The sequence below is a fragment of the Cucumis melo genome, chromosome 5, assembly GCF_025177605.1.
Source record: "Cucumis melo cultivar AY chromosome 5, USDA_Cmelo_AY_1.0, whole genome shotgun sequence".
Taxonomy (NCBI): domain Eukaryota; kingdom Viridiplantae; phylum Streptophyta; class Magnoliopsida; order Cucurbitales; family Cucurbitaceae; genus Cucumis; species Cucumis melo.
In genome coordinates this window covers 2,767,573-2,879,963 of record NC_066861.1, presented here as the reverse complement: position 1 = coordinate 2,879,963, position 112,391 = coordinate 2,767,573, and the positions used below count along the sequence as shown (strand labels likewise).

At 33.4% G+C, this 112,391-nt stretch overlaps 12 protein-coding genes and 2 non-coding genes across 23 annotated transcripts; 10 read left to right on the top strand and 4 right to left on the bottom strand.

The window, feature by feature from the left end:
* Positions 1-2,520: 2,520 nt before the first annotated feature.
* LOC103491320 (outer envelope pore protein 37, chloroplastic) lies at positions 2,521-4,639 on the bottom strand. Its single transcript, XM_008451208.3, has 6 exons — positions 4,108-4,639; positions 3,750-3,839; positions 3,385-3,555; positions 3,144-3,238; positions 2,896-3,016; positions 2,521-2,788 (listed from the first exon to the last, which is right to left on the bottom strand). The coding sequence occupies exons 1-6, from the start codon at positions 4,501-4,503 to the stop codon at positions 2,657-2,659; spliced, it is 1,005 nt and encodes a 334-aa protein (XP_008449430.2). The 5' UTR covers positions 4,504-4,639; the 3' UTR covers positions 2,521-2,656.
* A 1,044-nt stretch (positions 4,640-5,683) lies between these two features.
* On the bottom strand, positions 5,684-6,845 carry LOC103491321 (mavicyanin-like). The gene is made up of 2 exons (XM_008451209.3): positions 6,453-6,845; positions 5,684-6,370 (listed from the first exon to the last, which is right to left on the bottom strand). The coding sequence occupies exons 1-2, from the start codon at positions 6,628-6,630 to the stop codon at positions 5,991-5,993; spliced, it is 558 nt and encodes a 185-aa protein (XP_008449431.2). The 5' UTR covers positions 6,631-6,845; the 3' UTR covers positions 5,684-5,990.
* Positions 6,846-7,422: 577 nt separating this feature from the next.
* Positions 7,423-14,928, top strand: LOC103491322 (ribosome-recycling factor, chloroplastic). 2 transcript variants are annotated; one of them, XM_008451210.2, is made up of 11 exons: positions 7,423-7,762; positions 7,852-8,002; positions 8,237-8,306; positions 8,410-8,505; positions 8,623-8,720; positions 9,236-9,347; positions 13,299-13,340; positions 13,481-13,537; positions 13,684-13,734; positions 14,097-14,153; positions 14,613-14,928. In XM_008451210.2, the coding sequence occupies exons 1-11, from the start codon at positions 7,678-7,680 to the stop codon at positions 14,628-14,630; spliced, it is 837 nt and encodes a 278-aa protein (XP_008449432.1). In that variant the 5' UTR covers positions 7,423-7,677; the 3' UTR covers positions 14,631-14,928. The 2 variants fall into 2 exon arrangements, with proteins under 2 accessions (XP_008449432.1, XP_008449433.1); XM_008451211.2 differs by having other exon boundaries at positions 7,559-7,762; positions 8,240-8,306.
* Positions 14,929-20,661: 5,733 nt separating this feature from the next.
* On the top strand, positions 20,662-27,729 carry LOC103491661 (ent-copalyl diphosphate synthase 1). Its single transcript, XM_008451710.3, has 14 exons — positions 20,662-20,779; positions 21,240-21,326; positions 21,462-21,550; positions 22,354-22,880; positions 23,333-23,556; positions 23,719-23,839; positions 23,938-24,050; positions 24,147-24,376; positions 24,501-24,616; positions 24,712-24,810; positions 24,911-25,159; positions 26,237-26,366; positions 26,712-26,906; positions 27,038-27,729. Exons 1-14 carry the CDS (start codon positions 20,662-20,664, stop codon positions 27,278-27,280), a joined length of 2,541 nt encoding a protein of 846 aa, XP_008449932.3. The 3' UTR covers positions 27,281-27,729.
* Positions 27,730-34,296: 6,567 nt separating this feature from the next.
* LOC103491324 (uncharacterized) lies at positions 34,297-36,892 on the top strand. Of its 2 annotated transcripts, none has more exons than XM_008451212.3 (3): positions 34,297-34,895; positions 36,275-36,416; positions 36,666-36,892. In XM_008451212.3, exons 1-3 carry the CDS (start codon positions 34,615-34,617, stop codon positions 36,747-36,749), a joined length of 507 nt encoding a protein of 168 aa, XP_008449434.1. In that variant the 5' UTR covers positions 34,297-34,614; the 3' UTR covers positions 36,750-36,892. The 2 variants fall into 2 exon arrangements, with proteins under 2 accessions (XP_008449434.1, XP_016900713.1); XM_017045224.2 differs by having other exon boundaries at positions 34,447-34,895; positions 36,494-36,892.
* A 1,896-nt stretch (positions 36,893-38,788) lies between these two features.
* On the top strand, positions 38,789-38,862 carry TRNAV-AAC (transfer RNA valine (anticodon AAC)). Its single transcript has one exon. It is a non-coding gene; the product is annotated as a tRNA-Val (tRNA).
* Positions 38,863-40,219: 1,357 nt separating this feature from the next.
* LOC103491325 (uncharacterized) lies at positions 40,220-42,952 on the top strand. Its single transcript, XR_001762888.2, has 3 exons — positions 40,220-40,497; positions 40,720-42,539; positions 42,627-42,952. It is a non-coding gene; the product is annotated as an uncharacterized LOC103491325 (transcript).
* Positions 42,953-43,734: 782 nt separating this feature from the next.
* LOC103491326 (F-box/kelch-repeat protein SKIP30) lies at positions 43,735-48,332 on the bottom strand. Of its 3 annotated transcripts, none has more exons than XM_008451217.3 (3): positions 47,949-48,332; positions 45,695-45,777; positions 43,735-45,124 (listed from the first exon to the last, which is right to left on the bottom strand). In XM_008451217.3, exon 3 carries the CDS (start codon positions 45,055-45,057, stop codon positions 44,014-44,016), a length of 1,044 nt encoding a protein of 347 aa, XP_008449439.1. In that variant the 5' UTR covers positions 45,058-45,124; positions 45,695-45,777; positions 47,949-48,332; the 3' UTR covers positions 43,735-44,013. The 3 variants fall into 3 exon arrangements, with proteins under 3 accessions (XP_008449439.1, XP_008449437.1, XP_008449436.1); XM_008451215.3 differs by having other exon boundaries at positions 45,695-45,766; XM_008451214.3 differs by lacking the exon at positions 45,695-45,777 and having other exon boundaries at positions 47,949-48,331.
* A 4,272-nt stretch (positions 48,333-52,604) lies between these two features.
* LOC127149385 (O-fucosyltransferase 10-like) lies at positions 52,605-57,390 on the top strand. Its single transcript, XM_051084599.1, has 6 exons — positions 52,605-52,611; positions 52,870-53,083; positions 53,520-53,622; positions 53,992-54,051; positions 54,173-54,305; positions 57,155-57,390. The coding sequence occupies exons 1-5, from the start codon at positions 52,605-52,607 to the stop codon at positions 54,179-54,181; spliced, it is 393 nt and encodes a 130-aa protein (XP_050940556.1). The 3' UTR covers positions 54,182-54,305; positions 57,155-57,390.
* A 5,083-nt stretch (positions 57,391-62,473) lies between these two features.
* LOC103491328 (non-specific lipid transfer protein GPI-anchored 16-like) lies at positions 62,474-63,590 on the top strand. The gene is made up of 4 exons (XM_008451221.3): positions 62,474-62,810; positions 63,053-63,079; positions 63,187-63,255; positions 63,340-63,590. Exons 1-4 carry the CDS (start codon positions 62,474-62,476, stop codon positions 63,534-63,536), a joined length of 630 nt encoding a protein of 209 aa, XP_008449443.2. The 3' UTR covers positions 63,537-63,590.
* A 1,698-nt stretch (positions 63,591-65,288) lies between these two features.
* Positions 65,289-74,177, bottom strand: LOC103491662 (myosin-binding protein 1-like). Of its 5 annotated transcripts, none has more exons than XM_051085168.1 (5): positions 73,889-74,176; positions 70,030-73,142; positions 69,432-69,672; positions 66,458-69,292; positions 65,289-65,860 (listed from the first exon to the last, which is right to left on the bottom strand). In XM_051085168.1, the coding sequence occupies exon 4, from the start codon at positions 69,267-69,269 to the stop codon at positions 66,480-66,482; it is 2,790 nt and encodes a 929-aa protein (XP_050941125.1). In that variant the 5' UTR covers positions 69,270-69,292; positions 69,432-69,672; positions 70,030-73,142; positions 73,889-74,176; the 3' UTR covers positions 65,289-65,860; positions 66,458-66,479. The 5 variants fall into 5 exon arrangements, with proteins under 5 accessions (XP_050941125.1, XP_050941126.1, XP_050941127.1 ...); XM_051085169.1 differs by having other exon boundaries at positions 70,030-73,058; XM_051085170.1 differs by having other exon boundaries at positions 70,030-73,032.
* A 4,025-nt stretch (positions 74,178-78,202) lies between these two features.
* On the top strand, positions 78,203-80,900 carry LOC103491329 (uncharacterized). Its single transcript, XM_008451222.3, has 6 exons — positions 78,203-78,445; positions 78,536-78,670; positions 78,762-78,878; positions 79,312-79,542; positions 79,652-79,816; positions 80,241-80,900. Exons 1-6 carry the CDS (start codon positions 78,401-78,403, stop codon positions 80,547-80,549), a joined length of 1,002 nt encoding a protein of 333 aa, XP_008449444.2. The 5' UTR covers positions 78,203-78,400; the 3' UTR covers positions 80,550-80,900.
* Positions 80,901-83,249: 2,349 nt separating this feature from the next.
* On the top strand, positions 83,250-101,599 carry LOC103491330 (probable transmembrane GTPase FZO-like, chloroplastic). 2 transcript variants are annotated; one of them, XM_051085167.1, is made up of 12 exons: positions 83,250-83,892; positions 84,274-84,827; positions 85,685-85,753; positions 86,842-87,039; positions 96,911-97,042; positions 98,225-98,311; positions 98,416-98,847; positions 98,953-99,120; positions 99,830-100,060; positions 100,473-100,588; positions 100,963-101,013; positions 101,211-101,350. In XM_051085167.1, the coding sequence occupies exons 1-11, from the start codon at positions 83,388-83,390 to the stop codon at positions 100,988-100,990; spliced, it is 2,520 nt and encodes an 839-aa protein (XP_050941124.1). In that variant the 5' UTR covers positions 83,250-83,387; the 3' UTR covers positions 100,991-101,013; positions 101,211-101,350. The 2 variants fall into 2 exon arrangements, with proteins under 2 accessions (XP_050941124.1, XP_008449445.2); XM_008451223.3 differs by lacking the exon at positions 100,963-101,013 and having other exon boundaries at positions 83,251-83,892; positions 101,211-101,599.
* Positions 101,600-106,221: 4,622 nt separating this feature from the next.
* LOC103491331 (protein FANTASTIC FOUR 2) lies at positions 106,222-107,471 on the top strand. Its single transcript, XM_008451225.3, has one exon. The coding sequence runs from the start codon at positions 106,446-106,448 to the stop codon at positions 107,232-107,234; it is 789 nt and encodes a 262-aa protein (XP_008449447.2). The 5' UTR covers positions 106,222-106,445; the 3' UTR covers positions 107,235-107,471.
* Positions 107,472-112,391: the final 4,920 nt, after the last annotated feature.

Here is a 112,391-nt window from a genome sequence, read left to right as displayed (position 1 = left end):
CCAAATTCATCAATAAAGTTTCTGTCGATTTCTTTAAAGACATCTTCGGTGTTCATCCTTCTTGATGCTACCGCAAGATCAATGAAGAACTAAAAGGTACTTCTTGGAAACCCAAGATTTTTTTAGTTTAATCTTTCTTGAGAATCTTTGTTTAATTTCTAATGAAGCTAAGAATAATTTTCTAATCAAAATTGTTAATCGAGTGATTCTTGAAATGATTTTAAAGATTTTTCCTTTTAATCTTTTATTGTATGATCAAATTTGAATTCAATTAATCAAACATTAGACTTTCCTTACCTAAGAACTTAAAAGCAAACTTAAAGGATGCATAGAAACCACTAAAATGAAAATGCATTCGATAAGTTTAGAATGAATCTTGATGTAAATCTTGTTCATTAAATAAGGTTAGTGGAATGATTGTTATTGCAATATTGTGATTTATTCAATGGTAGAAAGATTAACTAAAAATACCCATTCCCTCTCGAGATTTTATTTTGTGTCCAACTTCTTCAAAAACCGAAAAAGATTTACTTTATTTACTTTTCTACAGAATTCTTGATCGATCTTTACTACCTTTGTGGTAGTTCCTTTGTTTAAACGTTTGAGTTTATAAATATAACTTTCTTGGTTGAAGTTTGAGGGTGTGTATTTATACATTCGTTTTCTTTAAAGCGACATCGCTCCAATGCCTCCAACAACCATATTTCGTTAGCTTGATCAAATTACACTTTTTCTATACAAATTCAGAGATGAATCTTATTGTTAACTACAATTATGGAATACATCCAAACAATTAGAGTAATCAAATTGACACTTTTCTTCATTTTTTTCTTGATAATCATGGCCTCAACAAATTCATAATATAAAATCAAAACCAAACCAACCATTACGAAAATTACATTTATAGCATTCAAGTTTTGATGAATATGCACGTTTGGTCTTTGAATTTTAAAAATATACTCTTTTAGTCCATAAGTATATAAAAATAAACTCATTTGGTCCTTGAATTTTCAAATGTATATTTTTATAGGTTAAGTTTTAAAAAATAGATTTAATAAATATTTATTTCTTTAATTTTTTAAAAAATAATTATATCCTATTTAAAATTAGAAAAAACTAGTTTTAAAGAGGATATTATTTTTGAAAAAAATTTAAAGGTCTATATAATTATTTTTCTATACTTAAAAAATTTTATTTGAGAGACATTTTAATTTTTTTTAAACACTACAAACTAAAAAAAACTACATTTTGAAATCGGTAATTGTACGATTTTTATGTAAAAAGATGAACAATGAAGATGTAACTTAATTGTCAACGTGAGCTTACCTGAGCTGTCATCTATATGTATTTATTACCATTAATTTTAATTGATGTTTTAAAACATATTATTTAGACGTAATAAATTTCAATTAATATTTGAACTTATTTAATATAAATTATTGTCGTTAATTATCAATATTTTAATTAATTTAGCTTTATTTAATTAAAAAACGAGGAGAATTGTAGCGAAAAAAATGAAACTATTTACAAAATGTAGTGAAACACCCAACTATTTACTGTCCGCTAGTAAAATTAGCCATTTTTTAAATATTTCATGTTTACACTTACATCTTTCTTCTTTCCTTGCTGCCATTTCTTTATCTTCTTTTGCGATTTCTTCGTCTTTCTTCTTTTTCTCTTCTAGTATAATCTTTCCATCCTCTTTCTTTATTTTCTTTTTTTTGTCTCCGATTTCTTTCCATCGTCTTTGTTCTTTTTTTTTTTACATTGTTTAAATTCGGGTAACCAAATCTACTATCGTGTAAAAAAAATAGCAAAATCTAAAAGATAGTATATAAAGAACTTGAAAAAATGTAAACGATATTGTAAAAAAAAGTAAACGATTGTGTTAAAAAAACAAACCATCATCTAAACGATTATGTAAAAAAATAATCAAAGTAAAGTACAATTTCTTTTAAAAAAATAGTTTAACCAAATCTAAAGGATAGTGTACGAAACGAAAAACCATTTGCCGATCAAATCTACCTAAAAACAATTATAACCAAATTAAAAGATAGAATTAAAAAAATAATTACCAAATTAAATGACCAAATTTATACGAGAACAATAGTCATTTGGTACTACGCACGCATTGTTAACGAAACATTTTTGGTATTTTACACGATCGAGCTGTAGACTTATTTCGTTTTCGAAATTGTTCTATATAGTGTAAATATTTTGCCGCTTTGTTCTATTCGTAAAAAAACTTCTTTCAAAACTTCGAAAATCAAATAAATCTATTTTATAAATCTTAAAACTAAAAAAAATATTTTTAAAATTCATGGACCAAACAACAGACATGTTATTGAAGACTTTGGGAAACTAAAAACTAATTTTCCCAACAATTTTGTTAGTTACATTATGTAAGAGATGTTGTCAACATTAATATACAATCTATGGATCCATTTGCAGATTTATGAAAATAAAACCTTTTTTTCCCCTTAACTTAGCTTCCCTAAACTATTTTCTTATATTTTCCTGTTTCTGTCTACAAAAGAAACTTCATTAATAGCACCATCATCCCACAGATGTTTACAGCAACATTTAAAATTTTAACATGTATTTAAAAGAAAGCTAAAATTCAGATGTAGATAGGGAGAAATGAAGAAAGTTTGGATCATATATCCCATCTCTTTTTGACCCTGAACATTAGAGCTGCAGACCTAATGTCATCTTGTGGAACTTGTAACATGAATTGTACTTTCATCTTCATTGGAGCTGTTTTTGCTTTCCCTCCTTCATCTCCAACCTGAAATTCATGGTAACTCAGCTCAAAAACTAGTTTGATAACTATTCTGCTGTTAGCTTTTCCATTAGTATTCTTTCTGAAAGGCCTAAACAGCTGGAACAACTTACCCAAAGAGAAGCCCAGCCGAGTTTCTCCTTTGTATCGTAACCAGCTTTAAGTTTCAAATCTTTCCCATATGTGTGCTTGTACACCGCGCTCCAGTCGTTAGAATCAAAATCATACCAATAGCTGATAAAAGTTAATTGCGAAATATATATTTAGGACAAGGGTATGGTATTAAGCTATATCTTAATTGGACTACAATCAACTATTAGAATTAGACATCAAACACCCTTTACCGAGTTTGAAACCTAACCTTAATTTATCAGAAGGACCAAACCGACGCTTGAATGCAAATGACAATGCATTTGATGGCAAAGAAACTTTTGGAATAAATGAAAGTGCCTCATCCTGCAAAAGAGTTCAGACGCTCACCAAACAATGTTGAGAGTAACTAGTAAGTTCCAACAGCAAACAAGCCATGCTTGCATCTTTTTGGCCATAGAAAGTTCAAGATACAAGGCAGCAACAACTTTGACAAATTTTATTATTCTAACCTTGTAGCTGTATCTCAGTTCCAATTCTTCATCCTTGTAGTGAGCAGCGCAGTTGCCATTCAGAAATTGCCCTTTAAGAACACCATTTATTGACATTGCCCGGTTCACTTCCTCCTCTTCTCTTTCTTCCAATGAAATTTCACCCATGGGAAACTTAAAAGTTGCTCTTGGCTAAATAATATCAATATCGGTCGAAGTATAGTCAATTTTAACAGCTCAATAAAAGGTTCCCAGAGACAAAATACTAAAACCATTATAGTAACAATTTCTGTAACGCTGTCGAATATGGAAAGTAATATAATGCAGTTTATATACACATTGGCAGTGCCACTGAGGATAAAGATTCACAATTTACTAAAACTCACCGCTCCAATGGCAGGAACAGGTGAAGAGAGTTCCAAGGCGTAACCAGGATCGGCAATTTTAGCAACCACACCAAGCTCTCCTTGTTGACCCTGAAACAAACATATATAAGTTCATAAAAACCATAGCATAAAGGCACCATCCAGCATCGCAGGAGATAGCAAAAGTCAACCATAACCATCCGTGTTCTAGGCCTCGAGCACACACTCCAACGAAAGAAGATTTGAGAAATGCAGTTTACATTCTAATTAGAGAGAAATTTCTCAGGCATGTGGGCTTATTTGCTTGAAAGAGTAGATTGGGCATCAAGAAAAACACACAAAAACAAAACGAAACCTAGAAAAAGCAGGGGAAAGAAACCTTAATATCATGAGCAGCACGGAAGTGCAACCTAGGGCCAACATCGATAGAAGAACGGAGGAGAGCATTGTGTTCGTCAGGATCATAATGAATGGAGAGGTACTTGGTACGGAATTGCAACTGGGAGTCAGTAATTTGGCCCTTATTGTCGTTTTGGAAGGAGAACTTAATCTTGGCGAGGTTGTCGAGGAGCTTGCATGAGACCTTGTGGAAGAAAATGGAAGATTCACTGTCGAATTCGGAAGTGACTCGAATGGGGGGCCTCTTGGAGAAAGGGAAAAGGGGGCGAATTGGAGGAGGAGGAGGAGGAGGATCGAGAGATGGGGGGGAAGGGGGAAGTGAGAGAAGGTAATTGGAGTTGGGAGGTTGAGGAGCGGAGGATTCAAAGTCCGCCATTGAAGTAGCAAAGGATTAGGATATTTGAAAGTAGAGGAAGCACCGAAGCAGAAGAGAGGAAATGAAGAAATGTGGATTTTGGGATTTGGGCGGAACGTTGATAGGGATGGTGTAACAATTAAAACAAAAACACCCATTTTTAAATATTCTTTTCTTAAATACCATTAATTTTTTCAAATTAAAAAAAAAAAAATAGCAAAATAATTTCAGATTTTTTTATAAAAAAAATCTTACAAAAATGGTGACTAATTAAAAAAAAAAATCTCCAAAAATTGAGAATACCCCATTTGATTCTATTAAAAATTTAAATATTTTAAAATCTTAAATGGCTGAGAGTGAATGATAGGATAAACTTAGAAAAATTTATAAAAGAAAATTGAGGTAAAGTTTACTTATTTAATAGAGTTCCAAATTTTTTTGCTAAGACATATTCATTTTCTAGAATTTGAACTCCTAAACTACTCGATTACAATTGCCTAAACTACCTAGTTACAATTAATATGACATCGTTAATATTATTAAAGATATCCTTGCGAGACATAAGAATTAACGAAAGACTACTCAATTGAACTCAACACCTTAAACACAAACATTACAACTCAATTTTCAATTTTGTATCCCAATACAAATAATTTTGAGCGCCAAACGACCCCTAGAGAGGTGTTCGATGGACCATAATGGGATTGGTTTGTAATGAAATTTAATCCAAAACTCATGTTCATACCGAACATTTTAGGTCCAATTTGTAGTACAAAACATATTATATTTGGAGAGTTTTCAACTCAATTTTTTTTCTCACCGTTTCCATGTTTCACATTCTCATTTACGTTCATCATCGATCACACTCAATAATCCTTATTAAATTCCAATACATCGAACACTTATTAAGGTTTTATTAAAAATCCTCATTGAATCGTCTAACATAGCTATGCTAACTCCACTCTATATTATTAATATTTCTGTACGTTCTTCCACACGACATATTAAAATACTTAAGAATTTAAGAAATTAAGATTTACGTATGATAATTCTTTTTATTTAGGAAAAATTTTCAATTTAGAAAGTAGGTTAAATTTTAGAAAATTAGGAATTTTACAAATTTAAAAATGATTACAAATAAATAAAAAACAGTCAAACTCAACCCAATTCCAAATACGATAATCGATAACAAATCCAATAATGCACTTCAAACATAGTATTTCTATTCTTAGTAATCCTTATTACATTATAACATTATAGTAAACTCCATCGTAATCGGCTCTAGATGAGATTTGAGCTACACAGTCTTTGAAGTGCTTATACAACAGTTGATTCAGTCTAAAAAGCAAATGGGTAACAAGTAACATCAAACAAGCAAATTAGGTGCGAAATACATAGCATGATGATACAAACAAGAAACAACAACATTTAGAACTTGCTCCAACATTCAAAGTACAATAATATAAAGCTAGAACAAACAACACAGCAAGTGGAAGAAGCATTGAAATTCAAACAACCACAAAGTACAACAAAGCAAATTCCAAAGAGAGGCAAAGCATAGAGAAGAAGTAGGAGGAGGGAGTAGAAGCAGCACTTGGGGTGGGAGCAGATGCAGATGGGCCGCCCATTGGGCTTGGGCTTGGGCCTGGGCTTGGTGAGGGAGCAGGTAAATGAGAGGATGAAGCTGAAGTAACTTTGACTTCCACTTTCTGCCCCAATTGACAGTGCCCTGGAAAGCCACAGAGGAAATAGAAGGTTCCAGGTCTTTTCAAAGGGATGGAATCTGCGCCGGAGTTGTACGACGCCGCCGGAGAAGATGAGTTGCAAGCTTTGAACTGTTCTTGAGTCACTTGTAGTACATTGTGGAACGTGTTGTTGTATTTAAACACTGTAGTTTCTCAAATTTCGCAAGGTTAAAGTAAAATGAATGAAGAAAGTAGGAGAAGGGAAAAAGGGGGGGAAGTACTTACGAAGAGAGTCGCCGACATGGAATTTTTGGGAAGAAGCCCATTTGGCATAATCGACGGGGATGAGAGTGGTCCAACCGGAAGAGTCGCCTACTTGGTGGACGGTAGCAGCTACCGACAGTGTAAAAAGCGCCATTGTGGAGATCCAGAAGAACGGGGAAGGCATCTTCACAGAACCCATGGAGGGGAGGGAGAGAGAGAGAGAGAGAGAGAGATATTAGAGAGATGAAGAAGAAATTGTGGATGTGAAGTGAAGTGTGATAGAGTGTGAGAGTAGAAACCAAACAAGTAGGCTTTCTTTGTTTTTCTTTTTAGTTATTGAAGAAAGAAAGGGTCAATCAAAGTTTGGAATCTACTCCCAAATCGAGAATAAAGTTGGTTGTTGAGAATTGTTACGCTCCATAATTATTGCATTCTCTATTTTACTTTTCTTACTCTACTTTTCAATTTCGGAAAGATAATAGTAAAAAATGGTAAATCTTTTAGTTCTTTCAATATTGATATACAATAATAAAAATGTATGTTTAATTTTTATAAATCTTAAATTAAGATACCAAGAATTCTTAATATATCAAAATATCATACTGTTGGAATAGTTTATTACTCATTATTTAATATTGATATACACGAATTCTCACGGTTCATCATAGATGGATATTGTTTTTTTTGCTATAGTTGTAAATATTTTCAATAATTTTTAGATATCTATTTTGAAAATGGTTATGAATAAGTATTTACACAATATAACAAAATACTTAAATAAAAAAAGAGACCGTTAAATTTTACTATATATATATATATTTTTTTTTTTTTGAGAAGGAAGGTAATTTGGATTAAAATTAGATGATTAAAATATATATATATATATATATATATATATATATATATATATATATATATATATATATATATATATATATATATATATATATATATATATATATATATATATGAGAGACTAAAATTGAATAAAAAGAAAGAAAGAAAGAAAGAAAGATGAAAATAGTTGTTTGAAGGCGTAGGAGAGGCCTATCCACTTGAAGAATACTGTATTCATCGTATCCAAACAACCCTTATTGATACCAAAAGTTCAAAATCAAACATTTTTTTAGAATTCTTATCCACAACTGTGAAGGAGACTTGAATTTGGACAAAGCAATGGCCTCCTTTTGAACTTCAAACCATTTCCTTCCCCCTTATCACCTTCGATTCTTTCATTTCCGTATCCATGGCCACCCCCTTCTCCGCCACCACCTCTATCCGCCGTTCCCTCTTCCATAATCCCCCTCCCAAACCCCTCCTCTCACTCCGAGGTACGTCATTCTTCAACCCACAATTTTGTTTCCTCTTTCTACCTTTTCTGTTTGGTTTCTTCATCATCCCCCAATGCCTCGCCTTCCAGATTATAATGGAGGGTTAAATTGCGTCAAATGCGGCTCCAGTTCTGCGCATCTTTGTTCATGGAAGTCAGCTTCCAACTACGTCAGGCTCAACCAACGAGCCCTATTGCTCTCTACCCAACTCTCTGTTTCTGGGAATGTGTTGAAAAACAGGCATGTATTTGACTTTTATTTCGTTTACTTTCTTACGAGCCTTGTGGCGTTGTGTGTACCTTGTGAATTGGTGTAAATTTGAACATCCTCTGTAGTGAAGTGGTTACGTGGGGCAGCACTCTATGAACATACAAGCATTTTGCTTTTGCATTTGTCTTATTGCCATGCGAAGTTAATTTTGGTAGTTTTTTCAGTTGTGTTGATTTTATATTGGCTCTGAATTTTTGTTTTTAGAAGGGGAGTTGTGAGGGCTGCAACAATCGAAGAAATTGAAGCAGAGAAAACATTGATCGAGAAAGATGTAGTAAGTTCATATTTTCATTGATGTGGAGACTTGCTGTGTATTATACTCAAGCAAGCTTACGCTAAGAAATAATCGTGCGAATGACCATCCAATTATTCTCCAGAAAGCAAGGATGGAAAAGACTATTGATACTGTTCGGTCTAATTTCAATTCAATTAGGACCGGGAGATCAAATCCTGCCATGCTTGATAAGATTGAGGTACATGGAAATTTTTAAATTTGGCTGGTTAGTGGATAGTTGCTTCATTACGAGACTAGTAACATGCTAATGGTATGTGTTATGTACAAACCGTCTGTCGCTTTCATGAATTTTCAGGTGGAGTATTACGGCAGTCCAGTTAGCCTGAAGAGCATTGCTCAAATTAGTACACCTGATGCAAGCTCACTCTTGGTCCAGCCATATGATAAATCCAGGTATTCAATGTGCCGGTTGGCTGAGTTGAATGTATTTAGGAACCTTTTTGAATATATTGGTTGGTGCACCCTCAGGCACCATATGACTTCACTTTTTCCAAATTCCTATAGTTTTAAAATTGCTATAAAACAATACATGGTGGATGTTATGATGACCCTTTACCACGAAGCCTTGAAATTGAAGATCTGCAGGATCTTCCTTGATCCTTTATCCATTTCAAAATTGTAGATATTACTGTTACTAGCTTGCTTTTCTTTTAGAGACCTACTCAAGGGCTTCAAAATTTTGTCATCGTAATTTTTTTTTTTATGAATAAGAAGGTTTCACATATGCAGACATTTTTTTGGAGCTTTTCAATCTTCCTTAATCTTGACTTACTGGTTGAGATTGCTGTGGACATAAACAGCCTCTTATTATTAGATATAGAATGATGCCATCCAGCTGAACAGTGTAATGCATTTCTATAACGTCTCTTGGCAATCAGCATTAACTCTTAACGAGTCATCATCTTCAGCTTAAAGTCAATAGAGAAGGCCATAGTCAACTCTGACTTGGGATTGACTCCAAACAATGATGGAGAAGTCATACGGTTGACTCTCCCTCAACTCACATCCGAAAGAAGAAAGGTATTTTCCTTTGTATTTCCAAGAATTTTCCAACTAGATGTACCATTAAGCCTTTTCTATTTTAGCATTGTTTAATGCCAATTATGTAAGAACCAGTAGAGAACTTTTTTTTGTCTCCATTATCTTTTGCACGTTCATCTTAAGATGCTGTTCTATAGTTCCTTGTCTAGTCTGATCATGTTCTAGTGAAAGAAACAGTCTGCAACTATGCCTTGCAGAATATTGCTGTAATACTCTTGTGGTTCTATACCTATTCATGAAATTGAAGAGACTCACTTCCATTATTTAAATTGCCTGCCTTGTTGAGATTAGAGCAGGCGGTCAGTGGTGCATGTTATATTTTTCATTTTACCAAAGAAGCATAGACACTCAAGTTTTTTTAATGTGTCCATGTTGGACACATATTGGGCACTTCTTAGCATAATAGTTGATAACTCGTTAAGCATACTAAATAGCCACATAATAATATGAGTATAGGACAAAAATAATTCATGTGGAAGAATGTATGAGTTTTATTAATTCATGCAATACACTGATACAAGTTCTCTAAATAAATAGAATAAGTAGGCAAAATAAAAACAACCTTCAACTTAACTGACTAACCAATCCTCAACTAATTACATATAATACTTCTCCTCAAGTTGGGGTGGGAATATCCTACGTACCCAACTTGCTTAAAATGGAGAAAATAAGGATGTCTTATTGGTGTTCTCATGAAAGATTGGGTTTGAAGCTATGGAGATAGTGGCTTGATTGTCTCAATATATGAGAGCTGGAAAAATATGATCAAGATGTAAGTCTCCAAGAACCTAATTAATCCAAACTGCAAGGTCATGATATTGTGTCACGCGCTGCCCCGCACGCATCCTAAATTGCCATGCGGTATGCGGCGAGATTTAGAGCAATCTTGGCGCCTCCAAAGCGAAATGCCAGAACGCTCACTTAGGTCCTTAAGCCTTGCTTAATTGCCTGATGACTTCCTAAACTTAAATCTATACTTTAGGGGATAAATAACAACTTGACACAACGGAAAAAGATAAACCATTTCTTTTATTAACTTTTAACTGAGCATTCTACAACAATTCACATGATACAAGAAAATAACACTGAAACTTAAACTAAACGTTTGTTATCCCCTTCTCGCTTAGCAGCTTCTCATCCATTCCTTACTTTGGCCTTAACACCTGATCACCTAGGGAGTGAAAACTTAAAAAGTAAGTCAAAAGACTTAGTGAGAAAATTTTAAGAAAACCCTTTTTGGAATACCTTTCATAAACAACAACATTTCATATCATATCGTGTAAACACATCATATTGCATAAAGACACATTAGTCTCAAACAATCCTTTTACCAATAACATGAATCATTCCTTACGCCAAAACTCATCATCTTGCGTTTAGACTACTGTGATGTCCTTTTCATCAACAGCATCCAGAAATATCCTAATTCACTCCTTGTTGCTTAGGCCGCTAAGCACAATGCAAATCTTTTATGCATTGGCCTACTTCTTTCCACTATATAGTCCTTTTCTACATGACTGCCTTTACTCTTTATGTGCACATAACAGTTAACTTATTAATCGGGAGAAGACTAATAGTTTAGTCACAATTTCGTTAAATATTCATATAAAACATACTTCGAACATAATATAAATTTCCTCTAGAAATCTCTTTTAAACATTCTTATATAAAATATCATTTCAAATCAGTAATAACTTTAAAGAAAACCTTTTAACATAAACAAATTCCTTTAAGAAGAAATCACTCACAATAACTTGTCTTTTCTTCTCGTAGAACGCAAAATAACTTGTCTTTCCTTCTCGTAGAACGCCTAATGTCAACTCCACACTTAACTTCCTTTTCTAATTTCCACCGGCAAAACTTCTTATTAATTTGACTTCATCCTCTATTTATACTAATCGTGAATTGGATTAGTCATCCTTAATCCCTTAATAGCTTGCTAGCTCCTGCTCTTAGTGGTACACGTGTAAGCTTCATGTTTACCTTAAACATGCTTAACTCTTAACCTTCCACGTAAACCTCTGTCAAATCAAGATTAGACTTTTTCCTCACCTTGCTCCATTTAGCGAAGAACTCCAAACACTTGACCATACTTAAACTTAAATGCCAAGTGTCATATCGCGTTGCTTTACTTCATCACAAACTGACTCAAACGCCAGCTTCTTGTCAGAAGCTACTTCTCAAAACGGCTACTCAACACCTAGTGAAAATTTTGATTCTTCTTATCTAGGTACGGGTCTCACAACTGAACCCAGCTGATGAATGTGAGATTGTCCCTTGCTTCTTTGACTTCCAAGATTTCGAGGATTCTCCAAGGAAAACACCGAAGTCTATGACTGGTTTTCTGGTATCTACACATGCACCCCAGTTAGCATCTACAGAGGATTTAGGCTGGAAGTTAGAAGTTGGCTTCAATAAAACCACTTGGCCAGGTGCCTTCTTCAGGTGACGAAGAAGCTGGTGAGCAACTTCATATGTTTAGTAGTAGGTTTTTGATGAACTTGACTTAGGCAGTGGACTGAAAAAGAAATATATGGTTGATAGATTTGAAGGTATAAGAATCGTCCAATCAATCTTTGGTAACAAGATGCTTCATCAAGAGATAAATTTGTGCCACGGTCCTAAGAAAGATGAAGATTGGGGGAATCCATGAGCAGGCTTTGCTTCAAGGAAGTTAGTATCTTCAAGTATTTGCAAACAATACTTCCTTTATGAGAGAAATAATCCTTGTTTGGATCGGGAAATCTTCAGCCCAAGAAAGTATTTCCCATGTCACAAAGCTTTAAGCATGAAATTGGATTTTAACATTTGCTTCATCGAGTCAATTTCAGAAACACAAGACCATGTGGTAGAATGTCATCGACATTTACTAATAATGCAACAAAACGACTTCTAGATTCTTGAGTGAAAAATGAACAATTTGATATAGATTGAGTAAATTTGTGTTTGAATAAGGCAGCTAAGAACTTCATGAACCATTGAGCATGGAATAGTTCGATCTCATAGTTTAAGCATGTTACCCACAAAGTTATTGCTTTCGAATTTCAATCTTGTATAAAAAAATTTGGGCAAACATCAATTTATACCCTTAAACTTTTGGGATTGTATCGATTAAAACCTCAATCTAATAATTTTATTAGTTTAATCCCTGAACTTTCTTTAGTGAATGAATTTAAATCCTATAGATATTAGCGGGTTTTTATTAAATTTGAGTGGTTTTTAACCAGCGTGTCTTCCTCTATTTTTCTTTACTTATTTAGAAATAGTTGTTTGATATTCTTCTTGCTTCTTTGGTGGGATTTTGGAAGAATAATTACTTTTGTTTAGGTGATTTTGAGTTGATTTTAAACAGATTGAAGTGAAAATAACAACAGATCACAAACAAATGTTCTATATATTGATTCGTTTATAAAATTTAGAATTTAAATTGATACAATTATCATTTTGAAGTTTCTACTGATCTTTCTATTAATACACGTTCAAAATTTTCAAGGTAATTCAATATTTGCCACAATATTTTAACAAATGTGTCTTTGCATTGTAAAAATGATGTCACCTTGTCTGTATCTATGATTCCTAGATGACTCAATAAAAATATCATTTCTACGATATATCACAAATTCCAAATGTTTTAGGCTTTAAGCTCAATGTGTCAAAATTCAAAATGTGTGGGACACTAATGGAAAGTTACATATTATTAGCATTTCCTTTGGGGAAATGTAAATTTTTACATTCCAACTTTTAATACCTATTGTTTATTAATTTTGATAATTTGGGGGCAAATTAGGAAGACAATTTTAAAATCTGTAAATTTTTATATAAAATTTTTCAATCCATATGATCCCTCTTTTCTTTTTCTTTCTTTTATTTTTATTTTGTTTTTGCTTCACCTTTGTGTTTGGTGATATATTTGGCTACTTCACCTTGCAGGAGCTGTCAAAAGTTGTTGCAAAGCAGGCAGAGGAAGGGAAGGTATGTATCATATAGTTAGTACAAAGGGGTTGAGGTTGGGAATGGATTGAGATATATGTTCTGATGTAGATTTCTACTTCAAGACTTTTGGGATCTATGCTTAAACAGCCACTGATGGTTCTGCATCTGCCTGTTTACAGGTTGCAGTAAGGAATATAAGAAGAGATGCTTTAAAAGCGTATGAAAAATTGGAAAAGGTCCGAACTCATACATCTTCATATCTTAATCTTATGGTTCTGCTTCTAAGTCCTATTGATCTGCCTTCCCAAGAGCAAGCTCCTTTCTCTATTGTATAGTTTTTGCGCTTACTCTGGTTTCCTTAAATATTTTGTTCCTGTTTCAGGAGAAAAAACTTTCGGAAGATAATGTTAAGGACTTGTCAAGTGATTTGCAGGTTTGTTGTTGCTTTTAAACTCAGTCATTTAGAGCTTTTGGCCCTGCTTCAGTTATTTTCTATTAAAATTCAAGTAAGTTCACACAAGATGATAGAAAGGAATGGAGGATGTAATTCCCTGGTGAAGGCATCAGACCTTGGAAAGGTTGTACTAAATTCAAAAGCACAAGTTGTGAAAACATTTTGTAATCGTTGCATACAATGGGTTTTAAGTTATCCAGCATATTACCATGCTTATGTTCCCCAAGACTGTAAAATTTTTTCTTGTAGTTGTTAAAACGTTGAATTTATATATTAGAAGTTTTATTTCTCACTTCCCCCTTATTGTGAGCATCCCAAGTTAAGATGATTTCTTTGTGCAGAAACTGACGGATGACTATATGAAGAAGATTGATGTCTTATACAAGCAAAAAGAGAAGGTACGGTCCATCTCGATTGAACTGTTTTGAGTTTCAGAACTATTACTCAAACTATTATTAAAGGACTCAAAGACTCTGTTCCACTAATTTGACATGTTTCGGTGATTCTAAAATAGTTAAAGATAAGTTTTGTCATTTTAAAATCACTTAAGAATACGTTTGATAAATTTAAAATCAATTTTAATAGAATAATAAACACTTTTAGTAGTGTAGAATTAAACATCTGAGTCGATTTGAGTAATTAAAAGTATGTTTCATAATAATTTTAAATATGACAAAACTGATCATGACAATTTCAAAATCACTTTCAAACATACGTTTAATCGTAAATCCAAACACACAAATATTGGTTCACCCACTAAATCTATTTGATTAGTCACAATAGTTTTTGACACGTTTCTCGTATGTTAGTACCACTATGACAACCCAACCAACATATGTGTTTGTATTGTGTTTCAGGAATTGTTGAAGGTATGACCAAAAGCAAATGGTAGAGAGCTTTCCCTTTTGATTGCTGTGAAATATGAAATTATCGTTCTTTTTTTCCCCCTTGAATAGAGTTTTGATGTCAATTGTTAGAATCAATCAAACATCTTTTCTTTTTTGGTTGAAATGAGAGTCAGCAGCCTTGTGGGAAAAAGGTATTCAGCTAGCAATAGCATTATGCCTTTGGTTTTGTTTGTTGTAAAATTGGCACATCTCCAAACTTCTCACTTTGTACATTGGAACTGACTTTATCATTTACTCAATCATCACCTTTCTTTTTCATCTTTTATTTTGGTCTACTAATATGTATATTTTTCTGTTACGAAATACTATTGAAAATTTTGTTGAATTTTTAGTTATTGAATTTTGATCATAAACATGTATTAAAGAATGAAAATGAAATGTGGAATTGTTTTTACTCAAGAAAGTTTTTGCTTCTTTTAATTAAAATAGCTAAATTATACTAAATATCTTTAAACTTTGTACTTCGTATAAAAAGTAACCTTCCAAAGTTTTATTAATACTATTAAACATAAAAAATCATTGGGTTGAGTTTTCAAATTTTACATTTTCGTCTTTTGTTTCGAGTTTAATAGCAATTATTTTTAGGATGACAATTGGAGTTAGAGATTCGAATCTCTTTATTCAACTAATTCTAACAAATCTTTTAATTAAAATATTCATATATTTTATAATAACAGTATATTTCAATAAAATTTTGAAATTAAAAGCCTACTATTTATTGACCATTACAAATAGAATTATAGAAGAGCTTGAGTCGCAAAAATGATGGCAAAATTCTCATCTCTGCAAATCTGATAATTTGATAATCATTGTGTTATTTATTCTTTTTCCTTTTTCTCTTTCCTAGATTGCCCTCAAAATTATGACCCAAATTCAGTTTGTTTTCTAAAAGAAACTCAAATGTATTAGTTCTCGTCATCTATGTTACATACAACTTCGTAAAAACTTAAAACATTCAAATCCGACAAGTCGATAAGTGGTAGAATTGATCGACACATTGGCAAATGCCTCATAGAAGAATATTTTGGAAATACGATTTTCTTTCGGAAGATTTCATGAAAAAAAATCGATCTATCACTATACTGTCTAATAGTCTATATATAATAGACTATCTTAATAATTTATCCCTTGATAGATTCTATCCTCAATCACTAATAGACATCAATCGCTGGTAAATTATTTACATGTCTATTCCTAATAGACTATTTACAAAGATTCACAACTTATCAACCACTTTTACGTATATTGTTTAGGATTCTTTTTAATGTATTTTATTGATGGACCACTACTATATTTATTAATATTAATGAAAACCTTTTATTATCAATAGACTATTTTTATATCTATTAACAATAATTTTTGCATAAACTCACAATACAACCTTAATGTCGCCTAACCCCCAACCTAAAGTCACTTGGTCAGGACGCACACCGATCATCTCACCTACCACATGACCTCCAAACTTTGGCCGCCCACTTGCACTTCCTCAATCGATATGCATAGGCCGCATAGCAACATCTCAAGGCTTATAATACCACCTAGTGGCCTCCTAGCATCATCCATTCTGACCACCCAACAGTTAGTTTTATTTCCTTCCCTCACGTAACCTAATTCACATTTCTTAACATTATATTTTACTGTTTTCTCAACAATAGCAACAACAACACATTTATAAAGCATCTAAAAAAGTACCCAATACTTGAAAGAATTCAAGATCAAGAGTTCACAATTCATCTAACCCAAGGATAGCTATAATAATGTTCCCTTATCTTTGTAACGTTGTAAAGTTTGTTTTAACGTTCTTCACCAACTTTTTTTAAATTTAGAAAAGATATATAAACATAGAAAAACAGTATTAAAAAAGTAAAAGAAAATATCGAATCATATATGCAAGACATTCAATTAGATAATGTTCTATATCTCCTTAATGTAACATGGGCAAGAATGGTACCAAGTGGCAGATCACAGTTGGGCCAACAACACACACATAGCCACTGCCAAGTATGAACAATATAATGCTAGGGTCCTCCTTCGTCCTTGGGCATGATCAATAGGGACAAAATGAGATCCACTATCAACTCTTGTGGGTCTATCAGTTTATAATGTACAAACCCATATTTCTAAAACAAATCAAATCCTAATAACATATATGAAAATATATAACTCTCTAATTTAGAGACCAATAGTTGTTCAATCACACGACACACACCTAATTGGGAGCAACAACGGTACTTTGTGATTAATAATGAATTGGACCTTTTCATTCACTGATTGAAATCAAAGGCATTATAAAAACACAACTTATATATATATCAAATATTTGAGTTTATAAATAAAACATAAATGCAATGTAAAAAAATTGGTTAGGGCTCAACATGGCCCAAAAGGATACTGATTAGATTCACTATTCAGTAGATATAAAGGCATGGTTTTAAATCTGATCAAATCCTAAAATATTATTGTATCCAAATCATGGGACAAAAAATTGCTCAATCACACCTAAAGGGGACAACACTTCCTCCATTTGATTGTTAATTTATGTCTTGTTAAACACACACAAAGTTAGGCAGATTTTTCCTCATCAATGTCTCAAAATCTATCTATATTGATTGAAATCAATATGATGTTATGACCTAAGACAAATCATAGTTATTATATCAAAATTCTCACTAATATATATATATATATATATAAATATAAATATTTCACAGAGAGGTCTGATCTAAATTAAAAAGTCTACAGTTTCCTTTTTAAAAATATCCATAATTTTCTAATTCAAGTATGGAAGTATTGTTTTTTTTTTTAGATAATGAAGAGTTGTGTTGATTTGAAGGATATGATTTTTAATTAACATGAAAGGAAAGTAAAGCAAAGATTTTGAATATCAAAAGACAAAAGAGTTGAAGGGTTATCGTTGATTTTCCTATTTTAATTCATTAAGTCATACAAATGTTTTATATGGGATGTTGTGTGTCAATGATATTTAAATCTAAACACTATTTTTTGAATTCTTTTTCTAAAAATAATGTTTTCTTATTCGAACTTAATTGATATAATTACTCTCTTAAAAGACAAGAAGGTTTTATAGGTTAGGAAGCTGTTGAATATTAGACATATTCATGATTAAACTTTCATTATCAAACCTCCTAAGTACTCTTTTCTTCATACAATATTTTGTAGGTCCAATTAAACAACCTACAATCTCTCTAATTATTAAACATTAACTTAATATACGTTCAATGATCATCCAATATATATATATATATATATTTATTGAAAAAATAAAAAATAGTAATTGAAAAACAGGCGAAGTGGTAGGTCGTACGAGTGAGTATGATCGGCTGAAACGTCGAACTGACTGACCAAAACCAATCAAACTGAAGATAATCGATCGAAGATAAGAAAAGGTTCGATCGGTATCAATTTGGACGACATTTTTTAAAAATTTTCTAAGACTTGAACTAACTTAAACAGATCAATGGTCGATTTGTACTCTTTTATAGGCAAGGTTAAACATTTACTAACCTATATCAGTTTGGGTTGAAAATTCGACACCAACATACACCGATTGACCGATGCTCACTTCTAGTAAGTAGGCTGGCCGGGTTGGTGTTAATTGAGCTTGGCTTCTAGCATCTTAGGAATAGAATTTATTTTGTAATTGAATTCTGACAAATCATGTGTATGCTTCTAGTAGTAGTATAGTATCTGCTCTATCTATATGTATATAGAAAAATAAATTTGGGCTTTCCAACTTAAAAAAGAAAGACATTTACTATATATTTTTTGGTTACCTCAAAAAAAAAAAAAAAGTTAAAAAGCAAATTCTATTTTTTTGTTCTTTTTATGTTTATTTACAAATATTTTTTAGATTCTAAATTTCTTCAGTAATTTTTGAAAATTAAGACATATAAACATCATTTCACGTATAATTTTTAAAACTAAATCCGAGTTAGTATACGTTTAATTCTTAAAATTCAAAAACCATGACTACTAAATTATCTAAAATTTTGATTTGAACTTGAATAAACTTTTTAAACATGTTTAATAGATATATAAATTTTCAGTTTAGCATCCAAAAAAATCTAATAAAATATAAAAAAAAATGTTTAAAATTTAGCATTGTATTAGAGAAATAATTACTTTTGTTTCTAATTAAACCTAAAAAATTTGACGTTGTGAGCGATAGTTATATTTTCAAAAAAATGTTCGATACACCATATTAAATACATAATAGAGATATCATGATCTATTCTATATACTCTTCAAAGTTTAGAAATTACATGCGATAAAAATTGAAACATTACGGGTTAAAATTTTAACCCCTAACATAAAATTTTGAAGTTATAACTATGCGTTAGTTTTAGCGATATTATATGGTTCTAACATTTAAAGTCTATAATATAAACACTGATTCAGAGTTTTATGAGTTAAACTTCTAATTCTATGATACGAAAGTAGCTGTGTCACTATCCATCTCTACTAGTTTTATGCTATTACAAACGTAACTTTACATAATTATCTAACATTCATAACAATAGTAAAAAGCAAGAGGAAGTTAAATTCAGCATCAAAATTTTGAGATAATATTATGTTAGAAGTAAATGTTTGAATTGTAAGAATGAAACTGATGAAACCAATTTGAATATGGAAAAACATATGAGCTGATATGGAAAAACCTTTTCCATCAGTGAGGAAAGGAAATTAATTGAATTGTCTGCAGAATGCAATGAATTGATTGCAAAATAAGGAAATTAGAAACTATGAAGAAAAAAAAAACCATTTTTTTTTTTTTTTTTTTTTTGTAATTCTCAAGTTTTGGTTTGTTGGGATTTATTGGTATCCATCAACCATACCTTACCATCACTGAGGAAATGAAATTTATTAAATTGGATGCAGAAGGGCAATGAATTGATACAGAATAAGGGAAAGAAAAACTAAAAAGAAAACCTTCTCTTTTTAAGTTTTGGTTTAGTTTTCATATTCTAATTGATGTGTAAATTTGAGGTAATTTTTAATTTAGTTTTTAAATTCCACTTCATTTTTTTAAATATTTTAAAAAATATATACAACAAGAAAAAAGGAAATTTATGGTTTCATTACAAACAAACAAAAAAAACAAAAAAAAAAAAGAAGAAAAACTAAAAACTAAAAGAGAAGGTTACATGTTTATAGGCATAATTTAAAAAAGAAATAAAACTAAAAGTTAAGATCCCGTTCGACAATTTTTCTACTACACATCCTCAATGTATACAAAACGAATTGGTTTTAAATTTTAAAAAACAAACCCACATTTAGAAAGATTGTCGATTAAGACAGTAGACACCGTTTCCATCTCTAAATTTAGGGTCTTTCTTTGTTATTAACTTTCTACAAAAAGAAGAAAAAAAATCAAATCGAAATTTAAAAACTAAAAAAAATAGTTTTTAATAAATGACATTTTTAAATATAGTAAAATAGATTAAAATATTTATTCCATCACACACTAATAGACTTCAATTACTGTCTAATAGAAGTATATCAATGTATATCAATACCTATCATTAATAGAATTTGAAATTTTGTTATATATCGTAAATATATCGTCAAATTTACCATTTTTAACCCTTGAAAAATATGCAAATCATAGTAAAAAAAATGAGAGAAGAAGAGTGAAATCTAATATTTAAAGATAAAAAAACGAAAAAGAAAAAAGGTTAGGAAAAGAGAATGAAATAATAAAATATTAAAGGAGGAAATGGAAAGAATAAGAAAAATGTTAAAATTAAGGGGGGAAAAGGACAGGAGTGCCCTCAATTCCATGGTTTTGGATGATGCTGTATGCCTAAGAGCGGGAATCTCATGGGAAGTCGTTTCTGTCCTCTTCCCTTTTAAAATGCCTTCCTCTTTCACTAACTTCTTTTCAACTTCAAAACAAACTCCCAAATTCATTTATAAACCTCACCCCAAAAACAACAAAACACAAAAAACACATACCCCATCACCCACCACCACCACCATGTCCTCCTCCTCCTCCTTTTCTCCCCTTCTTCCTTATCCACCACCAAATTCTTCTTCTTCTTCTTCTTCTTCTTCTTCCTCCCGTCTCTCTTTCCACCCTCATCCTCTTCCTCCTGGTATGTTCCTCCTCTACACTACACAACACCCCCCATGCATATTTTTCTTTCTCCTTTTATCCTTATTATTTCTCTTTCAAATTAAATGAGGTTTTTCCCTCACTAACCTTCTGCTCCTGTTCCTATATTAATCGACACGTCTTTCTTTCTTAGTGGTCGGAGGAGGTTTGATCTCGAAGGAATCACTTTTTTTTTTTTTCTTGTTTTTTCTTTTTCCCGTGAAGTTTGAGAAAAAATAAATAAATAAATAAAAGACATATATTATATGATACATATATTTAAATCTCCAAGTAGTACTTATCAGAATTAAAGTTAGCGGCCATGGATGGAAAATTAGCAAATTTAATTATTAATTGTAATAGACTATATATACCTAATCTAATCTAAGACTACACCTAATCTAATCTAATACATTGATTCAAATGTACATATAATAATATATATGCATTTGTATATATAGGAGGTGGATGTTCATCATTGAAGGTTAAAGACGTCAGAAGATCCAATATCATCAAATGCAATGCCGTTTCCAAGCCCCCCACTCAAGGTATATATCTATTATATCTGCACTGTGCACACACACAAAAAGAAAAAAGGAAAAAGTTCTTTAAATTTATGAAAAATTATATATATATATATATATATATATACACACACACACTAATTTGTCACCAACCCGCAGAGTACAGCGATGTGCTACAAAGTGGTGTGCCAGTTATAAAGTGGCATCAGTTTGTGGAGGATGACATACAATCAGAAACTACTCCTCAAGTACCTTTCTAGTTTCCCCTTCTTCTTCTTCTTCTTCTTCTTCTTCTTCTTCTTCTTCTTCTTCTTCTTCTTTTTCTTTTTTTTTTAACTTAATTACATTTACTAATTAGCATAGATTAGAATTGGTTTTGGGTTAGGGGCATGCATGTAAAAAGGGAATTCATATACTGATGTCAGAGTTATCTGGATCTTTTTGTTTTTGGCTTATGTGTGTGTGTGTGTGTGTATAACTGAAAGTACCTGATCCCCACTCAATAACATTGGCTTACTTGTCCCTCATGCACTTCTTATATTTATACTCTCCATACATAATTTCAACTCTCCCTTTGCATGTGATGGGATTGGCTCGACTCATAGACCTTTCACTTTTCTCTTTTCTATGGAAATAACATTATTACTTCCAAAATGTTACCCTTTTTCAACTTTTACGTTTTCAAAATGTTGAATGGTCTTTTGTTGCTTTTTTTTTCCCCTCTTTTTCTCTCTCCTACGTGGAGTTTTGTCTATTCATCATTGTCTCTTCTCTTTCTCTCTCTTCCTCTTTCGGGTTAAGATACGATTAGTCCTAGGTTTTAAAATGTTACGGTCTGATAGTTGAGTTTTGTTTTAACTTAGTCTATTCGTTTTGAAATTTTATACTTTTAGCTTTGGCTTTTTATTATATGGTCATTTTATTATCGCATTTTAAAAAATAGTCGAATATCTTGAAATTATTTACAAAAATATAACAAAAAAAAATTCATTGAACTCTTTGGTTAGTAAATAGTTGTTGTTTGCTGTGTAAATAATAAATAAAATGACAGGTATTGATATGGAAAGAGATAGAGGAAAGAGTGAAGGAGATAAAGTCAATGCTGAGGTCAATGGACGATGGAGACATAAGCATCTCGGCTTACGACACGGCTTGGGTGGCTCTAATACCCAGCAAAGAAGGAGGAGATCAAGGAGAGGATCAAGAAGAGGTTAAGAAGAAGAATGGTCCTCTATTCCCTTGTTCCCTTGAGTGGATTGCAAAGAATCAATTACAAGATGGGTCTTGGGGTGACAGCCAAATATTCTCAGCTCATGATCGCATTCTTAACACATTGGCTTGTGTTGTAGCTTTGAAATATTGGAATCTCCATCCCCAAAAGTCTCTCAAAGGAATAGCTTTCCTTAACCAAAACATTTCCAAGCTCCAACATGAAAATGCTGAACACATGCCTATTGGCTTTGAGATTGCTTTCCCTTCCCTTCTCCAATTTGCTCAAAAACTTAACCTCCAAATTCTTCCCACACATTCCCCTATCTTACAAGAGATTAACCACCGAAGGAACATCAAGTTGACCAGGTAATAACTACTACTACTACTACACAACCTTCACATTCTATGTACACCAACATATATTCCACCCATCTTTTTGCAATCACACTGTCCAAAAACTCATTAACACAGTAGTTGATAACTGCCAAAAGGATGGAATAGAGAAACACAATAATACAACTTCTTAAAAAAGAGTCGGTCTATCTAAGCAGTGGTTGGACAACCAGGTGGATTGCAAAAGCAAACGAAAAATGAGTACAACGTAACCACAAAATAATATAATATTCATATTGTTATATTCAGTGAATAGTGCTTTAAATGCATGTTGAGCTACATCTATTATTAATTTATAGTGTATTTATGTTTTGAAAAATAGAGGGAATAAAAGTTATATAGGTGGGACTTGGGTGCATGGTAAATAATTAGAAAATTGGGATGTATAGTAGGAGAGAGCACTAAGACATGTGTGCCCAAAACAGGATACCAAAAGAAATAATGCATAAAGTGCCAACAACGCTATTGCATAGCTTAGAAGGAATGGAAGGAATGGAGGGTTTGGATTGGGAAAAGCTTCTCAAATTGCAATGTCAAGATGGCTCTTTCTTGAGTTCTCCTGCCTCCACTGCATTTGCACTCATGCAAACCAACGACCCCAATTGCTTTAAATATTTGGATTCCGTTGTCAACCGCTTTAATGGTGGAGGTAAAAAAATATATATATATATACACAAACCCATTATCCCTCCAATACTTTTAATTTCTTTTTCTTCTTTACACATTAATCAAATAATGTTTCGAATACCCAAACATTGGTCCCACCATTTGATTCTTTGTTTGTGTGATTGTTTGTTTATGCTCTATTCAGTGCCGAACGTGTACCCTGTGGACTTGTTCGAGCACATATGGGCTGTGGACAGACTACAAAGACTTGGGATTTCTAGATTCTTCCGTTCGCAAATAGTTGAGTGTGTAAACTATGTTCGAAGGTACTCTACAAAATCAAAACCAAACTCATAATTAACCAATTAAATTAAATGGGTTGATTTGTGTTGAAATGTTAATATTCTCTATTTTTTTCTGAAAGATATTGGAGTGAGAAAGGAATATGTTGGGCAAGAAATTCGCAATTTCATGATATAGACGATACAGCCATGGGATTCAGACTCCTCAGACTGTACGGCCATGATGTTTCCGCGGGTAAAAAGATAATTAGTAATCATTGATTGAATTTTATTAGAATGATTTAAGAAATGAATTAAGGAATGAATGAATGAATGAATTGTGATTTGATAGATGTGTTTAAGCATTTTGAGAAAGATGGAGAGTTTGTGTGCATTGCGGGGCAGTCCACGCAGGCGGTGACCGGAATGTTCAACCTGTATCGGGCTTCCGATCAGGTAATGTTCCCCGGAGAGAAAATTCTTGAGGAAGCTAAACAATTTTCCTCCAAGTTTCTCCGACAGAAACAGGCCAGTAATGATCTTTTGGACAAGTGGATCATCACTAAGGATTTACCTGGCGAGGTTATACTTCAAAACTCACTCGCCACAAACACACTTCGATATTGATTGAAAATCTTAATATAGATATCAAAGGAAAAAAAAAAACACTTTTGGATCCATGGATATATTAAACCTTTGATTGCAGGTTGGTTACGCTCTCGAAGTTCCATGGTTTGCGAGCTTGCCTCGGATTGAGACTCGTCTCTACATAGAACAGTATGGTGGCAAAGATGATGTTTGGATTGGAAAAACTCTCTACAGGTCTCTATCAACTTTATATTGTTAATCTAATTTTAATGACACTTACATACAAAAAAAAAAGTGGAGTAATTAGTTAAATGTGATTACAACTTCAGGATGTTTAAGGTAAACAATGACACATACTTGGAGCTTGCAAAACTGGACTACAACAACTGCCAACTATTGCATCAAATTGAGTGGGTTGATACTCAAAAGTAAGCAAACATTACTATTACTATTATCATTAATCAGTTTCATTATGTTTAACAAATTGATTGATTGATAATTAATTGTGCTTTTTGATTGGGGGCATAGATGGTACATAGAGAACAGGCTGAGAGATTATGGAATGAGAAGAACGAACCTTTTGTTCTCATATTTTGGTGCAGTGTGTACCATTTTTGAGCCAGAAAGGGCTAAGGAGAGGCTTGCATGGACCAAGACGGCTGCATTGGTCGACGCCATCGAGTCCCATTTCAAGGACGCCAATGCTGACCAACGACGAGCCTTTGTCCAACAATTTACCAACTTGCATGCTGCTCAATCCTATGATAATAATGCATGGTACTTCTCCTTTTCTTGAATCATAATCATACATTAAAAAAAACATTATTTTCCAAATGGTTTTTGCAGAGTACTTGCATAAGATACTGTTTTTAGAGATAATAATTAACTATAGAGCAACATTTTCAAAGAATTGCAAATATAGCAATAAACTCGTATTAGTGGTAGACTCCTAACACTTCATAAGCTTCATGAGCTAGATCTAAATTGCGTTATATCTACTAATATTTGGGCATGTTTGCTATATTTACCGTTGTTTTTTATTATAATAATTATTATTATTTCGACTTTGGGATTTATTTTGCTGTCTTTTTCCACAAGTCTTATACTACATATTTCTTGTTTACCATTATGTGGGAAGTTTGTGGCATCCTATGTCTGTACTTGTGTCAATTTCTTTGTGGATGCTTGTGTTTCAATCCATATTCTTGTACAACACTAGTGGGGATTTTGTTTTATGCTTTGTCACACTGTAAAATAACACTCCACAACACTTTGATATATTATCTTAAACAGTTTGTAAAATAAATGCCTAATTCCTTACCTTGAAATTACCAAAAAAGAAAAAATAATAATAATAACATATGGATCCAATTATATAGCTACAATCTGACATCAAAAGAAAACAGGCATATAAATTAGCAATAAAAACGTCTAGCCTTTATCATATCTACCAACTCCTTTAATTATAGTACTAGACATTATTCCATACCATTATATTCCTATATGTTTGTCTTCTATTGCTTTAGTTTTTCTATGTTCTAAACCTTTCAAAAGGTAAAAAAGAAAGAAAATCTCATACTTTCTTGGTTAAGTGGTTGGTTGAGAGACTAGAATCGAGTTTGAAAAGAGAGAAAAAAGCGAAAGGAAGATGAGGGTTATTATATTGATAATGATAATGAATGAAGATAGAAGAAATGTGATCATCTTTTCGTGTTTGTAAGAATGAATGAGAAGAAGAAGAGTGTGTGAGACAATTATTGGTGGAAAAAAGAAGTCAAGAGTTGATGAGTTAGAAAGAAAGAATAAAGATATGGGTGTTTGAAAAGTCGTTGATTTTGGGATTTGTTTTGACAGGAGATCAAGCAATGTGCAACAAAAAGGAGGACAAGGACTAGTTGGCATTTTGCTTAGAACCCTAACCAATATCTCTTTGGATATACTGGTGTCGCACGGTCTCGACATCACCCACCATTTGCATCAAGCTGTGAGAGTTTATTTTGTTTTTGTTTTCATTCACAACTCCATAATAATGCCATTCAAACACATTATGTTTTTGAATAGTAGTCAATTCCTTCATATCTCATCTTTTCTCAATTTGAAAAAAAATGCACATCACATCATACCCTATCAAAAATTACACATACTGAGTAGACATGAAGTAGATACAAACGCTAAAGTGATATAAATTCCCATCGCAATCATCAACAGAGAGAAATTCTGTTCATTGGCATAGGGCCAAAAGAATGCAGCTAACTAACTTCGAGTATTTTAAATTTTGTATTTGCTACTTGAAAATTAAGTATTAACGTTTTCATTGATTAAAATATAGTGGAAAAAATGGTTGTTTAAATGGCAAGAGGATGGAGATGTGCACAAGGAAGAGGCAGAGTTATTGGTGCAAACAATAATTCTCAACTCAGGCTGTTCAACTTTGGAAGATCTGTTGTCTAATCCTCAATATCTGAAGCTTTCCTACCTCACAAACAAAGTGTGCCATCAACTTGGTCACTTTAAAAAGCACAAGGTTAGTGTCTTATACAGAGGCCCAACCCATTGCACCCCACATAATAAAAACATTATATTCCCCATCCCTTTTTCCCCCTTAATTCATTCATTACAACCACAAATTGACCTTCCTTTGTTTTATTCCTTCAGGTAACCAATGGTGGCATCTACAAGGAGAAAACAGACAACAAAATGCCCCAAGAGATAGAAGAAGACATGAGGAAACTTATGCAATTGGTGATCCAAAATCCCTCAGATAGCAATGATATTATTGACTCACAAATCAAGCACACATTTCTAACGGTAGCAAAAAGTCTGTATTATGCAGCCTATTTCGATCCTTGGACTATCAACTACCACATTGCCAAGGTCCTATTTGAAAAAGTGTTCTAATCCTAGCTAGCCTAGCCACACAGCACAGCCACAGCCATGATGTATTGTCAATTTTTGTATATCCTTTCACCACATGGAACACAGAAACTTTGGTCCATGTTTCGTCTGTCAATAAAAAGAAAACATCATCTCTAAATCCCAAATCATTGCCGCTTTGACAGTGATTTAATGTGAGACAACTCGATCAATTGATATTGATTCGAATTGCTTCTAAACAAATGGGGCTAGTAGTCGATAGGATAAGGTAGATTGTAGGTTGCAGTAATATAAGATAGTGGGGATTTGTTTTGCAAACCACATAGAATTGTTTGGAAGGGGAGTTTCTTTAATTTTTCTGTTGTAATAGTTTTTTCCTGTTTACAGTCTACCTTATGAAACAATGGCAGACAAGGTGTCACATACAAACACGTGAAGTGTTTTGGTTAAATGGAATTTCTCAAAACCTATAAATTCATATATACACATACATTCAGATATATTCTCTAAGATTAGGCTTCCGAATGTGGAAAATAGCATTAACATATACTTGGTATTCCCTCCTGTAAACTTCTTTCCTTTCATTATTACTATTATTAAGTACAATGGAATTAGTACCTCCCAATACACAGGTAGGTTGACTAGGTTTGTGGTTGAGCTTCCATGTGCCTTTTTGATTTGAAGTTTCTCCTGCAAAATGGAGTAGAAAGTCAAAGTATGCACCAGTGGAGAAGGTGCTACTAACAACTGTAGAGCTTAAACTAAGACCGGTTTGTTAACTACCATTTCTATCCACTCACTTTTATATTTTGTTTGTCACATTTCAGGAGTATTTTGGAAATATAAGCCCAAAGTCAAAACTAAAAAGATAGTTTTAAATACTTGTTTTGTGTTTAAAAAGAAAATCGTTTTGTGTTTAAAAAGAAAATTTGAATACCATAAGATTAATTAATTGTGTGAAAAAAAACATAATTTTTAAAAACAAAATGATTATTAAATAAAATCTAACGTTGACATAATTTTAGTTGGCTCAAAAGAAAGAATGTCATGACTCTACACTTTGGAACCAAAAACTATACTATTGTCAGTCAAAGATAAAGTTTGTTCATACGATTTAAGTCCTCTTAAATAACCATTAATTTTGAAAGATAAAAGTACATTTAATAATAATTTAGTTTTTTATTTTTAAAAATTAAGTTTGCAACTGTTGGTTCATCCCTAAGTTTGTTTGTTCTGTAACTTTTGTTTTAAATTTGGTTTCAATATCCAAACTTATTTGGGAAGCTAGAAAAAAACTGCTTTTAAGAATTTGGTTTTTTTATTTAAATTGAGCTAAAAAAAATTCTAATGTTTTCAACGTCATAATAAAGAAATATAAGAAAAGAAGCATGATTCTCAAAAATAGAAAAAGGGATCTAAGTTGTCAGACGAATGATCAAGTTCAATATTTTTTCAACACTCTTCTATCAAATCAAATAAAGAAGAAAAATGATAAGTTAGGAATCTGAACTTCTAATATCTTGTCATCCAAATCAATTCACCAAAAGTTTCAGACGTTAATTCATTTAATATAATCTCAATACATCTACAGAGTAACTGTGGGATTTGGTGCACTTTTATTCTCACCTTCCCCATCGAATCTCTTCTCCCCCATAGTGCTGATTACCACATTGATCGAGACATATGAATTGTTATCAACTAAAGACCAATTACCCAAAATATCTAATCCAGACATTGCAAATCTGTAGGTTGATATGATTGATTTCATTTTCAAAAAAAAGATGACGTAATCACAAAGCCCATATAGTTCTAATACCACTTCGTATAAGAATGTTATCTAGACATATAATTTTTGGGTAATCAATGTTGAGTAAAGACAACAAGATCTAGTCTTGGGTTTGTCTAGACATCATAAGATGTTATTGTAGACAGTATAATTCCAGCATAAATTTACACAAAACTCAACATCTTATATTAAAAGAATGAAGGGATTATTATCTAAATTAACAATCAGAATGGCAAATCAGAAATTGTATAAGCAAGTGTTAACCACAAAATGGTTAAGGAAACGACAGAAAGAATGTAAGAACAAAATCAATGGATTCGATAAGCACTGACCAGTAGTGATATGGAAATGGGAGGCATGTGAAGCCCACCGCGAGAGTTCCATCTGAAATGGGTTGGCATTGTTGGCTGTCTCTGTGTGGCAGTTTCAATTGATACGGCTAAGTGTTCGACAATCTGGGGTATTGGGATATGGGAACAAAAAATTTTTTTTATGATTAAAGAAACAGAGAGGGGAGGGGTTGGGGAAGCAGACAAACAAAAAATGGGTTGGGATTGTATTTTCATTCAGACCCATTTCGAGTGGTTCTTGTCTTGTTTTCTTCTTGGTTCTTGGGAATGCGACGTGAGTAAAATCCTCAAGGCATAACAATGGATGACATTGCTTCGATTCTTCGACACAATTGATTGTTTTTCTTTTTCCTTTTTCGGAAACGGCAAGGAATTGACGGTGAATGTGAGTGAGGTGATGGTTGAGTTTGAGCAGTTGATTAAAGAAAGAAAGAAAGAAAGAAAGAAAGGTTTAGGGAACAGAGTTTGAGCCCAATAAGGTCCTTGGGCTCAACCACTTGCGGCTTCTTCTTCAATATGGGCCACTAGAAAGTTAAACGAATTTTGAAGCCCAAATAGAGCCCATTGCGTTGCATGCACCAAATGAGCCAAAAAGATTGCAAATCTAGGAAAAAAATTCCATAGCCTAATTGGCTATTACTTTATACCATAAGTATGATCCTATGGTAAAAATGAAGCATAATAGGAATATGGATATAGAAAAACTATAATATTAAAATAATTAAGAAAATAAAAAATTATAAAAAAATCTTCTAAAATCCACTATCTCAAATGTTAGTGGAATTTCCACGGATATTTGTAACACAAAACTTACTAAATGATGTTATTTATAGACAATTTGGCAAACAAGAAGTAGATTACAAAGACACAAGAGTTAGTATCTTTAAGATCCGAGGCAATGTAGATGTGATGTGGAAGAAGTGACACGTAGCATTTTGACACTAAGCATAATGGGCATCTATTCAATAATATTTATAAGATTCTCCCTTACATGTCCATTACGTATATAAAATAAGCCTCATTAAAATCCTACGAGAAAAAAACCAATGGAAAAAATCCAGTCAAGGAAAGAAATCTGTACTAAAATCCTAGTTATAGAAAAAAAAATTGGATTTCATATCATTTATACACCTACAAAATTATAGTTTACTCTCCCTTATGAAAATATCGTTTAGATCTCTAAGTCGTCACATTTTAATGTTGTGCACCAATTTTTCAAATGTTGTGTAGGTAATGGTTTTGTAAATAAGTTTTACCAAGTTATTTGTCGAACAAATTTATTGTACTATGATCATTTTCTTCAAGATCATGAGTGTAAAAAAAAAAAATTGGTGAAATATGTTTTGTTTTATTTCTTTCAATATAACCTTCTTGATTTGAGTTATACACATCGTGTTGTATTTGTATGGTATTGTTAGAATATTTTTACTAGAAGACAAGTCATGTATACCGCAAATTTGCTGAGTCATTGATCTTAGCCATACACATTATCGACTTGCCTCATACATCGCAAGTCTTTCAACATGATGATTTGAAGTGGTTGTTATGATATGTTTCAGTTACTCCATATGTGAATAGGTTGTCTGTTTGAGATCTAGTTTTGTATGGATCAGATAAATATTTAGAATATGCAAAACTAATTAAATCAAACTTTGATTTATTTAAATAAAACAACCTCAATATCAATTGTTCCTCGGAGATAACATAGTATATGCTTAATTCCGTTTCAATGTCTTTTTATTGAAAATAAACTATATATAGCTGATAAATTTACTGAAACTACAATACATGGTCTTGTAGTATTAGCAAGTAAGATATGATACTTCTGAACTAAGAAGTTCTCAATTTTCATCTAGAGGTCGAAATATATATTTCTTCACATCTAGTGAACGAAATTGCATTCGAATGTTCAATAGATGTGTTTTATTCATAAAAAAAAAATTCAAAAAATTTATGTACAAGTTGACTAATGAACAAATATTTCATCTGCTAAGTGTTCTATTTGAAAGCCGAAAATTTTATTTTTTCAAGACCCTTCATCTATATTTTTTTAAAAAAATATTCTATTGTCTTTAAAAACTCTTCAAGAGTTTTAATTATATTAATTAAAATTAGAAACATATACAATTATAATAGCAAATTATAAATGTGGTTTCTTTGTGAAAACATATGGACATATTGTATTATTTTGACATAATTCTTTCAATAAATATCTACTCAAATGATTGTACCAATTACCCAATCCATATAATGATCTATTTAACTTTATCGAATATAGTTCCCGGAAACTTACTTTATATATTTTTGGTATCTTAAATTCTTTTAGGACTTTGATATAAATATCATTATCAAGAGATCCGATCCATATAAATATGTTGTGTCCACATCCATAAGATGCTTAACTAGATTTTCATACAGAGTCAGACCAATTAAAAATCTTAATGTGATTGCATCCACCACTTGAAAATATGTCTTTCATAGTCAATAATAGGTCTCTGTGAAAAACCACGTGCAACCAAGTCATGCTTTATATCTTGTTACCTTATTAATTTTATTTCTTTTTCTCACAAATTACTCATTTGTATTTCATAAGTTTGACACCTTCTAATGTTTAGACTGCTAATCTCAACAATTGACGTTTTGAAAATGAGTTTAATTATGCTTCAATTCCTTCTTTCCATAAAGACCAATATTTCTTTGTCGACATTTTTCAACAAATTTTGGTTCAAGATCCTCATTTTCAGATATAATACAAAGAGCAACATTATATGCAAAAATGTTACTAATTATATTATTCTGATTCCATCTTTTTTCTGTCATGACATATAGTTTATTGAAATCTTATTATTATCTTTAGATATTTTACATTCTTTACTAGTCATGTCAAGGATTTCTTTACATGTAATTATATACCCAACCATGTCATTTTGATTATTGACTATTTTTCTTTTCAAGGATTTGTATCTTTGAAACCTACTGGTCTACCACGCTGATGGCGTATTCCATATTCATAAATGACAATTTGATGTGTTGAGATATCAATTTTCTATGGCACATTTGCAATTGATATATGTGAATTAGTTACTTTCTTTGCATCTATAAATTCATCTGATAATCGATTTGCTATATATTTTGCAAATGAATTATTTTTTGAACTTCAAGTTCACATTCATTTGTACAATAATCTAAATGAGACGATAATGAATGATTTCGTGTAATTTCTTTTTTCCAACTTCTGAATTTCTCTCCCTAATGTTAGAAATTTTGTCTTATTCAAATGACAATGAGTAAATCTTATAGTAAATACATTACCCGTTAGGGGCTCAAGATACTTAATAATTGATGAAGAATCGAATACAACATATATTTCTAGTCTCCTTTGAGGTCTCATTTTAATGCATTATGGTGGAGCAATAAGAACATATATTACGCATCAATAAAATTCTCAAATGAGAAATATTTGGCTCACAATCATATGCTAATTGTAATGGTGAGTACTTGTGATAAGTTGTCGACCTAATACGTACAAGTGATGTAACGTGCAATGACCTAGTAATTAATTGCAAATGTTCAGGACATAAAATAACTATCAAATGTTTAGGACGTAAATTTACCAGCATTATCAAAGCAAATGTTTTTAATTGGATAATCAGGAAAATGTTCTCTTAACTTAATTATTTGAGCAAATAATCTAGAAAATGTAAGATTTTGTCTACTAATACCATAAAAATACTTAAATGCTCACTTGATGAGTCAGTCCACATATATCATATTGAATTCGTTCTAAAAATATACATGATTCAATTCCTATTTTGATTGGTAATTGTTTAATTATTAATTTGGCTTGAGAGTAATCATTACATTTTAATTCATTAGATAGAAGAATCTTTTTGTTCTTTAATAGGTGTCCATTGAAATTCTCAATAAGTCTTCTCATCATTATTGACCCCAGATCACCTAATCTTTCATACCATAACAAATATATTTGAATTCATGAATTTCAAGTTCATTTTTGTATACGTTTCAATTACTCGTTTATGAATATAATATAATCTAGAAGATAAAGCATATACAACTTTTCTATACATGTTTCATTTGAGATAGTAGAGAATATAAAAATATTCTATCTTAATCTTTCTATTAGTCTCAATATGATAACCATTGTAACAATTATCTTTAAAACTCAATAGATTTCTCTTTGATTGACTAGAAAATAATACCTTTTTAATATAGAAAAAGTTTGTTTCTTTAGACAAAAGAACAACTGATTTTCTAATGTCTTCAATCAGATTTGCAGAACTTGGTGTCGTATTTACTTTTATGTTCAACAATGTCAAAAAAAAAAAAACATTTGTTGTTCAATAAACTCATGTGTTGATCTTCTCTTCCGGAATTTCAAAGAAATTTGTCACATCCAAATTAGTCAAATTACATTGATCAAATATATCATTATCCTGATAGACAAAATTAACTTATATATTTTTCTATTTTTTTTCTTTGATAGAAAAGCTTAATATAAATCAACTAAGTGTTTTAAGATGTATGACAAAAGCATGACAAATGTCTAGTCATACCACATTGGTAGCAGACTTCTTCATCACCTTTTGGATTCTTATTTTGTGGAGCTTTCCCTCTATGTGATCTTATTTTGTGAAGCTTTTCCCTTACCATCATCATTTCGTGTGTGTGTGTGTTTTTTTTTTCTTTTTAAATTTGGATTAATAGAACAACCCCACAAAAATAATAACTATTTCTTCCTTTGTCATTGTCTCTACTTGATCACGATTAACATTTCGAAAAAATGATGTTATTTCAATTGGTAATAATTCTCTTGTTGTTTCGATTGGTCAAGATTTGTGGTTTTTCATCATCAACTCTGTTATTTTGTTCAGACAACAAGAATACATGAGACAAGTTCATAGTATGTTTTAAAATCTCTCTCTCGAGATGAGTTGAGTGGAATTACGATCATCCCCTTGATTTTTTTTGTTCCTTTGTTTCTTATTCCTTTTTTGAAGAAGCCCATAAATAAGTGTACTTGTAAAAGAAATTTATGAGCTGCGGGTGAGTGGGTGTCTCATATTTCGTGGGCCATGAATTTTATCCTATGTTAATTAAGCTAACTGGAAGTCCCCAATGGCAACTTCGGCGTCTCAGCTCCATGTCTCCATAGTCCATAATCACCACACTACTTGAAAGTTGTAATACAAAAACCCAATTCTATGGGAGCCCTTTCTCTACTCCTTGCAACTTCTCTACCATCCTACCATTTTCCTTCTTCAACACAAACCCTTCTTTCTAACTTCGCTGCTTCTTCTCAACTCCTTTCTTTTACTCCCAAATGCACAAAATTCCGCACCAAAACTTTGGTTTTCGGGAAGCAATCACGCATCGATAACGATTCTCAGTTTCTAGATGAAAATGGGGTCGTCGATGATATGGATGGATACTTGAATTACCACTCTTTCGAATATGACTCCGTCTGGGATACAAAGCCTTCTTGGTTAGCTTTCCATTTCAGGGGTTTTTTCTTCCTCCATTTTTACTCTCGCTTTCTGCATTTTTACGTTTTTATCATTGGTTTTCATCAACTATCTAAATTTTCTGTTATCAGATTAGTTTTTTGAGGTTTTCAGAGAATTACAATATTGGGATTTCGGAATTAGTGCTAACAAATCAAGGAATCGTGAATTTCTATCTTGGTTTATTGTTTACATATTTGGTTGGTTATGGTTATACAGCGAAAATTATGTATTCAGCAATGTGCCTAAATAATGTTGGGTCTTTTTCTTTTGTTTTTTAAGTTTAACATGGTGGGGGTCGGCTATATTTGGATTTCTAGTTGCAGAAGTTGAATGATTAATGATGGGTTTTTTTGCTTAACAGTATTATGTTGTTCTAAGTTAGACATATCACCTATTGTTTACTGTTTCTATCCCTTAGCATGTGCTGATTATCACATATTGTTCATCTCTTTACAAGTTTGGTCATGGGACTCATGACTGACATGTTTCGTTTCTGTGTAGAATCATCTTCCTATCTGAAAATTTTAAGGCTGTGATTGCAATTATTTCAATTTCCACAATTTCAACCTTCATTACAGAAGTGCTTTTTCTTCCCTTAATGTTTAGTTTAGCTAGAATAATTTCTAGAGGGTAATGTAATGGTATGAAGAAGTTAGATAAACTTTTAATATTTTATCCTTATCCTATAGTATAGGCCACAATTCACATGACTTCAAATGAATCAAAAAGCAACTGAACTGATTGATTTCTGATTTTTAGAAAGAAAGTAAATGCACCAGTGCTATGAAGGCAACTGGGACTCAATTTCTAAGCAGTTTTGTACAGTTTAGATCTATATACCTCTTTGTCGTGACTATTGCCTTTCTGTGCTCCTCCTCTTTGAATCTGCTAAAATGGAAAAAAGAAAAGGATAAGGAGAACTTTCTAATGTCCATGAAAACCAGCCGTTGCCAGTCCGGATTGGTTTGGTGAGAAATGAGATACTCTCTCTTAAGTGTCGTCGAAGTTTTTAGTTTCAGTGTAGAACTCTTTTTTAGAGGATTGATATAATAAATTTATGTTTACCATAACCCAACAATTTAAGTTGTTGAGTTGATTGGTGATTTACAATGACATCAAATCCAAAGTCCCTATATTCGAAATCTTGTCACATCATTTTCTAACTAATTAATTAATATCGATTTTCTTGGACCTTCTACAAATTTTCAAGCTCGCAAATGAGAGGAAGTGTTGGAGTATTGATATAACTAAATTTATCATAACCCTTTAGCTTAATTTTTTGGGTCGATTTGTGATATACCACTTTTGCCATTACTTCGTGATTTTGATGTTGTTCTTCTTATCATTTTTTCACAAGGTGTCAACCATGGACTATAACACTGACAGGATTACTAGTGATTGCCTCTAGCTGGGTTGCTATAAAGTCGGTAGCAGTGACCGCAGTCATACTCACATTAATATGCTTATGGTGGTACATCTTTCTCTACTCATATCCAAAGGTTTGTGCATCAAATTATACAGCTCCTATATAAATAACCCGTCTTTGATTAATTTTGATTTTGGTATTTGAATGTAGAATCACCTTTAATAGAATGGGACTCTGCATATTTTATGAATGCAAGATCGCTTAGACAAAAACGTCGATATTGGACCATTTCTGATAGTATTTTACTTTTACTGCTAAAAACGAATAAGAGGAAGAAAGAAGTTGGTTTCCTTTTACATGAGAAGGTTCTGTGCATTTGCAGGCTTATTCTGAGATGATTGCTGAACGAAGAAGAAAGGTTAGTGATGGACTAGAAGACACATTTGGTGTCAAAAGGACACAATGATTAGTTTAGAGGAAGAGTACATATGTATTTACCAACTTTTGCTGATATCTATCTAAATTCTATTGCTGATATTATCACCGATACACGGATTATTTTAGTGATATCATTCGTAAATGATAAAGAAACAGGATTAGTTTTCATAATTGTGTTGATTTGTTCTATCCTGTTTCATCTTTTTCCAGGCTATTGATGAGCCTTCGGTGCTGTGTGCTTTATGATCTTTACTAAAGAAGAATTTATAAAAGCAGTTTTGATATGAGGAAACATGTAGCCAAGTGAAAGAAGTATTTCTTTCAAGATTGGAGCTCTAAAACCAATACATATTTTATATTTTGCCTTTATCACATTTTTCAAAACGTTTATTTTTTGGAAAGTGGTGATTTTGATTCATTTTTTTGGAAATCCTTAAAACACTTTTTCTTTTTCTTCGTAAAAAAATCAGGTAGAAACTTCGTTTTGGTCTCTGTACTTTGTTCGTTTTCAGCTTTTGTTCTTCTAATAAAACTTAAATTTAGCCGGCAAGTTTATTGTCTTTTTCAAATGTCACATATAAACATTTTTTCAAAACATTCATATATTGTGTTTTGCATGAAAAATATAATTATTTTGAAAATAAGTTTGAGACAGTAAATTTAATATTTATTTAAATATAAGGACTAAAATTAGCCATTTTATTGGGATTAAAATTGAGTAAATTTTGATTCACAAGATTAAAATAATATTTTAATAAAAAAGGTATAAAAGAATTTTTTTTCTTTTAAAGATAAAAATTAACATAAGTTGTATATGTTTATAAATACTTTTTAAGTTAGATTTAAATTTTAGTTTCTTACTTTGATTTTTATTTTTATTTGGTATACATGAACATTTAAATAGCATGAATTTAGGCTTTGAACTTATAAGTAAGCATGAAAAGCCGAGAGGTCGGTTGGTGTCACGACAACATTTTTTAGAAAAATTCAAAGGCATAAACTGATTGATTGACTAGTCAACGCTTAGTTTTGTACTTCTTCATAGTCGGAGTCGATTTGAATATTAGAGATTGGCCAAAACTAATACTCACCCTTACTTGAACTTTGGAAATTAAAAATTAAAAGTTTCATGATTTAAGTAGACATAAAATTAAGATTTATGTTAAACAATAAATTTTTGCCAATTAAATCACGCCACATCATCATAGCAAAATTGTGATGATTATAATTTGATTAGATTTTGGTAGTCAAGTTTTCTCATATTCAACCTAATTCAAGCCCCTGAAGAAAAAATTGGGCCAAAAAAGTAATGGACCCGAGCCAGTGCAAACAATTGGGTCCGAGTTCGACCCACCAAGGAAATGGATCCAAGCCCTAACCTGTCAATAAAATAGGCCCAAGCAAGCCTACCAAGCAAATGGGCGCAAGTCCAAACCCAACAAGTAAATGGGTTCAAACCTACCTAAAACCCATGAAAATTCTCTATAAATAGAGACATTCCCATTCATTTTGAGTATCTTTGGTTGAAGGAATCATTGAAACTACGAAGAATCGAAGCTCTGAAGAATTGAATATTCAAACTTCAGAAAAGCTCTCAAGATGTGCAAGTTCTAATCAACATCGAGATGATCACCTTCTAAAAGATTGAAGACTTGGAAGATCAAACTTTACTTGAATTCCAGATGATTGAAACTCGAATTGACTTGCAACTCCAACTTTCTAAAGATTGAAGATAAAAAAGTTATAAGTTTAAATTGTATTAGAGAGATTGAAACTCGAATTAACTTGCAACTTCAACTTCTTGAAGATTGAAGATCAAAAGGTTATAAGTTTAAATTGTATTAGAGAGAAAACATCAAATATGTAAATAGTAGAAGTCGTATCCACAACACCATATAAATCAATACAAAGTTCAATTCCACGAATTACATTTCTTATGAAATATCGTATGGACAAATTTAAAACAGAGAGCAAATAGTTTTAAAAAATCATGAATTTGCCATAAACATTTTAGACACAAAATTGAGATTAAGATCAATTTAGTGGATAGATATCATAGAAACATCTGGTGTCGTGGTGTAGTTGGTTATCACGTCAGTCTAACACACTGAAGGTCTCCGGTTCGAGTCCGGGCGACGCCATAATATTTTTTATTATTATTACTACACAATTGAGTAGAGGTACATTTATTTTAGAATGAAAGAAGTAAGAGTAAGGCCATAAGGTCTTCCATATAATATCAAACTGGGCCCATAAAGAATGGGCCTTGGTGAAGGCCCACTGCCGTTTCATCAATCAGACATCCATCACTATTTTTTAATTATTTCCCTACAAATATCATAACGTGCATGCTACTCCTCCCCCCCCCCCCCCCCCCATTATTGTATTGCTTCCATTAATTAATATTCATACATCCACATCATTATTCATTTTCTACTACCTTTTTCTTTTCCATTTCCCTTTTTTAAATCTATATTTATATAAATTTCAGATTCTGTTATCATAAATATATCTCCTCCATTATACACTTTTCACTTTTCTCTAAATTTTGATTTTTTTCTTTTCTCAAAATTAACTTTTTTTTTTCTTTCTTTTTTGTACCGACGATTGAAACCAAAGTTGAAAATAGTTCATTTTTACTTTTTCTACCAAACGAATTGAAACTATTTACAAAATGTAGTAAATTTTATTTTTTTGTTATATTTTGTAACTTGTTTTATTTTTTATTTTTTTTTCTGTTGGTAAGAATTTCTTTTATATATATATAATTGAAATAATATAAATACTCGTAGCTAGCTTAATGATAAAATTGTCATTTTCTCAAATTATATACTCTCTTGTCTACAAAATTGTTCATTGTATATATATATATATACACACATAAGCATATACAATAAAAGAAAAAAAATGGTTTTAGGTATAATTTTTATTTGATCTGTAGATTTCAAAATATTATACTTTTATACCTTTAAGTTTGAAGTTTTGTTTCACTTTTGTTATAATATTGTATAATATTACAATTTTATCTTTGAGTATTGAAATTTTGTTTCAATTTGGTCTTGTTTCAAGATTTAAACTACTACTCATTTTTCGTATATAATATTAGTGTCTATTAATATTGATTTTAAAGAATTATAAATGATTGAAATTAGTACTTATCGTTTTTATTTAAATCAAAATTCAAAATTTCGCTTCATAATTATTTAAAATCAAATAATAAAAAACCTAATAAATAAATAAATATTTATCACAATAGAAATGTTAATGGCTTAATTTACAATTTTTTTTTAAATGTTACTATTTATTATATTAATATTTGTCACCAGTCAAATCGAATTTAAAAATTATTTACAAAATAAAGTAAAATTGGGAGTGAAAAGAAAAATCAATTTCAAAAGAAAGCAACCAAAATGGTATTTTGGTAAATGTAATGAAATAGAAGGGCAAGTGTTATTACATAGAGGTAGAGCATATGAAGGGTGACGGTAAGACTCGATATTTAAATACAACTCTGAAATGATTTCAGTTCCGTCGATTTGGTTCATCAAACCCTCGCTGAGGGATCAACAACCTCCATGGCAACACTCTAATCCCAACTGAACTTCAAATTCTTCAAAAACCCAAAAAAATATTTCACAAAAACAAATTCCAAACACAAATATAGGAAGAAATTAGTGCCACTAGAACTCGTTCAAGAAGAAGAACTTCAGTTCTTCATGCCTTTTCATTTCTTTAGATCTTAAATCCTACTCGAGAACTTTTCGTCCATAATTCCGGTGCGTTTATCTCTCACTCTCTTCTACAAATTTTTCAACAAATTAATGCTTAGCACTGTAGTATCAGTTTTTGAATCGGTGTTTGGTTATGGATCTATTTTTTAATTGTTTTTTTTTTCTGGGCTGTGATTCAATATGTTTTTCCTTGCACTGCTTAGCTTTTAGTTATAGATCTGGTTTAGATAAGGGTAAATTTTCATTGTCTGTTGTTTTTTTTTTCAGCTGTACAGGTGGAATCTTCTTTGGTATAGCTTGTTGAGGTTCGATTTGGATCTAGTGTGGAAGAGATAAGCTAGGGTTGTTTTAAAGGCTGTTACTTTTGAGTATAGTTATCATCTTTTGTGTTGAGGTGTAGAAGTTGGATCTACTCAACCGAGATCTTGTTTTTCAACTTAAAACTGGATACATACTTTGACTTGGATTTGGAAGTTGTTTTGCTATGGAAGCAGTGGTTGTTATTGAGCAGCATAGGAACCAATATTATGATCGAGTCAAGCCTCATGGCCCAGCTCGATTTGGATCACTCCGATCCCGAGACTTTGGAGGGATGAATTGTAGGAGTTTCCAATCGGGAGCTGGAATCCTTCCAACTCCTTTGAAGGCTTGTACCTCTGAAACCGAACATTTCTACCCTTCTCCTAAAACACCCCCACCTTTTTTAACTTCCAACTCTGAAAATAGAAAACAACTTGCTACAGCGAGAAGTGCCCCAATTTCTATCAAACCCAAATTGTCAAACCAGAGTAATGTTTTTCATGAAGAATTCTATGATAGGAGTTTCTCGTTTTCTGAGCTTTGGGCTGGACCCACTTACTCAAATTCACCACCTCCTAGTTCATTACCTATTCCCAAATTTTCAGTTGCTAAGAGAACTACATCACTGGAGTTGGCTCGTTCTGCCCCTGAATTTGAAATGCATCATCCATCTGCTAAGTCTGCACCTCCATCTCCAACTCGAGACCAAGACTTTTCCGCTAGATATTTCTTTCATAGTGCTGACTCTGCGACTAAGACTCTACGTCGCATTCTTAATCTTGATGTTGACAATGAATGAACTTCAGGGAGCTTCAAGCTCCTGTAAATAGGCTTACTCTGTCAGCCGGTTAGCTTCAGTTTGTATATAGAATCAATAAATTGGTTAGTGAAGACAGTTATGAGTATCCTTGGTTTTCAGTGCTGGTGTACATCCTTCTATCGCAGCTATGGGCTCTGATGCTTTCAACTAATGTTCAGATGTTGCACCTTAATCTGTGCTTGGATGCAGAACATGATTTGGTTTTGGCAGACAAAGACAAGATAGGGTGCGATAGAAAAGCAACACAGATTAAATCTAAGATATTGGGAAGGCGGAAGTAGGCTGTTGGTGAACTTTAATATTGTAGTGAATGAAACCTTCATTCTGCAATCTGCGTGAATCTGCTGACTATTATCTATCTAATTTCACATTAACATCGCTAAGATTAGTCATGTGTCTGCTGGCTATTATCTCTGTTCTGGCCCATCGTGTCCTTACCAGATTTTTAGCCTCCATTCCATTCTAGAGTTTAGGTAGTCATGTAATTTGTATCATACTGTAGGGACCCAAACTAATGCTTCGTTTTATTTCTGTAGGTTTCTGTTTCATTCTTTCCATCCATTCCTTACATATCCTCAGTTCTAACTGCTATCCTTCTTACATAGATAGTCTGATGACTTATTGGTTAGGTTCCTTGTCCCTGATGAATTTGTTATTCGACAGTTCAATCTCTCCTCTTCTTTAACATCCTCAATCCCTTTCTTTTTCTCTAACCTCATCTAAATCTTATAGCTTCACTCCTTTGCTTGCACACTATGAAGGAAAATATTCCTTCTCAGCTGCCTTTTCAGTTTTTTTTGAAAGAAAAGGTGGGATAGGATAGTGATAGTTATGACTTTCCTGTGTTCATTACCTCTTGGTTTTATCATCTTTGTACTTGTCGTGTATGGAACTTTCTTACTGGCTTTTACAAGGTTTGTTGCCTTCCACGAGATCATTGACCACATGGAGCAGAGCGGTATATAAGGTAAACCTTTTTATATTGTTAACTTACTCCGTTCTCTTTATAAATTTGTTTGTTCGGTTGTTCATTTTTCTCATTCCCATTGAGCAGAAAACGTAAGGGTGGAGAGTTCAGGTGATGGTTTCAGTTGCATGTTTGGTTTGCTGTGGAGGTAGTTTGTCACCATCGAGTTTTCTTCCTAGAAGCCTTTGTCCAGTTTGTGTTCGTTTATCATTGTATTTGAAAGCTGTATACTCTCAGAGTCCTACTGTTGGTCGTTGGAGCCTTTTCTTTTCATTTAGTTTCTTTCTTTTCATATCAGTTTGGATGGTAATTTGCATTCACTTTCTGTTTTGAAGGGCAGTGTTTATTATTGTAGTTACAAGAAAGTGAAGCAAATATTGTAATGTTTATGTTATTTTCCAGCTTGTTGGCTACTTTGTTATGTTATGTTATGTTATGTTATGTATGAATGGTTTGTGCACTACTGCAGAAGTGAAATCGTACAAGCTTTGCTTATAACAGATGGTTTTCTGCCTTATTGTTTTTAATATCGAAAGATTAATTTAACCTTTATGAAACAGAAATTTATTAGAAAGTAAAAGTTGGTATACTTCATTAAATTTATAAGTACAGTTCCATGAAATTTAGAATTTGCCATGTTAGAGATATAAGAAACGATCTACTATCTTTGCTTGTCGTACTTGCTATTAAGATGGCACACACCTTGATGATGTGATTTGTGAATAATAAAAATTATCCAATCCACGTCATTCGTTTACTGTCAACTATAAATTTATAATACAATACAATAGTTTATTCACACAGTTTATAGAAAACAAGAAGTCGTTTTCTACAAAGTAGTGTTTTTGTTGGATATTTATAATATTTGTGGAAGGAAGACTTTTAATTTTCGAGTAAGGGAGGAGTGAAATATTCTTGAGTATTGAAACATATTTATATACAAGTAAACCATTATTATTATTATAATATAATATGTATATTGTATGAAAGATGAGATGTAATCAACAGACCATTTATCTGACGATTGAAGTGTGTGTATTCACTTCCTAAAACATCATTTCCCAGTCATAGCTTTCGTTGATCAATTGAATCGAGTAAGAATATATAGAGGAGTTAGTACAGTACAGCAGGATTCCCCTCCTCACACAAGCTATTTAGCCTTAAGTTATGAAATAAAACCGGGAGGAAGAAAATATGAATGCCAATAAATCATTCTTTTTGATTCAAGTATTTAGAAATGAAAATTTTGATCCTTCCCCCATCATACTAATTCGTAATATTCATGTACTATTAGACAGTAGACCGTTCCTATGATATCCAAATTCCAGGAGCCATCCATCAACATATACCCCCCTCCAAACTTAACATCAACGACCAAAGATTACAAAAAGAGGCAGCCAGTGGAAAGGGATTTTCCAGACCCAAAATACAATTCAATTACATTGGTACAAACACAAACGAATGTAAAAAGTTCCTAAATTCTCAACTGCGCACATCCCCGAATTGCCCCACGGCATCTTGTCATTGAAGCAGCATGTCGCCATGTTGGTCTCTCGCCTCCTGTTGTTAATATGTCAACATCTGACGTTGGCTTGACGTGCCAATTCAAACGGTCGGGACCAATATCCCCTCCGATCACGTAAATTTCATCTCTCAAACTAATCATTGCAAACCCTATTCGTTGGCGAAATTCGGATGCTGAAATAACGTATTTTTTAGGTTCTCTTCCATGGTACTTGAAAATATGTCCATGACCCATCACATAAAGTGAATCTTGAACAACAGCCATTGGACCTTGGGGCCAACCATACTCTTCAACTCTCCATTCAAGCTGCAGGCTGTCGAAAATTTGCACTTTCGATATTCCCTTGTGCAAGACGTGCAACTCGCCTCCAATCACCACCCCTGTGCAAGCAGAATTGTGAGTACGGTGTAGATCAGGCAGGGAAATCCAAACATCTTTATCAGGATCGTACATTTCTGCCTGAGAAATTGATTTTCTGCAGCTAGTAAAACCACCTGCAACAACAATCTTTCCTTCTAAAACACCACAAGCAAACATGGCACGTGGTATGAGCATTGATGCACGTTGAGACCACCGACGTATTACAGGATCGTATGACCACACCTCATTGGTTGCAAAGTTTCTATCTTGATCACCAGTTAACGGATCAACAGCATCACTGCCACCACCCAGCACATACAACTTCCCAGCAGTGGAGACAGCACCAAAGTGTGCAAGATGCCTAATTTTCGATGGAAGTACAGGAATTGTTATCCAAAGGTCTCTGATGGGGTCGTAAAGCTGCCATAGATTCTCTGGTTCAAATGCGCATACACATAAAAGATCTTCTGATGATCCAATCTCCTGTCGGACTCTAAACAGTTCAGCACTACGAATGGCAGCTTGCCAGGAGTGAGAAACAAGCTCCAACTTTGGATAGAGATGGAAGGGAACACGTGCAAGGCACTGATGAGCAACAGCGTCTGGAAGACCGTCAATCAGATCAGTCAACATAATCGCTTTTCATTCGTTTCTGATGATTATCCACCACAGGTTGTTTCTTATTTAGAAAGCAAGTAACCTGAGATGCCAAGAAGAATATTCAAACATTAGAGAACCAGTCAATACCTTCTCAAAGTTCGATGTGATTGAAATACAGAATGAAATAATCACTATCCAACATTAGGTAACAATTTAGAAGATGAAAAGAAAGCATCTTTTCGCTTACTGATAATTGAAATTTTTAAGCCGCAAAACAACATTCATCACACAACTCGATGATGGATGTACTCTAACAATGTTGTATCCATGGACAAAGTCATTGTGAGAGGCAACTAATTCAGGCAGTCAATATGATATGGTTGTAAATTCCAAAACTAGGGTCTTAACCATCCAAAAATAAGAAAAACTGTTTGAATAAACAAGCAAATGAAAGAAAAGGTGTATAATAATGATACGACTAATCTAACCAATATGCAAATCTCATAATGTGAAATTAACCAATAAATGGCCAACAATTAGAAAAGAGCACTCACATTCCCAGCAGTAATGGGTGTTTTTTTTCATGATAAGACTTTCCAAATAAGGAAAAAAGATACAAGGAAATTCCCAAGTAAATAAATTGTATAAACTTTCTAGTAGTCAAGTTTACCTCTTAACCTATAAAGCTACCCAAAAAAATTGTGCAAATAGTATACTTGTCTTTGAGCTTTAGCTACAAAGCCTGAAAAAAAACTACAATATGTAATATTTCAATTAATGAATGACCCTACATTCATTACTCAAGTCAAAAAGATTAGATATGTAAAAGAAATGCAAACGTAAGTATACCAGGATAATAAGAGATTAGTGAATACTTTTTTATTTTTATTATTAACTTTTTTTCCTTTTTTTTTTTTTTTTGGTTAGAAACAGATTAGCAAAGACGTACAAGCCAAAGTTTTAACAAAGAACAAGGTATCAGAATTAGATAGTAAGCATCCACAACTACGGAAAATTGATAAACAAATTTGGTTAGACATTTTTTTTAAAAGAAAAGAGATGTAACTTCAAACCCTTAACATTTCAATGTAGGTTCAAGAATATCTTTGATGCAAAAAAGTTAGATAAAGAGGATGGACAACTAGGGAATACATTTCATGAATACAGAAGAAACATCTTCAAATTGTGAGAGAACATTCTCTAAATCCCTTACCATTGACAAATGTACTAATTTACAAATGAATGAAAAAGAAATCAACAAAAACTAATAACTTGACTATATAAAAATTAACTAATCATCTAACATCTCATCCTTTCCACACTAGTTTCTTTATATGCTGACATCATTCTAAACTCGACCTGTATCCCCTCTGCCAAACTCTTCCAAGACGGAAGATTTCTGGTTCTAGAAACAAGATCAGACCTCTAATAGTGCAATTATATACATCGTCTACGAGTTCCGAGTTCACAGTTGAACCTAAAAATATTAAAAACTACTAAAAGAATTATAAGTTAAAAATAATATCTTCAATGAACCCTCCAAAAAGAGCATGCTGTATATGAGTAAAAAGACTCCAATGAGACCAAAAGATTGTCATCATATACTAAGAAAACTAATGAATATTGAAACAACTAAAGAAGACGACCTCGTCTTCTCACCTACTTATTTTGAAGAATAAGAGAAAGATCTTCCCTTTCTCAAATATTTCAGCTTTTTCTAGTCTGCTTCAATAATATATGTATGAAGAAAAGAGATACGCCAAAACATATCAATTCCTAGAGAAGACAAAATCTGGACAGAATCACTCAATAGATTATGGAACTAATTACTTAGAAACCCTTTGAAGATTCCAAAAACCAATCCTATTCGAAGAGTGCATAACTGCATGGATAAGCTCGCACTAACCCGTCAATTTTGGATCCAATCGGAATCAGTCATCATTCCCCTGTGGCTGGATGAAAAGAATCGGAAGTACTGACGAAGAAAGGATCGGAAGTTTTGAAGATTCCAAGAAAAGCAACGTAGAAACCCTCTGTGCTGAAATATATTCATACTTAACAAGAAGAAGAAGACTTAACAAAACCTCGAGTCTAGAAAATTAAGCTTGAATTGGCAATTCCTAGAGAAGAGAAAATCTGGCAGAATCACTCAACAGGACACGATTATGGAACTTATTACTTAGGATGTAAGATCCACAGTTTTCCACACAACCATTTGGTGGTTCCAAGAAAAGCAATGCAGAAACCTTTAACTTATCAGGAAGAAGAAGAAGACTTAATAAAACCTCTGGTCTAGAGATTTAAGACAGACTAGAACGAGATACTGATACCAGTCGAGGCCAAGAGATTTTTGATAAAAACTCTCCAACTCAAACTAAACAGAATAGAGTATTAACTCAATAACCCGTTTTGATAATGCGGTAACAAGGTCCATCTATTGTGCATGATCCCGAGTTCTCGCACAAACTGCCTAAATGGCTTCAAACTTCCAGGCCATATCCGCATGAATTAAACTGCTTAGACTCTAATATCAAGGAAATTCTAGCCAACAACCTACCGTATGCAAGAATCAATAAAAACCCATCATCTAATCCAAACACACAATCACAAATTATACCAAAACCTAAAATTTACAAAGGGGAAAACAAATAAAAACTCGACTGAACTCATAATCGTGTCATTTACTCAAACATCCAGAAACTAGGGGGGAAAAGAATAAATACATCGCAAATTTGCTTTCAAAGTCAAACCGGTGTCGAATTCAACAAAAGAAAAAGTGGGTGATAAAGAAGAACCCAAGATTCAAAACAGAAAAATTCCAAGAATTGTTGAACAATAAGGAAAAATTATGAAATGGGTATAAATAAAATCAAGGCAGCATTGGTAAAGAACAAGAAAGAAATGAAAAGAAATAGCAGTTATACCTGGAAGAAGAGGGAATTTGTGGTGTATTGCTCAGATTGAAGAAGAGAAAAAAAGGGTATGGTTGGATTGGTTTGAAGATTCAAAACCGGAGGTGTCAGAAAAGGAGAGTTTGACGAATTAAAAGGAAACCCAAGTCAGAAAAACACAAGGAAGAAGGAAAGAAAAAGAAAGAAGAAGGTTATGGAGGTTGTGTGTGTTGTTGTTCAAGGCAATGTTCCAACTTTTGCGAGCGTTTAAGAGATTGAAAAAATGGGAATCCAGGTTTTAGAATTTTCAATTACATTCAACTTACGCTTACCCTAAACAGAATGGGCGCTTGGGGGAATTCGGATATTCCCTAATTCCTTCAATTTTGATTTCTTCCTATCCAAGTTGACACATACTATGCACCAAATCTTGGCTTATACCTCATAATTAAATATACATATATCTATATCTATATCTATATATATATATATATATATATTTGTTTATACAATTAATTTAACTAATGGGTTTTTAATGATTATTGTCTTGAATTAGGATTCATAAAAATTTCAGTTTTTGGTTGAGTTTAGATTGTTCCTAATCCTTCTAAATCTGCTCTTTCAAATCCTTTTTATGTTTTCTCATGATGATCAACTTATGGTTGTTTTTAATTTTTTCATCATATTAGTTTCTTTTAAAAAATAGAATAAGTCTGTTTTTTTTTTAAAAAAAGAAAAATTAATATGAAATTTTACTAATGAGCTTTGTGCTGTAAAATAATTTGGAATCGAAAAATTTGGAACTAATCACAAATTGGGAGTCGTTTTTTAAAATTAATGAGGCGATTACCAATAATCAAATCTAAGACTAATTAGAGGTTAACATGTGTTAAAAGTTGAAATTGAAAATATAAATGGGCAAATCTAGACGATGACTTGTGTTTTCATGATTGAATTGAATAAAGGGTTACTTGCATAAATGACAAAAAATATCTAAAATAATAGCATATATAGTACAAAAAATAGTAAAAAACTGAAATACACACGTCCAACCGACATTTTGTGCATCTTTTTGTTGAATTTATCAATTTAAAAACTATCACTTATAGCATCTATTACCGATAATTGTTATCAATGAAATATGACATCATTGACAGTTTTCAGTTTGAGAAATGATTATTTCACATATTTATTCTCGATTTTTTCACGTTGAAAACTATCACTAATAGCTACAATTAGTGAATATCACTTAGCTCATTAATAACTACTATTAGTGATAACTTGTCACCATTATGAGTACTTTTTTTTTTTTTGCCAGTTTTCTTAAATTGAAAGTTATCATTGATAATTATTATATGTTGCTACCACTGATAAATGCTATCAATGTTAGCTTTTAATTTGTGAAATATGTTATCGATTTATGTAATTAATAATGACTATCAATGATAGCTTTTATCAATTATAGTCATTGAGGGGTAAAGCTACTTTCAATTTGAGAAATATGGTATCAGTTTCTATAGTTAGCTACTACCGCTGATAACTATATCAGTGATAACTTTCAATTTGAGAAATGTGGTATCAATTCCTATCACTTATACCTTCTATTAGCGATGTTACTATCAGTTGATATTCCTGATAGCTACTACAATTTTTTTTTTTTTTAATTTTGCTATCAATGTAAAATGATATCACTAACATTATCTATCAATGATTGCATTAGAAGAATATCGATCATAGCAACTATAAGCGATATCATTAGAAGAATATTTTTTATAAGTGATATCTCCTTGGTAAAACATATCAATTTTGAATTAATGAGGTTTAATTAGGCTATCAATTGATATTTTTAATAACTACTATCAACGATCTTTTTCAATTGCTATCGCTAATATCTATTAGTGATAACAACAAAAGGAAATCACTTGCAACATCTATAAGTAATATCCCAGTAGGCTACTATATATCATTAATACCAAGGTAATACTACTATAAAATGATGTGTGATTGTTTAATTTGTTTTTAGCATAAATGGGCAAAGAAAAGAGATCAGATTAGCATTGTTATCGGTAATAGCCTTGAATTACTAGTAACTTATCATCCATATGATAGCTTCTATTGCTAATAGTATAAATGAAATTGATATAGTTGCAGCTTTTGTTAAAATAAATTAATGATTTCAGATTATGCTATCAACATTTATATCATTTAAAAATTCAAATTAAAGTTTAAGTTATCGGTGAAAAATTCATGAAAAAACATATCGAACATATTAGGCATAATGTCATCGATAGAAATCATCACTAATAGCATGAGAGGAAGAAAACTTAAGAACAAAATTGACATTTAAAAAAAATTACTATATGACAGATAAAAATTTGTCATTTTTACAAATATTGTTCCCTTGTGCTATAGGTTATATTTATTTTCTAATTTGTGTTATTTGGTGTGATTTTCCTGATATAATATTAACCTATTATATCAAATACTCCTAACAACATTTAGCCTTTTTGAATTAATAGTTTGATCGATGCATGCATAATTATGATTGGTTGCTACAATATTTATTATATATGTTATGAATGATAAGGAGACTTGGTAACATAATTAAAATAACTATTTATAATAAGTGTCATACAAAAACAATTAACGAACTACAGATATGCGCGGTTCACTAATAGCGTGTTAGCTACATTCACGAACAGAGGGAAAACAAAATCTATTAGATAGAATGCTTAAAATACAATACAACGTCATATATTATATTCTCTAAATCCAAAGGTTAAAATCGTAAATAACTACATATACTTGATTTCGAAAACAAAGAGCTTTTAGGGGCAAGGTTCACTAATCAAATAGCGAGACTTCATACTAGGCTATTTTTAGTACCATATAACAAATTTAGGGATAGTTGCAAATGTAACAATTATATTCAAAATAATTAAGTATATAGCAACGTTTTAAAAAAATTGCAAATATAGCAAAATCTGTCAAAATCTATCAATGATAGGAGTCTATCACCGATAGACCATGTAACAAATGTTGGTCTATCACTGATAAATCATAAGAGTCTATCAACGATAAAAGTCTATCAGCGATAGACTTTGCTATATTTGCAATTTTTTTAAAATATTGCTGCATACTTAATAATTATTCTAAAAATAAAATTGCTACCTATTCTAATTACCCACAAATTTAAGACAATCCAATGGAAAAAACATAGTTTAGGTAAAATAGAAAGTAAATTAAATTAAGATAACAAGTTAAATTAAGATAAGATGAGATTAGAAGAATTTTAGAGGTATATTTAGAAAGTAGTACAAACATAAATTAATGTTTGGTTCAATAGTAATTAAGAAGTTTAATGTAACAAAAGTATGCTGAGAGTAATGAGATGATATAAAAGGGGGAGTTGATCATTAAGTTCTGACCGCCATCCGATGGGATTCCTCCGGTGATTGGAACAGTTTCAGAGTCTGTTGTAGAAGGAAAACTGGTCTGATCCCATGTTGTCGTCCACGTCGAAGGAGCTTCACCATCTTCTTCTTCGTCGGGGGAATTTCCCGGTGAACTTACTGGGGATACAGTCGGAGCTGCGACACCTTCATTATTATTTTCTGCATTTTCATTTCACATCCATTATACCCTCTATCAAATAATCTTGGGATATTTGCAAATTTAGCAATTATATTCAAAATAATTAAGTATATAGCAACATTTTAAAAAAATTGCAAATATAGCAAAATCTGTCAAAATCTATCAATGATAGGAGTCTATCACCGATAGACCATGTAGCAAATGTTGGTCTATCACTGATAAACCATAAGAGTCTATCAACGATAGAAGTGTATCACTGATAGATTTTGCTATATTTGCAATTTTTTTAAAATATTGCTACATACTTAATAATTATTCTAAAAATTGCTACCTATTATAATTACCCAATAATCTTCCGTTAGTATTAATTAAAATTAAAACATAGATGATAATGTAAATTTAATTATTTTTATATTCTACCATTTTATTCTCTCTCACTCGTGAACTAGACTCTACCGGTTGGTCATCTTTTAAATAACGTAGGTTTACCTTTCCATTTTTCTTCTCTAACTTTTTTCTATCCTCTTTCTTCCTTTCCTAAACTTTTTTTTTGCTATAATTTCTTTTCAGATTTCTTTCTATCGTCTTTATTCCTTTATTCTTCTTTTTTATTTCTTTCCATCCTCTTTCTTCTTTTCCTTCTTTTTAGTCGTTTAGATTAGGGTATTGTGTATTGTGTATTATGTAAAGAATGTTGAAAAAAAATTGTTTAAATTGAAGTAACCAGATTTGGTGTTAAAAAAATTAAGAATCTTGAAAAAATAAATCAATAAACAAATCTAAACGATTGTGTACCAAATTTTGAAGCCAAAAATCTAAACAATCGTGTAGCTAAATCTAAACGATTGTTCTCCCATAAAACATCAATTTATCATCTAGTTTTGATTTACGATAGAATTAAAAAATATAAACGACAAAATCTGAACGATCGTGTAACGATAGACACTACAAGAAAAGTTACCTTTTATGACATTTCATTACAAGAAAAATGGAGAGGAGAGAAGAAACAACTGTCATAATATGTCAAAATGCGCGTTTTTGGCGGGAAAAGACGTTGTTTTCGGAAATTATTTTCCGTGACAGTTATTTACTGTCATGAAAGGTTCTAGGTTTTATTAAAATAATTTATTAAAATAAAAATCCCCAAATCTATTAAATTAATTGATTAAAAATTAAAAATCCCTAATTTTTCAATCCCTTCCATTTGCCGCCGCGTCTTCCTCAACATATCATCTCCTTCCCAAACTAAGCGCCTTCTTCGACATCCAGCGTCCGATTCTTCCGCCCTGATATTCTTCCTCCACGTCCGATTTTCTTGCGCCTAGTTTATTTTCCTGCCCAATATTCTTCCAACAACCAGTGAGTTCTCAACCCCTTCCAATATTCTTCCAATATTCTTCCGCCTCAATTTACCGTCGCCCACATTCGATTTCTCTTCTGCCCGCGGTCGAACGAACTTCCGCCGATCGTCCGTCTTCCGTTGACCGTGTGTTATCCGCTGACGGTTCAACGTCGGCCAACTATTTCGCCTCCGCCCACACTTCAACGTTCGCCCAATCTTCTGCCAACAACCGGTGAGCTCTCAACCCCTCCCACTCTATCTCACTAATCAAGTCATTTTACATTAGCATATTTGGATATATTTGCTTTGAATTGTAAATTGTCAATGTCCTTTTAATTGTTGTTTGGGCTGAAAATTTGACCATATTTGACCATTGAGATGTCATTTTGTTCACAGTAACCTAAGACTCTAGCAAATGTTTTCTGCTTCTTGGGATAACCAGATATTTTGATGTTTCCTTCAATATAACCTCCTGTTTTTTTTAATGTCCTCTGAAAAAAAAAATACATTTCCACGTCAAAGTGAAGGTTCTAAATTATAATGTCCATGATATTGTGGAATAACAATTTGTTTACTCTTGATTACATGCCATGTAATGCATATAGAAGCTTATTGCAGAATTGGACATCAGTTGTGATTTTGATCCTGCCATTTGTGTATTACCATAGGTTTGAACCAGATATGCTAGCATTCTCAGGTTTCTATTATGGTGGAGGTAAAAAGGAAAGGAGAGAATTTGGAGCTATTCGAAGGCGATGGAAAACATTACATGTAAGGGGTCTTAGTTTTAATTATGTGAATCCATTTGTTTGATTTGATTTATTTACAGAAAAATCCAATACTTCTCATCAACATTTGCAGGTCAATTGTTGTGAAATGAAATTGACCAGCCCAATGGCTTTTGTGTTTGAATATTTATGAGGGGCATAATTAATCCTTATCTGGGGAATGTAGTAAATAGCATAGCGATATTGGGTTGAGTCTTGTATAGAATTCTTGTGTTGGCAAAAATTTGTCTCTGATATCTATACATTCTGATATTAAGATGAGTCTAATTTATAAGTTCTAGTTTAAATTTAGATGACAACTATTAATGCCTTTTATGATCTGTTGTATAAAACTGATTCAAATTTATTTCAGCAAGTAAGCAACCCTGATAAAGAAAGGAGGCATGGAAAATGTCCACCGACTCCAGAAGAGGTTTGTTTGATGCTGAGAGCACTTGGATATGGGCAGGATGTTTATATCCTTCAATTTGGCTTGAATATGTGCCTCTATGACCCTTAAATCTCCATGATTTTTTGCTTTCCATGGCTTTTAGGTCCTCTGATGCCGCCACATCACCAAATTTGCTTTCTTTGGCTACTTTTAGCACTAATTGTCGCCTACCACTGACACCCACTTTGTCATCTTTTGGTCTTAGGCTCTTGAAATCTTCAACTAGATCATCTAAGGTTTGTTGGTGTTGGTTCTTTTTTTTTTTTTTTATAGTTTTTTGGTTTTTTGCTGGTGTTTATCTTGTTGATGTACTGATGCAAAGCTATTTTTAACTTATTTGTTTATTTATTTATGAACTTGTATTTATGGAGTTTTCTTCTGTCAAGCTTTCTTGGTTTTGCTTTCTTTCCGTGGCTTTTTTGTTAAGGAATTTGTTGTGAATAAATTTGCTTAAGGATTTTTGTTTGCTTCCTTTTTGGTTTATGAAGATTTTTGGTAATTTAAAATAAAGATTTTTTGTGTTGGGGATTATTCAGTCTGCTTGTATGTTTCTCTAAGTACGTAGGTTAAGGGTGCTTATTGAGATTAACTAGAGCTGTCAATATATTTAAGCATATGCAGAAAAATAGAAACTTGAATTGTAGTCCTTCAATTAGAACATATAATCTACTTTTTACTGCATTTTTGAGTCGATGTCGTAATACTTATTTTTTCTCAATTGTACTTGTGTATCAATTGAAGGTTTAGGACTTACAAGTGCCATTTACTAAAAGGTTAAAACCCTATGATATTTATCCAGATGCTCAGCTTCATATAGTTCTAAATTAAGAAGATCATTAGTGCTTACCTTTTGTGGTCACACACGGCTTATAAATGCTACAATTATTAGACAATCAGTGAGGTTAGCTTCTTGAGACTCTTTTAATATCTTATATATGTTTTCCTTTTCAATGACTAAAAAATTCTTTGTGGGAGTTGAATAACAAGATATCTTCTCCAAAAGAAGCTTGTGATGCCTTATGTCTTTTCTTATCAAGTTCAAGGTACTTTTGCAAGTTGAGTTCATTTAACATAGATTTTTCTTTTCACTTCAAGAACCAATCCAGAAAGTCATCTTAAGTATGGGAAGTAGATTTTCAGATTGAAAATTGTGGGCTTCAAAATATGTAAGTAGTTTCTACATCCCTACCAAAATACATATTTGACTATTGTTGTTTAAAGTATATTTTGTATCATTTTAGTTTTGATGAAAGTGTTTTCTATGCTTTAAAAGTGTACTTTTGTTAATAATAAGTGTAATGATGATATCTACAACTATTAGTAATAATCGTAACAAGTGTAATGTTCTTATAAAGTTAGGGCATGGTGGAAAGGTTTACAAACATGTAGAGTTCAATATAACCTCACCATCACCACAAGCCAAGAATTTTTGTTACAGGTATGATGTTTGGTCTATCCTTCCAAACTTGTGACTTCATAAATATTCTTGTGTTGATATGAGTTTACTAGTTTGGTTAAAATGACGTATTGTTAACATTTTGGTCTTAGGATCATGTTGATCTTGAAGGTTGGAGTTAGTTTTAAATATTTGTTTATTGTTGTTATAAATTTGAATTCAGTTTATATGTTTGCAATTAAGCCTTGAAGATTGGAGTTAGACATCTTATTCTTGAAATAAGTGGCACTACTAAAGGTTTATCCTTTGACGTGTATATATTTATGAAGTTCGATCATATTATACTTTAGTATTGTACCATTCACATTTATATTTTATGCAAGTAAACTTCTTATATCTTCTATAGCATAAGAAGTTCCATTCATTCTGATTTTAGTATTAGGTTAACCTTTATTCTCTACGCCTTTAATAGCCTATCAATTTATAATATATTTTTGTTTTCTTCTTTAAATATTGGCCTAGATTACTGCTCGTGCAGGTCGAAAAGAATTTATGGAAGTTTTAGTATTCAAGTGTGAAACTACACTTAATAACATTTTAAATGGTCTGCAGAATTTGGATACCATATAAAGTAATGTTGTTGTCTGGATATACGTTCCTACTATCTACCATTTTTCTCAGGATAATCCATTAAATATTAAACCTTTCTATTTGTACTTGTGTTTTGTTATTAAATTAACCATTATTTATTGTTTCTTCCATTCGGAACAGAACTATAAAGATTGTTAAGAGGTCAGAAAGGACATATAAGAATCGACAACGGCTTTATCTTTCTGAGCAGGTGAGAACCGTAGTGATTTGTTGAAATGGCTACATTGTTTATTTCTCTATGTAATTATGTTGAATTGCGACTAAGGATTGTTTATTTATGGTGTATAGCTAGATGTTGCTATATCACGTTGAAGATTGTTCCGTAAATGTTTACTTTTTGTTTTTTCTTTTCATTCTTTATTATTAGACTGATGGTACTCCGTGTGAAAACATTACTTGAATTGCTACCTGTGACTGATGCTTGAGTTGTTACAGTAAAGGAGTTTGTTATCATGAATTAGGTGGAATACCGAGTTGAAATACAGTAAAGGAGTATGTCTTGCATTAAAGCGAAATTAATCATCATTCTTTTTGGCTCTGCATTATTAGGATGTTTGAGAATAGTTGCTATGATAGAAGATGTTCTATATACAACGTTATTTTATCACTCTCATTGAAGTACTAAATATATATATGGTTTTAAGAGAAACATAGAATGCTCAAACATCCTGTACTTCTAGATTTTTTGACCATGAGAAACATTCTTTAAGTTTGAATTTAAAGTGTGTGTGAGAGGGATGGATGGAGGAAGGGGTACATAGTTTTGTGGGTAGTTTTTTTGTTGATTGTGGTCAGTTGGGTATATGTCATTCTTGTCATCCTGGTTGTTATTGGTTTATGATTAATTAGGACTAATGACTGTTGTTTTGTGGATATTTGTGTTATTTCATTTATCTTTATATTAAGTTCTGTTTGTTACTGATTTTTTAATAAAAAATGTTTAACTGTAGCATTATCTGTTGTGGGTGTTTACCCTATTTTCTGTCTTTATAATAAGTCTTATTCTGAGCTACAATCATAATTTTCTTTTCTTGTTAGGTTTTGCAAGAATCCATTGAAGCAGTGAAACCATATTTGCTGCAATTGATTGATTTATAGGCCTTTTTGTAGGTTTGGTAGCCAAATTTTGGTTCAAATGTACTTATTTAAATAGCTTGTCCGTACCAAAACATATATGTTAATTGCTTCATTGTACAAACATTGTACGAACAATTGTACGAACAATTGTACATATATTAAAGTATATATATTAAATCGTTAATCATTTTTGTCCATATGGATGTGTTGTATAGTATTTTTTGATTGTATTGGTCTGTGTAATGGCAGGGCGGCAAGAAAAACAGGGATTCAATAAAAATTACTGCAAGAAAAACAGGGAATTATAACATTTGAATCTAAAAAACAGTGGCATCGAAAATGTTTTCTTGACAGTTAATTAAAGTCATGGTAGAAGAAACGATGATAGTTAATAAGTGTCATAAATGATAAATAATGACATTTATTATGTGTCATAAAATATAAACAATGACAGTTATTATCTGTCATCAAAACTTAGTAATGACAGTTATTATCTGTCATCAAATCTAAATAATGACAATTATAATCTGTCTTCAAATCAAAATAATGACAGTTATAATATGTCATAAAATAAGTATTTCGTGACATTTATTCTTTGTCATGAAAAGCACATTTCGTGACAGTTTGTAGAACTGTCATAAAATACTTTTAATGACTGCCGCATCAATGACTGCAAAAAACTGTCACGAAAGCTTTTTATGACAGCATTTAACTGTCATCGTAGGCCCTTTTTCTACTAGTGAGAATTGAAATCTAAACGATCGTATACCAAATGTATTACGCCTATTGTTGGTAGTGTGGTTGACAAGACATTTTTTGTATTTTCCATTGTAGGCCTGTGGGTGTAAATATTTGGCGGCTTTGTTATATTTTTTAAAAGACCCCTAATATTAACATAGAAAAAAATTATATATATATATATATATATATATTTATTTATTTATTTATTTCAGGGATTGTCCATATAGTCGAATTGAGCTTGGACTATTTTAGGTTTTCTTAGACCAAACCTAAAAATCAAACATTGTCATTATTGACATAATTAGGTCGTATTTTTAGAAAATATTATTATTAGGAAATATTATATTATTCTTGTATATTCTTTTCTTTATCGTGTTTAAATATGGTTGTATATAGGGCTGTAATCTTTGATTATAATCAATAGATATCAATGAAATGCCGATATTCTATACAATCTAACAATCATAACCTAACCCTAATAGTATATTTAACATATATAAAATTCTCGGTAATGACAAAATTATGGTTGTTACCATTATGTTAAAAAGTAATTCTATTATTAACCTAAACTTCATGTCTTAAGTTCTGGATTAGATTAATTATTCTAGTAAAGAAATTGTTATTTTTGGACAACCAAAAAAACTACACATGTATATATACAATTTCTTGTAATGAAACTATTATTAACCAAAAAAGCTTGTAATGTAAATTGATAAAATTGTAATAAGTTTCAAAACGTAATTTGATTACAATCATTAGAACTATTTATACTTTATATATCATTGTTTTCTTATCATTGATTTTGGGGATAGAAAAGTCACATGAGTACTGCCATAAAGTATAGTGCTATCTGATATGAGGAAAATGCATGTGTTAAAGTTTTCATTTGATATTAAGTTAAAGAGGAAAGCATATAGGCAATAATTACCATTACATCGGCTGGGCGGGGGCGTTTGAAGACGACAGGCAGCAGGAAGCTGAAGGGCTCGAGTCTGGTTAATGGTGACACCAAGGGAAGCGGCGGCGCCACCACCACTGAGAGCGGAGCAAAGGCATCGAGGCTGCGATTGAACGATGGTGGCAAGGCGAGAGCAGCAAGAGGAAGAGGGAGTATTAGAGGCGGTTCCAGCAGCGGCGTTGATGTAAGTCAAGCATGGAGATAAGGTTATCAAGGCCGTGGTGCATCCACCTGACTGACCCAAGCTGCTGTGGCTCATGCTCAAACCCACAACAACACTTACCAAAATAATTGACTCTCTAATTAATCCCATTTCTGATCTCTATATATATATAATTAACCACTGATCTTCTTCTGATTACTCATAACCTATAAGCTATCAATCTTCAGCTATTTATATCCAATGGAACAAATTGACAAAATGTTCATGCATGTAGCTTGAAGTGGGTGGCCAAACTAATTAAATTTCCTCAACACTTCAAAAGAATATAATCTAAAGCTAGCTAGGCTACAATATAATATGGGAGTCACTGACACGTACGTGTGTATACATCTAAAGAAATATTATTCTAAGTTTAGATAAGGAGTAATTAATTAATATAGCGTTTTCTTGTCTTCTTGAATGTAAATTCTGGATACAAATTACACACATATGTATAATTGTTGGATTAAGAATAATTTACTTTGAAACAAATACATTCAAAATATGGAGTTATGAGTAAATTGTATCTCGATAGAACATCGTTAAGATTCTCTTTAAGATCATTGTTGTAAACGTTACAAATCACGTTGAGTGCTTTCAAAATTTAAGTGTCAAGCAATGTTTTGATGCAAAAGTTTAAAAAAAGAAGTTTATTAACGCTTGGTTATTTGTTTATAATCTTTTAAACCGGGAAGAGAAAAAGTACACTATAATTAAAAAATAGTGGTTGAGCTAGAAATTTGGTATAGAGACACTATACGTGCACTAGGACTGGCTATAGGGTCGAGGAAGGGAGTTTCTTGTCTTTGTCCCCTCGGGGGTATTTAGCCCACGTACTTTTGGATTTGTCTCTATATAGTTCCTAATTTTAAAAGCAATAGATCTTATAAATTCTTTCATCACATGCACCCAAATACAATATATTTGAAAGTGTTAAAAGATGGGAGAATTGTCAAAAATAGCAAATTTGACAAAATATTTAACGAATTTTTAAATTCTATCGATAATAAACATTTGATAGACACTGGTATCCTTCTATTAGTGTCATTGATACACAATAAATTTTTATCTCCGATAAAATCTAAAAATTTTGTTATAATTTGTAAATATTTTAATTTATTCTACTATTTTTAAAACTACCCTAAATATATTTATTTATATCATATATTTATATTTAAAAAGACTTATTGTGCGTTTTTTTTTTAATTCAACAAAAGAATTCATAAATAAGTTAAACATTTGTGATTTATTAAACACAAGATTAACATTGGACCTAATTTGTTAGACACAGCTTTAAATCTTTTTAGATTAAACTTGTAATTTAACATTTATATAAATTAATAATATTAATTACAAAATTATAAAACGTTTCAAATATATAGAAATAATGAGATGAAATATTCAATAATTTTAAAATAAAATAAAATTTTAAAAAATTAGTTTAAATCTAATTTGTTAAAGATTAAAATTATTTATTGCATGCATGCATCTATATATATATATTTTAAGAAAAAATATTTATACGACTTGCATTTTTATTAATAAAATTGTAAATAATTTTAAAATTTTGTTATTTTAAAAATTGTTCCATACAAATAAAATTTGACTAAATATAATATATATCTTCCACTCTAAAAATCATTTTTAATCTAATTACTGTTAATTAAAATTTTTAAATTATCCTCTTATATTATATGTTCTAAATTTTTTTATAAAATTGGCTATACACGTCACATTATTTGTGAGTTGATATAAATTTAATCGAGAAATAAAAAACTCACAAGAGAAAAGTTTTTCTATTTTATACGAGTGACTTTTTAATTTCACGTTGAAATTATCGTTTGATTCAAATATAATTTGAAAAAAAAAACTTTTGTTTAGCGTCACACACACCCCTTACCAACATTCTCTTTTCTTAGAGTGGTGAGCATGAGTGAGAATGGAAGCAAGAGAGTGAGAAAGTGTAAAAGAATTATTGTATCGGATTAGTCGGATGTGAGCACAAACATAAAGAAGGAGGCGAAGCATTAAGGAGTGACAGGCAAATTATAATACATCATTATTTTCAAATTTTAAGAAGGATCTCGATAGTGCATTATATTGCTTTCCGTGAGATTCGTCTCAACTTTTCAACAAGTGAATTAAAGAAAAAGAAATTTATTTAGGCTCCGTTAGAAACCATTTAGTTTTTTAAAATTAAGTTTATTTCATTCCTTTTTTTTTTTTTTTTTTTTTTGCCATAAAAGTGGTTATTTTAGTTTTGAAAAGATTTTAATTTTATATAACAAAACAATAAATTATTTTGGAAAACTAAAACCCAAAATTAAGCCATTTGTTAAGTATATATAAGTAGAAGCCATATTCTATTATCTCTTAGAATCCCTTCTGGGGTCATTGGTTGCAGTAGTACTGTTGAATTAAACAGTTGGATCAGTTTCTATCATATTCTTTTTAGAGGTCAAACCCAAATGAAAAAGAAGTAGGTGACCAACTTTCTTCAACAGGTGCGACTCAATTGACTAATTCAAAACTGCACTTGGGGTTTGAGTTTGATTATGGGTTTAAGCTAAAAAAGAAAAAAGAAACAGTATCAAGGACAAGTACAGCAGGACCCAAATAGTAATTTTTATAAAGTATAAGACCTAACGAACCAAGATTAAAAGTTATTTTAGAATATAGAAAACAAAATCAACCAAAGTTGAAAGCATGAGAATCAAAAAAAACATTTTAAAAGTATAAAAACCGAAATGAATCAAAACCATAAGTATGAAGAAAAGAAAGACAATAAATTATGAGCATCGATTCCATGTAATTAACTTGAAATTAATATGCATAGACCCTCTTGTGTGAATAAGAAAATGTTAGTTCGGTTTCTTGTTTTGGAAGAAAGAATCGATTTATTAATGATATACAACATACAGTACAATAACTTGTACGATGTATCACCATGAATCTCTAGAAATATTTTTCTGTCTACGTATTGGAATTAGTGACGGTTCGAGATTATACAATAACATAAACACGAAGATCCTCTTTTGAGTCTTGTTTTAGTCCTATATTTCTTATCCTTAGGTGGAAAACTTTATTACTCCCTATCAGAGACAAAGGCTTACTGATTGGTATAACCAACATGCCAAACTCCACCCGATGGAAACTCCAAATCATTCACAATAAAAAGGAAAGATGAGATAATGGAACCAAAACTTCTGGCAATGGTGAAGTATAACTTTGGTTAAGTAAGTTGGTTGAACTCCAAATCCCAAGATTCAAATCTACCAGACTTTCCCTCCAAATTCTCAAACTTATATAAACTACAACAACTTTCTAATGAAAGACATTGGGCTTGGGCACCCCTTACCTTCTCCTGTTCTTCAAAGGAATGACAATGGAGATTTTGAAGGCCTTAGCATACATCACAGTTGCAGCAACTATTTTAGGTAGTTTTTTAGTTGAAGGGCAGACTCCTTACCCTTGCACAACCTCAATGATGAACAATTTCACTCCATGTTTCAATGCCATCACTGGAAGTAGCAGCAATGGTTCTTCTCAACAAGAAAGTTGCTGCACCTCACTGCGGTCGCTCTCGGGAACAAGCATGGACTGTGCCTGCCTTTTACTTACTGCTAACGTGCCCGTTCCTCTGCCCATCAATGCAGCCCTTGGTCTCATCCTTCCAAGTTCTTGCAACATCAGCAACCTGCCTGCTCAATGCAAAGGTTGTAAAAACTAAAAACTCATCATCAGTCATCACACTCTTTTCATATTACAGTTTAGCAATTAAGACCAACACAATGCACGACTTGTAATGAATTTCCAAGTCCTTAAAAAAACATTCTTCAGTGCATAAAAAATGTGTTTTTGAAGCCCATATAAAGTCAAGCTAAACAGGCTCCAAATGTAAGTTGGAAGATGTAAGAATTTCTTGGAGTTCTAATGTTGATCTTGATATATTTTGCAGCGTCTGGTTCTCCTCTGCCATCCCCAGGTATGATTAATATTCTCTACTTCTCACCAAACGTCTTATACGTCACTTGATTAATGAAAATTCAGAGTGAGAGAGGATTCAAATTTTGATCCTTCTGTACTTGACAGGGCCTATCTCACTTGGACCAACTGCACCAACTCCTACTGCAGCTACTTCTCCTGAACTAAGCCCACGAGGTAACCTTCTCGTTCATCAACCTACAAAAGTTTAAAGGTACAATTGAAACTAACCCAAACGTATTTAATTTGGTTTTGGGGCAGTTTCCAAAGCAGTGGCAGTAGCTCCAGCACCACAGCAATTGACGACTACAAATACACCGGCGGAATCAGTAGCTCCGGCAGCAACCCATCGTCGGATCCGACCTGTTTTAACTCCATCCGCCTCTGTTCCAACTTGTTTCCACCCACCATCGCTGTTGCTGATATCCACAGCCATCATGGTTTTCAAATCCCATTGAACAGCCTTTTGCTTTCATTCCCTCCCTGCTTGTTCTTAATACTCATTTTGTTTCCCTCTTGGTCTTGGCCACTGTTCTTACCCCTTTCTACATGCTTAATCAATATTTTTCTTCTATTTCTCCAATAGAACTCTTCATACAAATTTAAACTCAGGATTAAGAACTTTCATAATTTAACATCCAAAATAGATTTTTTTTTATATAAAATATAAATTTATAACAAAAACGAGCGCTTTCGAGGTTAAAGTTTCGATCCGTCACCTAACTTACCGGGAAAATGAAAAAATACGGAATAGATTAATCTCTTATTGCAATAATTGTATCAATTTTGACTATTATTCATAATTTCTTTCCAGAATTGTCTATACATTTGGAAATACATTTGGAAACTTAACATTTGATAACGTTTACACATGTTTTAGTGATCGTAATAAATGGTTTACATTGATTAGCTCCGCTTATCTAACGGTAGTTGATATCATCTTACTCCCTGAAGGTCGAAGATTTGATCTCTTATTCCCGACTCCTACCATTGTTATACTAAAAAATTAGATAAAAAATAAAATTTAAGAGTAACAAAGTTAGGTGTATAAAATGATATTATGGTTTATGATACTCAAATTGTTGTCAATCAGATCAGAAGTCTTTTTTTTTTCTCATGAACATTATTCTCAATAAATAATTTCGTTAATTGCTCTAACAACCCTACATGGGCATGTTATTATCACCTCTTCGAAAATATTTCTAGTATTATGAAAATATCATACTTACTTTATTCCTCCCTACTCTATTCGAAAGGAGCTAAAAGGGAAGAATTTTTAATTTTCCTTTTTGCCCCTAATTTTTTTTATTAAAAGATACTTTTTTTCCAAACATTCACCTCTTCGTACTTTTCTACGTTCCTTTCGTTATATATTTTCTATTTTTTTATTTAATTAAGACATCATTATGAAACGACGTCAATTTAAACTAAATATTTCATCCTACAAATAAACACAAACACACACCATTCATAAAACAACGTGTAACTTAAAATAAATGTTTCATTCTACCGATACAATAGACACAAACTAAATCTTTCACCCTACAAATAGATATACATATGCATAACTTCTTTCTCGAGATATATTAAAAGGGGCTAAGAGGGGAGAATTTTTAACTTCTTTCTTTCTCTCTAACTTTTTCACTAAGACATTTTTAGCCTCATACTCACGCCCCTTCTGCATACCAAATTAAGACCATGAATATTAACTTTACTATCGTTTTACCCTCAACTTTATTATCACCCCTTCATATTTTTACCCTCAAACTTCCACTTTACTAACTTTACTTTCTTTTGTTAGTATTTTGCATGTGTAAGTTTGAGTTGTAAATTTCTTTTGTTGGTTGAAAATTAAGGGTTTTGAACCCATTTGTAGTCCTTATCTTTTTAACTACGCCCTCACATTTTTCAACTAACAAATTGGCATCATTGTTGGAGAAGAAGAGCAGAGAAAGAAACAATGTAGAGGGAGAAAGACAAGCAAGGAAGAAGTGGAAAAAGAAAAGAACAATACCACAACTTTAGACAGTCATGACAGGAGCAAACGAGCATTTCACATATTTTTTAAAAAAATTGGATCTTTTATATCTTTAAAATGGGTTATTTTTACAATTATTTCCAAGCGACTTCTACAGCAGCTGAAGGGGATCGGACTGCGAGGCGAGGGACTTCTGAAACCCTATTGAATAACCTTTAAAAAGTAACAATAATAATAATAACAAAGGTATTTACTACAATTCTCACTTGTAAACTAAATATCTATTGTATTGCAAGACCTTGCCATCAACATTACTATTTTATCGATCTAATATATTTATATACAAGCAAATATTGTGATCTTGATTGGTTGAGATCCTTCTTTCAATCCATGAGCAGCATCTAGAGTGAAAAGAATGATATGTTGAAGAATAATTTATTTGGTACTGTAGAAATTGGCCAACCGCACGAACATGGATGTGTGTGTGTGTGTGTGTGTGTGTGTGTGTATAGAGAGAGGGGGAGAGAGGTACAAGAATTATGAGCTCCTTGGCAAATAAAATTAACTAACCCTCACAAAAATGAAAACCTCAAAAGATGGAAGACTAAACGTCCATGGTGATTTGATGGTACAAATTTGTAAAACATACCCATTTTTTTCTCTACTCTGAGCCTTCTCGACAATGGCCAATGCTCAAGTTCATGCATTGCAACCCAACAAAAAGAGATGAACCATGACTTTGCACTTTGAAGGTTTTAATGATGATGGTCCAGAATGATTGTTGATTCCCATTTTAAAGTATATCTGCAAAAACAAGATCGAGAAATGGGTTAGGAACACAACATAGGATCATGGTAACAATAATACTGACAACATCATCATAAATATAGAGTTTGAAGTTTCAATGATTCAAAAAGCTTTAAAACAACAAATCAATTTTCCCTCATAAAGATAAAATGATCTACTTCTTGGTTTATCATAACTATGCTAAACACGAAAAACCCAATTCGAACTGCTAATTCAACATTGGTATGGTCCTCATTGGTAATATCTCTTAAATTACAACTAGATCAAAACATGTAAGTCCTTGACATGGGATAAATTTAATAATGTATAGTATTTAACACCTCACTTCATGGTATACATAAGTTTCCAGCACATGGAAAATAAAAATAGATGTGGCAGTGTCCAGCAAAGAAGAAATAGAGTTTGTTTATCAATTAATGAAATTCTAGTGATAGATGGAAGCCAAATAACAAACCATGACACCTGAGAATGAAATTTAGAGAAGTTTTATGATACAACTTGTGGGCAGTGCAATGTGGGATTTTAAAGGCTTGCATAGACAAGAAATTCTGAATTTTGAACATAAATTTTATCTTCTTCGTTAGTAATGCTCACCATATCATGCTGCATGAAGAACTTAGGAGCCAGATCGACGATCTAGTATAATCCCGAGTTTACACAATTCTTGAAGCTGATGAACGATATATTCAGCAAATTGCAAACCTTCCTCACCGTAGCGAAGAGAATGAAGAGAGTGCTCAAGAAAATCATAACCAGCTTGTAGTGCTTCCAACTTGCCAGTAAGGTTTGAAATTTTATGTTCAAGAGCGAGGTAGTCAACCTCTTCTCTTTTGTTTGCATAACTTATTTGACCTTTCACATCATAAAAGTTTTCGCCACTGCTAAAATGACCATTTTTATCCAGATCGACCAACTCTCCTTCTGGTGTAGCTTTGCCATTGCAGTTGTTTTGGTCTATGTGTTTGTATGAACCATTGTCTTCATTATTTCGTTGAGACCTATCGACATCAATATTATCTTCTCCTTTTTGTTCAGGATTCACCTCTTCTCCATTGTCAATGATATTAGGAACCCGGGCTGAAAGTCCATTAGTATATAGTTTATTAACCTTATCCTCCAAGCTCTTCAAACATAGTTGGATGTAAATTTTTTCATCTTCAAATTCTAAAGATGAATTTTGATTATTGAAAGATTTGTAGCTTCCTTTTGATGACTCCGCCATTGTTGATTTAAAGGAATAGTTTCCATTATATTCATGGCGTTTTACACTCGCGTTCTCTGTAGTGATACTTTCTTCATTTGCATCATCACTTTTTTCATGTTCAGTCTCAGCTATTGTGTCAACCATGTAAGTAGATCTGTAGTATTCGAGCTCTGCTTCTAAATCTTGGATGTCTCTCTCCTTTTCATTGAGGAGTTCGTTTGCTTTCTCTAGAGCTTCAACGTCATATTCTGCTTGCTCTTCCATCATTCTCAAGTAATGAAGAGCCTCCATGTGCATTGCTGCCTTCTCATCTTGCAACCTTGTAATCATGGCCATGGCTTGACTTGCAGCAACATCAGAAGCACTTCGTTCTTCTTCCAACTCTTTATATAAAGACTCTATGCATTTCTTATCATATTCAACTTGTCGCTTTAACCTATCAACAATACTTTCACCTTCAATTTCACTTACATTGCTTCCATCTAGCGATTCAACTGATTCCATCGAGACTGATCGATGAAATGTTCGATGTACGTTGAATCCTGAGGCAAATTCTTCCTGTAAATCATCATAAGAAGTGCTAAAATTGTGGCCTTCATCATCTGAGGTTGATTGATTAACAAGTTCATCAGGACTCTTCTGCAATGGAAATTGTTCCATATCATTTATAGCTACTATATCATGTTCCATCTTCGAAGGTCTTTCTGTAGCAAAATTGAAGACTTCTTGTTGTTTATCACTAACGGAAGATTCGCTAATGCTGCTATTATCCATTTCATCATTAGTGTTCACAATAGCTGATTCACAAATCACCTCATCAGTCGTAGGACACTTTTCCATTGTTCTGCTGATCAATAGAGACTGCGTTAGATCATTAGTAACTGGATCAGTTTCCTTCTCTGAAGATTGTCCCACGGAAGAGTTGAAGATTACATGTCCTTTATCACTCACGATAGACTCACTAGCATTGTCCATATCGTTATTGATGTTCTTAATAGCATGTTCATAGGTCACCTCATTAGTTTTAGAACACTCTTCAACTGTTGTGTTGATCAATAGAGAATGCTTCAAATCATTAGCAACTACATCTATTTCCTTCTCTGAAGACTGCCCTGTAGAAAAATTGAAGATTTCATGCTCCTTATCACTCATAGTGGACTCACTAACGTTGTCCGTATCATCATTAATGTTTTTAATAGCAGATTCATAGGCAACTTCATTAACTTTAGGACACTCTTCAATGGTCGTGCCAGTCAATGGAGGCTGCTTCAAATCATTAGCGACTAAATTTGCTTCCTCCTCTGAAGATTGCAATACTGAAAAGTTGAGTATTTTATGTTCTTTATCACTCTCAGAGGACTCACTAACCTTATCCATATCATCATTATCTTTATTAATAGTAAATTCACAGGCCACCACATCAGTTTTAGGACACTCTTCAATTGCTGTGTTGATCAATGGAGTATGGTTCGAATCATCAGTAACTATATCAATTTCCTTATCTAAAGATATACCAAAATTCGAAACTTCTTGCTCCTTATCCCTCTCAAAGGACTCACTAACGCTGACATGATCAATATCATTACTGTTGTTACTATTAGCAGATACATGAACGACCTCGTCAATTATCTTAATTGTTGTACTAATAAAAGGATGTTGCTTCAAATCATTACTAATTGCATCAAAATCCTTCTCCAAAGGTTGTTCTGTAGTAAAATTGGCAACTTCCAGTTCCTTATCTCTCTCGGAGGACTCCCTAGCACTGTCATGGTCCATATCATCATTACTGTTCTTAACAGCAGATTCACAGATAAGCTCATCAGTTTTCAAACACTCTTTAACACTAGTATTAGTCAATGGAGGCTGCTTCATATCATTACAAACTATATCAGCTTCCTTCTCTAAAGGTTGTCTTGTAGCAAAATTTACTTTATGTTTCTCATCACTCTCAGATGACTCACTATCACTATTATGATCTGAATCACTCGTAGAAGAAGATTCCAAGGATTGTCGTGTAGCCAAATTAACTTCGCATTCCTTATCACTTTCAGAAGATTCACTATCAATGCTATGATCTGTTCCATCGTTAGTTTTTTCGGATGAAGATTCATCAACCACTTTATCAATATTAGGACACTCTTCAACTTTTGTACTTGTCGATGTTGAATGATCCTCGTGCTCATTGGGAGATTTAGTTCCCATGTTATTTGTTCCTGTCTCCTCAGCTGCCATAAAACAAGGTAAAACAATTAGGCAAGAATGTGAGAAATCCTAGAGGCATGAAAATATACAACAAATGGGAAAGCAAAGGCAATAGAAACAATCAGATGGGGAGATACAAGAACAGAGACAAATACAACTCACATGTTATTAACTCTCCTGCAACTAGTGCGTCGTGATGCAATGTGATGATCTGAGGACAACAGGAGAGAGTGGACTACTGGTTGAAAGAGTCTGGAAGCTCACTTTTCCCCATTGAATTTGCACGAGAAAGTCCAAAGACATTGGATGCAACAGATATGCATCATCCAGGGAAATAGGTTTAGCCCATGTGAAAGGGTTGGTAGTCGGATTGGCTTTTCCAAATTGACCTGGACATATGATTCTTTTTTTTTTTTTTTTTTTTTTGAAACAGAGAAAGTCGATTTTATTAATATTCAAAGAGAAGAAAACTCAGAATACAAGAGGATTATACTAGAACTTTAAAAACAAGGGGACCGAAGTCACACCCAGGCAACTCCACAAAGGAGACACCTCCGAAATGACCACAACAAGACCAGAGTAAACAAGGGACCAACAATAAAACAAAACAGGGGCCAAAAAACAAGGACATTACGGGACAAGGCTAAAATGAGACTAATACTGAGGAGGAGGGGAACAAAACAGATAGCGACGAACTAAGAGTGTCATGCTGGGAAGATAAAAGGCACTCCAATTTAAGTTGAGCTCTTGAAAGTTGTACCTGCCGAAGAAAGAGAGCATCAGGAGGAAGCATTTCTATGAGCAACTTCAAAACGATCCTTCCAATCAAGAGATTTATCATGGAATACTCTTTGATTCCTTTCAAATCAAATTTCTGCGAGAATAGCTTTCACCGCATTCATCCACAGTAAAGAAGCTTCTTTGTTTATTCTGAAGTCTCTTAGCATAAGCATCACGTTTTCTCAGAGAACTCCACCGAACACCCAATACAAATTAAACTTTAAAAGCAAAATTTCCCAACAATTGGCCGAATACTTGCATGAAAAGAATAAGTGTTGGGAGTCTTCTTCATGTTGTAAACGCAGCGGGAAAATGGAAGGAGAGAGAGAACTACTCAGTAATTTTTTCTGCAAAGCTGAAGAGACGTTCAAATGTCCTACCAACATAATCCAAACAAAGATATTCACCCTTCTTGGACTATTACACTTCCAAAGAGCCTTATTGATCATTTTATCCATTGGGGAGGATGGAGACAAGTGAATAGTAAGGGACTTTACTCTGAACTTTCCACTGCCACCTAAAGAGCACAATCGTCTATCCTGATCTTTGAGAATACTTCTATCTGCAATTTTACCAAGCAAAGCTTGGAAGTCTAAGATCTCTTCTTCCTTTAACAAACGACGGAAAATTATTGACCAAGAGGCCAATTCAAGGTCCCAATGATCAGCAACCGAACCATTGGGAGATAATGCTATTCTGAATAGTCGTGGAAAGGCAAGCTTAAAAGGAGTCTTATTCACCCAAGAGTCTAGCTAGAAAGTTGGCTCTCTCCTGAAGGTTGCCAAAGCTTCAATTTTCAGCCAAGATCTGGAGATACTAACCCAGGGGCTTCTCAAACATTTACCATCTTTTCCAGCGGTGTGCCAATTAAACGAGTCCTTGCCATGAATGCTCCTGGCTACCTTGCATCACAAAGAGTCTTCTTCTTCAATGTATCTCCATCCTCATTTAGCTAGAAGTTCCATATTTTTTGTTTTGAAGTCTAAGGCTGAGACCGCCATCCAGAGATCTGATAACCGCTTCCCATTTAACAAAGTGGTTTAATTTGCTGCCCTTATGACCCTCCCAAAAGAAATTCCTTAGAACTCTCTCCAGATTTGAAATGATTGCTTCTGGCATTAAAAATGTAGACACGTAAGTGGGGAGATTGGAAAGAATAGACTTACAAAGGGTGGCTCTTCCCCTCAAGAGGTTAAATCTTTTCCATTTGTCTAGTTTTGCTTGGATTTTATTGATCACTGATTGCCAAAAGAAGATAGTAATTTGGGGTAGATGTTCTGACTTACAACTCAAAGAGGTGAAGTGGACAGCAATCCATCTCGTCCACATTAACCCCACACGAGGTCGACTTGTCCCAATTCACTTTTTAATCGGAGCACCATTTAAAGAGCTTTATTGTCTGTTTCAAGTTGTCTAATGTGCTGCTGTCATATCTGAAAAAGAGAGTATCATCCACGAATTGAAGAATAGGAACGTGAATATTGTCCTTTCCCAGGACAAAACCTTCAAAAAGGCCATTCTGATGAAGGTTTTTTCCATTAGAGCAATGAGGACTAGGGGGTCACCTTGGCCTTGCTCCCCCTTGATGCCATAATTCTCCCTCTCAATCTGCCATTAATGGAAACTGAATCTCGGGTTCTTAACGCTGCCCTTTATCCACTCAATCCACTTGTCATTAAACTTCTTGCTTCTCATAGTTTTTTCAAGGAAGTCCCAATCAACCTGGTCGAAGGCTTTTTCCAAATCTATCTTGAGAAGTGAACCTTTCTTTTTCTTCGCCCGGTAATCCTCAACCAATTCATTAGCTACAAGGACCGGATCTAAATTTGTCTTCCTTCTGTGAAAGCACTTTGCCATGGAGCAATAATACATAGCATTACCCTCTCAGCTGGCATCTTGGCGATAACCTTGTTAGTTAAGGTTGTAAGACTCCTTGGTCTGAAATTTTTGACTGCCACCGCATTTTCTTTTTTCTAAAATCTTTGACTGCACATATGATTCTAAAGGTGAAGACCTTGGATCAACAAAATTAATGGATGGCTTAACCAGATCAAAATTATTGCAATGAGGAGTGGAATTTGTGTAATAGATCGAAGAACATAATCTTCTTTAAGTGCACTTTTCACAATTAAACATTTATCATCTTCTTCTTCTGAAACCAGAACCTCTAACTCAGAATCAGAGGTGACCCTCAGCTCATTGGATCCTACATGAGACAACAGATTAAAACAAGTTTTTCCAGCGTGTTGTAAGGTTACTGAACCAAAAATTTTATCTCTCCTCTTTTTCGAGCTATCTCGACTATTTAACCGGAGTGAAAAGGAATATTTGGTTTAGTGGCCACATTCAAAGAAGATTTCAGTGGAAATAATCCTTGATCAATTGCCTTGTCTTCAAGGGCCTGCAGCAACAAGAACAAGGTCTTATCTTAATACAATGAGGAATCGGATCCCTATTTACCAACTCTCCGTGACCTCCATTCCTAAAAGTATCTGACAACTTTCCCACTATCAACCTTTGCATTTTGAAGTGGGACTTAGGTTTGTTGTTTGTTCGAATGAATAAAGAAATGGATCACACATCTCATTGCCATCAACAAGTTTTATTATGTTTGTGGCAAGAAACTAAAGATGATATCTCCAATCTATGATTGGTACAGAGAAGATTCCTATAATTATTAGATTTTTCTTTGTCCAAGAGATGATCAAGCCTGAAGCAAAAAATGCATGGCGTTTGCAAGTTGCAAATATGTGCAAATTTAGTCAAAGCATCAATAAGCATTAGAAAAATGAGAAACCATTCGCAAGCTGCATACTTTAGAATGGCTGAAAACCCCAGTACACTTCTTTGAGCTTTACAAAATGGTTTTCCTTTTGCTGCCATTGTTCTAGGATTTCACGAGGCTACCATCTCTCTGCCAATCTGAAAACCTTTTAGACGATGAATATCGATCGTCCCATGTTTCGATTGTAAGCATCTTGTCCTGAATTAGATCACCTAATGTGAATACTGAATCCCCACATAAAAAGGAAAATAAGATAGACAATTGACCTCGGAAAAGTCCTCCAAAGTTCGCCATTAAAGCAGCATTATCTAGAATTTAAACAAAAATTCAAAACGAAAATGGTGCATGAAATCTTTAGCAAGGGGAACAAATCCACCTACTGAGGAATGCTTTGCAAGAATAGGAAAAGAATAAATGGATAAATTAGGATAGATACAAAGAAAACTACTAAGAAAATAGAGATTTTCGTGAAAACTGCACTTTACTCTCTGAAAACAAAAAATAAAAAAGAAGATGGAGCATTCATGGAGAATTTTGTTTTGTTCGTGGGAGAGAGAGAGAGAGAGGAAGTTGATTCAAAGTTGTTGTTCTCAAGGTGACGCTCAAAAAGTGGATTGGAAAACATTCAAATATTTCCATAATGCAGATTATCAAAAAACAAAATGAGAAGAACAAAGCCAACTCAATCTTATAATCTTCAATATTAGGTCGTGAATCAACCCATGATTAAATTAAGAAGAAAGAAAAAAAAAAAAAAAGAAAATTGCCAGAAAAAGAAACACCCAAATGAGACATAAACGTGAGATAGAACAAATCAAATTGAATACGAAATGCATAAGATTTCCTGATCCCACAAAAACCCAAATCCCCAATTTGTTTGAACATTGAGAAAAAAAAGACCAAACAAGCTGGAAAGTTTAATCAGAAGAATCAATACAACCCAGAAAATTTTGCATAAGCAACCCTCAAATTCTATATGCAACAAACAAAAATTACCCTTAAAAACAAAACAACCTTTTAAAATAGAAATCAAATGCTATGAATATATGCTTACCTTGTTTGAAGGTGGATGATCATCAGCAAGAAAAAAGGAAAGGAGAAGAACGAAAAGGACAGAAAAGAAGAAAGAAAGTTTGATTTGGGAGGAGAGATTCCAATGGAATTAGAAACCAAATAAATGTAAGAAAAAATATGATTAAAGAGAAATTGGGATGAAAATATAATTACAAAGACGCCCATTTTCAGAAAGACAAGGATTAAAACCGTTAGGTGGAACAGAACAAACGGTCTTTTCTTGGTATTTGAGCTGCCAAATCAGGTAAAATTGGAAACTAACATATGATCAAATAATCAATAATTTGAAGTGTTTCTGAGCTTATTCTCAACTTATATATACATATATCAAAAAGTGATTGTTACTTCACTGTAGTAGTCTGACAAACTATGAGAATAATGATACATAGGCATATGGGTGAGGGTAGCAGCAATGTTACCCCATCTTTATAAATACCATATACTAAAGTATCATTTTCGTTAATGAGCTTAGTTAATCATCTTCCTCGGTAGAGGTTTGACGTTCAATTATTATTACCATAGTTATCGTAGCAAACAAAGTAATAATTTAATGACTAAATTTAAGATTTATATTCATCGATCTATACATCTATATAATCTAAAACATATATAAAATCTATAATCTATAACCTATATAAAAGGAGTTTAAGGGAGAATTTTTTTCCCAACATTACTCTCTCATTTTAAGGTTCACATTATTTAATTAATGACGATTTTGTTATTAAAAATCAAATCTTTTATACATAGGTATATACACCGGCAGATCCACGAAGGTGCTGCTGTGGGGCACGTGCCCCTCTCGATTTATCTATTTTTTCATTTTAAACATAATTGTTAAGTAACATTTAAGAAAATATATAGACAAATCAACATTAAGAGCAAAATTTCAAGGCAATGTAGTGGTAATGGGGGCACACTCCCATCAATCTGATCATCTGTTTGAATCCTATCTTATATATTTTTAGAACTCATTTGATTTTAAAATCAAATTTTTGAATTATGTGTCGTACTATGCTAGCATGTCAAAAAAGTTTCACATTTTTAAACTTGTCATAAATGATAGTACATAATACTATCGTAGAATCAATCCTGTATCAATGCGTAGGATATTTTAAAAGAAAAACACATATAGATATTATTTATTTTAAGAAAAAAAAGCACACACATATAACAGAGACTAGAGTTTTGATTTTACTAGAGTTCAAAGTTGTTGGAGGCAATTTCTTCTTCTTCTTCTTTTTTTCTTTTTTTACCCATTTTTGTTGTTAAGTGTTCAAATTTGCATATGTGTATATATACATATATAGAGGTTCTGTTTTCATTAAAACTCATTTATTAATTTTTTGATGATTTGTTTTTAGTTTTTTAAAATTAAGTCATGGATTCAAATCTCTTATCATGTAAATCAAATTTAATGTGCTTCTTATCTCTACCAATCTTCACATGCTCTTCAAATTGCTCCTTCAAATCTTCTTGAAGATTTGTGGTATCTTTCTACCCTAAAATATATCCTAGGCTCCTCTTGGTTTTGCGCAGAAATGCTATAGAAAACAGGTATGAATGTCTTAAAATTAATTAAAACACACACACACACACATATATATATACACATTCCATTAACTCTTAGTGGACTTGGTGTCATCATGAACTTCCACCTAGCTCACTAATGAGTTAGTGGAATTATGCATTTTTTCTTAGTAGGCTTGGTGTCATCACCATGAGCCTCCATATGCCTACTTAGAGTTAGTGGGATTATCTAACAAAATGTTGAATTTTTCTACCAACTTTAGTCAAAGAGTAAATTGTCATTTAAACATTTAAGTCAAAAGTCAATATTTTGACTTTTTACCACTTTGTCTGTATTGACTAATTTCGACCTCTCGAGTATGAGTCTACATTTCTTTTTTCAAAATTCAAATCATATTTGAATATATTGTTAAGTCAAAAGTCAATTATTTGACTTTTCTCAACTTTGAATATTTTCATCATTTCCGAGCTTAGGATAATGAATCTGCATTCATTTTTTTATATTTAAATCATATTTAAATATAAAGCTTTATCTCTAAACTAATAACCAATTGCTATATCACATATACTTGTCGGTTTCTCTCTTCAAGCCTAATTCGAACTATTTGAATTAATCAAACATACTGTTATAAGTTAATTTCATATGAGCTAGTAGTAAACCTAATGGACCTATAGATCATGAGTTTCAACGACACGAAATTAATTGACTAAACCCTTTTAGATCGAGCTAATCAGCATTCGTTAACTAACATATCATTTCACTAAAGTCTCATAGTTGCACTTCTCTTATATTTGTGTCCATCTGATATAACCATAATTAGTAAGTTAATCCTTCACATATTGTTCCTAACCTCGACTAGGTCAAAATGGTCAAAATTTCGTTTTATCCCCGATATTACATCTTGCTTCTTAAGTCTCACTGATCCACGAACAATTGTTTTAAGGTTTAACTTATAAACTAAATCCCTTTTGGGCCAATGAGAGATAGGGGTCCCTTGTTCAAGAAGTGAATTCAATCCTTAAAGGACCAAAACCTATCTATACTAACCATATGATGGACATGGGTGAATTCTGTTTTGCATCTCATGTCTCTAGCTATCCACCTAGTTTTTACCCCTGAAGTGGGAGGTTAAGGCTTATAGAGCTATGTTCTCACTTATGCAGATCTAAGGATAATCTCGTGTGAATAGTAAGGATAAAATCGTGTAAAAAGAAGTTCATAGTTAATTTAGTTAACTCAAGATTAAGATTAAGTTACTTAGGTCGTCAATAATCAAAATAGTCAATTTTATACGGTCGACGATGTTATAACAAAAAAATGACAATTTCATAGTTCTAATCTTGTATAAACGCTTTACATAGGATGCCCTCACTCGATTCAGGATCACATCATGTACTAACTACAAAGTGCATCCATAGTGTCTTATATTATAGATCGTTTATGTTATTTATTTAAACTTAATCTACGTTTATGTCTCTACATAAAATTCAAATTTATTGTAGATAGTCTCGATATCTTAGTTTATTTGATTCAAAATTATAGTATTCAATTTCATTAATAATTTCTCAATAACAATTTTATTGAATAGAATATGATTTTAAACTACAAACTACAAGTTTTATGATATAAATTCGAACAAAATTCAAATATTTGGTATTTCAAGTGTGTATCAAATGTGTACCAAATGTGTACCAAATGTATATAAAGTATACATCACATGTATCAAGTGCCTATTAAAAAGACATTATATCATAAATGTATCATAAATGTATATTAGTAGTTTTATGGAGCTTGTGTCAGTGCTTTATCAAATGTATATAAAGTGTATCACGTGATTTAGGTTTTTTTACTTTTTTACAAAAGTAAATAAGTTTGTGCGATGAATCTAGGGAAATTGTAAAAAATAAAACATTTGACAAAATATTTACATTTTATAGAAAAATCAAGTGTAATAAATTTTGTCTTTTAATGATCTTGTTATATAAAGTTTAAATAGTTTGATAATTTTTTCTATTTTTTAAAAATATGGATGAATCTAATTATTTAATGGGTTTTTTCAAAAATATAAAAATGCTGCAAAATATTTACACTATACAGAACAATTCCGAAAATAGAAAAAGGTCAGAGGTCCACTCTAAAACACAAAAAGTGTCTCGTCAACAATGCGCCTAATATATTTGATAACGTGATTTAGTACGCGATCGTTTAGATTTGACTATTGTTTGGTACATATCGTTGAAATTTGTTTTTTCAATTCTATCGTTTAATTTGGTTATACTATGGTTTAGAATTTGCATGATTTTTTTTTTTTTCAAAATTTGGTATAAACGATTTTTTTTCAATATTATTATACACCATCTTTTAGTTTTGGTTACTGTAATTTAAATGGCTAACCAATTTTTTCAAGATTATTTGTATACCATCAAATAGATTTATTTATCCAAATCTAAAAACAAAAAAAGAGACGGAAGAAATCGCATGAAGAATATAGAGTAAAGGATAAAAAATATCGCATATAAGAGAACAAATCTAGAATATTTTAAAAATGGTTTGGACTTTGTTAGATGAGCAAAGTTTCCCATTATTTAAACTAATTTTGTGACCTAAGAAGGGTAGTAAAATAAATAGTTAGTTTAGGCAAATGAGCTGTCGGCTCCGACCCGTTTGAGTTTTGGATTTATTATATGGATTTTTTTTTAAAAAAAAAAAAAAGAAAAACTTTAAATAAGCGGTGGTAAAGGAGCTGAGTGAAAACCGAAACTTCTCTTCATAAATTCAACTTCTTTTGGATAGAAGAATAAATAAGAACGTTGGTTTTGGTTTGGGTTTGGGTTTTTCCCTCTCTCTCTCTATCTCTATCTCTCTCTTATTTAAAGAAACTAGAAAGCCTCCTTTTCCAAGACTAGCCGTTGCAATCTTCTTCATCATCATCTTCTTCTTCCTTCCTCTACCTCACTCTCTCTCATGGCAGCCTCTGTAGATTCTCCATCTTCTTCAAATCCCACCCAGGTCCTTCTTCTCTTTCTCTGTTTACTTCCAATTCAACTCCTGTGCTCTGTTGTTTTTCGGTCTCACTCATTTTCAGCTGATTTCTTTCAGGGATCGCCCTCATTGTCCAGTCCCGCTTCCGATGAGCGTTTTTGGAGCTTTCTTCGAGGTAGGGTTGACTCGCTTCTTCAGGAACGAGTTGCCAAGTCTTCCAATCTGGATCCTTCCATGTCTGACCAATTCCTGGTGAGTGATTTCTTCCTTCCTTTTTTTTTTTTTTAAGCTCATTTCCTTTACCATTGAAAATGAAATTCATGGGTTTGTTGAAATTTTTTAGGGAAAATCGGAAAGGACGAAGAGGTTGAAGCAAGATTCGTTGCTTTTGCTTAGAGGTTTTGACTCTCTTGGCTATACTCTGTCTCAGCTTTCCAACAATTTGGATAACGCCTTGCAGGTAACTACGACTCACACTTCTTCTATTTTCTGTGTTCTTTCTAGAAAACTTGCATTTTTTAATTCAAAATTAGTGTTAAAATGCCTTAAATCTATTATTTCACGTTTGGAATGGGTGGGCTAGAGGCGACTTCCCTATTGCGGTCAGGAGGCAACATTCTGGAACTTAAGTTGTGTTCGTTATGATTAGGTTATTTACGATTTTGATGACACGGTTTACGGGAGTTCGCTATATAGACACTACGGCATGAATTATTCTTCTCCTCAAGGATGTAATAAGTACATTGCTAATGAAGAACCACGTCCTTTCTCTTTTACTTTACGTTTTTTGTCCATCTTTAATTGTCAATTCTTATTAACAAGAATGTTATTAAATGTTGCTCTTGAAATGAAACCGTCAAACAAGGATTTGATTTTTTGAGGACTGAACTCAGGGTGCTAGGGATTTGGTCAAAGCACCAACTTTGACGGAGATCTTCCAGAACAACCTCAAGAACTCAGAGGTTGAGGAAGATGATTCCAGAGGGAAAGAAAATGAGTTGGTGGAGCCCAAGCAAGCAACAAAGAGGAAATTTGATGACAGTCATTGCTCAGAAGAATCAGATGTTAATTTAGAGAAAGAAAACCAGCAAAACCATAAAGACAAGCTTAAAAAGGCCAAGAATGTTGGTTCTCTACTACTCTTATCCTTCAATCTATCTTTGAATGTATATATCAGTAGCCAACACAAGAAGTTCTTATGCAATATTAACATTTTGGCCTGTTTTTTTCCAGCTTGCAGTTGCAATGGCAACAAAATCAGCATTTCTAGCAAGAGAATTAAAATCATTAAAATCCAACTTATGTTTTATGCAAGAGCGATGTTCCGTACTTGAGGAAGAGAATAGGAGACTTCGAGACGGATTCTCCAGAGGAGTCAGACCAGAAGAAGATGATCTGGTTTGTATCAACAGTTCCTTTTTTTTTTTCATGGGCACCTTATAACAATTAATGACACGCCCCCTACAAGCATGTGAAATTTATATTCTGCCTATAAGTACACTACCACATTTTACATAGTATCTCTCTGGAGACGTTCATGTCGTGGCTTCGCCATGAAGACCGTAATAAACATGGCCATGCATTATGGCTACGTACATAATCATCCCTAGTGCAATACTCTAAATTGTGGTGGTGCGTTTTATGAAGAATGTTAGATTTCATTTGTTTGCCGGGTCATTAATCATTTGGGAGACTGAGAATTGAGTCATCCCTATAGAAATCTCTCCATATCAATCTTATGATGAATATTTTTTGTTGTTCTTCGTTCCCACTTCTGTAAATTAGGTGATGTTTATGCATAGTCTGTTTGTTGGTAAATCAGGTTAGACTTCAAATGGAAGCACTACTTGCTGAGAAATCCAGATTAGCAAACGAAAATGCAAACTTAACAAGGGAAAATCAATGCCTTCATCAGCTTGTAGAGTATCATCAGCTCACATCCCAAGATCTTTCTTTCTCATATGAGGAAGTAATTCAAGGCATGTGCTTGGACTTCTCCTCACCACCCCCAGCCATTGCTGAAGGAGATGAAGAAGAACAAGAACAGAGTGACAAAGAAATCATTCAAACACCTAAAGCTGATCTTTTTAGCTTTTCTACTTCTCTTGATGAGGTCCACCAAGAAAAGTAGAGGTGTGATATTAGGCCAGAAGATGCAGTTTCACTCTTCGGGTGATCTCATTTAGTTTCCTGTAACCTTGATCTTCAACTGCATTTAGTTCAGAAATAAATATAGCATTTTCTGCACATTGAATCTGTTTACTTCATCAAACCAAAGCTTCAAGCTCTTGACTTTTGCAAAGGTGTATGACGTGACTATAATCCCTCTACCCTTCCCACGTCAAACCAGGTTGAGCTTTAGTCAGAGTTGAACTCAAGAGCTTATTTTCGAACTAGCTCGGGTTTGTTGTTTTACGTTGAGGGAACAGAAAGAATTTTGTTTCAACTCTTGGAAGAAAAGAACTTTCATTATTGATAGTACAAAAAGAATAAGACAAACACCTTAAAGAAAGAATCTTACTTTCACTGCTAACATACTTCAAGAAGGTTCTTGAAAATTCATCGATACAAAGGTGATCCCCGCTTTAACAACCTCCGAAACATAATAGGCAAAACAAATTACAAATGCAATATTTTCAGCTCTTTCCACTTTGTTTAGTAAGTTTCTTTCTCTGAGCTGCAGAAGGCTTAGGTTGACGGACCTGGGCCTGAAGACAGCAATTACACGAATTGCTTGAGCAGAAGCATTGACAGCCGTTTCAGTAACTTTTGTGAAATTGGAGACTAAGATCGCATCCTTCATTTTCTCCCGCACTTCGGAAAATTTCTACCCTTTGTCATACTACACAATCAAACCAAACCCTCGATCAATCATCTTAAGGATTCAAGTCAAATTTGGTCAACTACATTCATATTCAGAATTCCAAGGCAAGTTTCAAATTACTTATTTCACCGGTCTAGAAGAAAGGAGGGGGAACAAAGAGAAGGAGGAAGGAGAGACGCTTTTTCTTTTTCTTTTTTTTTTTTAAAAAAAACGGGAACAACACTTGAAATGAGAAGAGACCAAGTAAATATGAATACGCTCGTATGGGAGCTTCTGATTTGATGGTTGGTTAAATCCCTTTTCTAACTCGTAGAGGGTATTAAAGTTATTATAATATAATTTTAAATGTTTAAATTTACTTAGAATTAATATAATTTATGTGATACATTATAGTATAGGAAATGTTGTACAAATATTGCTCTAGGTATAGAGAGGTTAGCACGCACTACGTATGTGATGAGGAGCAGCACGCAAGTTGGGAAGTGTCATTGCATGATGTTGTGTGACGATGGTGTGTGAGTAGGTTAAGGTGCACGACCGACGCCCACCAGCCAAGCCCTATGCATTGAGATTCCTAGTGTGCCTTTGAGCTATTTTTAACATTTTTTAGATTTTTAGGTAAAATTTGGATATTTTCTAAGACTCGGAGGATTAATTAAGGATCAAATTCATTTATTTCATGTTAAGAAGAAATGGAATAAGTTTACTAACCTTTGGAAATAGCTTAAAGCCGTGAGTGACAAAATGATTTTTAAAGTCAACTTTGAACATATGTTTTCTTAACTATCAAGCATGAGATTTATGTGAGTTTTAGTACAAGCATGACTTACTAAGATAAGTACGAGTTTTATGTTGAGCAAGCTAACAAGTTCAAATATTTTAAATTTATAGCACAGTTATTCTATTTAATGAGATACATATACTTATTTTACATAATCACTATATTCCTAAGATACCAGTTTAGACCCGATGCCGAGTGATGAGGTACTTAGGGGAGCTCAATGCAATATGCTTTGGGCCGCAAGTTGGGGTGCTTAGCCCTTTAGAGTAGTTACTGTGTGCACATAGACAGATTGCTGTTGTTGGTGCTGAGTTTACTCCACAACAGTGAAGGCGTTAGGAGTACTGGGCATGCCCTACTACAACGTAGCCATACAGGTATTAAAGAAATGAGAAAAGTTTACTGAATTTATTTAAACATGTTTTACCATGTTAGGCTTCCATGCTCAAAATACTCTTATGTGCTTGCTTTTATCATATGTTTAAGTTATGCACTCGGCTTCCAACTTACATTTTAAAATGTTTTTCACTTTCTGAGTGGTAATCGTGATCCTCAATCCTAACCTACAGCTTCCAAATTGCCATTTTTGTTGTCTAAGGTTTTCTTCTAACATGGTATCGTGGGTTCATGCATTTTTTGTTGATACTAAGTATGTTCGAGGGAGGGTTTGAGTTTGTGTGTTTCTAGAAGTGCCTCACAGAGTGTCGTAAGAGTAAGAGATGCTTGCTGGCTATGCAATCACTCTTGGGCTAGAGAGGGGGTTTGGAAAGGGGTGTGACAATTTGTGTAAATATTCACCCATCCGTATGCGATTTGCACCCAACTGGATAGGTATCCATTATTGTCGGTCTACATCTGAACGTAGTTTAACACCAACTCTACCTAGTCTATGTCTGGACTTGGTGAACACACCCAATGCCTAAAATAATTTCCTCTTTTCTTTCATAAAAAATATACTTTATATCGTAAATTCTTTCCTAAATTATAAATCCTTTTTAATTTTTGATAAGGTGATTTTTGTTTTGCTTGTTAATTAAATAAAAAATTAAAATAAAAACATAAAATCTAGTCCATTTCTAAATTACAAGATTTTGAGAAGAAAATATATTATAAAAAATCTTCCCTCCCTTTTCCAACTTATTTATTTCGTGTAGAATATGTGAAATTTTTTTTAAGGTTTGACCATAAACCTAAGGATGTATGGTCTTTTCATATCTCTCTTTGTAATCTAATCTCTTGTGTTTCAATGGACGCCTAGCTTTGCCACTTGAAGAGGATAAGATGATATTATTCCTTTTGGTTTGAAGATATCAAGTTTTTGCTGATTCTCGAAAGCTCAAGCTGAGCTTCACATTCCAATTCTCATGGAAATGAGAATCCTCCACCGTAATTCCGTCTTCCGCATTCATTCCTCTCCTCTCTTCCTCAAATCAACTCCTTTCTTCCAAATGCACCCTCCTCTTCTTAAAACCTCCCCCCGTCGACACCACCGTTTCTCCATAAACTCAGTTTCGGAGAACCCATTTCAATCCAGCCAATCCATTCCTAAAACCCCAGAAAAACCACAACCTAGAACTCTTTTCCCGAGTGGGTTTAAGCGCCCGGAGATTAAGGTGCCCTGTGTAGTGCTGCAATTGGATGCGGCACAGGTTTTGGCCGGTGATAATGCTTTGGATTTAATTGACAGAGCTGTTTCCAAGTGGGTTGGGATTGTGGTGCTCAATAGCGGTGAAGGCGGTGGCGGTAAGCTCTACGAAGCCGCTTGTAAATTGAAGTCGATAGTTGGAGATCGAGCTTATTTGTTGATAGCCGAGCGTGTTGACATTGCGACTGCCGTTGGTGCCAGTGGAGTTGTCCTCTCTGATCAAGGTTGTATTAAGTAAAATTTCTGTGATTCTAAGCTTTTCGTCGCTTCGAATTTTCATGTGTATGTTTTGTTAAATGTAGTTTTCGTCTCTTCAGATCTTCCTCAATAGACATAAGAGTTTTTCCCGATAAATGTGAAGAGAAATTGAGGAAGATGAAGCTATTGAGAAATATGAAAAGTGGATAGAGAAGGAAGTTGAGTTGTTTAACACGCCCCATAGTCTGGATTAAATGCATAAAATATATGAATTTTATAATCTTGAATCAAAGGAGAAATAAACTAATTTTGTTTGTTGATACTTTCTTTTTGGACACCCATTTGCTTGTCAACTGTCACTGGAAAGCTGTTGGATGGTGAGTAATCTGTTTCCTCCTTTGAATCAGGTCTTCCTCCTATTGTGGCCAGGAACACCATGCTGGATTCTACTTCAGATTCCCTTTTTCTACCTCTGGTAGCAAGGAATGTAAAGTCCTCCATTTCAGCCGTAAATGCATCTAAATCGGAAGGAGCTGATTTTCTATTGTACGATTTTGATGAAGAGAAGCTTGAATTGACGACAGATTCTGTGTTTAAGAATGTGAAGATACCGATATTTATACTATTTTCCTCATATGGAGCAGACGTAACGTTTCATGAAGCGTTAAAATGGCTGGAATTTGGTGCAAGTGGCGTAGTGATCTCTTTGCAAGCCTTGAGGCTGCTGAGTAATGATGATGTTGGTAAATTATTTGATTCCATATTTACTGAAAATGGAAGAAAGGAGGATGATATTGAAAGTTCCAATTCATCTAGTTTATTTAATATTGGCAATGGTGCTCTTGGAACAACACAAGTAGCTGGATTTGCTAATTTGGAAGCTAGAGAAAAGCAAGTCGTAGAAACAGAGAAATTAGTGTTGCGTGAGGCTATAAATGTTATTCAGAAAGCTGCTCCACTGGTGATCATTTAATTAACCAATTTGGTAGTTGGTTTACAAACTAAATTCTATGTGTCATTCTTTCCTACAGTTTTAGTCTATGAAGCACAAATATTTCATGTGAGGCAAAGAATCTGTATCAGACACATACTTTCAGATACTTATCAAATACATATCTGATATGCTATTTGGCGTATCTGTTTTTAAGATGATGAATCTGATACATGATTCGATGTATCTATTTTTACATTGACCTTTTTCTGTAAAAAAAGATAAGCAACCCATCTAATATTCTCCAACTCAAAACTAAACAACCTATTTAAAACGTTCGTTCCCTCGTCCAAAACTAAAATAACAAAAGTAAATAAAAAACCAAATCTTAGAATCATCTAATTGTTATCATCACATTTGAGGCCCCATAAAGTCTTGTAAAATATACACCTCTTGAATATCTTAAACAATTTAACGAAGTCCTTTTTTCTTCATACTTTTCCTCTAATCTTCTTCCTCTTCTCTGATGAATTTGTGTCTTTTTTCAATTGTATTCTATTGATTGTTATACTTCCATAATTTTGATGTTTTTTCTATTGTACTTCAGCTTTTGTATTATATTCATACCATTGTCATTAATTTGAAATTTTATTTTGTGGATTTAGCAGATTACATTTAGTATCTTTATGTTAAATTTATCTATGTCCTAGATTTTTAAAGAGAGAAAAGATCTTCAAATGTATCAATATATTAGTTTTTTTAGAAATTGACGTATTGTCGTATCCTATCCTATCATATCCATATCTTGTATCTGTGTCTGTGCTTCATAGGTTTTATTTATTAGGTATGATCTAATTTTTCTCAAACTTGTATGGTTTTAATGGCAGATGGAGGAGATTTCGCTGCTCAATGATTCAGTTTCACAAATTGATGAGCCATTTATGCTGGCTATAGTGGTAATTGTGTGCTGAACTTCAACAAACTCTGGTTGCAGGATATACATTGGTATTAGCCCTAATTTCAAATAAATTCATTTTTTTCCATTTGAAAGAATCTAGGAGTAAACCGGCTTTTGCCATTTCTTTTTCCATCTTTTGGGTTCTATTGACATAATTAGAGTATTTTTGGGAAATATTATTTTTAGAAAATATTATTCTTAGTAAATATTATTCTATATATTCTTTCCTTTAGTGTCTTTTAATTTGGTTATATATAGGACTGTAGTATTTGATTATTAATCGATGAAATATCAATATTCTATACAAACTAATAGGTTCAATAGTTATTGTTTAACCCAAAAATTTTCACTCTTACATGTTTGAGGCTGAACGTGAATCTTCTTTTCGCTGCTAATGTCTGAAGCATTTTGATTCGTATAAAGTATTTTATCCTGAGGAATGACAACACAATTTTTATTGTTTCATTCTCCCACTTGGGATTATCATTGAGTCATACCTCCGGTTAGAAATTCTCATTGATGTCCAATTTAATTTAAATCTTTTCTTCTCGTCCACCTCCTTATGGGATTGACCAGATGAAATTAGCATTACCGGCCATTTTGTATGTTTTGAGGGCATATTTAGAAATGATTTTGAAATGGTTAGATTGCTTTTATTGGCTTCAAAATCACTCCAAAATATGCTGTTTATCATTCAAAACCAATTTCAATGGTATGGAAATTATGTTTTATAGTGTACACTAAATTGATTTTGTTTGATTAAAGGCATGTTTAGCAATAGTTTTGAACATGTCTAAAGATCCCTTAAATTGTTGAAAACTTTCATATTTTCAAGGCATTGATCATTATTTTATCAAATTCAGATTTTAATATAAGTAATATTTTCTTTCTAACCAAGGGGGAATAAAACTTGTTTGACAAACCATCCTTTTGTTTTCCTATGTATCATCCTTTAAACATTATTCCAAGTATTTAGCCAACTGAGGGAGTAATGTGTTCCCATGGTAATGAATAATGATATCTTACCCTTTTTTTCTGTCACTGCATTTTTCCTTTTAAGATTTTATGTTTTTTATTTGTGATCAGGGTGAATTTAACTCTGGAAAGTCAACAGTTATCAATGCACTTCTTGGAAGGAGATATCTAAAAGATGGGGTTATTCCTACGACTAATGAGATAACTTTCTTGAGGTTCTCCGAGTTAAATTCTAATGAACAACAACGATGTGAACGACATCCAGATGGTCAATATATATGCTATCTTCCTGCTCCCATCCTTAATGAAGTGAGTTTCTACATAATTTCCTCTTGACTCGGGAAGGGGTCACCTCCCCCCTTCTGGTTCTTATGTGTTATATTCCTTTTGTGATGAATGGTTTCTTTTGCACATACAGAAGTGGGGGAAAAAGGGAATGGTTATTATTGAAAGCAATTAACAACAACCCGAGACTTACGTGGAAACCCGAGAACCGGGAGAAAAACCACGATACTTTAGTTTTTATTATTTTTCTTATGAACAAAAACAATAGGTACAAAGGGAGTATAAATAGAGTACAATAGGAATAAGAAAGGAAAAGATTTAGGAAATATTTAGGAAATAAATCTTATATTTTATTTTTTCCAAAAGTATATTTTATTCTTTCCAAAAGTACTAATTCTAACACTCCCCCTCAAGTTGGGAGGTAAATATCAATGAGTCCCAACTTGCTAACGCAAAGGTCGAAGTGTGGTCGGAGAAGCCCCTTGGTAAGAACATCAGCAATCTGTTGGCTTGAAGGAATGTACGGAATGCATATGCTTCCACTGTCAAGTCTTTCTTTGATGAAATGCCGATCAATCTCAACATGTTTAGTTCTATCATGTTGCACTGGGTTGTTAGCAATACTAATAGCGGCTTTATTATCACAAAAAAGCTTCAATGGTGTCTCACATTCCTGATGAAGATCTGACAAGACTTTCTGGAGCCAAATTTCCTCACATATTCCCAGACTCATAGCTCTGTATTCAGCCTCAGCACTGCTCCTGGCCACAACACTTTGCTTCTTACTCCTCCAAGTTACAAGATTGCCCCAAACAAAGGTACAATAACCGGATGTAGACTTTCTATCAATAACAGATCCTGCCCAATCTGAGTCAGTATATGCCTCAATGGTCTTTCTATTTGTTTTTCTAAACATCAACCCTTTACCAGGTGTATTTTTCAAGTATCTCAGGATTCTGTTAACAGCTTCCATATGTTTCTCATAGGGAGCCTGCATAAACTGGCTGACAACACTCACAGCAAAGGAAATATCCGGACGAGTATGGGATAAGTAAATTAATTTACCTACAAGGCGCTGATATTGTTCTTTATCAACTGGAACTTGATCATCAGAGTTTCCTAGTTTACAGTTGAATTCAATAGGAGTATCAGCAGGACGACATCCCAACATACCTGTCTCGGTTAGCAAATCAAGGGTGTATTTTCTCTGAGACACGGAAATACCTTCTTTTGATCTAGCCACCTCCATTCCAAGGAAATATTTCAGATTGCCCAAGTCTTTGATTTCAAATTCATCACCCATTCTCTGCTTTAGTTGACTGATTTCTGTTTGATCATCTCCAGTCAAAATAATGTCATCCACATAAACAATTAGAATAGCTATCTTTCCTGTTTTGGAAGCCTTTGTAAATAAAGTATGGTCAGAGTGCCCTTGACTGTACCCTTGGGACTTGACAAAGGTAGTGAATCTGTCAAACCATGCTCTCGGAGACTGTTTCAGACCATATAGAGATTTTTGGAGTTTACACACCTCCTGACCAAATTGGGCTTCAAATCCTGGTGGGGGGCTCATGTAGACTTCCTCCACAAGGTCTCCATTCAAAAAAGCATTCTTAACATCCAGCTGGTATAGAGGCCAATCTTTGTTCACAGCAACAGATAGCAGGACTCTAACAGTATTCAATTTAGCAACTGGAGAAAAGGTTTCCGAATAGTCAATACCATAGGTTTGAGTGAACCCCTTTGCAACTAACCTTGCCTTGTGTCTATCAAGCGTACCATCTGCTTTGTATTTGAGAGAGAATACCCATTTGCATCCTACAGTTTTATGTCCCTTGGGTAGAGCACAGATCTCCCAAGTTCTATTCTTTTCGAGAGCCTTCATCTCTTCCATAACAGCATTCTTCCATTCAGGACACTCTAGAGCAGTGTAGATATTTTTCGGTATTATGGTAGAGTCAAGGTTTGCTGTAAACGCTCTAAACTGTGGAGAGAGATTATCATAGGAAACATAGTTGCAAATGGGATGTTTAGTGCATGATCTGGTACCTTTTCTCAATGCAATTGGAATGTCAAGAGAGGGATCATACTCATCAAGTTTTCTTGTATGACCCTGTTCAGCTTCATCGTTACTGGTTTCTATTCTAACCTCAGTCTCATCATCACAGTTCTTTTCTTCCATATTTTCAAGAACAGCAATATCAGACTTGTCATTCTCACTCATTGTATTATTAGTACAAGGTTTTGTAGGGTTTTCCATACCTTGGTCTCGAGGAGGTTCGAAATTTTGGACTGGAGCCGGCGGTTGACTAGTAGGGGACCCAACTTCCTTTCTGAGATTCCTCCTGTAATATGTTTTCCAGGGAACTTGGTTTGTGGGTAAGATTATGGGATGAGGATCAATGTCAGACACGGTAATAAGAGTAGGTTCAACAAATTCAAAGGTGTTGTTAGACTCTTCACTCACATTCTCCCCCTGAAGATGGCTAACAGGAAAGTAGGGTCGGTTTTCACAGAAAGTAACGTCCATAGTGACAAAATATTTCCTAGACGGCGGGTGAAAACATTTATAACCGTGTTGGTGAAGGGGATACCCAACAAACACACAGGCCTGAGCCCGAGGGGTAAATTTGGTCTGATTAGGGCCGAAATTATGGACATAGGCGGTGCACCCAAACACACGAAGAGGAACCTCAGAAACAAGACGAGTAGAGGGGTAAGACTCCTTAAGACAATCTAAGGGAGTCTGAAGGTGGAGGATACGAGAAGGCATTCTATTGATTAAGTGAGCAGCTGTAAGAATAGCATCTCCCCACAGGTATGATGGAAGGGAAGTGGAAAGCATAAGTGAACGGGCTACTTCCACAAGGTGTCGGTTTTTTCGTTCGGCCACTCCATTTTGTTGAGGAGTGTAGGCACATGAGGTTTGGTGAACAATCCCCTTGGAGGCTAGAAATTCACTAAGGTTATGGTTTTGGAATTCCCGACCATTATCACTTCGAAGAATTGCAATTTTTGTATGAAATTGTGTTTTGATAGTATGATAGAAGTTTTGGAAAATGGATGGAACCTCGGATTTATCTGAGATAAGGTAGACCCAGGTGAGACGGGTATGGTCATCAATGAAAGTTACAAACCACCGCTTTCCCGAGGAGGTGGTGACCTTGGAAGGACCCCAAACGTCACTATGGATGAGGTTAAACGGTTGTGTAGGTTTATATGGTTGTGAGGGAAAAGAGACTCGATGTTGTTTTGCCCGGATACACACATCACAAGATAGAGAAGAGACATCAACTTTAGAAAAAAGGTGGGGAAATAAATGTTGCATATATGTAAAGTTTGGGTGGCCCAGTCGAAAATGCCACAACATACAGTCTTGTTCAGAAGTGCTAAAGTAGGATGACAGTAAACTAACCCTAGACAAACTACTACATGAGGTATCATCATCAAGGATGTAAAGTCCCCTGCTATGCCGGGCAGTGCCAATCGTCCTCCCCGAGCTCATGTCCTGAAAATAAACCGATTCAGGTAAGAAGATAGCTTTACAATGCAACTCACGAGTGATCTTGCTTATAGATAACAAATTGTAAGACAGTTTAGGGACATGCAAAACATTCTGGAGAGCAAAACCGTCAAAGGGAACTATTTGTCCTTTGCCAGCGATCGGAGCTAGAGAGCCATCGGCTATTCGGATTTTTTCATTACCGGCACACGGGGCATATGAGATAAAGTGTTCTGAAGAACCTGTCAAGTGATCTGTAGCCCCCGAGTCTAAGATCCAGGGATTCTTTCCATCAACGCTAATAAGCCCAAGGGACTGAGGCATACCTGACTGAGCAATGGCACCCAGAGTCGGAGTCTTGGTCTGGCTCACAGTAGGATCAGTTGATTGAGAAGTGCTAGCAGGTGTAGTCTCACTAATGTAGGCACGTCCTGAGTTCTGTTTCTCGTTGGAGGACCGTTTCTTACCTCCTGGGGGACGACCGTGGAGTTTCCAACACTGATCCTTGGTGTGCCATTGTTTCTTGCAGTGCTCACACACAGGAATTGACTTCCCATTATTCTTGTCACTGTCATGATTTGAGGACCGAGCGCTAAAGGCTGCGGAGTCGATGGTAGGGGTAGTCAATACACCCATGGCATTAGTGCGATCCTCTTCCAGGCGGACTTCAAAACAAACTTCCATTAGGGAGGGAAGAGGTCTTTGTCCGAGTATACGACCACAAACATTATCAAATTTGGGATTAAGTCCTGCAAGGAAGTCATAAACACGGTCAGCCTCTTCAAGTTTAGCATATTGTGTACTGTCATTTGGTGTGTCCCAAACTGTCTCTCTGCACAAATCCATCTCTTGCCAGAGGAGAGAGAGCTTGTTAAAATAGGTAGTTACGTCCAGGGTCCCTTGTTTGCAATTATGGACCTGTTTTCGCAGTGTATATAACCGAGAGGCATTCTGTCGTTTCGAGTAAAGGGTCTGAGTTGTATCCCACAAATCTTTTGCTGTGGCTGCATATAGTAAAGGCTTGCCGATCTGTGGTTCCATACTATTAATCAGCATGGACCGAATAAGTGAGTCCTCTCCTTTCCAGAGTCGTTCCAAGGCGTCTCCTGGTGGAGGACGTACAGTCTCTCCAGTTAAGAATCCGAACTGGTATCGACCTTCGAGGAACATCTTTATTGATTGTGACCAAGAAAAATAATTTTGACCATTTAATTTTTCGCCTGAAAAATTCCCTGTAGACGAACCCAAAGAGCCAGTTATATAATTTGACTGTGAATTAGGGAACGAAGTTACCGGGTTCTTGGAATACATCGGCAACTCGGTTGGTTTGGAATGCGTTGAAGATTCGCCCGCTTCAATGTCCGATCTGTTTTGGGGTTGATCAATTCCGTTACCAGAAAACAGCGGTTGCTGTAAAGGGTCAACGTACAGCTGCTGCTTACTGTACTGATTTGACAGATTTACGATTGAGGGATGCTGTCCGGAGCTCGTAGATGGCGCATGAGGATGCGGATGGCCGGAAGGGTTTGACGGCTGGACATCCGACGGCGCGTAGAAGGGAACGGGATGGGCGGTGACGTGAAATGGCGGCGGCGCGTGGGCCCACGCGCCGGACACGAGCGGCGCGTGAATCAACTTCTGGTCAGACGGCGGCGCGTACGGCTGCGGAACCACTCCCGTTGGGTAGATCGGCGGTTTCTGTAGGTTCTGGAGCAGTTTCTCCATGGCGGCGGAGACGGCGGCGTCCACGGCGGCGGCGATTCCGGCGGCGGCGGCGGCGGCGGCGGTGACGGGTTCAGTTTCGATCTGGGTTTCTCCTAGGTTATTTTCTAGGGTTTCGTTATTGCTTTGCTCTGATACCATATTGAAAGCAATTAACAACAACCCGAGACTTACGTGGAAACCCGAGAACCGGGAGAAAAACCACGATACTTTAGTTTTTATTATTTTTCTTATGAACAAAAACAATAGGTACAAAGGGAGTATAAATAGAGTACAATAGGAATAAGAAAGGAAAAGATTTAGGAAATATTTAGGAAATAAATCTTATATTTTATTTTTTCCAAAAGTATATTTTATTCTTTCCAAAAGTACTAATTCTAACAGTTATTTGTTCTATACTTCTTTTTTGTGTTTCGTGTTTTCCTTTTTCTTTTTTTTTTCCAACGTGGTTGGGGTATTTGACTTACCCTCTTTTTCTTGAAAGTCCTTCTTATCAGAGGTTTTATTTATTATTTATTATTTATTTATTTTTTTTCTCTTTCATGTGTTCGAAGGACATGAGCAGAAACATGGTTGTGTGTTATCATGACCAACATCAAGGCGTTTAATTTCTCTACTGTTAAATGGTTTGGCAGTGCTTTATCCAATAGAATATGCCCAGTGAAATTGTTGTTCTTATTTGCTCTCATGTTATGTGGACATTGGTTTTTCTCCTGAACTATAGTTGCTTACCTTGTAAGAAGCGGTCCTTTGAAATTCACTGGATATTAGGGTGATGTTGTTAAGCCCCAAATTCTTCATGCATATAAACGTAGGGGAAAGAAGGGACAACGTCTGAGGAGTTTGTTGGAAAGGTGGGAAATGGTTGAGGGGACCATTTGGATATCGATATATAAAGAATGTTTTGGGGATTGTTGGAGATGTGTTTTATTTTGGGGAAAGCTGCAACAAGCTTTAGGAGAAGAGGTTTCCAGTTTTCTCGAAGGAGCTGGGTCAAGTGTTTTTCTTTCTATTCTTATTTCCTTTTGTGTTGATTTCCATTTGAGTTATTTTTATCCTTGACATTGGCTTGTAAGACTTTTGGTTGGGTTTTACTAAGTTTCAAGTTGAAGAGTCTTGACAAATTGGTATCAGAGCTCGAAATTCCTAAAGCGAACATGATCCATGGCTTAAGAACAAATAGAAGAGAGGATGGAGTCGAGTGAGAAGGAAATCATGGGTCTGAAAGAATTGATCCTCAGGCTGAAGTAAAGTGTGGAAAAACATGTTATAGACGTGAAAGAAAACAGTGTGGTTCATCTTAAGGAATAATCGGGCCCGTCCAATGGGTCTAGACTCAAACTGATAGGGAAGGCAGATGAATCGGAGTTTATGACGAGTATGGTGATGAACAATTCAGACAAAAGTAAGTACAAGAAGTTAGAGATGCTAGTGTTTGCAAGAGAAAATTCTAGAATTGTGGGTATATCAGGCCGAGCACTACTTCGAGAACAATGAACAGGTGGATGCGGCGAAGTGAAGGTGGCTATGATCAGCTTTGCCTTGGATGAAGTCAATTGGTTCCAATGGAGCAATAATCAGAAGAAACTTACCTCGTTAATGAATGGAATTTGGCCCTAAAGATGGCTTTGAGTGAATGGGGGCCATGGGCCGGGAAAGAAAGAAGCTCAACCTACAAAGAGTGGAAGCCTAGTGTCGGAAAAGGAGGCCCTAAGGGGAAAAAAATCCCAACTATGTCAGATCTTGATACCTCTCTGAGGAAATTATATGAAAAGAGAATTGCCAGTGAAATGCTTCTCCAACAGCAAGTTTAGGGCACGACTTTGTGGCATCGTATGGCAACACTAGAGGGGGTGAATAGGATTTGCTTCAAAAAAATTTTTTGTGGATAAACTTCAACACTAAGAAATTGAAACCAAATAGAATTAAAAACAAAACTAACCAAACTGTGGAAATTAAAAGAGTAGAGAGAAAGGAATAACAGGTTTAGAATCCTTATTCCACTCCGTAAGACTCTGTTAGGTACTAAATGTTTAGTATGATGTTAGTTAAGGAGTATAAGGGTAATTAGAAAGATAGGAATTTACTCGTAGTTATTGTGTAAAGGTGGTTACTAGTAGTTGCTGTGTAAGTGTGGTTACAACTTGTTATAAATAGAGGGAGGGTAAGTGAGAGTAGGGGAGGTTATTTTGTGGAGTGAATCTCTTGGGTTTGGGTGAGAGCGCTCAAGAGGGAGGTTCCAAGTGCCCTATGTTTGGGTTTTTTTGTAGTTATATTTCATTATATTTAGATCTTGTTCTTGTTAGGAAGTATCCTAACAAACTCCTTCTTGGGTGTTTTACTGCACAAATTCTCTTACGGGTGAGAACCTAACCGATTTTCCACTCTTTTTTATGGGTTCAAGTGTCAAACCACAATTGATCATTTTTTTAGGTTTTGGATCCAACCTATTCTGATCTTTTTCAATGGGTTCAAGATCAAACCACTATGGATCCTTTTTCTTTTTTAGGTCTAGAAGTAAACCACTATGCACAAATCCAAGGTGCATCCGCACCTTAATACAAGATCCTAAATGAAATATTGAAATTGAAAACCCATGAAGAAAGAACACTCTAGAAAGTGTAGATATACATCTCTAGACACTCAAAATAATCTCTCAAATACAAATTTAACAAGATGAAACTTTGAATAATAGCCAACAATAGAGAATTGAAGAGAGAATTTAAAAAATGACTTGGAGATGAGATATCTTGCAATCCAAAATGATAATTATTTTTTTTAAGGATGAATGTTGAGATTTTGAACAAATTTTTGGCCTAAAGAGGATATTAAAAGTAGTGTTTGAAAATGGCCATTGGATGAGAGCTTGAAGAAATGAAGGGTGGAGATTGTGTAGTGAAAGAAGGAAAATATATTTTAAAGAATAATAATATGTTATATAATTTTTCAAAAAAGGAAGTAGCCGTTGGAAAACTTTCTTCTTTTTATTCAATTTCACTTTAATTCTTTTTAAACTTAAAATTCAATTCTTTTGATTCTTTTAGTTTTAGAAATGAGTATTTGAATACCGCCACATGTCACAATTTGAATCGTCCAATATGATTTGATTATTTCACCATGTGTGTGTATGCTCTTAAGCCTATATTGTTACATGATTGGTGCACGTGTGCCACACATCGCCACATATGATTTTTCTTTCAAATCTTCTTTTAGCCACAACTTATTCGTTTAAATACAATTTGCGAATCAAAATCCATTGGAATTGTCTTTTTAAGCTCTACACTATGGATACTTCAAAACACTAAAATTTATCAGTAATTAAAAGTTTGTTGTCATCAAAACACATGATATGATTGAAACTCATAAAGCTAATAGGACCGACAAGGGGCTTTGCTTCTGTTGTAATGAGAAGTATTCGCATGGTCATCGTTGCAAAGTGAAGGAGACTTGAGAGTTGATACCATTCATAATGAATGAAGAAGAGGAACTGGAAGGAGTAGTGGTTGCTGAAATCAAAACAAAAACTGTCAAATTGAAAGCGTTGGAGATGACGAAAGGCATAGAGATTGCGTTGCAAACAATTCTCGGGTTTTCGGCCAAGGGAAATGCTAAATGGTAGAAAAGAGAATACAAAGTTTATATGGAAAACCCTAAAACAGGGAGGAAAGACCATGATAGAGTCTCTTTTATTATTTCCACTCACAATGAAAGTTATTAGAGAACACAATTTTATAGGATCTAGCAAGCCCTAATATAGAAAAGGAACTAAACTCATGGTAAAGTAAAATAACATTGGGGCTATAAACTATCGACAAAGCCCCTTATTGCCAACACATTCCCCTCAAGTTGGGACTCAGATGTTTTGGGGATTGTTGGGGATAGGTTTTATTTTGGGAAAAGCTGTAGCAAGCTTTAGGAGGAGGGGTGTCTAGCCTTCTCGAAGGAGCTGGGTCAAGTGTTCTTATTTCTTTTCTTATTTCCTTTTGTGTTGATTTTCATTTTTGTTGTTTTTATCCTTGACATTGGCTTGTTAGACACTTTTGGTTTATTATCATTTATCAATATATTGTAGCAGAGTATTGTTTCTGTTTCTAGCTTTTGGTTGGTTTTACTGCGTTTCAGGTTGAAGAGTCTTAACAGATGTATACTAATTGAATACTATACTCAACACATGAGTTTGAAAGCTGCTCATTTTCATTTCGCCACCTTTTTATCGATTACCCCAGTGTGTTCTGGTCTTTTTCAAGGAATGCAGAAAGTAATAATCAATTTTATGTTTGTTAGATATTAAAATTTCATTAGTTGTTTGCAAAACCCAATTTACAAGTTACGACCTTACTTGAACGAGATCTTTTCTATAGGTTGTACATCTGTGTCCTTGAGTTCTAAAAAAAAAACCCAATTTACAAGTTTTACATAACATTACTCTGAGCTTTATACCTAGAATTTCATATTTCATCCCTTGTTTTTATGATCAGCAACAGAGTTTAGAGTGATCTGAAGTGTTACACTAACTCAGTCCATTGGGATGGCCACGTGTGTGTTAGGATAGATATGCATACATGCATATATATGTGTTCCTGTGTGTCTGATATGTAGTGTTGAATCTTTTAAAACGAACATGTGTTATTTGATGTCTAATTATAGTTTTTCTGATTATTTTTAATGCAGATGAACATTGTTGATACACCCGGTACTAATGTCATTCTTGAGAGGCAACAACGCCTAACGGAGGAATTTGTGCCTCGTGCTGATTTGCTGCTTTTTGTTATCTCTGCTGATCGTCCGTTGACTGAAAGTGAGGTATTAACCATTGACGTAAACTCTTTATCCCAGCGACTTGCTACTTATGAGTTAATGTCCTGCCTGGTTGGCTACAAGGACCATGTAGTTGTTGCCTATCACTCATAGTCTAAGTCTTATGAGAAGGGACGCAGCAAGATGATAAGCCAATTTAAGAAAAACTAGGCATGAACACATTGGGGATGCACTCTTTTCTATCATTATTATTTCAGGATATATATATATATATATATATATATATATATATATATATATATATATAACATAAAATACTAAATGTACTCCATTAAGAAGCCTAAAATGTTAAATTAATTAACAATCGTAGGAGATGAGACTTTTATGCTCCGTTTGGTTTTTGATATTAAACCTATAAAGATCCATTTTACCTCTAAATTTCTTACTTTGTTAATGTGACGTAGTAGGAATATGGTATTATGGTCAAATCCTTTAACCTATTAGGATTAGGATTAGTTTCTTTTATTTGTTAGGATTAGGATTAGTTTGCTATAAATAGAGTACTTGTCTTCTTGTATTCATAATTTTTTTAATCATTAATAAAATTCTCTAATTTGGTTTACATCACAATGTTTTAAAAAACCAAGTCAAGTTTTGAAAGCTAAAAAAGTTGTTCCTAAAAAGTTATTTTTGGTTTTGGAATTTGGCTAAGAATTTAACTCTTTACTTGAGAAAGTTGAAAACCATGACAAGTATTTGAGAGGAAATAAACTTGATTTAAAAAAAACATGGTTACCAAACAGGTTAAGTTTCTGACAAAGTTTTTTATGTCTATACTTTTGTCTTTGGTTAAAGAAATGAGCTTTCCTTTTATCTTTTCAATCTTTGTTTTAACATATAATTGATTTGAGCTTCAAATCTGGGTTCAACTTAAAATGCCGAACCATTTTCTCTTTAAAAACTTTTCCCAGGCATGTCCATGAATTACCCCAAGACCCCAACCGGTCCCACATGTTTGACATTAAAAAAAAGAAAAGAAATAGGAAACGGAAATTAGCATGTTGAACACATATTCAGAGTTTGGCCGACATAGACACTCCTAATTATGGAGCAGGCGTTTTGAGGAGCCTGTACTTACCTTTGCAAGAGAAAGGTCGTGTTTGGTCCTCAGTTGTTGACTGGCTTCTACGCATTTGTAAAAAATTCACCCATGACTTTTACTTTCAGGTTAATTTTCTTCGTTACACACAGCAGTGGAAGAAGAAAGTGGTGTTTGTGCTGAATAAATCTGACCTTTATCAGAATAGTCACGAGGTTTGTTTAATTTTTTTTTCCTTGGTGTACTTACACAAAGTACATAAGCATTAGATTCATTCTGAGCTTTGTTTTATCTTGTATTCTTTGTGGCTTGGTTGCAGCTGGAGGAAGCTTTGTCCTTCGTCAAGGAAAATGCAGCAAAATTGTTGAATACTGAACACGTCTTTGTATTTCCAGTATCTGCAAGATCTGCTCTGGATGAAAAACTTTCTGCTACTCTAGAGGGTGGAGAAGTCGTATCTCCCTCTAGTTCTTATTGGAGAAGCAGTAGCTTCCATGAACTTGAAAATTTCTTATACAGCTTCTTAGATGGGTCAACAGGTAATGGAAAGGAAAGAATGAAGCTTAAACTCCAAACACCTGTTTCAATTGCGGAACGGCTACTTTCTGCTGCCGAAACTCTTGTGGGACAGGAGATACGTTTTGCCAAACAGGATTTGGCTTCATTAAATGAATTAGTTGATGGTGTAAGAAATTATGGATCAAAGATGGAAAACGAAAGCATTACTTGGAGAAGACAAGCTTTGTCACTGGTATGTACTCCAATCAATATTTCTACTTTTCAACTATTCTTTCGATAGAAATGCAAGTTCTTATATCTCTATTTTTTGTCCCTGTGGTTCTGCGTAAAAATGCAGATCGACTCTACCCAATCACGAATTATGATGCTTGTAGAATCCACTCTACAACTATCAAATTTGGATATTGCTGCTTATTATGTCTTGAAAGGGGAAAAGACTACCACTCTATCGGCTACCTCGAAGATTCAAAACGACATCATTTCCCCAGCATTAGCTGATGTGCAAGTAATATTTTCTAGATGTCAGCTTTTCGGAGTTTCTAATTATTTAATCTTTGCTTGGGTAATTGGTGTTGGCAATTTTGTAATCACCAATAGATTTATTGGCTTTTAATAATTTAGTTTTTCCAAAAATGTACAGAGTTATGCATTTATCTTAGTGTCAGGGGACAGTTTGAATCTCCTATTGTTTATCATGTGAAGATTTTCTGAAGCCTTGTTGATCTATCCTGCAGTTTTCTTGTCATATCTTGACCTCATAACTTTCTTGTATCCTCTTGGGAGGATAGGTTTGAGATTGCCAAAGTGAATGCTTCTTCGTGGTATTTTGAAGCTAATTTGGTGCAAGAAATGAGTCGCAAGAAATGAGTCTAAATTGGAAATCCCTTCTTCAGCTAGCTTGCTAATTTGTCTTTTTTTGTAACAGTGTACTTGTTTTAGTTTATGAATCATGTTGTTCTGTTGTATTTTCGCTTCTTTTGGGGTTTTTTTGTTGGAAAATGACGAGGGTGCTTAAGGGGTGTCAATCTAGTTGAGATGCCTGGGTTTGCATCTCCTGATGATATGCCTATTTTCTTATTGCTTGCTTTGCTCTTTGGGTCTCATTGTACTTTGAGCTTTTCTCTCATTTCATTAATTCAATGAAGTGACTTGTTTCTGTTTAAAAAGAAAAAAAAAAAACTTCTCTGATCTTGTATAATTTTTGTGGCTTCTAGAAACTTCTCCAAGACTATGAATCCTGGCTTCAATCCGGCAATGCTAATGAAGGAACAGTATACCAGGAATCCCTGCAGAAACTGTGGCCATCTATTGTTTTTCCGGCGACTCAGATGCATCTTGAGACCTATGAGTTGCTTAAGAAAGTAGATGATCTAAGTCTGAAAGTAATTAAGAATTTCAGTCCAAGCGCTGCTTCAAAGTTGTTTGACCAAGAAATTCGTGAAGCGGTGAGAGTTTCTTCCAAAGCCATACCAGTCATTTTAAGTTGGAAATTGGAAAATGGAAATTTGCATGAATCATGATCAAATTATTAATGATTATGGTCTTTTCTGTTCTCCAGCTGTGAAGCCATGGATATGGTACAATGCTTAGAGCAGATATGTATAGTGAATTTAGCCTGCATTGTCCCGGAGTTCAAAAGAACTCCCTTGCATAATTTTCACATTAAGAACTTTTTTTAATTTATCAAAAAAGAAACAAATAAATAAATTAATTAAAAGGAAAATGAATGGTTGTCTTTAAGGTTTAAAGTTCTTTTTTCCATGAGTAGGCACACTTAGGAACATGTAGTTATAACTGAAGATTTATCCTCAAACCACATGGCATTGATTTTTAACATATTACTCTTTTCAATTTCAGTTTTTGGGAACTTTTGGTGGACTCGGGGCTGCAGGTTTATCTGCTTCGCTTCTAACTACAGTACTTCCCACCACAATAGAAGATCTTCTTGCTCTTGGCCTTTGTTCTGCTGGCGGGTAATGTGCATCTTTACAATTTCTTTTTCCTTTCGTTTTTTAATTTTCATCTTCTTTCTTTGTCAAAGTCAGCTTGGCCCAACTTCCCTTTCCATAATATCCAATCCATGTGACTTTACATCATGACCTCCAAATCAGGTAATTGATAGTGATGACGTAGACAATAGGGATTCCGTAGGATTTTGGGAAAAACAATCTAATTGAAAGTAATTCAAGATGGAGAATAACTATCGAACTTCTTGAGCGACTCCCAGTCCCAATCAGGCACCAAACAAGAATATTATCCCAAACAAGTTTTCTCTTAAACGACTCACTCATTTAATTACCAAAAGACCAGATATCGCTTAATAACTTTTTCATGGTCATATCTCCAGGATTAAGCTTCTAGATGCTTTAAGTTGACACCTCCACCTGAAGTTTTCATGGTACTGCTAGACCCTCCATTTTTGTGTGTATTCAACTGTAACTTAGGGGCTGTAGTAGTGTAGTGCTTATCCGTTGTCCACTTCAACCATTTTGATGTGCCTTTTGGTAATTCTTTAACTATGCGTTTGTTAGAGCAATAACTTAACTTTAAAGAGAACTACTGAAATTCTGACAAGGTATTTATTATCTTTGATAGATTTTTGGCAATTTCCAACTTTCCAAGTCGTAGGCAACAGTTGGTAAGTAAAGTAAAAAGAACAGCAGATGGATTTGCTCGAGAGCTTGAAGCTGCTATGCAAGAGGACCTCAATGAAGCAGTTCGAAATTTAGAAACTTTTGTGAGTGTCATAAGCAAGCCATATCGAGATGACGCACAAAATAGGTTAGATAAACTATTGGAGATTCAAGATGAATTGTGCAATGTTGGGAAAAAATTACAAAAACTACAAAGTGATATCCAAAATCTTCATGTATCATGACTGAACAAACCATGTTTTTATTAGTCTTACCATATTTAAAAGGTTTCCTCAGTGACATATGTTAAATGGAATGATGCCACAATAAAATGTTAATCTCCCTGATCCATTCTTTCTGGATTCCTTGTTGGGCAACGTCAACAGCTGAAAGAGAGCTGAATATTCCTTTAATAACTTATTTTTCACATTTCATTTCAATATCTAAAGTCTACAGTGTGTGATATTTGAGGAAGACTGGAGAGTTCGCAAAATTTGAATGAAGGTTTCATTGCAGCTTCAGCCACTACTTTTCTTCAGGGGTGCCTGGTATTTTTGGCGATAAGCCTTATCGTAATGGAGTTTTTGAAGCATAACTATTAAAAATCATCATAGTAAAGAAACAAAACCATATTGCAGCAGGAATACAATTATGTGATCTGTTATGGATTCTATACCGAACTGTCTTGTCATTGCGAAACATCACCCAAGTAAAGTTCAGTAAGAAGACATATCTACTTCATGTGTTGGAATATTGTTTACTTATTTGTGTTTGATTCAGAAGTTATAGGAGAAAAGTGGAGGGACAACATGGTCAAAGGTTATGGACATGAATTAGATTCCTTCACTTTTTTGGTTTGATTTCTTTACCCTTCTGCTTTAAGATACGATGACAAATTTACAGTAAATGAATCCGGTAGGAATATAATTGCTCAAATCCTTAATTTATTAGGATTAAAATTAGTCTGTTTGGTTTATTAGGATTGAGATCAGTTTCTTTTATTAGTTAGGATTAAGATTAGTTTCTTTTACTAGTTAGGATTAAGATTAGTTTGCTATAAATAGAACTTGTCTTCTTGTATTCACAACTTTTAACACATCAATAAAAATTCTCTAATTTGATATACATAAAAAATAAATATAAAGTTTAATATAAGACAAATAATCATATACTCTAAAGCTTCTTCATCACTTGTTATCATTTTGGGGGCAAAGCTAGACAAAGATGCCTGAAAGTTACCCTTTATGTGTCTGGAGGGATGTTTATTGAGTGAGTTTGGTCAATTTGAAATAAAAGCAAACAAGTTGGACGAGTCTTAATGGTTTGGTGTAGTTGCTCTTCCCTTTTGGAGAGATCCTTTCTTCTAATGCAATTGAAACATTATGGTATATTTGGATTGACGAAGAAAAAAGTGTTTTTCAAAAAAGGCATTTTTACTTAAATTTTTTTTAATAATGATTGTTTAAAATAAACTTTGAAAGTAGATCAAAAGTGCTATTTTGAGTGGTTACTAAACACTTTTTTCTAAAATGATTTATTTTCAACTTCAATGTTTAAAAAATTAAACTAAACGCACTCATAGTTGAAGATTATCTTTCAGGAGTTTTATTTCGGTCTCTCTTATTAGAGGGACGTTTGCTTAATGACTATAGAGTTCCTCCTCCATCCTCATTTCAAAGATACAATGTTGTTTTCTTTGGTTTGTTGGGCTATGCGCGTTATTATAAAATTTATGAACAATAAAGTGTTCCATGGTACGGAGATAGACCCTAACGAGATTTCATGTTCCTATTTGGACTTCAGTTTCAAAGACCTTTTGTAATTATTTTCCATATAATATCTTGCTTAGTTGGAAAGCCTCTAAAGAAAGGGTTTCTTTTTTTTTTTTTTGGTTTGGTTTCTTTTGTACGTCTTTGTATTCTTCTATTTCTTCTTCTTGATTAGTAAAGAAAAAAGCATACTTGTTGGAGATAATTAGTAAAAGAAATACAAGACAGAGTACACTTATTCTTCTTGCATTGGCCAACTGTATACTTGTGATGATGGATGGGTTCATAATTAAGCCTAGAAGATGTAATTAGTGAAAGGAAAAGGTGGTATTATTGATGGCATTCAATATGAACAGGCAATGAGACATAAATGATCAATCACATGCAAGAAGAGAGGGCTTCCATTTCCAATACCCTGAAGATGCAGGTGCTGCCAAGTCCCTGATGAAGGAATGCTTTCTTTTCTTTGAAAAAAGTCTTTTCAGTCAACAACTCTAATGTTAGTAAAAGTTAGTTACTTTTCTCTCTTTTGGTTTTTCTAGTTGTTCCTCTCATTTTGAATCATGATAAATGCTTTGCATGTTTTGAGAAACAACTCAGATTGCCTTCCTTACTCCATTGCTGTACAACTGATACATGTAAGATCCAAAATGGCTCCTTGATAACTTGTAGAAATACAAGTTATTTAGCTCTTTTAATTAAGATAATGAGAGGGAAATAAGAGATAGCATGACATTTGGCAACATAATTTTTAAGAAAATGTTTAGTCTATGCGTCATAGCCTGCAAGAAAACCATATATTCTGTATATTCTTTGATATTTTGTGCTGTTGAACGTAGGATTATAATAGAAAACTGGAGACCATGATGCATAAGGAAAAATGAACACAAGCAAACCAGACGCGACCAAGATATCAATCAATCTGGAGCTGAGGCATGAAGAACGCAGGGCAAGATTCAATGCGGCAATATCAAAAGAGGACGCAAGGACAACCTAGACTCTACACTTCACACCTACTCAGTAGAACTAAAGCCCGCCATCCATAATGCTGAATGAGACAAAGATAGTGCCTGAAAACATGAGGAAGATTCCAACTTTAAGCATCCACTAATAGCATGGGTTATCAGAAGCTATCTTCTGCGTCCAGCATCTATAAAAGGCCATCGAAGTTTTTCATCAATTCATCATCCAACTAGCCTTTTAAATGGATTGTATTGACCTTCAAAACTCAGATTAATGATATTAAAAACCTTATAATATTCAACCTTTTAGTGTCGTCTTTTTCATATCTTGCTTTAAATTTGATGTTCAAACCAATTCATATAAGATATTAGTTTTGACCGAGCTAATTCTAAGGCGAGTTGTCCTAGGATCTAAAAACGACCATCATAGATTCTTTCAAGAGTTATTCATCATTTTAACTAAAATCTTGGTTACAATCATTCATTAAGTCAGTCATGTTTGTGACCATGTTTGCAAGGAACCTAGAAAGACTTCTAATTGCTTTGCATTTATCAAGCATTGTATAAAGATAAAATATCATCTTCCATCAAATTTAACTGTGGTCCTTGGGGTTTTATACACTACCCATGTTAAACATTGAAAACGTGTCAGAAAGTGATGGTGTAAGCTGTTGTTGCTTTCTTTACTAATATAATGGTGGGGTTTCCAGGAATAAAATTGAGATGAAAAAGAAGAGTTTCGAGGACATGCCACTTATTCTCACTAGTTAATCTATAGGTAATGTAGTGCGGCGATAGTCGCTCAACTTTCCTATTTGGTCATTTGAAAATGTTGAGTTCATTATAGGCTGAGAGACTGAGAGGGATGGGCCATTGCAAGCGTAGTCGTTCATTTTAGTTTACATAACTCAATGATGAAGTTACTTTGAAGAGCGTGGAAGAGAGTGATTTGCCTGGGTTTCACACTTTCAAAACTAGTAAGAAGGAAAAGAAATGAAGCCTCAAGTTGATCTAACATGAACTGTAAAGCCTGTTGAGAGCTTTGCAGTATTAGTTAACCTCATAAATGTGTGCATATATATATTGAAACACAACTAATACCAACAAGGTTCTCATTAAGAGCAGAGAACATTCAACTAGGTTCTCCCTAGAAAGATCCTCAGCAGAAGGGAGCTTGACATCAAAACCAAAAACAACACCACAACCCAGAGGGTGGGTGACAAAGTTACATTCACGCTTACAATAAGCAAAAACATCCTCTAGACGATGGGCGTTCTCAAGCAAATCTTCAAGCATATTCTTAGTTTTAGTTAGGTTTGTGGGCGACTTGGTAAGAACATGAATGATTTCGACCAAGTCCAATCCACCCATGGAGGATGACATAACACCTCTTTGAAATGAAATAGAACCGATCATCCCACTCTGATATGCGTCCCCTTCCAACGCCTTGATAGGCCACGCTTGGTCAAAATGCTTGTATCCTGCATAGATAGGAGAGAGAGTCACGAGCCGCCCACTCCAGTCCACCAACCTTTTTATTGCTACACCACAAGGCATCAGTAAATATAGTTCTTTTTCTTGTTTGTCTTCAACTTAATTCGATTGTAGAAAATTTCACTTATTTTCTTTCGAGATCATTGCTATTTGAGCTAATAATTTAACTAATAAGTCAACTCAAGATAATCAAAATAATATTACTTTTACATTTTCACAAGGTGGTATCTGAGCATTAATGAACAGTATATTTGAAAGCATGGACAGATATTAAAGAAATAGGAGAATGAAGACAAAGCTTAGGAAGTCTAGAAATTTTATTTATCTAAAGAGTAATTGATAGGGAAGAAGAGGAGAATTGTATGGCTTTTGTTTTGATAGGTTTGTTTGGTTTTCCTTTTGAAAGGAACAGCTTCAGGTTTGCATTTTTGCTTTTTGTTTTGGGTAGCTATAAAAATCCCCTCCCCTAAAAAGAGGTTAACTTAGACCGATAAGGGAAGGAGCTGATAATCTTAGCTGATATATATGCTCTGCGGGCACCAAACTTCAGTTATATTGTAGATTTTAATTTCATTCACACAAGTTTGTCCATTATTTCTTCAAAGATTGGGACGTACAGATTTTTAGTGGCCATAAAGTTCTCTCAGCTTTTATAGAGTAGTTGGCCCTACACACCACCTCCACTTGGGGTTCTTCACAACTATAAATTTCTATCATTCCCTTGCCTTTCTATTCCACCCTTCCATTTTTCTCTTCATCTCTTTGTAATCTTTTCCCTCTCTCTAACAACCCATTTCATGTTTTCAACCCAACTTGAATTGGGATTTCTCAAAAACCGTTCTTTTTCAACCAAATTTCTCAACTTTGGCTCAATCGAACATCACCCCAACTTCAAGTTTCTCCATCAGTTTTATTGACTTGACGTTTTTCTGTTTCGCTACACTGCAAGATCTTGTTATAGGATATAACAAAATGATTTCCAGTGTGTGTCAAGGCCTGCAGTCGCATGTCGAGTCCCATGTTCTGAGTCTGCAGTTGTTTCCTCAGGAACCAAGTTACCCCACCACCAACGGAGTCTCCCAAAGAAAATATGAAAAAGAAGTAGAAGCAAATTCAAAAAATGGTGAAAATATTGAAAGGTGGCGTTTCCTTCAACCTCTCTCCAATGGACATCAAGAAGAAGACAAGATGTATATCACTCATTCATTCACAAAGCTAAGCAAGAAAAGCTTAGAGATGTGCACTGAAAGCTTAGGCAGCGAGAGCGGAAGCAACATGGGAGAGAACGACATCTCTTTATTGACATTGATATCAGACGAGGATTTTCGCGCCAACGTCAGACCAAATTCAACATCATCATCTCACAGGAAAGTCATTAGAAAATACACCACATATCCACCTCCATTAACATCAATAAGTGGCTCCACAAGCGTCAGAGTCGAGTCCTACCGGAAAGATGGACGACTGGTATTGAGAGCCATGGTATGTTCTACTTCTCCCACTGGCTACTTCCAAGCAGAACGTAGCCATGGGAGACTTAAACTTCAGCTTGTGAAACAAATTGAAAAGAGAGGTGATCAAGAAGATGGAGATGATGATCAGGAAGTTGAAGAAGAACTCAACTTGGTTGATGATGATGTAGAAGAAATGGGAATGGAAAGTTTTGGAAGGCCACTCAGTTGCAGCAAAAGCAGATGCAAACAAGGCAGGCACCAGAGCAAAGAGTTGCTCAATTGGGAGCCACTATGGGTTTCTACTTAATCATTGATTAATCAATATATAATTAAGATCTCTAATTATGATTTCTAAGTAAAATTATTACCTCATTTCTATTTCTAAAATCTTCCTTTTTCCCATTTTCCATTGTATCTTGAATCTCATCCAACAAAGGGAAGATCTCTAATTATGATTTCTAATTGTTCACACCATGGGCAGCTGCTTAATGAGTTAGTTAAGTTAGTTAGTTGTGAATTTATTGTTAGTTCAACCCTTTCTTTCTCTCTCCAACAATCCTTTTTTTTCTACCTTTGATTAATTAAATAGTAAATACTGCAAGGAAATTTTGGAAGCGATTATTTTTTGTATTTTTTTAAAACTCAATCCAAACATATCATTAGATTAGGATAAACGTTAGACCATATTCCTTATAAATACAACATTTTAATTTTATTTGATATAACTTAAACTTCTAACTTCTTCTTTTCGATTATCGTATTTGTTTCTATCTTGTATCTTGTAGTTGATATGAGAATCATGTTTTTTATTTTGTAAATAATTATAATATAAAAAATAATTGATGATTGACTCGTTATGCTATAAAACACTTTAGTATTTATTTAATTAATAAACACCATAATCTATACATTTATATATGTTTAGATTTGAAATTGAGCGATGAAATATAATAAAAAAATATTAAAAATGAGAAAGATGTTGAAAATTAGGTCCATGTAAAGCGTAAAAACGATGGAAACGAAGGTTAGATTAAAAACTATTATAACAAAATAAATTTAATTAGTATTACAATTCAGATTTTAGAACAACAAATTCGTAAAACATGTATTTTGATTTACATTGAATTCGAAGTCTAATTTCATTATGATCTAACGAACAATCCTTTTTTGATCCTAGATAGAAAGAGAAGAAGAAAAATAGGAAAAAAAAGAGTTTGAGAGTGGTCCAAGAAGAAGAAAATAAAGAAAAGTGGAATGGAGGAGATGACAGAAATAGGAATGGGCAGTTGTTATCAAAGGTTGGCCCCAACCCAAGACCCAAGACACCAACATGGGACTGACATCATCATCATCATAGGATATCTATGGATGCCTTCCATGTGCATTGCTTTTCCATTCTACTTCCCAAATCAAATATCAATTTACATTTTAAGGTCAAGTTTACTAATATGTAATTAAAATGGTCACAATGGCTCTTTACATTTAATGTGTTGATGGTAATGGGTCTCAATCATGAAGAAAATGAGTTTACCATAATGCTCTTTTAGAGTATGGTAACAAAAACCATGGGAGTCCTTTGCAATAATTAAACGTAATTGAATTATGACTCTTTTTTTATGATCAAATTATGTTTGTTGATTACGAATTTTGTAGTGAGATCACCTATATTTTATTATGGTTGAAAAACACTTGTAAGCTATAACCAACGATGGTGCTTAACTAATAATTGTATTAATAATAACAGCAACAAAATTTTTTTATTGAGAATATTTGAAAGGGGATATCTCAGATGACCTTGTAGAAGAATCGTTAAGAAATCGACAATTAAAGATTAATAAAAAAAATGTGAGAGTCAACAATAGATAATAAAAACAAAGATTTACGTGTACTACATCTATAGATTTGAAGGAGAGAGCAATTTATTATCAGAGAGAATATCAAATTATAAAGTCAAAGAGACGTTAATAGATCAATTAGATAATTTATATAGTGTACTTCTCTAAACCATAAGGTCAAAGCTATAAAGAGTGAAATAATATATATTATAGAGAGATTCCGATGAAAAAAAACGTATTAAAAAAGTATTGGTTGAGTATATATATATATCCCACATATATTTGTTATATGACGTTCTAAATGACTAAGTTTATGGATCTTGCTACTGGGAGCTCGAGACCAACACCTCTAAAAAATACAATTTGTATTTGTTTATGTATTATTTATGATTTTAGGCCTAAAGTTTGTAGAGGTATCGCATATATAAAATCTCAACTCCTATTGGCGCCTCTGTAACATATATGTTGAAATGCCTTGAATTCGTCGTGTAGCACTATGAATAACCAAATTCTTTAGTTTTTCGTAATTATGCATGTGTAATTATTTACTATTTTGACCCTAGTGTATGGTTTAAAGATGTATAAACTCTCTAACCCAGTGGAGTATTGTATTTTGAAAACATTCGCCCTAATAATATTTGTTCTCACTTTGCCTATGGACGTAGCTAAAGTACTATTAGTGAATCATGTATATTTGTGTGTCAAATCTTTACATTTTTCTATTATTGCTTAATTTTTGATTTTTGATTTCGTAACACTATATTATCTGATATTTATCTCCAACAATAAAAACTGTTCTCTTCCTAATCTGTTCGTGGACATAGTCGTTAATATATCACGTAAATTTCGATATCAGTTCTTCTATTAGTTGTATGTTCTCTCGTTTTCTTTGATTTTTGATTTCACAAGACACATTATACACACAATTAAGAAAGATGCATAAAGATATATGAATGTTGTCGAAGAGGTATAAGGTATATTCTTTTTTTCGCATGAAAGAAGAGGAGAAAAATGTTGAACCGTGGAGTTGGGAGAACCATAAGTTAGAGTGGGGTAAGGGCTAAGAGTTGGAAAGGGAAAGGATTGTCAACAAGCACAGTGTAGCACATGTAGTTTCATTGAGTGTCCCAAACCCCAAGGATATATACACATAAATATGCAGGGTCATGTGCTTCACTTCATAAAAAGCAGAAGAAAAAACCTCTATTCAGATATTAATTTTCTTAGTATAGCTAGAAGAAGACCCCTTTTAATTTACTTGAATACACACACACATGTATAAGGGGCTTTTAACTTTTCAATATATCTTATATATTGTATTCACATCCATAGTAATTCCATGCAGACGCCTCTGATCAGCTCTACGTATTATGAAGCAGCCCAAAATTTGGTAGTGTGTGTATACAATATTGTTCTCATATATATGATACAACTAATGTGTAGATCTATAATTAGGCTGTGCAAAAAACAGAATGGACGGTTTAGGTATCGGACATGAACAAGAGACATGAAGCATGGTAGGATTGAGTTTTGTGATACAACGACGTAACACTCTTTATTGTCCACGGTCTCTCCCAACAAATACAATGGCTACATGCAATAATTATAAAAAATTACTACTCATATTCTATTACTTGTTCTCTCTACACACTTTGGTTCCGGTTTCTTCTTTCGCTTTTTACGTCTTAAAATGTCATTCATCAACCCAAAAATAAATTTATAGGGTAGTCGTCATGCTACAAACAAAACTTTTTTTTTTTTCATTATTGTTCGTCACTTGAGTTTTTCTTATTTATTATAATACATATAATCCTACTCTGAAGAATTCGTTTCAAAATTTGATTATAACTTTTGGAGTTAAAGTTTTGTATATATATAATAATAATAAAGAGATTGTTATATCATGATAATGATAAGAGAAGTAAGTCCGGCCATTTTAATACACAAACTCTTTACTTGCGAGAACTATAAATACGACATCATGATAACTTTCCTACTACACACAATTTTGCTTCTTGACTTAAGTACAATCGAAGCCAATTGTATGGCAAGTATCACATCAATGGGTAGATATTTTAATTTTATAATTACAATTTTATCATTGTCGTTTGTTGTTGTCACGTGAATATCATATGCATTTTTCTCCATCTAAATTTTGTGAGAAAGGTATTAATTAAGTAGCGAAAGGTAAGGTAGGTCACATATGTCAAGTTTTGAAAATGGCTAAAAAAGCTAGACATGGAATTGGAAACATTATGATTATATTATCCAACTCACTCACAGCTAGTATCATATATGTATGTATGAATAACAGTTTGCATTGTTGGTGTTTTTGAGAATCAATATCAATGCCCATATATATTGTGTCATGGAGGGAAGGAGGCCAACCAAGTGCTCCCATTATATAATTTAATCATTATAACACCATCCACCAGCCACCACAACACTTTAATAATAATTCGAGGAAAATTGTTTTAAATTATAAAATTTTATTGAAAATATTTACGAGTTTCTATAAAGGTCATAATCACAATAAACTTAGATAGACATCCCAAATACCAGTTTAAGCAAAGCAAGGATTTTGTAGAGAGTTGAACAGCTAAAACAAAACAAAAGGCATATGAAAACTGAAACTTTTAAATTCAAAGAAATAATCAATCTTTTCGAGTAGTATATATAGCGTGTGCGTATACTTTAGCTGAAAGTAAATTATATAGGGTTTATATATAACTTGTACTTTAGTTGTTTGACATTCTGATCTCAATATTTCATCAATAAACGGGGTCATTTATTAAATTTGATTCAATTGTCCCTAGTAGAGAGTTTGAAAAATCTATATGGCATTTATCACATAATATTGTTAAAACTGATGTATATATCTAACTCATATCTAAACATCGGAAGTAAAGTAACTTGAACGACTCCAATAATGGAGAAAAGAAAATTCTTTTTGATGTTTCTCAATGTCTTTTCTTAAAAATAGTTGTATTGAATCAATCTTTCCATATACTAGAATTCTTTTTTCCGACAATATTGACACAAAGGGTGTTTTTAGAATTAAAGGTATTTTGAAAGTAAATTGCTCTTCAATTACTCTTGGATAGTCCTCAATTTTGCCTATACATAACAAATTCATTTGTAACATCGTTATTAATATCATTTTATAGAAAAATGTTTTTCAAATGAATTATCAAATCTGAAAAATTTACAATTCTTGGATTAAGATTCTATATCTATATGTGCGGATTTTACTGTTGAGACCAACATACTCACAACATAGAATCAAAACCTCCACTGTTAAACTGATTGGATAAATAATAATAGATTTGATAACAAAAATTTTATAACGATGATATTTTAATTTGCTCAACCTCTTCTCCCCTAACAAAGAAATTTGAAATCAATTGAAGTAAATCGAAATATTATTGGATAGAATGACCCTAATACGAATCATAACAATGTCCGCTACATACATGATATCAATAACAACCATAACCATGCCCACGAGGTTAACAAACACAAGAAAAGAAATTGACAAACTTTGTTTCATACCTCATCATCTAACTCATCAACCGATGCACCAAAGTTGAGTTTGAGCAGTTAACAATATTGAGAAGAAAATCATTTAA

Coding starts and splice junctions, on each gene's coding strand:
- LOC103491320 (XM_008451208.3), bottom strand. CDS start 4,503: ATGGCGGACTTTGAATCCTCCGCTCCTCAACCTCCCAACTCCAATTAC. Junction 3,840..4,107: donor GTGCTGCTCATGATATTAAG/GTTTCTTTCCCC, acceptor TGTTTGTTTCAG/GGTCAACAAGGAGAGCTTGG. Junction 3,017..3,143: donor GGTCCTTCTGATAAATTAAG/GTTAGGTTTCAA, acceptor AACTTTTATCAG/CTATTGGTATGATTTTGATT.
- LOC103491321 (XM_008451209.3), bottom strand. CDS start 6,630: ATGGGTTCTGTGAAGATGCCTTCCCCGTTCTTCTGGATCTCCACAATG. Junction 6,371..6,452: donor CCATGTCGGCGACTCTCTTC/GTAAGTACTTCC, acceptor GAGAAACTACAG/TGTTTAAATACAACAACACG.
- LOC103491322 (XM_008451210.2), top strand. CDS start 7,678: ATGGCCACCCCCTTCTCCGCCACCACCTCTATCCGCCGTTCCCTCTTC. Junction 8,003..8,236: donor GGGAATGTGTTGAAAAACAG/GCATGTATTTGA, acceptor TTTTGTTTTTAG/AAGGGGAGTTGTGAGGGCTG. Junction 8,721..9,235: donor CAGCCATATGATAAATCCAG/GTATTCAATGTG, acceptor CATCATCTTCAG/CTTAAAGTCAATAGAGAAGG.
- LOC103491661 (XM_008451710.3), top strand. CDS start 20,662: ATGTCCTCCTCCTCCTCCTTTTCTCCCCTTCTTCCTTATCCACCACCA. Junction 24,617..24,711: donor ATTGGAAAAACTCTCTACAG/GTCTCTATCAAC, acceptor TTACAACTTCAG/GATGTTTAAGGTAAACAATG. Junction 25,160..26,236: donor TCCTATGATAATAATGCATG/GTACTTCTCCTT, acceptor TTGTTTTGACAG/GAGATCAAGCAATGTGCAAC.
- LOC103491324 (XM_008451212.3), top strand. CDS start 34,615: ATGGGAGCCCTTTCTCTACTCCTTGCAACTTCTCTACCATCCTACCAT. Junction 34,896..36,274: donor TGGGATACAAAGCCTTCTTG/GTTAGCTTTCCA, acceptor TTTTTTCACAAG/GTGTCAACCATGGACTATAA. Junction 36,417..36,665: donor TTCTCTACTCATATCCAAAG/GTTTGTGCATCA, acceptor GTGCATTTGCAG/GCTTATTCTGAGATGATTGC.
- LOC103491326 (XM_008451217.3), bottom strand. CDS start 45,057: ATGTTGACTGATCTGATTGACGGTCTTCCAGACGCTGTTGCTCATCAG.
- LOC127149385 (XM_051084599.1), top strand. Junction 53,084..53,519: donor CAATCTTCTGCCAACAACCG/GTGAGCTCTCAA, acceptor GTATTACCATAG/GTTTGAACCAGATATGCTAG. Junction 53,623..53,991: donor GGCGATGGAAAACATTACAT/GTAAGGGGTCTT, acceptor AATTTATTTCAG/CAAGTAAGCAACCCTGATAA.
- LOC103491328 (XM_008451221.3), top strand. CDS start 62,474: ATGACAATGGAGATTTTGAAGGCCTTAGCATACATCACAGTTGCAGCA. Junction 63,080..63,186: donor TTCTCCTCTGCCATCCCCAG/GTATGATTAATA, acceptor TGTACTTGACAG/GGCCTATCTCACTTGGACCA. Junction 63,256..63,339: donor TCCTGAACTAAGCCCACGAG/GTAACCTTCTCG, acceptor GTTTTGGGGCAG/TTTCCAAAGCAGTGGCAGTA.
- LOC103491662 (XM_017045212.2), bottom strand. CDS start 69,269: ATGGGAACTAAATCTCCCAATGAGCACGAGGATCATTCAACATCGACA.
- LOC103491329 (XM_008451222.3), top strand. CDS start 78,401: ATGGCAGCCTCTGTAGATTCTCCATCTTCTTCAAATCCCACCCAG. Junction 78,446..78,535: donor CTTCTTCAAATCCCACCCAG/GTCCTTCTTCTC, acceptor GATTTCTTTCAG/GGATCGCCCTCATTGTCCAG. Junction 79,817..80,240: donor GACCAGAAGAAGATGATCTG/GTTTGTATCAAC, acceptor TTGGTAAATCAG/GTTAGACTTCAAATGGAAGC.
- LOC103491330 (XM_008451223.3), top strand. CDS start 83,388: ATGGAAATGAGAATCCTCCACCGTAATTCCGTCTTCCGCATTCATTCC. Junction 83,893..84,273: donor AGTTGTCCTCTCTGATCAAG/GTTGTATTAAGT, acceptor CCTTTGAATCAG/GTCTTCCTCCTATTGTGGCC. Junction 85,754..86,841: donor CATTTATGCTGGCTATAGTG/GTAATTGTGTGC, acceptor ATTTGTGATCAG/GGTGAATTTAACTCTGGAAA.
- LOC103491331 (XM_008451225.3), top strand. CDS start 106,446: ATGATTTCCAGTGTGTGTCAAGGCCTGCAGTCGCATGTCGAGTCCCAT.